Source organism: Vipera berus (assembly GCF_964194415.1).
Source record: "Vipera berus genome assembly, chromosome: 1".
In the NCBI taxonomy this organism is placed as follows: Eukaryota; Metazoa; Chordata; class Lepidosauria; order Squamata; family Viperidae; genus Vipera; species Vipera berus.
Window position 1 is genome coordinate 253,576,962 of NC_138202.1, and position 144,179 is coordinate 253,721,140.

Genomic DNA, 144,179 nt, shown 5'->3' on the forward strand with positions numbered 1-144,179 from the left:
ATCAAGAATTTTTAGGAAGATAAAGTTTAGGGGGAGAGTAAAGGAAATGGATACTATCCCAAACCCATTTTTATTCCACCTCCACATATGGGAGTCTTAGCACAAAGGAAGGAAGTGGGGAGGATACAGAAGTGCAATCTGATTCAGAAAACATCAGAAAGTATTTCCTTTTAGTTTTCCCGCAATATGCCGCTTTCCTGAAATCTTTTCTTGAACACAGAAAGTAGAGTTTTCCTTAAGAACAATAATTTGCCTGTCGGTGCCCAGCAGAAGACTTAGGTGAGTACCGGTATTTCTCTAAAAAAGGCCAGCATGCTCCATATTCAGGGGAGGTATGGATGTATCACCATTCTTGACTCCAACAGCTCTTCAGATGTTCAGACTATGCTTACGCATACTAGTCCCCCTTAACAATCCAGCCAACTTTTTCAGAACAGTTTAGTCAACCATATTAGGTAAAGGTAAAGGTTCCCCCGCACATGCGTGCTAGTCGTTTCTGACTCTAGGGGCCAGTGCTCATCTCCGTTTCAAAGCCGAAGAGCCAGCGCTTGTCCGAGGACGTCTTCCGTGGTCATGTGGCCGGCATGACTAGACGCCAAAGGCACATGGAACGCTGTTACCTTCCCACCGCAGTGGTCCCTATTTTTCTACTTGCATTTTTACATGCTTTCGAACTGCTAGGTTGGCAGAAGCTGGGACAAGTAACAGGCGCTCACTCTGTTACGCGGCACTCGGGATTCGACCCGCCAAACTGCCGACCTTCTGATCAACAAGCTCAGCGTCTTAACCCACTGAGCCACCGCGTCCCTTCAACCATGTTAGAAAGCTAATTATTTTCTGTAGTTAAATAAGCAGACAGTATCTGGAAGTTTTGACTGGAGGACAATTTAGAAATTTGGGCACCTTACACGAGTGCATCTGTAAATTCTCTTTTCAGAGAAATTGGCATAAAAGTAAACAAATCCAATATGGCCAATAAAATGAAATATACAAGAGACTAACTGAATAATCCACGAGGGATGAATATTCATGCAGGTCCTTTTTTGTGTGTTCGGTTTTTCTTTTTCGTAAAGGAAAACAGTTTTCATATGAAATCTTTCTTGTCCAAATAAAATTTCATTTAGCTTTCAAGTGTTGCAGAAGCAGTGGCTGCATCACTGGATTATACTGAAAAAAAACAAATCAATTGCAATCTGGTCTCTCTGCAAGAAGTGAAAATCCACCAATACCATTCAGGCATCAGAAGAACGTTTGGAGCTGTCTAAGGTCCTGTTTTCTACTTCCCTTTTCACTCAGACATTGCAGGAGAACCAAGTTGGTTTATGATGGCAAAATATCTGAGTCTGGTAGAAACTTTTTCTACTAAGAATATTTATTAAAAGGTATTGTTTTTATGATATGCAGCTTTCTTTCTGTTTTATTATATATTACATTACACCATATATCACTTTTTAGGTTGTCTTCTGGTGTTATTGTCCAAGCACTTGATTGGATCAAGCCTTTTTTCCCCCCTATTCATTGGAGCATCGTGGCAGATTACAGTCCTGGATTCCACCCCTTATAATGAGCATCCAGTTCTAAGTCCTCATTTGCCTATCTTTTATTCTCCTTGGGTGCCCTGATTTATGATCAGAGGTTTCCGTATTATCATTGATACTGATATTGATGCTACTCAGATCTATTGGTCTTTTGTCATCCTTGATGATGATGTGACAATTTAGACTTCATCTTAGATGACTTCTCATCACACAAAGATGAAGGTAAAATGGAGACTATTGTCCTTTGGCCTGATCGTTTTTCCAGACCTCTGTTGTGTTTTATCCTACATGTCTCCAGAACTCTTGCTTTGTCCTGGTTTCCTTCCTCTATAAACTCAGGATCTTCATCAGTGACCCATTGACTTTGCTCCCATTTACTGATCTTATGGCAAGGACCTTCATTTTATGAGCATTCTTAAGATCTAGTAGTGGCTCACGAAGGAGACGAGGTTTGTGGATGATTTGGCTGTCTCAGGCTTACATGAAAGCAATAGTGTCCTGGTAAGTGTTCTAAGTTCCTCTACCTGATCCTGATATGAATCCAGAATAATGCAATTCAGGCTATTCTGGATTTTCAACATTTCCATGCTTTGTTTCTTTACAAGGCTTTTTGATGACTTGGAACTTTATATTCCAAGATCTTTATCTCGAAACTTCCAAGGACCTGAATTAGCTCACTAATCCTCTTCAACTATATGAACATCTAACTGCAATTGAAAAGGGGGTTAAATATCTCTGTATTTCACTAGTGGGTTACTGTGGCACTTAATGTGCTCCCTTTCTCTCATTACTGTAATATTGACACTGTCCAGTTTGGAGTTTTGTTTTAAAAATATATTAATCATGAATGTACATTTATTCTGGAAAACTGTGTACTACTTCCTTAAGTATTAAAGGTAGGTTTTATTTGTTTTAATTGTAAATATTTGTTTATTGCTTTGTGCAATCATGCATCTGTTTTAATTTATACTGCACATTGGTAAAGATATATAATGAATTTTCATTATAATCATTATCACACACCCTACCAACCTAGTTTATTGAGTAATTAGTTTAGATGATTGTCTAGGGAACATTATTATCATAATGGCATCATTATTTTATAAAAACATTCAAGTACCTGTTGCAACAATTTGATTTCAGAAACGTCCTAGGTACATTAAATCCTAACAAATTTATTATAGTGAAAGTCTTCCTAAGCTATAATCCATTTTGTCAGATTTTAGAATATAATAATCAGATATTTGTGTCTATGGTTCAGGATAATAAACTATTCCATAAGTACTGTGATACTATATTTATTGCTCCAATAGAATATATGTAGCTTAGGTTTGAACTGTGGAGTCCTTGGTGCTCTCTGAGCTTGGCTGTATGATTCTAGACATTTAATTACCCAACTAGGTAACATCATCAGTGCTAGTGAGTGTGGGATTTGCTCTCTGTTTATATACAGTAGCTTTCCCTGTCAGAGTAGATGGGTGTATGTTTCTACTTGGTAGTTCCTTGATTAGATTTTTTTTCTCCTTGATTGTCTGAAGCCAATCCCTGCTTCTCTTCCCAATTTCCCATTTGAAACTATAGTTGAGTCTGTCCATGTGTTGTGAGAATAAGAAGTTTTCATTTTCTCTTCTGACTGCTAGTTGATGTTCCTGGATGCATTTTGCTAGTCTTCTGCCTTTTTGTCCTACATAGTGGCTGTTATAGTCATTACGTTGTATGTATCAAACGACTTTTTTCTTCTTGGGCTACTGGGGCTTTTGGTTTACTTAAGACGTCTTGGAGGGCTTTAGTCAGCTAGTGTGCTACAGTGATACCATGTCGTTGTAATGGTTGGTTGTTTTTGAAAAACATTTGAGGTATGATAGTGTTATGCTTTTCATAGTTTGCATTGGTTGTATAGTGGTTGAGTGGTCAGGCACTTTTTGATAAAGCTGTGAGGGGATCTATTCTGTTGGAAGATGGACAGGCAGTCTGTTTCCTTGTTCTGGTCTTCTGGGTCACTGTAGTATATTTGTCCTCATCCGAATAAATTCTTACACAATTTGTCTTGTGGGAGTTTGGGTTTTTAGTTTAGTAATTGAGCACTTAGTGTGGTTGGTTTTTCAATAGATTTGTGTTTCTAATTTGCTATCTGCTGATGAGGATAGCCAGAATGGCTAGTGTCTTGTCATTTTCTTCTTCTCTTGTGAATATTATTTCTTTGAAGATGTTATTGATTATTTCATGTATCTTTTCTACTTGTCCTTTTTTTATTATGTTGTCTACATACCAGATCCCTACTTTTGGTTCTACCTGTGGAAGTGCATAGTTTGTAAGATGCTGCATTATGGCCTCTGAGTCCTGAGAATGGTGATCCCATGAGTTTTCTGTGATTTGTTGGTATATCTGACCATCAAACTAAAAAATAGGTAATGATGCAGAGGTTGATGAGGTCCATAATTCTGGGTATTTTAATCTCAATAGCTAGGTTAAAGCTAACAGTCAATTTTTGCTTCACAAATTAACATAACTATCCTCTGGAAGTTGTAGATATTTTGTGACATTGGGCTAGTCCAGATAGAGATAGTGCCCTATTGCAGTTTTTAGCATTTTCTCAATAAGTTTATTTTTATTTATTTATTTTTTATTTTAATTCCATTTATATCCCGCCCTTCTCCGAAGACTCAGGGCGGCTTACAAGCTTAGCAGTATCTGCTGCTTATCTGCTTCAAAAAAGGAAGAAGGTAGCAGACGTTATGGAAATTCTATAAAATATAACTTCCCTACAATGCCAAGTAGCACTTACTTCCATCCGTTAATTCATTACTTAATTTTATTTTTAACATCCCTTTTTTTCATTGAAAAAGTGAAAAAAACACGCTGTGCCTTTAAACAACTGAATACTAGCTACTCAATTTATTTCAATAGGTTGTGGTTGGATATAGGGCATAACATTATCCACCACATTGACATTTATAGGTCAGGCTTTCTCAAGAACCTCCAAATCAGCTTGGTCTTTTTAAACATTCAATACTGACATATTTGTGATTACATGACTTAGACTGTTTCTCAATGTCCAAAACTGTCAAAACTTTTTTTCAGATATGATGTGTGAATAAAATGCAAAGAGAAGGAAGGCTGGGGGAGGGGGGAGGAGGAGGAGGAGGAGGAGGGAAATTTTAAAATCCAATTAGTTTGATAATATGAAAGTATTTAAGATTATTAGTTGTCTTTCATTTTAGGTTTACTAGTGTTTTAAATCTGCTTGTATATGGTATATTGTGAGCCACTGAGAGTCTCTGGATGGGAGGGAAGGAAGGAAGGAAGGAAGGAAGGAAGGAAGGAAGGAAGGAAGGAAGGAAGGAAGGAAGGAAGGAAGGAAGGAAGGAAGGAAGGAAGGAAGGGCTGCACAGTGTTTAGATCTGAAAGCATAAAGGTGATTCAGAGTGCATACAGACACACCTGACCCACTCAAAAAATGAAAACAGATGAGTTTCACATGAATATATGGCCATTGGGAACTTTTTGCTTTCATTTTATGTATTAGCTAATGAAAAATGAATGAAACAAATGGTACTAATTCATTTCAGGTTTTCATTCAGAGAGAGAGAAACACAGGGAGAGAGAGAGAAAGAGAGAGAGAGAAAAACCCACCAAAATATAGAGACTTTGGATATTTCAGGCATCATGTGATTCTTCAAGGAAAGTCTTCATAGAAATCAATCATCATCGTTTGTCTTCATCATCAGCATCTTGTATTAATTATCAAGAATGTAAACCAGGAGTATCAATATTCTTATGTGACTTTTTGTTGTCCATCACAGCTTTGCAATATGTGGTGTTTGCAGAATAACCTTTGCTAGCAAGCAAACAACATATTCCCAAGGGTAATAAAAGAATAGATATTGAGTCCAATGGTGCTAACATAAGCTATACCAACAAAATCTTAATGAATGTTTCCCTTCTTAATTGTCTTTCAGAAACCTTTTTATTTTATTTTTTCAGTTTTAAACGATTGGCCTGAAATATCCCACAAATGTATTAATTTGAATGTTATTGTATTCTTTATATAACTGATATATTTTTAAAAATAGAAATTTAATATTTTAAAAAATATACTGATAAAATCAGATCTGCTGATATTCAGGCTGATCATTAAAAAATAACTACAGTATCATGTAAAGCAGTAGCTACCGGCTTAATAAAAATCCTTACCAATGAATCAGTACAGAGGGTTGATATTACTAGATCAGAAGCAAAAAAACAAAGGGATCTATTGCATAATAAAGAAAAAAGTGGTAGCTATATTTTCATCAGTGGTTATTCTCAAAACAATTGTGCTCCTATCAAGGACATACAGATCAGTGTAAACCTGGCCAATGTTAGTATGACACATGTATTCATTTAATACTGTGTTCTCTCAGATTTATTGGGATTATTTTATCAACTTCCAAAAGTAATCCAGAAGTGTTGCTATATGAAAGTTTCTGTAATAAATGCAAGTTAATATGTGAGTTTTGCAACTTAATGTTGGTTCTCCTACATAACTCTTATGTATGTGAATTTTTGCATACAGCTTTATGTAATGTATGCATATTTTAAAATACATTTGTCTTTAATGCATGTTTCTTTGAGAGAAGAAAAAGAATTTTTTCTCACCAACATGTGCTGCCTTATGTAAGTTTTTGAATTCAAAAATGATGAATGTTATTGGACTTTGTGCATTGCTGCTATGCATTGTGCAGTAAACTGTTCACTTTAAACCATTTCTTTGTCATCCTTAGTTATCACTGGACAATTACCTTGTGTATAAACACTATTAATGAGCTTACTCTTGGTATATCTTACAGGGGGTTTTTCCCCACTCTTATCTCACTCCAGTATCAGAGTACCTTTATGGCTGGAGATGTTTCCTGCTTCAGCGGGTGACCAGGCCTAAGTGCCTTGTCCTGCTCTTAGCACTTCTTAGCCTACTGGGCCTGCCTTCTTGACTTTGGGACTATCGTTCAGTCTCCTCCACTCAACCTGCCCAGGCCAGATTTCACATACTGGGATAGACAAAACCTCTATCTCTTTGACAGTTGAAGACCCATTGGCTATCTCACCTGCTTTGGCACATCTGTTTTTGTGCAACTCTCTTGGGCTCCATGGGAATTAGTTCTTTTGAACCCTTCAGTAATGCAAGCAGCAGAAATGACTATTCCTAACTCTAATGCAGAGGTCCCCAACCTTTTGGGCACCAGGGACAGGTTCCGTGGAGAGAAGTTTTCCCGCGGACCGGAGAGGGTGTGGTTTTGTGTGCTGCCTGCATCCCACGGATGGGGCTTTGCTTGTTTGTGCGGACCGGTTGCTGGTACTGGTCCACGGACCAGCGGTTGGGGACCTCTGCTCTAATGCCTTTTGCTTGCTTAGTAGAATAGTCATCACAAAATGTATTTGTGTAACTGTTGTTCTCAAAGTCATCGCATTTGGTGCATTACACTTCAAAGTGCAGTTTATTTGTAATATTAGAAGTGGGGATGATTGGTTGAGTTTTCCCTGCAAAACTCAAATCTTTAATGTTATTCTATTACAAGAAAACAGGACAATCCATCCCTTCCTTGTTTCTAATCTAATCTCTTTCAGAATAAATGGACTGTTATCCACTGCCCTGCAGTCATTTTTTGAGACTTACTAACAATAGTAAGAGGACCAAAATAGATCTTTCAGCCTCAATAAAAGTGAAGAGGGAAACCCATAATCAAAGAAGCATCTGAATCCTTGTCTCTTGTGGAAATAACAGTGAAGTAGAAATACAGCTTGCTCTTCCAAGTACTATTTGTCCTAAGCATAAGAATTAAGGCTGAACAAAGATTTGATTAAAAGATTCTGCCAGAAGGCAATTAACACAAATCTTCAAACTCCATTGATTGAATGGCTTTTGCCAGTGTGCAAAACACTGTTTTCAGAATCTTTAACTGACCTGATTTGACTGTTCAGATTGATTTTCTAAATTGAATTACTGTGATGTTTCCAATTGAAACACCAGTTCCAATCAATAATTTAAGTCAGATCAGAGACGACTCGGATATTCTGAGCAGAACTCGTGTTGAGAATTTGTTGAGATGCGTTTTGCTTTTTTTCAACTATCATCTTTGGGAAAGTAAAGTGTTTTTACATACAGTGTTTTAATATGTAAATATGTTATCTCAAACTTTTTATTCATCACTGAAGAAGAACATATTTCATTTTTTAATTATTTAAAAATGAACAATAAAAAAGAGTAACTCATTTTTTTAAATAAAAAAACTAATAGTGTTCTCATCTTCAAGACTTTTTCTTGGCTGATTTTTATCGTCAATAATAATTGCTTCAGAAACAGTAAGAAGAGAGAGAGAAAAAATGGCATTTTAAGTGAATGTGGATTTCTAGCTTGCATTAGTTATGTTAGATATTTTAGCTGAATCTAGAATATGTGTCTTTTGCAAAGATCTCCTTTTGCTCAGATCACGTTTCTAATCCAGTGGAGAACTTTATTAGTGAAATGGAATAATCCTTATGTTACTTCTAAACCTGCTATAGAAGGTAGAGAGAACTCTGCAACTATGTTGAAGCTGACACAAGGAATTGCAAGAGGGAGGGGCAATTAGTGGATTGGCATCTCTCCCGCATTTTTTGTCTGGTCTTGTTTTGGTTTTTTGGCAAGTGGGAGAATTCTGGGAGCAATTTTGTTCATGGGGCATTCTTTCCAGTGGAAAAGAAGACGTCACTGAGAAGCCTTCAGTATTAATTCTTTATGGAATTCCACCGAAGGATGACCCAGACAGAGTTGGTATGATTTTTTTTCTCTTTTTTATTTATTGAGCATATTTTCACATGTCTTCAAATTGATCAAAAATTTAAAAGCAACAAGATTAGAAGAATATGTTTCAGATATGTGAAAATTTTACTGTTACAAAAAAACAAACGCCTTGCTCTCATATTCCCAATTTATGGCATCTGTTCTGAATCAGTTGCGTTTTCAAAAGTCCTGCATTCATTCAGATAAACAATTGCACAAACCCATTTACAGTAACTGTCTTAAGGCCTTCTGTTTATACCAGTTCCAGTTAAAAAAAAATACATGCAGGATCCACACATTCAGATGTTGTTTTCTGCCCAGAGACATTGTGTGCTGTCATTGTATCTTACAGAATTTAAGTCATTAAGTAACCTCTCTAGTGTGATCAACCTCTGCCCTGTCACAAATTATGTACATTTTCAGCCATTACATCCTAATCTTTTAAAACTTGATTTACACGGAGTAATTACAAAAACCTGAAAGCTAATAAATCAGTGATTTCACATGAATACAAATCAGGGCAATTAATTAAATTACAAAGGAGTAGATTTTAATAGCATTGTTTGATAGTACAAAAGGGAGAAAAAAAGAAAAGTAAAGCTTTAAAATAAGTGTGCCACTATGAATGAATAGTGTTTTGCAAATATGTTGAGGCATGTAGTAGTGTTCCTTTGATCTATGTACATTTTCCAATAATAAAATTTATTGCAGTATTTTTCAAATGTTTACTCAAAGTCCTGACTGAATAAACATAGTGGCTGGAGAGCACTAATAGTATTATTACAATACAATTGTCAGTTGTAAGATTTAATGTCCTCTTCTCTCTCTCTCTCATTCTTCTCCACCCTGTAGTACATGTACAACTTCACTGATTGCTTGAAGAGACATATATATTTTTGCAAACATCTTATCACTGTGAACCAGTTTTTGAATCCCTAAAGCAAATTTATGAGGTTCAAATTCAGATTTAGTCACATTTCCATCTGATTTCATTCAGAGTGACAAATTCATCCAGAGCAAACAGATTCCATTCAAACAAAAGCAGAGATACTTTCATGATGAGTTTTCAATATATACCCATCATGATACATAAATTCTCTGAATGGAATGCCAAAATGTAAAAAGGTGTTTGAAAGGATTTTAGTTTTTCAAATAACTGTATATTTATTTATGTAGCTAAAACTTATTGCCAAACCAGGGCACAGAGTTTAACAAAGATGGGCAACTGGTGCTAATTATATAAAGTTATACTTCATATTGAATCACATTGTTTCAAACAGTGAACAACAAAAGAGGAATAATTAAATTAAATCCTGTCACTTAAGCAGAGAATAGCAGAGCACCAAATTCATTTATGTTAAATAAAGATTATGCGGGAGGTGATGGTTTTTCTTTAGAAAGTCAGAAAAGTCAGTTTAGTCTCTTAAAACTAACTGATGCCCTGGACCTTTCAGTCTGAGTTGCTGTTGGTTTAATGTTTCTCTCTCTCTCTCTCTCTCCCTCCCTCCCTCTCTCTCTCTCTCTCTCTGTGTGTGTGTGTGTTTGTGTGCACAAAAAATACCAAGAAACAGATAGATAGATAGATAGATAGATAGATAGATAGATAGATAGATAGATAGATAGATAGACAGACAGACAGACAGACAGACAGACAGACAGACAGACAGACAGACAGACAGACAGACAGACAGAGCCATCGTGATTAGTTGAGTGTCTAGAAAAGATTCCTGTCAGAATTTCTTGTATATACATAAATAAATTGTATCAGATCTGTAATCTTCACATTCTAATGACTTTGTTGTTGTTAGTTGCAAAGTCATGTCCGACCCATCACGACCCCATGGACAACGTTCCTCCAGGCCTTCCTGTCCTCTACCATCTTCTGGAGTCCATTTAAGCTCACGCCTACTGCTTCAGTGACTCCATCCAGCCACCTCATTCTCTGTCGTCCCCTTCTTCTATTGCCCTCAATCTTTCCCAGCATTAGGCTCTTCTCCAGTGAGTCCTTCCTTCTCATTAGGTGGCCAAAGTATTTGAGTTTCAACTTCATGATCTGGCCTTCTAAAGAGCAGTCAGGGTTGATCTCCTCTAGGACTGACCGGTTTGATCACCTTGCAGTCCAAGGGACTCGCAGGAGTCTTCTCCAGCACCATAGTTCAAAGGCCTCAATTCTTTGGTGCTCAGCCTTTCTTATGGTCCAACTTTCACAGCCATACATTGCAACTGGGAAGACCATAGCCTTGACTATATGCACTTTTGTTGGCAGGGTGATTTCTCTGCTTTTAGTGTGCTGTCTACATTTGCCATGGCTTTCCTCCCCAGGAGCAAGCGTCTTTTAATTTCTTGGCTGCAGTCCCCATCTGCAGTGATCTTGGAGTCCAGGAAAATAAAATCTGTCACTACCTTCATTTCTTCATTTTTGCCAGGAATTGAGAGGGCCGGATGTCATGATCTTGGTTTTCTTAATGTTAAGTTTCAACCCAACTTTTGCACTCTCCTTCTTCACCCGCAACAAAAGGCTCTTCAGTTCTTCTTCACTTTCTGCCATTACAGTGGTATCATCTGCATATCTTAGGTTGTTGATATTTCTCCCGGCAATCTTAATTCCAACTTTTGATTCATCTAGCCCTGCCTTTCTCATGATGTGCTCTGCATATAAGTTAAATAGGCAGGGCAACAGTATATAGCCTTGCCGGACTCCTTTCCCAATTTTGAACCAATCAGTGGTTCCGTGTCCAGTTCTCACTGTTGCTTCTTAGCCCACATATAGGTTTCTCAAGAGACAAATAAGATTTATTTATTTATTTATTTTATTTTATTTTATTTGTATACCGCCCTTCTCCCGAAGGACTCAGGGTGGTGAACAGGGCAATAAATACTAAAATACAGAAATACAGAAATGGTCTGGTACGCCCATCTCTTTAAGAACTTGCCACACAATCAAAGGCTTTAGCATAGTCAATGAAGCAGAAGTAGATGTTTTTCTGGAACTCTAGCTTTCTCCATGATCCAGCATAAGTTGGCAATTTGATCTCTAGTTCCTCTGCCTCTTCAAAATCCTGCCTGTACTTCTGGTAGTTCTCGATCCACATACTGCTGGAGTCTAGCTTGTAGGATTTTAAGCATAACTTTACTAGCATGAAAAATGAGTGCAATGGTGCGATAGTTTGAACATTCTTTGGCACTGCCTTTCTTTGGAATTGGAATGTAAACTGATCTTTTCCAATCCTATGGCCACTGTTGAGTTTTCCAAATTTGCTGGCAAATTGAGTGTAGCACTTTTACTGCATCGTCTTTTAAGATTTTGAATAGCTCAGCTGGAATACTGTCACCTCCACTAGCTTTGTTGTTGCTCAGCTTTCCTAAGGCCCACTTCACTTCACATTCTAGGATGTCTGGCTCGAGGTCAGTACCACCTCATCATGGTTATCAGGGACATTCAACTCGTTCTTGTATAGTTCTGTGTAATTTTGCCACCTCTTCTTAATCTCTTCTGCCTCTGTTAGGTCCCTGCCATTTTGGTCGTTTATCATGCCCATTTTTGCATGAAATGTTCCCTTCATCTCTCCAATTTTCTTGAAGAAAAAATTCTATTCTATTCCATTCCATTCCATTCCATTCTATTCTATTCTATTCTATTCTATTCTATTCTATTCTATTCTGTTCTGTTCTGTTCTGTTCTGTTCTGTTCTAATTCTATTCTATTCTATTCTATTCTATTCTATTCTATTCTATTCTATTCTATTCTGTAGTTATCCCAGACTCCAAAAGACCTTTTTGATTCCTATATTAAAAGTTATAAAGTTCTGCATTCCTGAGTTGTAGTGATAAATCTCTTTACACTTGTATATAACAAGACTTGTCTTTTATAATTGTCCTTGCTTCAAGATAAAACTTCTGCCTTCCCCCATTTACAATTATGAAGTCTGCATTCCTGTGATAAACCTTTGTCCCCTGCTTCATTTATAATTGTATATAACAAGACTTGTCTCCTGTATTTGTCCTTGTTTCAAGTTATGTTTCAAGTTATGTTTCAAGTTATGCCTTTCAAGTCATGCCTTTCAAGTTATGTCTTTTAAGATATGCCTTCCTGATGACAACCCTTGTATTCTCTGTTAGCATTTGTACAGTATATGATAAGCTATGCTTTATTGTTTCCTGTGATGACCTTTGCTCTCTTCATTAGCAGTTGTATGCAATGAGTTACGTTTTCCTTTGACCTTCCATATGTTGCTCCCTCATGAGTGTACTTCCCCCTCCCTGATGAAACTGCTCAATAAAAAGAGTGCTGTGCAAAGCTGTTCGGGGGAACATCATCCACCCCGGGCACTCTGTGCTCTCTCACCTTGAACAAACTTGTGTTGGTGCCTCAGTTTGTCCTAGGATTCTGTCTCTGCGCTATCGCAGTTCCCAAGTGTGACCGTTGGAACGTCCGGCACACTGGGTCGGTGGCAAAGGGCAAAATCCTCCCATATTCAAGGTGTTCACCCTTGCGAGGGTCCCTCTAAATTCTCACCCCTGTTACGGGGCTCTAAGAGTTGAGGCCAGAACCCTGATCGGTCGCTCATCGCAACACTATTCTATTCTATTCTATTCTATTCTATTCTATTCTATTCTATTCTATTCTATTCTATTCTATTCTATTCTATTCTATTCTATTCTATTCTATTCTATTGTTTTCTTCTATTTCTTTGCACTGTTCATTTAAGAAGGCATTCTTATCTCTTCTAGCTATTCTCTGGAATTCTGCATTCAGTTGGGTGTATCTTTCTTTTTCTCCCTTGCCTTTTGCTTTCCTCCTTACCTCAGCTATTTGGAAAGCTGCCTCAGACAACCATTTTGCTTTCTTGCATTTCTTTTTCTTTGGGATGGTTTTAGTTGCTACTTCTTGTACAATGTTGCGAACCTCTGTCCATAGGTCTTCAGGCACTCTATCAGATTTAATTCCTTAAATCTATTTGTCACCTCTACTGTATATTCATCAGGGATATATGATTTAGTTCATACCTGAGTAGCCTAGTTCTTTTCCCTACTTTCTTCAGTTTAAGCCTAAATTTTGCGATGAGAAGCTCATGGTCTGAGCCACAGTCAGCTCCTGGTCTTGTTTTTACTGACTGTATAGAGCTTCTCCATCTTTGGCTGCAGAGCACATAGTCAATCTGATTTGACCGTCTGGTGATGTCCATGTGTAGAGCCGTCTCTTGGGTTGTTGGAAAAGAGTGTTTGCTATGACCATTGTATTCTCTTGACAAAATTCTGTCAGCCTGTGCCCTGCTTCATTTTGTACTCCAAGGCCAAACTTGCCTGTTATTCTGCTTATCTTTTGGCTTCCTACTTTGGCATTCCAATCCCCCATGATGATAAGGACATCATTTTTTGGTGTTAGTTCTATAAGGTGCTGTAGGGCTTCATAGAACCGGTCAATTTCATCCTCTTCAGCACTAGTGGTTGGGGCACAGACTTGGACTACTGTGATATTGAATGGTTTGCCTTGGATTTGAACTGATATCATTCTGTCATTTTGGGCATTGTATCCCAGTATTGCTTTTCCTACCTTTTTATGGACTATGAAGGCTACTCCATTTCTTCTGAGGGATTCTTGCTCGCAGTAGTATACCTGATGGTCATCTGAATTAAATTCAACAATTCCTGTCCATTTTAGTTTGCTGATACCTAAGATGTCGATGTTCAGTCTTGTCATCTCTTGTTTGACCACGTCCAGCTTTCCTTGATTCATGGATCTTACATTCCAGGTTCCTATGGAGAAAAAATCTTTACAGCATCAGACTTTCCTTTCACCACCAGATAGATCCACAGCTGAGCGTCCTTTCGGCTTTGGCCCAGTCGCTTCATTCTTTCTGGAGCTACTAGTACTAGCCCTCTGCTCTTCCCCAGTAGCATATTGGATGCCTTCCAACCTGAGGGGCTCATCTTCCAGCATCATATCTTTTTTCCTTTTGGTACTGTTCATGGGGTTTTCATGGCAAAGATACTGGAGTGGTTTGCCATTTCCTTCTCCAGTGGATCACGTTTTGTCAGAACTCTCTGCTATGACCTTTCCGTCTTGGGTGGCCCTGCACGGCATAGCTCATAGCTTCATTGAATTACGCAAGCCCCTTCGCCACGACAAGGCAGTAATCCATGAAGGGGTTCTAATGACTAAGGACTGGTAAAAAGAAGCCCCTAGTTCCCAACTGACACGAATCATTTCTAGGCAACAACCTCTCTCTCTCTCTTAAAAAAAAGTCTTTTCAGTAACCTCACCCAAAACTTCCCAATTCTTGTATGAGATGTCTTGCAAAGTGATCAAAATCTCACATTTGAGAAGACCAAAAGTCTCACAAGCTTGTGGAATCTATAAATTATTTCATAAATAAAATAATGTGTTTGGGAAAGGAAGGCCTCTTGAGGGATCAGATGGATGCCATATTGTTGACTCTGAGGAGAGGTCATATTTATATTATAGCAACTACAGGGTCCAGAAATGGCCTCATACAGCTACGTTGTCACATGGAACACGAAAATACTATAGTCAATTAATCACGATGGCTCTAAGTTGCCTACAACAATAACTCTATACTTGCTGCTTTGCTTAGCAGTGTTCCAATATCTCAGAGGTTTCCACAAAGAAGAGGGAGTCAAGCTATTTTCCAAAGCATCTGAAGGCAAGACAAGAAGCAATGGATGGAAACTAATCAAAGAGAGCAGCAATTAGGAGAAACTTCCTGACAGTTAGAGCAATTAATCAGTGGAACAACCTGCCTTCAGAAGCTGTGAATGCTCCAACCCTGGAAGTCTTTAAGAAGCGATTGGACTATTTGTCTGAAATGGTATAGGGTTTTCTGCCTGAGCAGGAGGTTGGACTAGATGACCTCCAAGGTCCCTTCCAACTTTATTATTATTATTATAAAACTTTTATTCATTAAACATGAACCTCAGTCAACTGAACATTCTAACTGTCTGGCACTAATGGTTGACACGGGTTGCTGCCAGCATCCTAGGTATCAACCAGGTATCTCCTTAAAATGTAAGATGTTCCAAGTAGCGCAGTTTTTTGTAGCTTTGCTGGAGTTATTGCAGGAAGCTACAATTTCTTGATGTATTTTGCAAAATATTTGGACATAGTTCCCAGTGCTCCAGTGACAATGGGTATCATTGTTACACGTTTCATCCATAATCGCACAGTTTTGATGGCCAGGTCGCGGTATTTCATAATTTTTTCCAGTTCTTTTTCTTCGACTCTGGCATCTCCTGGTACAGTGATATCAATCAACATTATTATTGTTGTTGTTGTTGTTACAACAAAAGTATTTTTGACCTTTTGACATTCTTGTAGCTATCTAATTGCTAATTGTGGCAACAAAGACTGCATGATGGATTAGATTAGGTCTGATCCAATTTTTAAATAAACCAGGAATACTTTGCAGGAATAACTTGGTCTGGGTGCTTCTGAAGTTGGAGGATACGGAGAGAAGGACAGGAGTCATAGCCTCCTCAGAAGGGGAAATTATTATTATTTTTTGTTCCTCTTCTGCTAACCTAAGAACCAACAGTAATCTCTGACAGATAATAAAAACACTTTGTTTCCAGCAAGCAATATTATATCTCTGTTTTATATGTCTTCCCACAACCCTTTGATTGAAGATGTATAGTGTAGTGATTAAGGGGTGGTTTGGGGCTTTTTTTTTTTTTGCATTGTAGCTTTCAGCTGATTGTCTCCTATGCATAAACCAGTTTAAAACTAATCCCTTGGTGATCTAACTCATTCTTGACTACGGTGATGAATAAGAGTTCTGTCTGGATTGCATGTAACAAGGCCCGCGATAATTCAGTTGTGTGTTTTGAATAGACATGTCAAATTCACGACATCATGTGACGTCGCGCAACGTATCAGGACAGTTTTGCCATTGCCGGCAATGGGGTGGGCACTGCTTCCGCATGACGTGTCCAGCCTGCGGGCCAGCAGTTTGACACCCCTGGCCTATATAAAAGAGGCAAGTCATTGTCAGCAGTACTTTTGATTATTTTTAAGGTTAATACTAGACATAAGAGGGTTTATATTTAACTATATGGGTCAAGTTTAAAATTATGTATTTGAAACTGCTCTTTTAGCTGCTTTATTGTTGTGAGAAGACAGAGCGTAAAGATTTTTAAAGAAGCCAAATTTCTTCCCTGATTATAAAACTGGCTTTAGTAGAATCTGGGAAATTTATCTGAAGCAACACAATGATGCATAGTATTTGAATGTCTTTCAGGTTTGTTCTTTTAGCAAATTTATATTTTTGTTGTGATTGTATGTATTTGTCTCCCCCTTCTGGAAAGGAACGTGGCATTACAATTAAACATTTAAAAAGATTAGTTGTTAACAACTAGTATGTTGAAAAGTAGCATGTTAACAAGATTAGCCATCCCTATCCCACTCCCTAAATCTAGGATGGATCAAGTGAGGGAATCCCTATGAGCAGGGCATCAAGTGTCTTATAATGTATAATGAAGGGCAATGCGTAACAGTGATGTCAGGAGAAAAAATTACAATCACTACATTGCTAATGGAAAAGATGTCAAGAGGAGATCATCCAGAAAGGATCTGAAATATTTATGTCCAATTTAGCCCTTTTTTATTTCTTTTTTATTTCCTATTTCCTGCCTTTCATTTTCTTTACTTACTGTCTAATTCTCTTTTTTTTCTTTTGCATAAAGCTTCTGACCTGAAAGGGAATAGTGTAATGGGTTGGGGTCGCATATATCTCTTAACATCTTTCCAAATTGGAGAAATAATTTTTTTAAAAAAAAAAATATCTAGCCATTATTGCTTGGTACAAAATCCCTCCAAAGGGTACAGGAACATGTGGAGAAAGCTAGCAGAGGGTTAGAACTGTCTGTTGCTTCCTAGAAAAGGTACGTTCTGTGGCAAACTGAGGTTTATACTTCACGGTACAATATGGGAAAGGATCTTGAAATAAACAAAACCCTGACATGAAAAATTATTAAGAAGAACCCTGTTAGATCGGATTTTGGAAAAAGTCCATTGAGTCTCCAAGAGACAGTAGGAGCTCCATGGTGGCCAGCCAGACACCCACAAGGCAGGGCACCAAGCAAGATGAGTGAGTACAGTTACAGCATGTTTTACAACGATTCTAAGTGTTCTGAGGTTTCCTGGATTTATTATGGCCCTTGACCCTTTTGATTCTCCTTTACTGCACTTGTAGCCTACATAGCTTTTAGAGGGACAATGTTCAACATTGTAGAGAATCTACTATAGTAGATGTGATGTAGCAAAGGTTATATATATATATATATATATATATATATATATATATATATATATATATATATATATATATATATATATATATATATATATATATATATATATATATATATATATATATATATATATATATATATATATATATATATATATATATATATATATATATATATATATATATATATATATATATATATATATATATATATATATATATATATATATTTTTAAAAGATCCTATTTAGGGAAATGATATCCAGGAAAAAAGTGCTTTATTTTAGCTTAAGTAAAGGCACATAAAGAGAAATGCTTCATATTAAGCACATGCTATGCAGAATCCAAGTCCTCTTATGTGCCTTTTTTATATACTCTTTAATCTGCCAAGTGCTCCACCCAAAAGACACTTAATGTGGCTATAGTCCTCTCAAATAATATTTTTGAGAATTTCCTTTTTATGTCAGATGAGGGGAAATAACAGATTAGCGCTTTACTTTTTCACTTTACAAAAACCTTTTTTCTAGCTCTTAATGTCAGAACCTGAATATACCCTTTTTTATTCTTTATTGAGAAAATATGCTACTAAAAATAATCTTTTCATTCAAAACTCCTGGCTTCAGAGAATCTAGTGAATGTTTGGTAAGAGAGTTCCAGCTGTCTGTTTATCATACCCTTCTTGATACTTTAAAGGAAAAAATAAAGATCAACAAGTCAGGACTCGTTAACGTGGCAAAAGCTGTAAATTCAAGTTGTTCCTGTTACATGTGAGATACAAATCATCTCTTGTCTAAAGTTAAGAAATGTTCCCAGGATTATGATTCATTGCTGCATAGTAACAAAAATAATTTATTTCTACATATATATAGCCTAACGTTCTCTCCCTTCCAAATTTCTTAGCAACATTCCACTGTTGCTTAATGAGTTGAATCACAGCAGCACCTATTGCTGATCTTAAAAACATACGCAGTGTTTGTCAAACAAGGCTAATCGTTAAAATTGTGAGACCCTTAATAAAAAAATAAACAGGGCTGTAGAGTGGAATTGAAAGAAAAACTTGAAGACCACAGCAAATCATTTCCCTACCGCTTCCAGAAAAAACAACAACCATGAGTATATATATCTTTGTGGATATCAGCAATCAAATTTGACTTGAGGGAAATTTCATCTTTTGAGCTAATCCGGGCGTTAAGATACGGTAAATAATTTACTGCTCAAACTATATTGGAAAACATTTTGTTGGCAGAACTGTTTTCAAAAGGAAATTATTTTCATATTATAGTTTGATATTATGAATGTGGTGAGCTGAAAAAGCAAAACATTAACTCTGTGTGTGACAAATCTTTCTGTATAATACTTGAATGTTATATAATTATAATGTTGTGGATGGCAACTATTATATTACACTCTAAGCTTTAAACTCCAAACTTAATAAGCCAACAGTTGCTTTTTTTAATAAGACATTTTCACATGCAGGATGTTTTCAAATTTTATTTGCAACTACTGCAATTACAAAGAGAAATATCCATGTAAGTTTGCATTGAAAATGACAATCTTATTTCATAAACAGGGTCACAAATAAAGGAGGAAATTTGGCCTTTGGGTGGTTTCTGTTATATGAAAAATCTTCCTGCATGACCATTTTTTTGTCAAGGGTTTAGCAGTATTTTAGTTTTATAGTTCTTTAACATTTAATTATAAAAAAATCTTTCTACATGATTGACGTCTGAATGTATTTCTACAGTTTCTAACCACATCAATAATTATATTTATTACATGGGAAGAAACAGTAGAATTTATTGCAAGATTTCGCTTCTCCTGCACAGAAAACCTGTGATCTATATTTAATCAAAAACAACTGTTTTGGGAATATAGTCCATGTTAATATCCCTCAGTAGAGAAGAAAAATGAACTATTACAATGTAAACTTTTATCAAATTTACTCCAGTTTATTTTGGATTGTTCTGAATAAATACAAAAAACCATATCTTAGTGTGTCAGTGTGTCTGATTTAAAAGGCTTCTGACAAAATAAAGTAGATTGAAAGCCAACAATTATAGATTTGATATTTTTATATTTAGAAAAGGATATTGCCACTGCTTGATATAACATATGGTCCCCAAACTCTTAATATACATACAGGTTTATAAAAAGAAATACTGTATGATTTGCTAGATACTAGGTGCTTAGACATATTTTTAGCCACTGAGAAATATAGACTTGTAACCTGCATGAGAATTAGGGGCAAGAACTCCCCTCCACTAAAGGTAGATTTAAGTCTCAAAAAATAAGCCTATGGGTGTGACAATATGGAATGTTGGGTTAAGATACCATGTCCAAAGCAAACAAAATAGACTGAAAGCTGTAAGCAATCTTAGCTCAATGTTCTTAACATGACTGCAAAAGGTCTTCCAGATTTTCCCACTGTAGAAACTCAAGCGGATGTTAATTTCAACAGAACATGTAAAACAAATTGCCTAATATGAAATGTTGGTTTAATGATTGCTTCTATTTAATAATAGTATCTGTTACTATACTGGACCAAAAGTTGATCAAACAATGTAGCCCACACTTCTGGACATTTAGAATAAAAAAGCTTTTATTTTTCAGTTGGAATAAATGCATCCTATACTTAAAGGCTGTGAAGAGCCTTAAGCATCTCCCAGGTTATACCAACTGACTGACAGACCTCCACTGGGAAATTACATGAAGTATTCATAATTGGTAAAAAGAAACTTGAAAAAAAAATCTTCAGTTCATCTGCCCTGCTTTTATCTTTTCCCAGGTCACATTGGTAGAGATATCCTGTGTCACACAGTTCACTCGCCATACTATTTAGTTATCCTCTTCTTCTTCCTCTTCTTCCTCAAAACTGTCTTCAAAACCTTCACTGTCTTCCTGGTCTTCATCTCCCTCTATTGCTGCATCCCACTGTGGATGGTTTTCTGGCACAGGTTTTGCTTCATGAACTTCCAGCTGCAGAGAGTTCAAGTGATTGAAGAAGGGACGGAGGCAGGAGGGGGGGGGGAATATAATTTAAATGTTATCATTGGGGGGAAGTTATTAAAGTTTCTGCCACATAACATTACACATTAATTGAAGAGCACTCTAAGGTTCGGAGTAAACTGCAAAGTATTTTGCACATATCATAAGTAGTTAAGCAAGTTGTTCCTCTTCTTCTGCAAGATTCCATATTAACCTTTTTTTAAAAAAATCAGGCATAGCTTGTGTATTTACGGGTCAAAATACCCAGACATTTTTTTCTTGCCCCTCAGAAGTGGGTACTTATTTCTCTTAAGCAGAGCTGCTCAGTGTCACAGGTACCAAAATGTTTAAAACGGCTGTTCTGAGACAAGAAGCCTTAAAAAGACTTAGCTACACGTGCTCCTACCCTTACAGCCACAATGTGGACTAGAATTTCCATTGTTAAGCAAGGCGGTTATTGAGTGAATCACACTTTGTTTTATGACCTTTTTGCCAGGGATATTAAGTGAACCACTGCATGTAGCCATTAAGGGGATCTGGCTTCCCCCAGTGACTCTGCTTATTGGAAGACCTTTGGGAAGGCAACCAATGGAGATCACATGACTGCAATTGATATAAACGTGCTCTAATTTTGACCCCATGACCCTAGGAATGCCGCAATGGTCATAAGTGTGAGGACCAGTCACAAATCACTTTTTTCACTGCCACTGGACTTCAAACAAGTCATTAAAATTAATGGTTGGATATTGAGGATTACATGTATTTTATCTTATTTCAACCACCTTTTATCATAAAACATGAATTCAGTGCTATGTGTGTGCCCACACTGCAGATGACTTACATTGCTGATATTATATTGCTGATCCCTGCTTCACAAATTAAGATTTTTCAGTCCCAGCTCTTAGGGTTTGAGCTTAACGTCCGTTAAGGAACCCATTGTACCCAATGGGTATTCTGCTCCAGAAACAGGAAGTAAACACCAGTTTCTGGCCAAAAAAACCACTGTAAATCATGGTCATGTGACTGCAGGACTCCACAAACAAGACAGAACAGCAGGTTGCCAAGCACCCAAAATGTAATCAGGTGGTAATCAGGTGATCACAGGATAGGGGAGAGTCAGAACATCAAAAGTGAGCCGTATGCAGCTTTGGGAAGGTTTATTGTAACTTCAAATTGTTATTAAGCGACTAATCATAAATTGAGGACTACCTATGCAAGCCAACTTCTAGGTGCAAGAGGTACAAGTCAGTTGTATAGTATGCAGCAATATAAGTACTGAACTTGTAGAATCCTCCCCAATCCCCAAACCCATCTGTATGAGAAACCTACCTTTAACGGTTTAATCTGATCCAGGCCCATGTAGGAATCCGATCTTAAATAAAGGGTATATTGATAGTTTCCAGGTTTACCCGGTGCAGGAAATTTTAGTTCTACCTGGAAATATAGGTAATCACTCAGCTCAGGTTATAAAAGCAGAACAATGACACGACTTCAGCATACAACTTTAGAAAGTGCTAGGCTTTAAGGTTGTTCTTTCTAGCGCTGAACTGTTTATATTAGAGAGCTTAACAAATCCACTTTCCGAAATTTAGCAAGAACTGTGGAAAAATCTTTTTATGGACAAAAAAAAAAGTTTGAAAAAATTTATTGACAGCACTGATATCAAATGTGCTACAGCTGTTCTCCGGTCACCTGATTCCACCTGACCTGTCAGTATAAAATTACCTCATTTCTCAAGTTTAACTCAGTCTCACTTTAACATTAAAGGTAAAGGTAAAGGTTCCCCCGCACATGCGTGCTAGTCGTTTCCAACTCTAGGGGCCGGTGCTCATCTCCGTTTCAAAGCCAAAGAGCCAGCGTTTGTCCAAGGACATCTCCGTGGTCATGTGGCCAGCATGACTAGACGCCAAAGGCGCACGGAACGCTGTTACCTTCCCACCGTAGTGGTCCCTATTTTTCTACTTGCATTTTTATGTGCTTTCGAACTGCTAGGTTGGCAGAAGCTGGGACGAGTAACAGGCGCTCACTCTGTTACGCGGCACTCGGGATTCGACCCGCCAAACTGCCAACCTTCTGATCGACAAGCTCAGCATCCTAACCCACTGAGCCACCGCGTCCCTTTAACATTACAAAGGTTAGAAGGAAAAAGGTCTTCCTTAGGATGAGTCTCTAATTTCTCTGTCGGTACTGGGAAGAAGACAGGTTCCAAGGAAGGATTCCTGCAAGATAGCAGGCTAAGCTGAATGAGGAGCTATGAATCGGGCAGGGTCTAGGAAAAACAGAGGCTGAGACAATAACTGAGATCCAGAGAATGAACAGGAGTGAGATGGGGACGACAGACCACACAACACACAGCTCCACGTTGCCCACTTTCATCAGCGAAAAAGAGCAAAACAAACCAACCCATCCCAGTTTTTAAGAATCAGAAATAAATGAAATACTTCACCTCTTCTTGGTCTTTTAATGTACACACATGATATGGCATTGATATTAGTGTTTGTTCCTTCCTATCTGCTATATATAGCCACCACCACTCCTGTTTTTCCTGTTAAGGAGAGGGAAGAAAGAGACTACATCAGTGATCACAATCCTCATCTGATTTTCACCAACAAAACCTGTAACTGATGTTTTAGAGTAAAAACTGTAAGTTGGCTCATTCCAAGAGAAAGTGCCAAATTAGGTTCTGTTAACTTTACTCCATCTCACAGAAAGCAAGCTTTGGCCAAGGAATCAAATATTTCTTCTTAGACAATTTTTAGGAACACTTTGCTACTCTGGCAGTGGCAAGATCGGTAACCTAGCCTAGGCCCGGGATATTTGCAGGACCGTCTGCTGCCGGGGACGACTTCCCATCGCCCGGTGCGCTCACACAGAGAGGGCCTCCTCAGGGTGCTGTCGGCTAGACAATGTCAGCTGGTGACCCCCAGGGTGGAGGGCCTTCTCTGTGGGAGCGCCAGCCCTCTGGAACCAACTCCCCCTTAAGCTTCGGATGGCCCCGGACCTCCAGTCCTTTCGCCGCAACCTCAAAACTTTCCTTTTTCATCAGGCTGACCTGGACTGACGACGGGTTTTTAAAATGTTTTAATTTTTAATTGTTTAGTCAATTTATTTTGGGGCTGTTTAATTTCTCTTAACTTTTGTATTGTTGTTTTTATTGTTGTTAGCCGCCCTGAGTCCTTCGGGAGATAGGGCGGCATATAAGTCCCAAAAATAAATAAATAAATAAACAAACCACCACAGCATGTAAGCATTGGTATCATCCAGTTCAAACCTCTGCCTAGTACAAGACTCTTATTGTACTGAATACACCTAAATCTATAAAATAGAACATGGAATGGAGGTAAAGATAATTACCAGGCTTAAACCATATTCTGGATCAGAAGACAGTGCCTGACATTCAAACTAAGATGTGACAATGTTAAGAAATGAAAATGTAATGCAATATTTTCTCATAAGAGCCCTAATTTTTTCTATTTTGTCTGAAGCAAAACTCAAGAAGGCACCATCAACTTCCAATAGTCAACAAAGTAGGTTAAATAAAATGATTATTCATAATTTTGCCAAAATGCCTAACATGGTTCCAGGTTTCAGATAAAAGAAAACATGTGGCCCATATGTAGGTACAAACTGCATGACAACAAAATAAAACTTCTTTTGCTGAAGGTACAGATTTCATTACAGAAAGTAAAACTTTGAACACCAAAGTATATCCTTGGTCAAGCTGGACCTGGAACTGTCACGTGGGCAATGTTCTTTTTAGAAGAGAAGGGCACTGAATGGGGTCGTGCTAGGGACCCAATATGCATGTGTGACAGGCTGAATACAGATAGTCCTCAACTTATGACAATTGAGTCCAAAATTTCCATTGCTAAATGAGACATTTGTTAAATGAGTTTTGGCCCTTTTATGACCTTCCTTGCCACAGTTGTTAAGTGAATCATTGCAGTTGTTAAATTAGTAACATGATTATTAAGTGAATATGGCTTCCCCATTGACTTTGCTTGTCAGAAGGTTGCAAAAGGTGATCATACTGACCTCGGGACATGGCAACCATCATAAATATGAGTCAGTTGCCAAGAGTCTGAATTTTGATCATGTCATCATGGGTATGCTGCAATGATTTGTGTGTAAAATGGTCATAAGCCACTTTTTTCAGCGCTGTTGTAACTTCAGATGTCACTAAATAAATTATTGTAAGTCGAGAATTACCTGTACTAGAACAATCTTTACTATTTTAATGACCGTTTAAACAAAAATTCATCTAATGTTTATCTAAATATTGAATGTAAAAGGAAGATACAAGAAATTGGAAATCCAGCCTCATTAATTCACAATGTGAATGGTCTACCAGCCACTCCACACAGCCTATTCACCGTGACTTTATAACTATAAAGAAACCAGGAAGATTCAGAGAATACATCTACAACAGCAAGACCATAGCCTACTTTAGTTTTATGCAATCATTATTTCTTAACAATTAGCTATAAACCTATGTTCACATTTTATAACAAATCCCTCCCTTCATATTTAGATTCTTATGAGCACAGAGGAACAAAAAGAGATGAACTATGTGGATTTTTTTTACATTAGCTAATGATAAGAAACTGGGGCATACTGTTAAAACCTAGTTTAATATTCTGCCAAAAACACAAAACGGAACACTGAAAAAAATAACAAAGAAACATTAAATGATGGCAAACTTGACAGATTAGAGCTGCTTCTTCAATCTTAATAAAACTATACTGGGCATGCTCCCTAGTGAATATGGAAGTGCATAAAAGACTGTAACTGTGCATAAGAACAGCCACAGGTTTTGAACAACTCCCAAGCGCTCAAAATCTACCTTACGTTTCTGAAGACTTATTCAGAAATTAAATGTTTAAGGCCCAAACAAAAACTGTTCTGAAATTTTGCATTCGCTTTATAACTTGTCAAAATGTGAATATTTTCATCTCAAGCTTATTTTTTTGCTGACCTCAGGAAAGTAGAGACTGTAAACAGGATGAGTTATTTTTGACTTGGTTTCCAAGAGAGCCCGTTCTTTTCGCTGTATACTCTGTTGTAATTCTTGCCATTCCTAGTAGAAAAAGAGAAGTGCCATTTGTGTCTTCCATAAGAAAATAACTTTTCTGCAGTTTGAGAAGAGTGTGTAAATTAAAATAGAAATGCAATGTATTTGTATCTTAATAATTTTGAAAGGAAAAGAACTACCAATTTTAAATCCATTTTATCAATTTCATTGTCTGAATAAAAACATTTGGATGGTTTACTCTATTTGGACACTGGCATGTTACATAGAAACAGGAAGCTCATATACTTTACAAAAACTTTCCGATTCTATCTTTTACCTAATTTTATTAATTACAAAATAGTATCTTTCCCTTCTTCCCACTGAATGGACTGATGAGAGTGTAATGGACTGATGCTTGTGCAGGGAGTTGGACTAGATGACCTCCAACGCTGTTATTCTATGTTCTGTGTGTCTTATCATAGAAAAGGCTTTGGGTTAGATCAGGGGTAGACAACCTTGGCTCTTTTATGACTCGTGGACTTCAACTCCCAGAATTCCTGAGCCAGCCATGCTGGTTCAGGAATTCTGGGAGGTGAAGTCCACGAGTCATAAAAGAGCCAAGATTGCCTACCCCTGCATTAGATCAAATGACTATCATGGTATTTCTCCAACAGGTAATAAAAAGAAATCTTACAGCTTCATCATCCTTGCTTTGCTTTTCATCTGCTTCTCTGTCAGAGTCTCGGTCACTGCCATCATCTTTCTCACTTAATGATTCCCGGTTAGTGTCATCTTCTTCAGATTCACTTCCTTTATCAGAAACATCGTAATCATCATCCTTGACAATTTCCTAAATTTAAAAAGGGTAACTTTTTTACATTCCAACGTGTTCACAGCACTACACCTACGCAGGTAGCAAATTGTAGCCAATGCTGACTGAACTTATAAAACTTACACAGGATCAAACCTGATTAGTCCTATGACGCAAAACACAAACAACAAGCGAGAAGGCAGTGTCAAACTAGTTCCATGTTCTTTTCCTAGCAACAATACAGAGGTGTCCATGTAATCATTGAGAGTTGAACTTGAATCAAAGGATCTTTTGCCTTTGACTATTAGATTATTTCCATTCGTGAATATGTTGCCTTTACTAGCTTCCTCCTTAGCTTACTTTGGATAATCTCCTATAGCAGTGATGGCGAACCTTTTAGAGACCGAGTGCCCAAACTGCAACCGAAAACCCACTTATGTATTGTCGGGTGCCGGGTAGGTGTGGCCCATTGGGTGGGTGTGGTCAATTGGGTGGGCGTCACCCATTGGGTGGACTGGCTGCAGTGGTAATGGCAGACTGGGTGGGACCTAAAAGTTCAGTCAATTCCAATTTTGCAAGATTTTTTTTTTCCTGCAAGAAGTTGAAATTGATTGATTGAACTTTTTTTTTGCACAAGGCATTGGAGACCTAAAGCAAAAAGGTTTTATAAAACCCAAGTGAAGACCTAGTACTGTGATGACGGCGCAGCGTGCCTACAGAGAGGGCTCTGCGTGCCACCTGTGACACGCATGCCATAGGTTCGCCACCACAGTCCTATAGTGAAATGTAAGAGATTCTCTTAATTTTTTTAAAAAAAATAAAAAATAAAGGCATGCTACCAAATAAAACAGGAAGGAGGATATGCTACAGCCCTCTGTAGAATGACAAAAAGAACCTCTTCCCTTCATTACTTATCAGGATTACCTAATGCTCAGCTACTATATTCCACAGGCTTCAGTTAAGCAGTATGGAATTTGGTCTATAAGTTCTAAACGGAAGTGTTGGGTCTCACAGAAATCAAATTATTTTGCAGCTTACAATCCCCCACATAATTTCGCTTGGTATAAATCTCCATTTATTTTTTTTCCATTAAACTACAAACCCTGGTCAACAGTTTCTCTGAAATTTAAGTACTTCAACAAGCCCGAAAACAAAATCCCAACCCATTTTGATACATACACTCCCAGCGACCCCGTTCGCTTGTTTTTGTTTTAACTGCTTTGTTTGTAGCACAGGAGCAGGAGCTGGCTTTTTTTTCACAACTTTTTTCTTCTTTGACTTGGAAGCCTTCTTTGTCCCTTTATTCTTCTGCTGCCATCCTTTAGTCTTCCCTTTATTAAGGTCTCCTTGCTGCAAAGTTGGTAACATTTAAAGTGGTTACTTCAATCCTTCAGCCACCCCAGTGCTTTTAAGTATCAGAACAGAAATTGATACAGACTTTTTGTGGAGAAAAAAGCAGCTGACTAGGGCACCGCTAATGTCTCTACAGGGAACAGCTGGCTCTACAGCAGAGTATGACACCAACAAAGCCCCACCTGGCTATCATTTCATGTATTTTTAACATATGTCTACAACCGTCTTCTCAACAAAAGCTGCTGAATACTATACGCAAAAAATTATATTATAAACCAGGGATCCCCAACCCAGCCGGTGGCCTGTAAGGAAATGGGCTGCACAGCTTGAGGTGAGCAAAACTAAAACCATCCCCCCACCCTGGGTCAGTGGAAAAATTATCTTCCATGAAACTGGTCCCTGGTGCCAAAAGGGTGGGGAACACTGTTATAAACACAGAAATCGGGTTAAATTATTATTATTTTTTTTTAGCCTTCCAAAAGGTTTTACCCTCCAAGGATTAAAATAATCATAAAGTACTTGGCAACCTTGCAATTTAGCAACAAGGACTCATTCAAAGAGGAAACCGCAATGGTTACTAAATAAACTTCACAGAATTACAACACAACCGTCCACACCTATTTATTTTGAACTTACGCCATCCTCTGCAGGTTGTTCTTCAGCTGAACAGGTTGACTGTTCCTTCTCAAACACTTCCTTGAATAAAGGGAGAAATAAATTTACCTTAGTCTCTTCTGTATCAACATGAAAAACTGATCAATTAAACATTAATAATGAACAGAAAGTGAAACGTTGTGTTGCATTTCTCAAGATGAAGAATCCAGTTATTAATACAGGGCAATTTCAACCAGTCTAATCATTGGTGGAAAGACTTTGGGCTCCTGAGATAGTTTTAAATTTAACCGTAAATAACTGTTGAAAGCAAATATGTACATGGAAGAATTAAGGAACAGAAAGTGCACATGGATTAGATTAAGAGTTGGTTTGAAATGCCAGAACTACATTTGCAGTTGTGTAGGGAGAGTCTCAGTCATCCAAGTCATAGTTGTCTCACGGGTGTTTTTTGGAAAAGCACTTTTGAAACATACATTTGCAGTTCTTTTTACAAATGTATTTATTAAATTTTTATGCTGCCCATCTCACTTATATGATGATTCTGGGCAGCAAACATTTCTTTCTTCTTTTTTTTTCGCCTAATTTAAAATGGAGGGTTTTTCATTATCACTGTTGTAAAAGAACTGCAAAGAAATCAGAGAGGTAGATCTACTGTAGATCACCTAGAGATCTACTTTTTGACCATATTGTAAAGATGAATGAATGTTACATCTCCCAGCTGATAAAGGGCATACCTGCAAACTGTGCTATTAAAAAATAATAAAAGAGAGAAAAATTAGTTTGTTTTAAAAAAAATTAAGAAGCATATTACCGTATAGCCTTCTCTTGGTAACTGCATTTCCAAAAAGGCACTAACAGTATCCACTTTCACAAAGTGAAAAGTGAATATGAAATCTTTTGTTCTAATGCCAAGCAAAAAATATTTCAGAGATATGAGTTCTCAGGGAGAGAGAAAAGACTGTATAGCTCTTTTTAATCATGAGAAGTTTCTTTACCTAGCACTGAATTACCTATTTAGCACAAGTCCTTGTGATTTTTCTTGAATGCCAAAATCTCTCCCCATCCCAGATCAGCTTTGATAACAGAAGAGCTGCATTTGTGCCCTGTTGAACAATGGCAGCTTGATTATCAAAGCCTAGTCATGGTTCCATAAAAACTGACCCAGACGTACTTAGGCAGATGGGGAAGGGGGAACTTTTAAGAAAAAGCTAAGGAGTAAATTATTAAGTGCTTCCCAAACTATTTGCTGGAAACCTGATTGCAGGATTACTCTATCTGGAAGGAACAAGTTAGCCTCACAAACATAAGCAGATTCTGTTTCACATTTTAGCAGAATCAGATGGTATTTGGGGCCCTAGTTGCCGTCTCTATATGGCATAATATATTTGTCTCTTATAATTATTTATATATTACCAATTCTTATCCATGGAAACAAAGCTTCAGGTTGGGCACAAATCAGATGAGCTGTTTTCTGAGTCATAAAACTGGGATCCAGAACAAATTCTGTAGTCAGTCAGTATGTCTAATTTGAAGCAGAGGGCGTGCTTAGAAGTCTCCCTTCATGTACCACACAAAAAAGCCAAAAGTGGGGATTTTGGCATGAACTGAGGTGTTAAGAGAATTCCACAATCTTGTGCAGTTTGCTTCTTGATGCATTCAGGGATACGATCGGACAGAGCATAAATAAACCCAAGAACAGTGTGTACCAATATGAATACTTACTGCCATTGTCTGTCTTGTCAAGGTGACCAAAACTGTGACTAGCGATCCTACAGTGATGTTATTACTGTCTTCATCATCCAAAACTGAAATAAAGGTTCCCCAATTATATAGCTTTCTTGTGAATAGGTTTTACTCAACTTTTAAATGCATGACTCAAAAAAGCTAATTTTTTGCAGCTTGAGCTCTCATCTGGATTTTATCCAACCACTTCATTTAATGATAAAACTCAAAGGACCTTAAAGATACATCACGAGCAGCTGCAGATTGAAGGACAAAGGTGCCAGAGTCTATAAGAATGCCAGAGTCTATAAGAATATATAAGAAGAGGTTTTTGATAGCTGCTCGAAGACAAATTTGTATATATTCAATTTCTGCTTCAAAAACTCTGCACAGAATCCTCTTTTAAAAAAAGTTAAAAATGCATACTTTTGAATAAAGGTGTGTAAAATGTTCCAAATCTGGACAATTTGAACCATCTCTGTTTTCAGTCTTGAAATAACCTGCTTTGCACTCAAAACAGTTTTGCATTCAAAATGTGGTATTTCATACTTTGGATTCAAGTTATGTGCACTCCTATTTTGGAACTAAAGAACTTTAGACAGCTTGATGTATAATACAAAATAACTAAGGAATCTAAAACTGTATTTTTAGTGCTGTATCTCCCTGGCATCATCTGATGACTGCCAAATATACAGGACTACTGCACTGTTTATACCTGCCATATAAACTGGCATCAGATAAAGCAACATATCTGAAGGGAAACAGGTTGGGAAAAGCTGTTCTGAATAACGGTCTATGTTACAAATGAAGAATAAAATAAGGCAAAGGTAACCCATCAAATCACATAACTGGAAATTTAGAAAATCAAACCACTTCTTTAAAAACAATCCTTTAAAAAGTAATATTAATCAAAGGTAAACAGGTTTAACGGATTAAGGAAAAAGCTATTCAGACAAAATGTTCCTTTTTTAAAATTATCAAATTTCCTCACAGAAACTCTTTAACGAGTAAAAGGGACTATCTCCTTAAATGATACTGCTCAACATCTACAACTTCATATGTACTTAGATTTAAAAATGAATTGAATGACTACTGCCCGTTTAGATCAATCAAATCATTTTAATGGGTACATTAAAAAAAATCAAATAAAATTTGATGTGTTAGTTCTGGAAAACAATGAATCCTTGTTTCCTCCCATTAGGTGAGAAAGATGCAGGATCAAAACAGGAGCATGCATGCATGTGTGCATGCCTATACATACTGTATAAATCCATGCAGTGAATTACTACAAATGCAATGTTATGTATGATTAATTTATAACCTATCAGACTGGTATTAATCCAGCTAGCCTTAACTGAATATGGGCTACATCAAAATTTGTCATGTTTTATGTGAGAAACACTTAGTAGTAAGCTGTGGTCTTCCATCACAGCTGGGGTATGCACAGTTATTTCATTCTGAACCATTTAGAACAGACATGTCAAACTCACAACGTCACGTGACATTGCGCAACATACCAGGACAGTTTTGCCATTGCCGGCAATAGGGTGGGCAGGCCGGCAGTTTGACACCCAGGATTTAGAACATGAAATTTCACAACATTCTCACTTCAAATATAAAATTATTGTCTTAACATCCTTCGCATTCTGAAATGATTCAAGCTTGAAAGTCATTGGCAAAGAAGTATTTAATACTGAGAATAGCTTTTTCAAGCTTGAAACTTGAAATAGAAGCTTGGAGTAGCCTGTTCAATGGCCAGAGTGGTTTCATATTTGCAAATAGGACATTTTGGGAAATTCCAACCTTGAAACATTTTTCACAGCCCTTGTCCAGACTTATACATGTTAACCTGTCAGCATGGAAGCTTATTATATCCTCTTTATTTGAACCTCAAATCTAAGACAGCCAGTGCAGGAGACCTCAAAATTCCTAAGCAATTAACAGTGTAAATTCACTATTATTATTAAATATATGGCATTAATTTGACAGTAGGAATCCTGGTCAACTCACTAAGACAGCACATACTACCTACCCTGGGGTTTTATATCCATGGTGATATGTGGAAAACTGCCAAGGACAGCCATAACGTCTTCATATTTTTCATCTTCAAGAAAGTGTAGTAAATTGTGACGATCTGAGGCTTTCAAACTCACCAAGTCTTGGATAGATTTAATTTTATACTGTTTTCATTAAACAAAACAAAACATACATTTCTAAGTATTAGATATGAATTATCAAGAACGTGAGCTGTATCAAACTTTAAGTTTGTTTTTACTTTATTACAAAAAGATTGCAAAATATGTTGAATCTCTATATGTCAGGAATGTCAAACTCAAGATGTCACATGACGTCACACGACATATTGCAACTTTTTTCCCCATTGCTGGCAATGGGGTGGGTGCAGTTTCGGCGTGACACATCCGGCCCGTGGGCCGGCAGTTTGACATGCCTGCTACGTGTGATTCTCTGGAAATGGAGCAATGTTTAATTAATTAAACATAAAGATTAACTGGATAATCTTTGAGAAAGGAGACAGGAAGGTGGGAAATGCAATATTGCTTCCTTTTTCCTATCCACCCTCCCTAGTCAACTCAATAACTAACCTCAAATTGTCAAATTTCAATCTTCTTTATATTCCACTGCCTCTCTGTCTGTCTCTGTCTCTGTCTCTGTCTCTCTCTCTCTCACACACACACACACAGAGAGAGAGACAGACAGACAGACAGAGAGTTACATACAGTAATTGCATTTCAGGCACTTGGCAACTGGCTTGTATTTATGATCTGTTGCAACATCCCAGAAGCAGATGACAATTTGTGACATTTTTTGCCATTTCCAGCAGAAAATGGCAAAAGCTTCCCATTGCCCAAATGGTGGATTCATTTAACAACCAAATGGTTCACCAAACCACTTGATTTAACAACCATAAAAACAATCATAAAATCAAGTCTGGTCACGTGGTACTTCAACTTACAACCGCAACAACTTGCAACTAAAATTCGGGGTTCCATTATGGTCTTAAATTGAGGACTACCTGCAGCTGTTTGCTTTTCAGGGATTTGGAACAACAGCTTTTGTAGATTTTTTCTTGTTTTATTACTTTGAAATGTAACACTTTGGGACAAAATTTTGTATGAATTATTTCACTCATTTATTAGATTTTTATCCTGACGTTTCATTTATAAGTAACTCAAGGCAGCAAATATAAATAATATTTCTACTTTCCCCACAACAAAAACCTTGTGAAATGGATTGTGCTGAGCGTGCATGACTGGCCCAAGGTCATCCAGCTGACTTTCATGCACAAGGTGGGACTAGAACTCACACTCTCTTAGTTCCCAGGTCAGTTCCATAAACATTAGGTAAAGGTAAAGGTTCCCCCGCACATGTGTGCTAGTCGTTTCCAACTCTAGGAGGCGGTGCTCATCTCTGTTTCAAAGCCGAAGAGCCAGCGCTTGTCCAAGGACGTCTCTGTGGTCATGTGGCCAGCATGACTAGACGCCAAAGGCACACGGAATGCTGTGTTGTGGCCCCGACCCCCCGCGCCTGTCCTAACCGAGGAAGAGGACTCTGAGGATGATGGGAAGGGACTGGCAAGGCCTCCCTCTCTGGGGCCCTCCTCTCTGGCAAGGCCTCCGTCTCCATCTGAAGGCCGAGAGGAGCAGGCTGGGAGTAGCCAGGCTGGGAGCCAGGCTGGGACGGAACTCGAGCAGCTGCAGCAAATACAGTCTAGTGAAGATGACTCATGGCTAGACCCTCGAGAAAGACGCAGGGCCAAGCGTCTGCAGCAACGTAGGTTGAGTAGGAGGGCCAGGGAGTAGCTGAGTCATTGAGCCACACCCCATAAAGTACAAAAGGGGGTGTGGCTGCTCTCAGAACTTTGTGACGAACAATAGTTTAAACAACTTCTGGTCACATCTTTGGAACTCTGCTTCTTGCTTGAAACCCTGGTCTGAATTCTTCGCAACGCTTCTGTACATCTGCTTCTGAACTGTTTGTTTGGACGTTATCTCATTCCAGCTGACATTTGAGCCTATTTTGCTGCCAAGGCCTTATCAGAAGGCAATTAACTAAAGCCTGTAGAATTAACTCTTGCTAGTCATGCCTGCTTGTCTGTTTGTACTCCGGGAGGGGGGAACAGAACACGCTGTTACCTTCCCACCGTAGTGGTCCCTATTTTTCTACTTGCATTTTTACGTGCTTTCGAACTGCTAGGTTGGCAGAAGCTGGGATGAGTAACAGGCGCTCACTCTGTTACGCGGCACTCGGGATTCGACCCGCCATACTGCCGACCTTCTGATCGACAAGCTCAGCGTCCTAACTCACTGAGCCACCGCGTCCCTTCATAAACATTACACCAAACAATTAAGTGTCTCAAAGAACATTTTCCAGAATGTGGTCAGATCAAGTGAGTTCTAAGATGCTACAGATTATCTCAGTGTCTTCTTCTACCTTTTTATGATTAGACACCCTTCTGAGATTATCTTCTTCAATATGCGGGAGTTGAAGGAGTGGAGACTTAAACTGCTGAAGCCCTTGGACAGTCATCTGAGAAAGTTTCATGCAGTTTTCCAAAGAAGCCAATGAAGGAGCACGAAATTCTCTTTCTGAGGGAAAAACATAGGGAAATATTTATACTCAATTGTCAGTATTAATACACAGTACAGGTAATCCTAAAAATTACAATTGGTAATTGGTACCAAAATTTCCATAACTAAGCAATGCGGTCAAAGCAGTGTCACGTGACCACACTGCTTGCAGTTAAGCAAGCATCGTGCATCGTTAAGCCATCACCCCCTTGCAACTTCCTGCCAACTACCAACAGCCAAAGTCAGTGGAGAAGCTGGCAGAAAATTGCAAATCCCAGGCAATTTACAAACAGGTCAGCGGTGTGTGTGCTGCCAAGTAGAATGTAAAAGTGGCCAGGAAGAATGTGTAAGTGGCCGGGGAGGGACAGTGTGAGTGCAGCGGGGCTAGAGGAGGGTGTGTGATTGGCCTAGAGGTGCAGCACAAGTGCGAGGTTCAGGGAGAGTGTGTGTGAGAATGTGTGGGTACTTATATGGTGTTAACTGCTGGGGGCGGCTTACCCAAGCAACTTGTGACTCTGCTTGCAAGGAAGCAGTAGGGAAGATCGCCTGTCACAATCACATGATGCCGCAACTATCATGAAGTGCAAGCCAGTCGCCAAGCACCCACATCAGGATCAAGCGACTGCAGGAGTGCCGGGACTGCCATAATTTCAAAGACTAGTTGTAACCATCACTCATTCAGCATCACTGTAACATCAAAGGGTTGCTGAACGATTTGTCATTCACTGAGGACTACCTGTTCATTCACCCCGGAACTGTAGTACTAGGTACTTCAGTGAAAATGGAACATGGACTCGGAGGAGGAATAACCTTAAAAATACTATCAGGTCTCTTGTTCTAGTTTAAGGATGCCTTGATGTAATTTGATTTCAGCTATTTAAAGAAAGTTAAAATAAATACAGGTAGTCCTCGACTTGTGACCACAAATGAGCCCAAAATTTTCACTGCTAAGTAAGGGTGAAGTGAAATTAAGTGAATTTTGCCTCGTTTTGCTTTCTTTCTTGCCACCATTGTTAAGTGAACATTGCAGCTGTTAATAATAATAATACGACTGTTAAGTGGATCTGGCGTCTCCGTTGACTCTGCTTGTCAGAAAGATGCATAAAGGTGATCACATGAGCCTGGGGCACTGCAACCATTACAAACACTGGCCAGTTGTCCAGTATCTGAATTCTGATCACGTGACCATATGGAGATGCTGCAAGGCTTGTGTGAAAAAGGGTCATCGGTCACTTTTTCCAGTGTAGCTTTGCTGTAACTTCGAATAGTCACTAAACGAATGGTTGTAAGTTGAGGACTGCCTTTACAATGTTACTCCTCCCTCACAGGTTACTTGTTTCCACAGAAAGGTTATAGGGTTTTAAATATTACTAGACAACCCATGACCACTTGGGCCATCCTTTCAGAGATACTTCCTTACCACAATTCTCAATGCCTTCAACAATGTACTGTCTCCAATGGAAGAGCCAGGATACATTCAGAAATGTTATCTGCCTTGGAAATAACCCACGCTGAAATGTATAGCGCAGTCAAACATCAGCACAGGAAATGTTTTATGACATTTTGTATTATGTCATAAAACGCTTCATAATTTTTGTGTCACACAAATGTTTTATTAAAATTTGCCAAATTTTAAACGCTGTGGGAGGAACGGGTCCCGGATTTTGGACACATTCTGTAAATTAAGCCATTTACATGTACCTTGATTCAAAGCGTTTTGCCCTCCAGTGAAGAGTTTCATCCAGTTTAAACTTACCGGAAAGAGTGTTTCAGTAGTACAGAGATAGCATTCACAAATATATCTTAAGACTTACCTTCACGGCTACGTGCCATGAGTATTAATTGGCAGATTACGTTTACCATTTCTTGAAGCAAGGAAGGGCACTTTTTTAAGACAAACTGTTGATCTACGAAAAAGGAAAACAACTGAACAATTCTTTGCATAAGGTGAATGCTATACATGATTATAGTGTTTCCTTTCCTATTATACAGCTACCAAAAGACCTGTCCAATGCATTAGGTAAGTTCAAAATGGCAACATACAAGCAAGCTTCTCTTCGTGAAAAAAGTCATACCATCTTCTCTTCCCCTTCACAAACCTAACTCCACACTACCTCAAAATCTGCTCTGAAGGCTTGTCCAATCCTCTAGGGCAGTGGTTCTCAATCTTTTCTTCACCACAAACCTCCACCAAGACTTAACTCAAGATTTAAATCTTAACATTTCTTCAAGTTTTTGTGGACCCCCTGTGATGGCATAGGGCCCCCCCAGGAGTTGCAGACTACAGGTTGAGAACCACTGCTCTAGAGCAGACGGGGGGGGGGGGAGAGACTGAGAGACTGCAGAGGAAGAGGGGATTTGTCTACCAGCAGCACCTTCTTCAATGGTTGATGGACACAGTAAGTTTCATCCGATATCTACATACTCAATCGATCAAATCTCAATCTAAATCAAGATACGCATAAACTCTATATTCTTGGGCATGCACAGGCAGACATTTCTTTTGCTTTTGCTGCCATGACTCTTCCCCTAAGCAAGTAATGGGGGGGGAAATCCAGAAGTCACAATTAAGCATAATTTTCTGTTGCTGAGAGCAACTGAATAGCTATCAAATAACCATTTACTATAGCTTCTTGCTTGCCCATTGCCAATAATTTACAACAGGACCTCACTAATTCATACAAAAGGTGTGAAGCAGAAAGAGGGGAACAGTTTGCAGAAATAACTAGTTCAAGACTAACCTAGCTTAAGAAATATACAGATTTCAGTCGCTTATGGGAAGTTTTTGATAAAACTCAAAATTCTATAATTGATTGAAAATACGTATGTGGTGAAGGTACGCTTTAAGACATGAGTTCCTTTTGTGAGCCTAAAAAAGCAAACAAGTTCTTTGCCATCAAAACAAATACTAGCTCATACAAAACAAGTATGAAACTTGTATTTCAACTGGATAATTTCAAATCCTTGTTCTAGGCCTCTGGTCTCATGGTTTCCAAAAATAAATACCTTGTTCAAGTGTCTCAGGAACGTTCATTCTGGCAAGGTGAGCTAGTAACAGCACCCTGGCTTTCAAGCTATACGGACAAGTAAGCGGAGGTTCGTTTTTCTTCAAATTAATGCTGCCAATTTCTCTGATAAGCTGGAAATGAAAAAGACAGATAATGCAACTGTAGGATACAGGTAGCCCTCAACTTACGATCATAATGGAGCCTGCCGATTATGGTAATAAGTTGTGAAGGTCATAAAGTGAGTCATCACATGACCGACCCAATTCTTTCTTATTTGGTGGAGTTATTAAGCAAATCACCATGGCTCAGTGAATTTGTGGTCATTAAGTGAATTTGCAATAATTAAGTGAAGCCATTATTCGCTATGGGAGATTTTTTGCCAAAAACCAAAAGTAGGATACTACTAACGGCCATAAAAGTGGGCTAGCTGCCGAGCACCTAAAATACGATCATGTGACTGGGGGAGGTGTGCAACCACTGGAACTTTGGAATCGAGTTGTAAGTACCTTTGGGGGGCTTTGTCATCACTTCAAATGGTCAAATGGTAACTAAGTGACCAGTCATAAGTTGAGAACTATTTGACACCAACACCCAAAGGAAAAAAATTCACTAATAACAAACCTGGGGTATTTGGATATTGTCTACAGGTCTGCTTGTTGCATCTTTATTATACTGAGGGTCAAATTCAGAAGCCCCTGCCAAAACCATTGTAAGTCCTGCAGGGAAAATAAAATAAATGTAATATAAATATGAGGGTGAAGGTTCGTCCTCCAAGCTTGTGGGTTAAATTCTGAAAGTTTCATTACCAGGCTAAGTAACATCTTAAGCGTAGTATAAATATGTAAAAAGTATTAAGATATATACGAAGACTTTCTCAAACTTTGTCCCAGAAAGATTTTTATTTACCACTTTCTCTTCAGAGATTCATCAACAACAAATAACTAAAAATAATTCAAATACCTTAGGATCACTCTTTCACTAAAGAAGCAAGGATTATACATAAGTACCGTAGACAACTATTTTCCTGAATGGGGATTCAAAAATCTTACAATGGGTCTTTCTCCATGGTAGCTAAGTACATTGATTTAAGAAACAACATGGATGACAATTAAAAGAAATATCAGCTAACATTTTGTCTGTTACCATTTCTTTTTCATATCAATATATGTTGTCCTCAGAGGCAACATTAATACCCCATTATTCTTCAGTAACATAAAAGTTCCATGAGTACATTAGAATGCCTATAATAGGTATCTTCTTTACATTTACTTGTGAATAATTTAGCCTGTTTATCTTTCTTTAGTTCAGAGGTGTCAAACTGCCAGCCTGCAGGCCGGACGCATCACGCGGAAGCCGCACCCCCCCCCCCATTGCCAGCAATGGCCAAACTGTCCCGATACGTTGCGCAACGTCACGTGACATTGCAAGTTTAACATGTCTGCTTTAGTTGGTACCTTGTACTTCATTTTTAAACCTGAAGATCGTTCAAAAGCCAGCTATGATGTTAGCATCTACACAGAATTCTTTCCATCTGATCATGCAGCTACTAAAAACTAAATGCACAGTTCTATCCAGAGAACTGTGTTAGGGAGCAAAAGGTGCTGGCCTTATCCCAGATAAGTGAGAAAGTACTGCAGCAGCAGTTCTTGAATAAGAGCAACTTCGGATTTTAGCATGACTTTTCAAAATGCTTAAAGGAGGGGTGGACAACTTTTTTTAGTTTGTGAGAAGCACTTCCTCCTCCTACTGTGCCTGGAGATTATAAGGACATGGCTGATGATTTTATGATATCACTAGAGCCACCAGGACAAAGCTAATATTTCTGGATCTTTTGGAGTTGGGGGGAAGAGTGTGTTAAAGAGTGACATGGATTCCTTAAGACTTGCTTAATTTGTATCCTACTTATATCAAGTGCTGGAGGAAGAGGGTATTCATAACTGATTCTCCCATAAAAACATAACATGCTTTATAGAATGTACGTGAGAATCTTCCTAGGATGAGGAAAATTTCGTAAGAGAAAATGTAATTTAATCAATTCCACCTCAAATGTTATACAGCCCATTCATAGACTCAGTAACTTAATCCCACATTCTTCTCAAGAAATCAAGTAGCACACCACAGAAAACCTAGTGCATAAATTTTAAACATTCTACAGAATGCAGGTCTATCTCTAAATAACTACAAAGGAAGCACAAATGTGTATTTTAGCATTTAGCCGGTTTTAAATGCTTACTTTTCATATCCATGTTCCTGGTTTTATAAACAAAATAGGTATAAATTTGGGTTGTGCGGATGAGAATCTGGTCTCCGCTGTAACGAATGGATCGATACCACCAAGAACCCTAAGTCATTTGAAACAAAAATATTGACATTAATGATTCATAAATGCAGTGAATATACTACTACTCTCTAAAGTCTTAAAACCTCTGTGATTTCAAGACCATAATTCCTATTAAAGCAATGAATTACAGAAACTCCAGCAGTTTAAATCAGAAGTCCCCAACCTTTTGGGCACCAGGGACCGGTTCCACGGAGAAGGGAATTTCCACGGACCGGAGAGGGTATAGGTTTGCATGCTGCCTGCATCCCGTGGATGGGGCTTCACTGGTTTGCGCAGACTGGTTTCTTGCATGCCATGGACCTGTACTGGTCCACAGACCGGGGGTTGGGGACCCCTGGTTTAGATGACAGCTGACATCAGAATATCGAAAGTTAAAAGATACAAAGAATCTGTATTGCATCAAAGTTTTGTATGATGTAGCACAGTGCCAAGGGGCAGGAAAAACAGAAAACAAAATGATTGCAAAGAAGAAAGTGCAACAAGCTTAAAATGTTAACCCTTTGTATTAAAAAGCGTAAATATGCTGCTCAGCAGAGGACTGAGCACCTATTTTCATGCTTCATCATCTGTATGTTTAAGAAGTATCCAAAACACATTTTTTTTCTGCATTTTGGTGTAAGCTATATAGCGCAGCAATACAGAACATTGCCGCGTGAAAGTCAAAATCTCTGAACACTCAGAATTCCAATGCTAGTCCTTTTGTTTTAGCCACCAATATGTTGTGACTCAGGGCCAGCCTGTGGGTCCGGCAGCCGGCTCAGATGTCTCGGATGACTCAGATGAGGGGGAGGAGGAGTGTGTGGAAGACGAACCGGCTGATGATGGCTTGGAGGCTTCGCAGAGCCCCCAGCCGGGGCCCTCTTCTCAGCTGCGTGAGCCCGATAGTGCGGAGGATGATGACCCACAGCTGGCCCTGTTCAAGGACGCCCGACGCAGGAGGCAGTCGAGCAGGACCAAACAGAGAAAGGCTGTGGGACTCCTCGGGAGGAGGCACAGGGAGGCCACGCCCTGATCTCTAAATAAAAGGAGTGTTTGGGGAAGGGCTGGTTGCTGAAAGCAACCCTTCCGTTTGAGGATTCAAGTTCCAGTGTTTTTGTTTCTTGTTCTGTTATTTGAGTAATAAATCTTGGCAGACGCTTTCCAGCCTTAGATGCTCTCCAGTCTCTACTGTTTGAACAGGGGTTTGCCTTATTGCAAGGCCGGTAGCAGGCTGGTTCAGAACACAATAGAACCTAGCTAGCACATGAACAATCTTCTAAAAACTGGAAACCACAGAGTCTGAACAATCAAGGACATACTTAAAATTAGCTGCACAGATTTGGCACACTGGTATGTAAATGTAAGTTGCCAGGCAAGAAAATTATCATCATAAAGTTGGGATGGTTGAGTCTGTGAAAGCAAGATTTGGTATGTACGTACTTTGTATTTTGTGAAATGTACTTTTCACCCTTGATTTAAAATAATACTTACTACGACCACTGGAAGAATAACCATAAATGCTAATCCATAAACCAGCAAAACCTAGGAAATGTGAAAAGAAATATCAGAAACATTGGAATAAAATCAGAAATGCTCACATAGGCAGACATCTTTTTGTATAAAATGCTAAGTGCTAAAAGAAATTTTTAAGGAACAAAGTAGGTAATGAAGTCATATTTTAAAAGACTCCTATATTTTCCTTGCTAGATTTTGATAAAACCAGTATTTCTCAAACTTAATAATTTTAACCATTTTAAGATGGACTTCAACTTCCAGAATTTCTCAGCTAGTATGTTTACTGGGGAATTCTGGGAGTTGCAAGTCCACCCATCTTAAAACAGTCAAGGTTGAGAACCACCAGATGAGATTATTCTAAGTAACCTCAGGAAATATGCAACAACATCTCAAACTAAATATTGAGGGGGCGGGGGGGAAATTCCCAGCAATTCAGGTATTTTTATGTTCACTGCAGCAAGGCAATGTGACAAGATTGCCTTTCAATGTGTTTACAGAAATCTGAACCTTGCAGAACAGTGTAAGAAAATTCAAATTATCACTGGAACCTGCTACATTACCTTGCCTCCCAGCAATAAAAGAAAACCTCCAAGACTCACCATAATTAAATCATAGGCGAAGTGCACTTTTTAAAGTGCCATTAAAAGCTGTAGCAAACCTAGACCTGGACTAAAGCTCCAAGTAGAATAAATGCTAACTTTCCCAAAGCTGGCAACAGTTTAGGCACATCAGTTGACTGTCATTTTTCTCTAAAAGACTGTTAAAAAAAAACCTCTGTAGACTTATCAACTGTAGTAAGGCTTTCAGCTTAATACAGCCAAACTGGGAGTTGCTTTACCAAAATAGAGTTCTTCTGATCCACAATCCAAGCTGGCAATGCAATTCCAAAGCTTGTAGCTGCAAGAAAATAGGTTACAAAATAGGTTACAAAATATGGCAATATAGTCAACATACATACAACATACATAACTTTCTTCAGTCATACAAGCTCGGTAAATTATACATCTTTCCAACCGAACCTTTCCCTTATTAAAAAAAAAAAGAAAATATTTTTTTAAAATAAGCTCTATCTATGGTACATATGTGGATGCAGAACTGACCACAGGAATAATCTTACTCTTAAGGAGATAAACATTCCTTCACAGATAAGACAGGGTTCTTTTAAAATCAAGAGGTATGAAAAGAAGCTGTATTTATTTTTTAAAAGATAGCTAACTACAACCCAAGCTAAGTGTTAGGTGACAAACTGTTCTCTATGTAACAAGACAATCCCACGCATTTTGAGGGGCAAGCTTGTGAGATCACTGTTAAATAAACATCCCTAGGACCTAGAATGATATAAGGACAACTGCAAATATTATGTTCTAGATGAAGATATACAAACTGAATGGATTATGCATACTCCGTTTGGTTTTAGCTCTAAATAACTGAATAGCTTACTATGAAGTAACTTTAGAGCAAGTTCATCACACTGCTGAGAGCAAGTGAGGACAACACAACTGTGCATTAACCTTGACTTTCATGCCTATGTAAACAACCTCCCTTCAACTGACCCATAGGGAGTGGAAGCTCTATAATTATTCCAAGAAAAGCTGTAGTTTGGTTTGGAAATATCAGTAGACATGAATTTACAATAGATAGGACACTGAAATTGAAATATTCCAAATACTTCAGAATGTTCTGTAACAAGAAATTCTGGCCTGGTGAATGTTCAGAATTCAGTCTGATTTGGTATGTAAATAAGAATGACTATTCCCATGTAGCAAGCAAAAATGTAAATTAGACAACATGTCTATGCAGGGTTGTAATCAAACAAGCCAATAATATTAAAGGTTGGTGAAGCTGGGTCTCTGAATAACATGGGATTCACACGTGTGAATCACTATTGGAATGGGGCATGAGTGACACTGAAGTTAGCCCACACAGTACTGGGGCTTATCAAAACTTTTCAATTAAAAATTCATAAATACTTAGCTAGAAAGATAAATGACTTTACTGTACAAACACAGTATACAAAATGAAAACTGTTACTGATAGAATAAATCACAGCGCAAACGTCAGGATGCTATGTAAATTATGACTTGGTACAATAAACTATGGAATTACCCTGTGGTCCATCAGGGCTGCCATATTCTTCCCAATTTTTCCGAGATTCCTCATCAGTTAAACTACAAAATAAGAGGCACAATTTTGTTAGAAAGCTTGTTTCAAGGGAGCACGTTATTCTTGCTCAAAGCAAAGCTTTAAAACTTGCCACATAAAAATTTAAAATCCTCAGGATGATCCATACCAAAACAGCACAGAGGACAGACATGCCAGAGTACGCATACAAGAACAGCATGCAAGAATGTACCCATGACTAACTTCTGTTGAAAACAACCAATTGGGACAAGAAAGGAGAAAGCGCAATATGAAATGGGAGTGAGCCAGCATTATCCCCAGTAATAAAAAGGCTCCTCTGAGGTCTAAATGAGCACTTCTCATGATAAAAGAACAAAATGGTTTATAGTAAACTGATCTTCTCTTCCTCTGAAGCCTTTATATGGCTGAAAATCTACTCTAAAGGATTAGGAGACCTTAGATGTTTGCTTGTTTTATAAACCAGAATCACAAATCAACTTATATACCTAGAAGAAAACAAAATCAATTCTGTATTGCAACAATTGCTGTAAGTAGACAAAACTGGCTGAAACATATAGAAAATGGTATTAGTGTATATTCATGTTGCTTACAATAACATTCCCTCCTATGAACAGAACTTAAGAAACTTACGCTGCATAAGCCTTAGCAATATTCATAAACATAACTTCATCGCCACCTTTATCTGGATGGTATTTCAGCGATAACAAACGATATTGCTTTTTAATTTCTGACACTGTTGCACCCTATTGAAATAAGAGGTTCAAATTAATTCTTTGCAATACCTAAAGGATGCAATCACCTTCACTTACCTGAAAGTAATTTCCACTGAAACTCAGTACACAATAATAATAATAATAATAATAATAATAATAATAATAATAATAATAATAATAGTAGTAGTAATAGTAGTAGTAGTTGTTGTTGGAAGGGACCTTGGAGGTCATCTAGTCCAATCCCCTGCTCAGGCAGGAAACCCTAAACCTTGATTCTGATTATTCAACAACAAACCTCAAAAACATCATACTAATAATATACTACTAAAATTTAGTTTGACAGCCCACATCCAATTCATTACATCCAGACAAGAGCTTGAGAGCTACAACTTATTATAGACAATAGTGGCTGAGAAAACAAGTAAAACAACAGTGATACAATCACTTATTCTATTTCTGGCATTCAGGCAGAACTAAATTTATGTCCACAATAGGGGCCAGAAAAAAATCACTGTTACCTGGTATGATTATTAAGTGAGGCACCACACAACCACACTAAATGTTAGAACCTTTTTGTCATGATCACTAACAGAATCATCAATGGTCATTAAGGGAGACACCATCATGCAACTATGACTTGCAACCTCCTTCTGACTTTGTTTGCCGAAAGCCAGCTGGGTAGGTCACAAACAGCAATCACGGGGCCATGGGCTGCTGCAACAGCCAGAAATCCAGGCTGGCTCTTGAGTGGCCAGTTCTCAATCACATGGCCACAGGGCCCCTGCGACAGATGTAATTGCAAAGACCAATCGTAAGCCTTTTTTTCCCCACTGCCACTGTAACCTGAACAGTCACCAAACCATTGGTTGATCAGTGGCACTACATGCGGTCCTATCATCTAAAGCTCTGACAGTCCTAAAATAGACCTAAACCAACTGAAATTCTAAGATATGATCCCTCTAATCTGCTGCTGTTGTTAACTCTGCTTTCTTTAAAGTTTATAAAGCAAGTTTTCAATTCCATATGGTAAGCCCTAAGCACTGAGAATTTTTTTTGAAAGCGTGTATAAATGCCACTTTTAAAAAAAATGAAAAATTCTCCAAATGTTTAAAAAAAGTACTAGATTATTCAAAGTCTTCTACTTCTCCGTAAATAAATACAGGAAGACAGTCAAAATTCAATTGCATACAACTGACCTACAGCTTTTTTAAAAAATGTGTCATTTAAATAAACTATTCAAACTTTCAAAAAGAACATAGACAAATTTGCTTTCCACTATTAGATAATTTTGGCAATCAGCGTATTAAACAACCACTGTAAAACTGTAGCTAGTTCTTTTTTCCTTCTATTTGCAGGCAGGATTTTTTATCTACAACATGGCCCCAACCTTTTGGGCACCAGAGACCGGTTCCATGGAGAGGTTTTTCTGTGGACCAGAGGGGGCGTGGTTTCACATGCTGCCTGCATCCCATGGATGGGGCTTTGCTTCTTTGCGCCACCCGGTTCCTGGTGTGCCGTAGCCTGGTGCTGGTCTATGGACCAAGGGGGTTGGGGATCCCTGATCTAGATCTCTCTAATTACAGAAGAGGATGTGATGAGGTAACCCTAACGCTTTTATTTTGTTGTGCTGCTGTTATTTGCTAACTTCCCTTTTTTTCTTCCTATTGTCCCATCTTTTTATCTTGGAGTGTTCCCCAATTTCCTGTTAACGTGGAAGAAGAATGAAAGGTTCACTTCTTCCTATTACAACTGGAGGCTCAAAAAAGTCCTCACATGAACAGACAGGCACAACTGAATGCCACTTGCAGTTTCGGAGATATGCGTCATTGCTTCATAGGATATTTTTTAACAAAAACTTTTAAAATACATTTAATTTGTAAGGCATTTTCTTTAGGCCAGAAAAGCATTTCTATGTTTTAATACAAATGGCATTGTTCAGTAAATATGTTGTTTACTTTGCATGCCGATTTACATCATTTTATGAAATAGTGCCAGATATTCAATGTAGCTTCAAACAAGATCCTTTGTCAAAAGTTCAAAATGTGACTAACTCAAAACTGAAATACTTAAAAATGTAATATATCATTTACATCTAATCTTAACTCGCGTGGCTTTTCAAATAAAAAAAAATAACATTTCTCTGCTGGTTGGATGCTTCCTATCGTCATGAGACAAACACAACTGGCGGAACAGATTTCCCTCGCTCCCTTTTCTATGTGTCCCTAATCTGTCTTTTGAAGAAGATTTTTGGAGTGAAAAATAGATATGTAGACTTAAGAATGCGATATGCCATTGAGGGCCCTGGTGAAATATTTAGTGTCAAATTTAATTTAAATAATGAAAAATGGTGCTACTTACTGGGTCTAATTGTAGTATTTCATATGGATTGTATTCTTGATATTCTCTGTCTGTTTTGGACACTTTGTAAACAAGAAACAAAAGTAGTGCCCATCCAGCAAGCAAGACAGCTTTTCTGTAAAATTGAAAATGAAAGGGAAAGCAATTTTAAATATTTAAATTTCCAGAAAGAAATCCCATGCAACTAAAATATCCAGCCACATTTAAAGAAGGGTTAACATCACAGGAAACAATAATCAAAATAATCTCTATCCAGCGCTCTAAATCACAGGAATTATGCAAGTATGTCTCCTGGGTTTCTGCCAATATTCTACAGCCCCATCAAGCATTTACAGTGGGCATTCAGCTTAATTGATGAGCCTCAAATAATAAAACCATATAAGTAGTCCTAAACTTACAACGCCAGCTGAGCCCAACATTTCTGTCCCTAAGCAAGGCAGTTGTTAAACATGAGCTGCACCTCGTCTTAGGACCTAATTCGCTACAGTGGAATCATTCAGTTATTAAGAGAATCTGGCTTCCCCCATTGATTTTGTCAGGAGGTTACAAATGGTGATCACGTGACCCTGGGATGCCAGATGCCAAGCACCCAAATTTTGAACATGTGACAGTAGTCGCAAGTGTGAAAACCAGCCTTATCACTTTTTCAATTTGGTTGTAACTTTGAATGGTCACTAAATTAACGGTGGTAAGTCAAGGCTATCTCTATACCCAACAATTCTCCATAAGATAAGTTGCTTGGAGGGCTGGCTTTCTGTTGTTGTTGTTGTTGTTGTTGAGTGAAGTTTCCCAGTTCCCACTGAGAAATCCTCAGCCTGTAAAGAATTCTAGGATTTCCACAACACCATTTTTAAAAACGCTGCATCACAGACACATCTCTTTCCCCTAAGCAGGAAGAAGTGTGAATCCCCAAACACTGCATTTTGGATACTCAATAGATTCTTTCATTACCTGAAATTCAATCCATGACTTAGGAATCATTTTCAGTTTCTTTACCACTAAAATTTCATTGACATCTTCTGGGAGTTATTGGTAAAATGCTGATCTTATCATTTTTCTAAATATTTTAAAATGTTGAAATAATCTGCTTTTATTAAAATTCTAAAAAAAACCCTCTGTAAAATAGAAATCCTATTAAAGTATACTTACTTTATTGTAGGAATTATATTCTGCTGGGGCTTTAATAATCGCAATCGATACCACAGGCATCTTCCATAAACTTTTCTTAAATTCTTTAAACGAATTTGCTCTGGGGAAGATAATTTTACTATTTAATAAAAATAACATACCTTACATATCAGACTTTCTTCTTCAATCTGTTCAAATCTTAAAGTAAAACATTTGCAATACTACCAGCATAGGCAAGTATTCCATCTTTTCCCACAGCATCATTTACCTTGTACTATACAAATGCACGGAATATGATCCATCTGTTCTCTGAAATAGCTTCCCAAACCTCTTTTTTTACTTTTCAGAAGTCATCAAAGTAAAAATCCCATCTATGTATTAACCAGACACAACCCAACTTAGCTTTCACAAATATTTTAAGAGTTACCAAAAAAGAGAGTATACAGATGTGATGCTGGCTTGGTGGTAGTTAAGGAAAAAACACTGGGTAACATATACCTTCCACTCAATATAGGTAGTCCTCGACTTACAACAGTTCATTTAGTGACCATTCAAAGTTACAACAGCACTGAAAAAAGTGACTTATGGCCGTTTTTCACACTTACAACCGTTGCAGTATCCCTGTGGTCACAGGATCAAAATTCAGATGCTTAGCAACCGGTTCATATTTATGATGGTGGCAGTGACCAGGGGTCATGTGATCAGCTTTTGCGACCTTCAGACAAGCAAAGTCAGTGGGGAAGCCAGATTCACTTAACAACCATGTTGCTAACTTAACAAATGCAATGATTAACTAACAACTGTGGCAAGAAAAGTCGTAAAATGGGGCAAAACTCACTTAACAAATGTTTCACTTAGCAATGTAAATTTTGCGCTCAATTGTGGTAGTAACATGAGGACTACCTGTATTGACTGTGTAGTAACAATTATGAGCCTTGGTGGAGCAGTGGGCTAATGCCTCCTGAAATAACACCAGCTGCCTGCAATTAGTGCAGGTTCGCATCCCACCAGGCTCAAGGTTGACTCAGCCTTCCATCCTTCCGAGGTAGGTAAAATGAGGACCCAGATTGTTGGGGGCAATTAAGCTGACTTTGTAATAATGCCGCTTGGGGTGTGTGTGTGAAAGCCCTAACAAGCAGGCATATACATAGAATGAAGGCTACTGCTAAGCTTGTAAGCTGCCCTGAGTCTTCGGAGAAGGGCGGGATATAAATGTAATAAAAATAAAATAAATAAAATAAACTAGCATTGTCTGTTAGAATTTAGTGCGTATTAAGGCTGTATCCTTCTGTTCAGATAAGGGAATTAGTAGACCAGGGGTAGGCAACCGTGGCTCTTTTATGACTCGTGGACTTCAGCTCCCAGAATTCCTGAGCCAGATGCTGGCTCAGGAATTCTGGGAGTTGAAGTCCACGAGTCATAAAAGAGCCAAGGTTGCCTACCCCTGTAGTAGACCTATCTCTATGAATGGAAAAGTGATTTTTAGCAATTCCCCCTCTATATTAGCCTGTACTCCAGGTCCATCAGTTGGAGGAACATTCAGAACACCATGGAAGATGCAAGAAATCTGTGAAAACTAACATTCTACTTTGTTTGTTAGTGAAATATGAGCCAGCAGTGTGCTGCAGCTGCCAAAAAAGCCAACACAGTGCTAGGCTGCATTAACAGAGGGATAGAATCAAGATCACGTGAAGTATTAATACTTTACAATGCCTTGGCAAGGCCATATTTGGAATACTGCATCCAGTTTTGGTCACCACGATGTAAAAAAAGATGTTGAAACTTGGGAAAGAGTACAGAGAAGAGCAACAAAGATGATTAGAGGTCTGGAGGCTAAAACATATAAGGAACGGCTGCTGGAATTGGGTATGTCTAGTTTAACGAAGAGAAGGGTGAGGGGTGACATGATAGCAGTGTTCCAATATCTCAGGGGCTGCCACAAAGAAGAGGGAGGCAAGCTATTCTCCAAAGTGCCCGAAGGCAGGACAAGAAGCAACGGATGGAAACTAACCAAGGAGAGAAGCAACCTAGAACTAAGGAGAAACTTCCTGACAGTTAGAACAATTAACAAGTGGAACAACCTGCCTCCAGAAGCTGTGAATGCCCCAACACTGGAAGTTTTTAAGTAGAGACTGGACAGCCATTTGTCCGAAATGGTATAGGGTTTCCTGCCTGAGCAGGGGGTTGGACTAGATGACCTCCAAGGTCCCTTCCAACTTTACTGTTATGATTATGAATGTCTTTCTAGATCGAAACTCTAATCAATGTACTACAATGTAATCTGTTCAAAGAAAGGCACTGCAACATTTGATCTATAATTAACAGATCTCCAAAGCTTAACATGTTTAACAGAAATGTTGCTCGTAAGATGAAGGGTGTGGGGAGAGAGATGGAGAGGAGACTCCCCGGGAACCCTAGCTTCTACCACCATGATGGTTTACACAATACAACGTAATATGGTTTCTACATTCAAATTTACAAGCCACTGCTTACTTTTTTTTCAAAAATTCAACCCTAACCAGCAAAATACTACATGTAAGTCAAATACTCTGCCAGCTAAATTATACTGCCAACAAGCTATTCTTTTCATAGTAAAAAAAAATACCTAGATTTTATTCAGCCTCCATAAGATTGGTGAAATACATCCGTTATAGAAACTTTAGAGAAATTATATTTCAGGGAGTTTTTAAAACAAAGGGAATAAGAAACAAATGGGAATTTGTTCCCCCAAATATGCAACACAATTTTATTTATTTTTTTACTGGGGCCAAACTTTCTTTGTTAAGAATATTTAACAAATTCACACTCTAACATGAAGTAAGAACCTACAAATATTGGGGGAAAAGCAAGTAGTCACCTATTGAAATTTAGACCGTTATTGTGATATTGTGGTACTATTTAATCTTGCATCATCTCAATTTGTAACAATCCCACAGTGTTTGGTGAACCTTATTCATAGATAAGCTTCCTTCTTACAATGCAATTTATATTCCTCTAGCTCTCAAACTGGTGAAAACTACACTTGACGATCATAATAAAAAAGAAATGGGGAATTCTTATTTTATCCTCAATAGTTTTCCATTTTCTGTTTTCTCATGGGTATAAATAGTTTTGCTAAATTGTTTGAATACAATTCCATTAATAGTAAAACTGTTTTTAAAATGAATCTTTATACTTACAATTGTTTCTAACAAAAAAAAAATTCTTAAAGTGTTTCTTAACACAATCTTCTGAAATGTGATAAAGGCTTATAGAGCACAAACAAAAGTAAGGCAGAATGCGGAAAGGGAGAAAAGAGAGCATTTCAACATAGAAAAATACCAAAGCAGCTGACTAGAATAAGTGTGGCTTGGTTTGATATTGTATACATAATAGAATTACTTCTATGTTTAAAAATAAAGTCATAGAATGGTGCTTTTAGGTTCCAACTCAGTTGTATTAATTCCACCATTATATAGGTGCCACTTTAATCTTAGTGGTCATCAGACTCACAACAAAAAGTGTAGCAAAGTTAAATAAGGTGTACTGTAAAATGCATAAGAAAAATGAGGTCATAAATCACATTTAATGAATGTGGAATTTGTATTAGAAATGCTCCTTTGCACAAATTTGCATTTTGATTACTTAATACTGTTAGTTGGTTCTTGAGCATGATTTTAAAGAAAAGGGTCTCAGTAAGGGTAACTGAAAAAAGTATAGATACAGCCTAACATAAACTTGGTTATGAAACATATTAAACTAGTATGCAATTAACTGATTTGGTGAGTGCCCATGTTGCCAATCCCCGCTATGAAAAATGAAATGTGGAGCAAGAGAACATTTTATCTCTCTCTTTGCCCACAGGATCCTAGATTGTAATGCAAACGAAAGAGCCCCCTTTATGGTGTTGTTTCCACACACTGCATTTTAATTGCCTAAAAACATTTACAATAGTAGCCACATTTACAAAACACTAGGGTTATTATATGAATGAATTGTAACTGCATGCACTATGCTTTTCTCTCATCCTCCAATACAGCCTCAAGAAGATCAGAAGCTTGCTTTTACTTATAACTGCAAAACTGTAGCCAAATTTAAATTTGGTTAGCCTCAATCATGCTTTGCTGAAACAGACACATTTAAAAACATAATTTATGAAGGTGGGTTGTTATTGTAAGACATTAAGATAACTGGTTACCTATTGTTCATCAGGTTACAAAGAACCAGAAACAAGTGAACATACAACACAACCAGTGTATAAATTAGATTACTGAGTAACTCCTTTAATACATCCTTCTTTAAAATGCATAGCGTAAGTCTTTCAAATGCTAAAAAGTGGCACTGTAGTCTGAATTGTTTTTCTCATTCAGTTAGAGTACTGTCAATTTATCTTCAGTGTAGTAATTTTCTGAGGTAGATATCTTTTTTTTCTCTACACCTGATTTCACAGATATTACAATACCTCTTAGCAGGTAGCTGAGTTTAGCCAGTATCTAAATAGCTAAACAGAGTCTGCCCTAGAAGTCCTGTTGCCAGAACTGTTCCCTAGATTGGGAAGTAAAATACACACCCACACAATAGAGGAATACAATGGCATATTGTATTCCTTGTTACCAAGAAGTCTACAGGAATGCAATCTTGATTTCTGATGAAATCATCAGAAAACTGAAACACAAAGGAAATTTTACTTTACAGTTAAATACTGTATACTATTTATTTCAAAGGCTGAACTTCAAAAATTAAAGAACCGCATGCCAAATAGATTCCATATAATACACTAATTTGGTTTGTGTAAATTAATCTTTTCTGACTTACTAAGCAAACAAAATTTTGAAAACTCTGGTCATTTTACCAGTAAAACAGAGAGACTTTTGTCTTAACTAATACAACCATTTAAACTGGAAGGCAGAACATGGACTACTTCAGCTGTAACAAACTCTGATTCAGTATTAATAAACGTCCCTGGATTTTATGAGTGCACATTTCTTCTTTCATATGTGAGATAAAATGTTCATGTGGAGAGAAGCAGATTAATTCAAATTCAAGGAATTACCAGTATCACTTATTGTAAAGATTAAGAATAAGAAGCTACTATATTTCTAATGTGTTTTAAACAACTATATTTAATTTTTGCCAGACTATTCCAAGTATGGACATGAGGACATAGCCTACTTTAGGTAATGATCAGATGGTTATTTCTGAATTAGATTAATAAAAGGATTGTTTAAATACTGAATTGTAAATATGAAATATGTAGCATCTGCATTTGCAATATAAATCTCCATCTAAATTCAATCTCAGCTGTCTGACCACGTTTTCAAAGAATATGCAAAATACACAGAAATACAAATTCTGATTTGAAGGTTGACCATTAATAGTTAGATATAACAACAATGCATCATCTGTTTAATCTGGGACATTCTTGCCACTACCATTATCCATCCTAATACAAAGATAGAGTCAGCTTTCAACAAGATGATAGGCATGACTATTCTTGAAAGGAGCTATTTGGATATGTACATAGATCTAACTTTGCAGTAGTAAACTAGGCATAGTTTTGCACAGATTGTTCTATTTTACCATCTATACTTATTGCAGACAGATCTAATTATGACCATGTATGTCTTAATTGTATTTAAGTTAGTCTGTATTTAAGTCACTCTGTCCAGTGCTAACTGAAAGAATGTTTGAAGCGTGCAACTCTACTGCTTCCCCATTTGCACTAACTCCTTTTTTTCCCCTTTTATTCAATGGTGCCCAGTTCTCAGAAACTGCCTGGACAAAGTTTCTGTAGTTTTGTTGGTAAGGTTTTCCAGAAGTGGTTTGTCATTGCCTCCTTCCTAGGGCTGAAAGAAAATGGTCCAAAGTTACCCACCTTGCTTTCTCTCTACGACAGGACTAGAATTCAGCCTCCTTCTAATCTGATGTCTTGACCACTACACCAAACTTGTTCCACACTGATTCTACTATATTTCTAAAACTTTGAAGGTGCTCATTTATCTATCTATATACTACTAAAATTTTCATTCCCAGAATCTTTAGCAGGGTGAAATGGTGCATCATAGGGCAACAATTTTTAAACCAAGATACCTCAAATGGGCTAACTTATAGAATGCATCCCAAATTCAGGACCCAATGACTCTAGCACAACTAAAACTAGGCAAATTTTATAAATCATTTTATAACATAAAATTATAATAAAACAGTTTAAGACATAATACAAAATGCCATAAAACATTTCCTGTGCTGACATTTGTGTGTGCTATGCAGTTCAACATGGGCTATTTTCAAGGTGGATATGCCTCTGAGTGTATCCCAACTTTTCCAGTGAAGGCAATACATTAGAAATTGTGTCACTGTTGAAGGCACAGAAGAAGCTCGTGAGCAAATATCCCTGAAAGAATGAGCCAATGGGTCATGGGTTACCTAGTTGTCTTTAAAAGATTCAGGAGCTTAGGGCCAGGTTTGTTAGCTAACCTGTAAATATTGTATATGCTTATCTTTTGCTAGTTGATTTGTTATGTTCAGCTCATTATAGAATTGTTCAAAAATTACATAGTAACCAACTTTTCTAATAATCTCATAGCAAATTAAGGGATGGGATCTACCTGCAAAAATAAGAATAAGGTATCAAAATAGAAGTGGCGTATGTATTCAAAAAAGCAAATCCTGTTCAGACCCAAGATTAACATTTTTAAGGTAAGCAGAAACAAATGAGGCCTCTTAAAAATCAGATCACTTTTGTTAAACCCAGAAATAATTTTATAAAAAAAACCCTTGCAATGTCGTCAACAGCTATACCATTTAAAACACTGTAAAAACAAATAAACAGTACTGAGAGCTGTACTAATAGCATCAAATGCAGTGTTAAAAGATAAGAGATTATAATTCAGACAAAATTTGGGAATGTTTATTTTTTAATATTCTTGGTGCCAATATTAAAAAGATGGACCGGACAAAATGTTTTAAATGTATAACTACTACATATTACTGCAGTGCAATAATCACCTCAAACTTTATTCAAGAAAAACTTGTTTTACCTACATATTAGGGAAAGAGGTTTCTACAAAATAATTTTTATATATTGGGAAATAAGAGTTTTACAAAATCATCCTATATGTGATCTGGAAATACTAAATTCTTTATTCCCAAATACCCATTCTACTTTTTATATTGAGACAGAAATGTCAAACATGAAATATCTGATAGTTACTAAAACCACTTAAAACCAAGAATTTACAGAATTATCTCGCAACAAGAGGTATAAATAACTGCACATTATAAACACGGACAACTGCTTCTGTTGCTTTTCATTATGACGGAAAGTAAGGAAAAAAAATATAGAAAGAATGCATCTCATTTACAATATCACCCAAAAACAAATTATATGATCAATTGAACATGGGACAAGATATGTCCCACTTTCTTGAGACTGCATTACATTAAATGCTTTTATGTACAAAAGCTATACTGGAAGAAAGCTTGATGTCAAAATGCTATTCTATAAAAATCATTGGAAAAACATTGTCTAGATTACTATGACTAAAACCTTATGCTTTCAAGGCATGGTCATTTAATTAATATTTTTGGTCTTCAACTCTGTTAATACTTAAAATCAATAACAGGAACTTTTTCCTTTCAACATAAAATCTGGTAATTCCCCTTCAAATCAAAAGTATATACAGTGTTTCCTGGACAAAGTTTCTAATCTTGACACTGATGTCTGCTTTCCATTCTCAATACCGAGCCTTTAACCCTAGCCAGAATTACTGGTTGGGAAAAGCTGGCATACACCTGTTCAATGCACACACATTCATGTTCTTTTATGTTTCATATTCTTTTGTATTCATATGCACTTTTATTTTCTGTAACAAGTAGTAATGTATGGCCTTCCAGATGTCAAACTCATTGCAAGGTACCAAGCTAGAGAAATTTTTTATATTTCTGAATCAAAACCATAAACCAAGATAGTATCTCCAACCCAGAGTGAAACCCAGCAGGATGATAAAATATGACCCATGGAAGGCCTTGTATTCAGGTATGAAAAATCAAGTGCATAGGTAGGGACGCTTGATGGTGGCAATTTATGTGAAAATGGTCTAAGGGGAACTACCAACAGAAAATGAGCAATTTGATTATGTCCAGTTTATGGCATTCAACACTAGTCAGACAGCACTTGGATTACAGTGTTCCTTTCTTAGCAGGATAAAGCTGAAGAAAATTTAGAAGAGAGCTATCAAGGTATTTAAAGATCTGGAAATTAAGCTCTCCCAAGGAACTAGACATGCTGAGTTGGCAAAAGAGATTAAAGGGAATCATGATAATCAACTACTAATACCTAAAAGGAGGTCATGTGCAAATGGGATGATCCTGTTCTGCGTTGTGATGTAAAACACAGCAAGGGCCAATGCACAAATGAAGATTCTGGGTAAATGTCAGAAAGAACTACAAAATAGCAAGAAATGTCTCCGCTTCTATGGAGGGGTTCAAATGGAGGCTAACAATCACCTGTTGGGATTTCTGCAGAGAGCAAGAGGAGGTACAGGTAGCCCTCAACTTACAACCACAATTGAGCCCAAAACTTATGTTGCTAAGTGAGAAATTTGTTAAGTTTTGCTCCATTTTACGACTTTCCTTGCCACATCTGTTAAGTGAATCATTGCAGTTGTCACATTAATAAAACAATTGTTAAGTGAATCCTGTTTCCCCATTAACCTTGCTTGTCAGAAGATCGCAAAAAGGGGATGGGGTGACTCCGGGACACTGCAACCGTCATAAACGTGAGTCAGGTTATCAAGCATAAATCACGTGACCGTGGGGATGCCGCAACAGTCCTAAGCGTGGAAAACGGTCGCAAGCCACTTTTTTCAGCGCCGTTATAACTTTAAACATTCACCAAACGAACTGTTGTAAGGCGAGGACTACCTGCACAAGCCTCTTCACATTGTGTGATTCCTCTCAGGTGTAGCCTGATGGCTCCTGCTCTTTCCCCTCCCCTCAAGAGCAGGGGGTTGGACTAGATGACCTCCAAGGTCCCTTCCAACTATTATTATTATTATTATTATTATTATTATTATTATTATTATTATTATTATTATTATTATTATTATTATTATTATTATTATTATTGAGTTACTTAGCATGAGAACCAGAGGCTGAATTAAGCAGGGCTCCAGGAAGAACTCACCCAACTTGCCTCCACGGCCCAAAGAGCAGGAGGGAGACCTGCAAGCTTCTTACTCCCAAGCCAAGCCCCAACTCCTCCACCCTTGAGCTTTCCCACCTGCTCGGACCGAGCAGGAGAACCGACACCAGGGGAAGCGAAGGCCCGGAACGCTCGGTAGGGAAGAGGGAGGCGGGTAAGGGGGACTCCCTCCCCCGCCTCCCCTTCCCGAGGCCCGGCTAGAGGAGAGCGAACAAGGGGGAGGCAAGTCGAGGCCCCGGGCCTGCCTGCCACCCCGAAGGGAAACGCCGGGAAGAGCATGGCGGCGGGGCGGGGCACTCACCGACGTGCTGGTCCCGCGGCCACAGGTAGTAGGTGGCGGGGATAACGATGAGGGCTACGAAGCTGGTGAGGAAGTAGAAGAAGGTGTTGCCGCTGTCATCGTACTGGAACTGCTGGCCGGCCATGGCTGCCCGCACGCCCCGCCCCCCCGCTCGGCTTGCGTGCTCGCTCCTTCCAGCAGCCCCAGCGGCGGTTCTCTGCAAGGATCCCGCGAGAACGAGGAGGGGGGAAAGGGAGGAGGAGCGGGAAGAGCAGCGCCCTCCCCGCTGGCTCGCCTCCCGCCCGCCGCTCTCGGCGCCAGTTCACGCTTTGGGCCCCCCCCCCTCGCCTCCGGCAATGCTGACACTCCTCGCAAGGAAGGCGACGTGTCACTGCGCAAGCGCCATCGCAACTATTGTGACGTCGCAGTGGCAAGGGGCGCTTCCGGGTCCTGGGCCGGTCCCGAGTTAGGATTGGCTGAGCCGACGGTTCTCTCTCCGCCCGACTGGCTGGCGAGCGTCTGGCGGGGTAGTTCGAAAGAACGCCGAAGCAGGTGTGACTTCGGTCAAGTGACGTCATGATCGTGGGTGGAGAAGGAGTGGGTTTAAAAATGTTAAGTTTCCTTTATAGGTGGCATTTAGATCCTAGAAAATTAGCAAGTATGTATCCGAACTACCAGCCTAAATGTTGTGGAGGTGTGGTGGTGAAGATGCAACGTACTTTCACATATGGTGGACCTGTAAAAAGGTTAAAGCATTTTGGATTAAAATTTGGTGGGATATGCAGAAGATATTTAAGAAAAGGATAAAGTTTTGTCCGAAATTGTTTTTACTGGGCATTATTACTGATACTACTGTTGTGGACACTAAGTTGATGTTGAATTTAATTATGGCAGCAAGACTTTTAGTAGGGCAATACTGGAAGAAGGAAGAACTGCCGACTATAGAAGAATGGACTTTAAAAGTTTCTAACCTGGCGGAAATGGCAAAGATCTCAGCGTATTTGAAAGACCATTCGCAACAGAGATATATTGCGGAGTGGAAAAAATGGACTGATTACATCCAGAATAAATATGGGACTAAAAAGTTTCATTTAGCATTTGAATAAGTATTGATGTGATATTTATATTGCTTGTAGTCATTTTATAAGAGTTAAAGTGCGATAGATTTAATAGCTTATTGTTGTTTGCTTATGGTAGATTATGATTGTTTTTACTTTTATACCTTGTATTTAGCTCTGGGAAGTCGGGGAGGGGGGAGGGAGGGAGGTGTTGGGGTGGGTTGGGAAGAGGGGAGGGGGTTGGGAGGGGTTTTGTTTTGTTAAAGATAAAATGTACTGAAAAACTTTTCAATTAAAAAAAAATGTTAAGTTTCCTTCCAAAATCCCAAATGAAGGAAACCTGCAGCTTCCTTGGCAAGAGGTGGTTTGCCTATTTCCGAGATATTTTTTTTTCCCCAGTGAAAATGTTCTGTGATTGGATCAATTACAGATCTGTTTTAATAACACATTTGTATCTTATGATTTATGTTGACTGTTTTTATTTAGTATCTTATGACTATCACTGAGTGTTGTTTCTTATGATTGATGATGATTGTATGTATGATTATGATCATGATTTATCACTTGTTGCTTATATGTACACTTAGAGATTATCCTCCAGAGACATATTCCTTGTGTGTCCAATCACACTTGGCCAATAAAGAATTCTATTTGCTGCAATCAGTTGTTTAGGTTTGCACAGTGTCATTAAGAAACTACAGAGACTGGTTTCTCACAGTAGTACTTACGAGCTGACCCCATTTTATTAGTCCACATCAATCACATCACATCAGTCCCACAGACTACTGTATGATTTCCTTTTACAGTATATACACATTAAGCTATAAACATGGTTTCCTGGTTTACAAACAATTCTGGCTAGATTGTACAGTATAACATATTAAGCCACAAAAAAATCCTGTTTTAACAATGTAATCTGAAAAATCTCCATTTCATTGTCTCCATTTTGTCCCTTTGATTCCAAAGAGTGCTTGTTAAGAATCTAGGAGAGAAAGGGAGCTGCTGAGGAAACCAGGATGGATATACAATGTTTCTAGGCCTGCTGACAGACTGGGAATTGTGAATTTGTTTCTAAACTATTACAGTTCCAAATTATTTGGGAGTGGATTATATTCTGTAATTTCCCAGTATCTGTGGGGTAGATGTAAAATATTAATAAATTATGCTGGCAATCTATTGAGTTCAATAATTTCACTCTTTTAATGATACAGGGCTTTTATGTATCTAATCATAGTGCAAACATGCCCTGGCAATTTTTTTACTGCACTGTATCCCCATAATAGTTCCTTTATTTTGATCCCAGCTCATGTGTGAGATAGGCTTAACTTATTCTTTAAAATCAATCTGGTTTTAAAATAACCTGCAGCAACGTCAAGGCAACTAAAATCTGATGCACTTCATTTCACAATTCTGGGAGTGTCAGTCAGGTGACAAGTAGGGAAGGGAGTCAGCCTAGCTGCACTACTGGACACCTCAACTTAGTTTTGGCGTGCCCCTTTCCTGTAGCTCTGCCACCATCCTTTTTCCCCTCCAGGAGAAAACAGCTGAATCATGTTTGTACCAGCAATTCCCCACAACCTGTCCTAACAGCTGATCAGCTACTGAGAGAGTAACAATGTAAATCTAGAAACCCAGCTGTCTTAAAATCTAGGCTTTGAAAAAAAACATTTCTCACACTTTTCAAGGCACTTTGTCCTGCTCACCAGCTATTTGCAACCTTGTTTTGACTGCAGTTAAGGATTCTTCAAAGCTTCAAGATTGTTTCCAATCAATACCATAACTACAACTTGTACAAAGTTAGAGTGAACACAATTTTGTATTTGTTTGCAAAAATTGTAAGGTCCTGATCTTGCTTTCCCACACTTAGCAACTTTAGTTTGTACTACTTAATGAATTGTACTAAAACTGTGGTTTGATGAACCATGGTTTACTGAATAAGCCACCACTGGAAGGATTTCTAACACATGCTATGTCCCAACCAAAAAAACTACAACATTGTTTAACACAAGGACTGAATCCATTTCTGTATGAAGGAGTGGAAGTGAAGAAGGAGAGTGCAATTTGCTTAGTCTTTGTCATTGAGAAGGAAGACTGCATTATTTGTAACTAACACACTATCCCCAGGAGGTTAACATAGGATCTGGAAATTCATTGGCTCTTTTTCCATAACCACCTTAATTAAATAAATGAAAAGCTTAGTATGTTGTGGAAGGATCCAAAAATGGGCAATTGACCTAGTCAACTAACTTCTAAAGACATTAAATTTAAGCCATGTCGTGGATAAACTTAACTTTAATTCTATCTGGTCAGTTGTAGGATGGGAAAAACTGAACCCAGTCTGCTTTACCTAGCTAATCTTTCCAAAACAAAGAGCTAGAATAAAGAATTGAAAAGCAATTCTCTTTGTTATCAAACTCATTACAAGGCCTGGCAGCACAAAACGTAGTCCCAAAGTTTGACCGTAGTGGCCAAATGATATCTACATTTGCCTGAAAAACCTTTAGACCCATGAAGCTTTGACAGTCTTCTCTCAGAGCAAGGGGTCATGAAATGTCATGCAACTCCTGGAAGGGTAGAACTCTATTCCCTAAGGCAGGGGTAGACAACCTTTGCTCTTTAAGACTTGTGGACTTCAACTCCCAGAATTCCTGAGTCAGCATGGCTGGTTTAGGAATTGTGGGTATTGACGTCCACAAGTCGTAAAATAGCCAAGGTTGCCTACCCCTGCTTAAGGCATATCTTCTGACCAGTATAATTGCATTGCCAGCACTATTTCAGTAAGAAATTGGATTGTTAAGGATATCCTAGGACCAGAACCATTAGGAAGATCTATCCTTGGGATCATATCTACTTCTCTATTCTGCTGTCTCTCTTTTCCTCCCTTCAGAACAGCATAGCGAACATAGGGTTTTTCGCTACCTCTCCATTTTGGTAACTCCTGTCCAATAATGTTCTTTTCAGATACTATTCCCAGCACTAGATATTATTTGAAGTGGGATCTGATCAATGTGGACTATTATTTTCTGTGATCTGGACTTTAGATTCCTGTTAATGCATCCTAAGCTAGTTTTTGCTTTTAATGGTTGCATTGCACTATTAGCTTGTGTTTAACTTGTAATTATTGTAATAATCCTTTCGCCGCGAGCTAAAAACATACTTTTTTGAACAAGCTGGCCTGGCCTGATGGGGGGATCGGGGGCTATTTGTTAGGTTTTAAATATCTATTTTAGTATGTGGGCATTTATTTTAGTTTTAACTTTTGTAATTTGTATTTTTATTCTTGCCCTGTTCACCGCCCTGAGTCCTGCGGGAGAAGGGCGGTATAGAAATATTATTAAAATAAAATAAAAATAAATAAAAATAATTGCTGCAACACCTGAATCTGTTTCATTAGTGTCAAGTCAGGTTTTCCAGATCCTCTGTTTGTCTCTTCCACCCCCCACCCCCACCCCTTTTTTTGTTCTTCCCAGATGTAGGAGTTTAGGTCTCTTTCTATTCAATTTCACCTTATGTGTTTCAGTCCATTGTTTAAGACTGTCTGGATCTTTTCCAGTGAGCATTGTCAGATTGATATCAATCCCAGTGCAATGGAAGGCACATGAATCTAGAGATGTCAATGCATTGATAGTTACAGTAAAATGTTTGTCAAGGGAAGCATGACTGCAGGAGAAATCTGTTGTTATGGCGTGGTTAGAAAGAATAGAGCCAAATTAGATGGAGTCTCTCATTCTTTCTTTGATACTGCTGATTTTCTTGCGTCTCCTCTAATATTTGCTTTTTTTCCACATATTGCAGGTGGTTTGAGAAGGGACTATACTGCTTATAATGCTAGGATATAAATTCCCAATGAGTGCAGTGGAAAGAGGGCAACCTTTTAGGGGCCACAGAGTTCATTAACTAAAGTAGAAGTATTTGACTACTTGCCCTGCGTCAGTCTTGCTTCTGTATTTCAAATTTTCAGAAACTGCTAGTGATCAGCAGATGGCAGCCTAACTACACTCTTAATGCCATTGCTGTTGTTAGCAAGGCCAAAGAAGTTTCCCTTCTCTAAATCAGCAATGAATGCCTTAAATCAGGGGTGTCAAACTCAATTTCATTGAGGGCCGCATCAGCATTGTGGTTGCCCTGGGGGGGCTGGGTGTGGCCAGGGGGGACGTGGCCTGCTGGGTGGGCGTGGCTGGAGTGCGTATGGCCTACTGGGTGGGCATGGCCAGCTCTACATCATTTGTGTCAAGGGTGCCTATGGGGGCCTGGACAGGAGTGGGACAGATCTGAGGGTCTCTGGCAGAAGGAGATGGGACCAGGGAAGTGCCAAGGCATGGTCCACCGGAGGAGCCTCACTGTTCCTCTCAGGCCATGGGGGGGCTGGACGGTGGCGCAGAGGTCAAATGCCTAGCCCAGCCCTCAAGCACCCACGGCACTAAGCCCAGCCCCACTTCCCCAAGGGGGTGCCCAGCTGCATTTACCTCCTCCTCAAGGCTGCTGCTGCTGTGCTTGCTCTCCTTAGCCAGGTTGCTCATGATGGATACGAGGGCAAAATCAAGAGGGAGGTCCATTCCCTCTCCATGTGAGGAGACCTGGCTTTGTATCCAAAGCTTCCTTAGCAATAGGGAGACCCCCCAGGATAGGCCAGGAGGAGGGGGCAAGGGGATGGTGAAAGGGCAGCAGGGCAGGACTAAGGTAGGACTTCCCTCAGACCTTCCCTCTCCTTCCTTCCTTCCAAAGAATAGAGTGGTGGGAAAATATTTGAGATGAGGGAAGGAGAAAAACAGGCAAGAAACACAGCTGAGGAAGTGTCATCCTTCGTGAGGAATGAAGAAATGCACCATTGCTTAGAAATGGCCAGCACATGGCCCTCGCCTACTTCACATATCCAGCTTGGTGGGCTCTATGGGAGGGGATGCCAAGAGCAGCGTGAGAGTTGATGTTACCTGCGCAATGCTGCCCAGCCCCTAGCCTGCCCAGTTTTGGCAGGTAGCGGGGTGCTCTCCTCACAGTGCCAAGAGGCTGAGCAGGGTGGCATGAATCTGAAGAGATGCACAATGCTGCCCAACCCCTAGCCTGCCCGAAGTAGGCAGGGCCATGTGCTGGCCACTTCCAGGCAATGGTGCATTTCTTCATTCCTCACAAAGGGTGATACCTCCCCAGCATGCGCCGAGGGGGCAGTGCCAACACAGCATGGGCCGGTCCCTCGCTTTTTCCAGATGGCCGTGTGGAGCTAAGACTGAATGTATTTCAGCATAGATGACCACCATGAAATTGTACATTGGCTCCTGGCCAGCCTGGGCTGGGGCCAAGACAGCGGGGGCTGTTCCCTTACTGTTTCCAGGATGGCTTCGCGGGCCACATGAAACCACTTTGCGGGCCACATCCAGCCCCCGGGCCTTGTGTTTGACATGTCTGCCTTAAATGCTTATATTTCTCCAAAAAGAAATATTAGTGTTGTTCTTTTATTTTATTCCGGAGTCTTTATGCAAATAGATCATCGCATCAATACACTCAGAATTGCCAAACTGGTTTCCATGATACACACACTTCATTCTCCTGTCTTTCTTTCATATTTTCCTTTGACTTTTTTGCCATTTGTGTCCAAATAGGATCATGACTGAATTTGTACAACATATTACGGTAAATAAAACACCTTTGGGGGTTTGTTTGTGAACTGTAGGAAACCAAACCAGCTCTTTTGCTATACTAAGACTTTAACATTTCTATCTCTGAAAATGGACAATACATAGATTGTATTGAGAACCTGCTAATGGAAAAAGCCCATATTGTGGTTACAAAGGAATTGATGCTTGAAAAGCATTTTGAGACGTACTAATAGCTCTTTTACAGATTTCTTTTTCCTTCTGTAAATTGTTATGCTGCATCAGTAAAACAACATGGAAAATATAAGAAAGCACCAATCAGAGTGATTAACAGCACTGGGGAATTAGCTCTGCCTTGTATATGGATTTTTATGGGGTTGCTATGTCTGCTTTATGGTAAAAAGGGGGGGGGCTATAGGCTAGACTGGAAAATGAAGACACATCCAAGAAGAAAGCAAGGACAACCCACTTCCATGTTATTGTCAAAAAATTACATAGATGAGTCTGTTAATTCATGAAGAACTTACTCCTTATTTAAACACGTGAGTCCTTTCATTCCTAGTCTTTGCTCCACAGACTGGCTAAGACTGGAGTGCCAGAATTCCCAACTGGGAAAACTCCTGCCAGACTGAAGATTCTGAAGGCTGTCATTTTAAACTTTTGAGTTATGAGATTGAGGAAAGTTGTACTAGTAGACACCTGGCATGTCCTTTTTGCCAGGAAATGGCTAGCTGCAGTCATGGGAGAGTTTTGAATTGTTCAGAAAATAACATATTAAAATCTTCTGAAATGTGCTAAAGTAGACATGTCAAACACAAGGCCCGGGGGCCGGATCCAGCCCGCGAAGTGGTTTCATGTGGCCCACGAAGCCATCCTGGAAACAGTGAGGGAACAGCCCCCACTGCCTTGGCCCTGGCCCAGAGACCCTCCTTCTGCCAGAGACCCCCAGATCTGTCCCACTCCTGCCCAGGCCCCCATAGGCACCCTTGATGCAAATGATGTAGAGCTGGCCATGCCCACCCAGTAGGCCATATGCACTCCAGCCACGCCCACCCAGTAGGCTGCACCCACCCTGGCCACACCCACCCGCCCCCCCCCCCGAGGGCAACCACAATGCTGATGTGGCCCTCAATGAAATTGAGTTTGACACCCCTGTGCTAAAGGATAAATGTGGTAAAGGGATACCTTACCGACTACAGTCAGTGAGATATTCTATTTTAAAATAATGAAAATAAACGTACTAGTACAAGCAAAATATCTGGGGGGGAGAAGAAAAGTATACACATATGTTTATTTTAGGAGTGCTTATGATTTTTATATAATTTAAATAATTCTGAATATTTATTGATTGAGGTTTTGTCAAATTTTATACAGTAATCAACAGACAACATAACTATCAAATATGAGGCATATTTCTGAGAGAAAATACCAGTGGATTTGTTAAGAAGAAAAGATCACATTTCTCTTCCATCTAAAGATTAAATACCTCACGTTAGTGGCATGCATATGGCATGCACGCACACACACTGTGTCTTGATATGCTGTAAGTATGTATGATCAAGGGACGCGGTGGCTCAGTGGGTTAGGACGCTGAGCTTGTCGATCAGAAGGTCGGCAGTTTGGCGGGTCGAATCCCGAGTGCCGCGTAACAGAGTGAGCGCCTGTTACTCGTCCCAGCTTCTGCCCACCTAGCAGTTCGAAAGCACGTAAAAATGCAAGTAGAAAACTAGGGACCACTACGGTGGGAAGGTAACAGCGTTCCGTGCGCCTTTGGCGTCCAGTCATGCCGGCCACATGACCACGGAGACGTCCTCGGACAAGCGCTGGCTCTTCGGCTTTGAAACGGAGATGAGCACCGGCCCCTAGAGTCGGAAACGACTAGCACGCATGTGCGGGGGAACCTTTACCTTTACCTTTACCTTTATGTATGATCTGCACAACAGCATGTTGTGATAGTGGCAAATATCATATTGACATACAAGATAGTCTCCAATGGGAGATCCTGACTTACATACATGGGCAATTCAGAAATAAACCTCTGTTTGGTTATCAATGACAGACACTCGCAGTTACAGAACTTTTATTATACAAGGTTTGAAATTCCTTAGTAGTCGCTCAGAGCCAAATTTGGGCTATGGGGGGGGGGTCTTGATCAAAAATATCCCAACAGAACTGATTCAAAAGTTCTTGGGTGCATCTAGCGGTGTGCGGGCGAGCATTATCATGAACCAACCCATACCAGAAGTGGTGCCATAGAAAATCCTGCCAAATGTGAAGATGCCAAAGAACTACTGCTAGTGAAGTTCATGGAGCGAGATTTGACTATCAATTCAATCAGACGAGCCATCCGTAACAAGCATTGGGGCATGCTGAGTTCCGGTATGGTGTTGGTTCACAATAATGCTTGCCCGCACACCGCTAGACTCACCCAAGAACTTTTGAAGCAGTTCCATTGGGATGTTTTTGATCACCCCTCCCCCCATAGCCCAGATTTGGTGCCAAGCAACTACTACTAAGGAATTTCAAACCTTGTAAGATGTTATGACAAGTGCCTCAATTTGAATGGCAATTATATTAAAAGTAATGTAATGTTGTAGTTTTCTAAGGTGTATAATAAAAGTTCTGAGTTTCTGTCACTGATAACCAAATGGAGATTTATTTCTGAATTGCCCTCAGAATAGCATGAGTACACTAGGAGTAAAACTGGGCTTTAGTTATGTTTATGGCATATTGGTCCAATGTGTTAGTAGTCCTTACTTGCATAGCCCTGACAGCAAATGCAGCATCTGGCACAAGCAGGGCCAAGAAATAATTAGGGAACAGATTGGAGATATAAAATTACAAAACAAGTTAAGCCATAGGAAAAAGGTGTCACAATCATTAAGAGAAATACAGAGATTTTGCTCACACCTGTAAAACATTTGTACTCAGTTACATGCTCCAGTTATAGATGGGCCTTTTCCAGGGCTTGCTTTAAAGCTCTCCCTTCAGGCATCTTGGAAGGCAGCTTCTAAAACATCTCAGTATTGCAAAGGCACTACTTATGTGGACCAAGTATTGAACCCATGGAATATGTATTTTTCTAGATTGGGCCTTTTCCAATTTTAAAAAATCTTCCAAATTGTACTGGAAAAAAAATGTAAAATACCTTACAGCTGATGAAATCCTAAAGTTGCCTAAGCTGCAGCACAATTTTGCAACTTTGCAACATAGATATGGCATAAGTCGTTTATAATCATAGGTCAGAATGGCTATCTACAGAGTTAACCTTGTTTATGTATGGAAATAATTGAACCTTTTATTAGGTATTTCTTGTATTAGATTTTATACTGGATTTCTAGTCAATGACTTCAGCAAAGTTTTGATTTGATCTGACATGGGCACAAAGTAGGCCACACCTTTTCTATCTTAGTAAGCAAAACATTTAGTACCTACATAGTAAATAGTAAAACATTGTGAAAGTCCCCATCAACCAAAGCTGTGCTGGGCAATAGAGGCTAGTATTTACAATATCTTCTGATAAAAACCATAGCATATACCAAATTGTGATTTGGAATGTAAAGAAATAAATGTTGATAAGCATGAATTAATGATTTTTTTAAAAAAAGGTGCATTATGTACCTGTGAAACAAAAAAAATGGACTTAAGTATAATAGATCTGAATAAAGATGGCCTGATCTTATGCAGTGGCCTTGATCAATACATGCAGGGAAATGAAGGTGTAGGATTAATTATGAATGAAACACTGAGTTCTATCTCAGAAAGCATGAAATGTATCTTAGCAGCATATAGTAATACAGGGATTTGACTGTGTGCCAGCTCTTTGGGATGTAATATATTATTTGACAGTCTGAACAATACAATTAAACTAGAAGTTAAATAATGAGGCAAGGCTAACTTCCATAGCAATAAGGATAGGATCAGTAAGAGTTCAAGTAGCATTACATTTAATCTGTGTGAAGTATTCTTGTGTAGTAGCATGTGTCAGAATAAGTAAATGTTAACAAAGGTTGTTATGTCTTTCAAGATTGAAGGTGTTGTACAACAATTCACATCTTCAAAATAAGTTTTAAATGTGAAACAATCTGAAAGAAAACTAGAACATTGTGGGAAGGGATACAAGCATTAGAAAGTAGATTAATCTCCTAACAGAATGAATGGAAGGCTGACATAAGAAAAGAGGGTGTGGAAGAGGTTTTGAACAGGTTGAAAAGAGTACAGTACGGTAATGCTATAGACTAGGTGCTTTTTCACAAGGCAACTGGACTTTCTTATTTTTCTTTCAAGATGTTTCACTTCTCATCCAAGAAGTTTCTTCAGCTCTGACCACCATCCAGTCAGAGCTGAAGAAGCTTCTTGGATGAGAAGCGAAATGTCTTCAAAAAAAAACCCAAGAAAGTCCAGTTGCCTTGTGAAAAAACACCTTTGGGATAACTATGACCTTGGATGACTGAGAATTTCCATAGTGGTTCTCAACTTTTTCTTCACCACAGAGCCTCTTTAAATATCCTTTGTGGCCATGGACTATGGTCAGCCCCCCCACCCACCCCAAGATTTAACTCAAGATTTAAATCATAACATAACTAAACTGACTCCTAAAAGGAAACCTAATTATAGGATTCCTCTAATGAATAAAATGCTTTGTTTCTGGGTGAAACATATGCTTTGGATATATTGTTAGAGGGGGGGGGAAATCCCCCACGAAGGAAACATGTGCTGCTAAAGAAAAGAGCTTGTTATTATACCTGTGAGGGGTCAAAGTCTGTGGGCCTCTAGCTTATGGTATTATGGCAGATTACAAGAACATTCTGTTGTATTAGTCAGAATGTTTCCAGACATCAAGAGCAGGAAGCTGTGCACTAACAAATTAGCCTTGCTTTGACTTTTCCCCCTTTAGGTCTTGTGATAGGTCAGCTGTTGATGGCATCCTCCTGCCCATTCACAAGATCGCATAGCAGAAGCTTTCAGGGAGCAGCTGAGGGCTTTGAGATGAAGAGCCATCTTGCTCAGCTGAAGAGTCTCTTTTGTGACAGAGCATGCTTTTCCTAGACCGAAACCACAGGCGGCTATCACTGGCACTAAGAAAAAGGGAAGGAGAAAAATAATCATGCCAGATGACTTTCCCTGAGAAACAAAATATTCCAGCAAGAGAAAGATGAGAATGAAACACAACAATAAAATCAGATGTTATAGAAGAGGAGGAGGGGGAATTAGAACATGATACCTCCCGTTGTGTAATGAATGGCATGTGCTAGATCAGTTGTCTGGCATTAATTGAGAGTCACTGTGAAGCTTGGCTTACACATCACATTAAGCCATAATATGTTTGATTCTAGTTTAGGTTAGAAGTACCCATTCACTGAGATCTGTAAACCATGCTTAGACATATTTATGGCTTAATCTGGTAAACTGTGGTTAAAAAAAATCCTGGGACTAACATAATGTCTGAACCCACATAATTAAGTCAAAATGCTTGTGTGGCTGTCGCTGCTTCTCCTCCTCCTCCTCCTCTCCCAAAGACATACATTTAAAATAATTGTACTGTATAGTTGGCCATCAGAACAACCCATAGATGGCAGCAGAGAGTGAGAGTTTTCTGCATCCCTTTGCTTACCATCCATTTTATTTTTTTGTAACCCAATTCTGGTAGTGTCATTATTCTCTTGCTATCTCAGATTGACACAGAACTTGCAATGCCCAAATCATCTCCATGTTCCATGTGAAAAATAACTTGCCCTGCCCATCTTGCTCCTTTCCACATGCTGAACTGAAATCTGGAATGTGTGGGAAAAGAGAAAAGCGCTTGCTCTTTCAGATATTCTCTACAGATTTGAAAGAGTTCAGATAGATCAAATAATGAAAGAAATGGCTTCTCCGAGTATCTACAGGTGGCCCTCAACTTATGATTGGTCCTTAGTGACTGCTTACGGTTGCAACAAAACCCCCTAAAGCTACTTACGACCTGGTTTCAAAGTTACGCCCGCTGCAGCACCCCTGAAGTCATTTGCCCTTACAACTGACTGCAGGGATGCTATCGCACCACCAAACCCACTTATCTCTCCTACAACCCATCCCACCAGCTCTCCAGAAGTCTTGGGCCTACTTCCCACCCCACCAGATCCTGCACTCTTCTCCCCAGCTCCCCAACCCCCCCCCCATTGTGCACTTACCTTTTAAAGATCTCTGAAGAGCTCCAGAGATTGCATTAGGGAAGAAAGACTGCCATTCTGCCCTTTGGCATCCCTGGGCCACATGGCTGCATCCCAGAAGCAGGCGCCATTTTCAGAGGCTTTGCCACTACAATGGTCTCTTTATGAGTTCTTCTGGATCCACTGATTCTCTCATATCCATATTCTTAATTTTTACAAAACTGCTCACTGTAACATGGTACTTGGAAGCAATATGAGTTTATGGCAAGGAAATGGATGATTCTTGGAACAGAACAATTATAAATGTTATTACAGTTTGTGTTTTGTGACTTACTGTGTTTTATTCAGGTTCTTCTGCAGATGAAGAGAAAGAAGCATTCAAAGAAATGAGTAATTCTGGGCAGATTGAAAATCATCAGTTTGCTCAAGAAGAGTCGAGCTTAAATTCAAGGCAATTCAGACACCAGACAACTTGGAGCCATAGAATAGAATAGATGTGAATGTCTCTGTGTCAGCCATGTTTTGTTTGTGACCACCACTTCCCCAAACTCCATATGTGTGTATTATGTATGCAGGAGGAAATCTATGTGTCAGGGAACAGCCATATACAATGAACCCTTTGAGAATAAACTGTATTGATGGGATAAAAGTGGGAAGAATAGATAACCCCTCATCCCAAGGGTACTTTTTCACGAGGCAACTTGACTTTCTTGTTTTTCTTTGAAGACATTTTGCTTCTCATCCAAGAAGCTTCTTCAGCTCTGACTGGATGGTGGGGAACGGATGGATATATATTCCTTGAAAACAGCTGGTCATTTGCATTCTTTTAGAGAGTCATTGAGACCACATGGAGGTTTATGTCATCAGGATCACCTGAGTAGTACAAACGCATGGCATAATGTAGGAAAACAAGCCAATCAGGACAAGATTCTACATTTAAAAGGCAAAGGCCACTTTTTCGAAGACAGCAAAGTCCACATTTTGGATCCTGGTTTGAAAGAGGGTTCAAAGAGGCAATCTATATCAAAATTGAACAGCATTCTCTCAACAGAGGGGGAGGAATACAATATCATCTATCTTCAGTCTACAACAAGGTCCTTTCAGCAGTTCCAGGAAGGCTGCACACCTATTTGCACTACTCAGATGATCTTGATGACACAGATAAACCTCCAGGTGGCCTCAATGACTCCCTAAAAGAATGCAAATGACCAGCTGTCTGCAAGGAGTATAAATCCTTCCATTCCCCACCATCCAGTCAGAGCTGAAGAAGCTTCTTGGATGAGAAGCTAAAATGTCTTCAAAGGAAAACAAGAAAGTCCCGTTGCCTCATGAAAAAGCACCTTTGGAATAATTATGACCTGGATGACTGAGAATCTCCATAGACATAATCCCTCATCCTTTCCAGAGAAAATCTTTTCCCCTCTGAAAATATGCCTGCTGATGATTGCTTTGTAAAGATGGTCTATTTTTTGAAGGTATAAACACAGATAATTTTGTGAGGATGAAATCTATAGGTAAGATTCCACTTTCTCTGATTCAAATCTTTTCCTAGTTGAGGGTGCAGCTTAGTTTGCAATCCAGTTTCTCCTCCAGAGCTATTTCTAAATTAGCACTGTATTTACTGTGTTGATATAAACCTCTCCTTACATTTGAAAAACTAATTAAGATCTAAGGGTCAGTTCATTGATGGCAATATTGTAGCACCTGCTCATGATAATGGCACCATTTGGTCCTATGACGCCTCTTATTCCCAGTTCATGACTTTTATGTGTTTCTGAGAAAAGGCATTGAAAAAAAGCCATTGATATGATTCCTTTAGAAGATGAGAGCAAAAGGTTCTCTGTATATTTAATCTCTTCCATACTTTGCATTGCATGGAATAAAGCGTTTTTAAAAATAACTCTGCAGGTGTTCAAGCATAATGCTTTGAGAAACAAGTAATTGTTATGTACCACCATATACATTTATTTCCCTTGTAGTACTCCAGTGTTTTGCCTGAGTTTCTCATAATCTCTTATATATTTCTGTTATGAAGTTACATGGCTATAGAACAGGGATGTCCAACTTTAGCAACTTTAAAACCTGTGGACTTCAACTCCCAGAATTCCCTAGCTGGTTGGGGAAGTCTGGGAGTTGAAGTCCACAGGCCAGGGTTGGACACTCCTGCTATAAATCCTGTTGCTAGGGTTGGACACTCCTGCTATAAATCCATGACCCTGTCATCAGGAAGCTAGAAGACAAGAACTTCCTGGGGCCCCACTAGATTCAGGTATGCTCTTGATACTGCCCAAGGTCTTGTTAGTTCTGAGCTGTAAAACCTATAAAAGCCTAACTATACTGCACAAAAAAGAGTTAGAAGCTAAACGTTGTTTCTTAAAGTTTAAAAGTGGTAGGGAGCATATTTCAGTGTGACATTTACAGAGTAAAATGTCCCAAAAATTGTATGGTAATATCTTTGCAGCTCAGCCTTCACACGTGTCCAGTGCAAAGGGAGGTTGATTCTGAAGACTTGCTCTAAACTGGCAGGAGTGGTTCTGCTCCAGTAGCTGTAAAAGCAAAAGACTCCACCAGCAACTACACAAACTGTCTAAAAAGCCAATACAAGGTGGGTGGGTGGGTGACAGGACCCAGCAAGGCTCAAGAGAAATGATATATTTTTCTGTCTGATTCCTTGAATATCAGGGCCTCGTTCAGTGGCATGATGAGTGACAATAATACAGGTAATCCCCGAGTTGCAAGTGTTCCCTTAGCGAACGTTCAAAGTTATGCGATAAGCGCCCCCTAGTGCTTACGAGCAAATCCCAAAATTACAAATATTGCAGTCGTTCACCGTTACGAGCAACTACAGTGGCACTGCCACATTCACCCTGGTTATTCCCCACCTCCATCCCGGGTCTCCCTAGGCATTAGGCCTTCAATACTCACCCTGCGAAGATTGAGATCCTTTGCTTTCTTAGCTACTCCAGGCCTTCAGTGTGTTCACAGAGAATGGAGGCCTAAAGTAACGCAAGATCACACAAGATCAGTGGTGCAAGATCTCACGCTACTGATCTCGTGTGATCTCATGCTACTTTAGGCCTCTGTTTTCTGCAACTGAGAATTGAAGTGAAGACGGGGGATGCTTCCGCGGCCCTCTGGAGGCTCAATCTGGGTGTCGGAAGCCTTTTCCAGGCTGCTGCCACCCAGAAGTGAGGTCGGGAGATGCTTCCACAGCCCTCCGGAGGCCCATTTCCATGCGGCAGCAGGAACCACAGCAGAGAGGAGACTGATATTTTCAAGGTGAGTCCAGCACAGCATGAAGAGAGAGGGAAGCATGAGGTATCTTAGTGGGTTGGGCAGGCCCCACAAGTTTTCGAGTTACAAATGGAATGGGCAGGCTCGAGAGCTACCTGTATTGGAAACTAGCTATAAACTTTGAAAAGATGGGTTGTGTTGACGTTTTCTGAAGCCCAAAGTTGAAAACAGTATTAAAGTCAGGCAAAGCCATTGCTTTTGCATTATTTTTAAAGCACTAACAGAAACAGAGGCAGAATGCATACACTTCCAATTTAAAAAATATATGTATGCATAGTTAATTGTTCAATAAAGTCTGTTAAAAATGTTTGCAGGAACACACATCTATGAATACTGGTGAATCAGAATCACTGATTTACCCAATATGCAAGCACTGGTATGAAAAGCTGTAAAAAGGCCTTTTTGCCTCTTATTATTTCATACACGCTTTAGTTGAAGTCATGAATGGTGCGATCCCTTATCACCTCCTTTAAGTCTCATCTAAAGCTCAGTTTTCACAAGAAGAATATCATAACCTATTTGCAAATGTAATTCTATTTGCTGAGCTTAAAGAAAGACTTCAAAGGTTGAAAAGTATATTTGCACCATAAATATGTCTTTTTTGTGGAACAGAATTTCTTTCCAAGTAATGTCAATATTTTAAAAAGACCATTTTCTGGTGGGTAGTCCTGAAGCCCAGAAGGACAGAAATACCTGGTGCCCAACCTCCTAAACATTTTCAGGAAAGAACAGTTTTCTGGAATTGCTTGGGTAGGACTATTTTCAAGCTAATGCTTGCATTTCCTCTTCCCATTTTTTATATTTTGCTATATATGAATAAAGAGAATTTTTTTGTGTGTAAAAACATTTTTTCCAGTTACTTATATATGAGACGTTCCTCGATTACTCAGCAATGTTTCCTATGTGCGATTTTGAAAAGTGTATCTATTATTACTTAAAAAGTGCATCTATTATTACTTAAATATGTAATATTAAAACTATAGGGAAACCTCTCAGTATTTTGCACATTAAGAAGGTTAAGAGTTAAGAGGATAAGCAGATTTAACATCAGTGAAAGAATACCCAGCTCAAAACAATACAGAGGGGGCTTAAATATCATGACAGCTAACTTGAGCTCCAGAATTGAGAAAGGAATGTTGGTCAAGTGAAGATAGAATGGGAAGGTTTGCTTGTATCTCTAAAATTTGTAAAACCTCAGCAAAATACAGATTTATCTTCTGAGTATCCACATCCAAACGATAAAAAGTTGTACAAAATCCAAAACAAAACAATGAGGAAGCTGTCTGCCGTTTCCTGCCCCATTATTTATCTCTCCTGTTCTACTCTGGCTTGCAGTTACTCTCTAAAGTGTGCTTTTCAAACTTAGAAACCTTAAACTCCCAGAAGGTTGGCTGGGGAATTCTGGGAATTGAAATCCTCACATTTTAAAGTTGCCAAGGTTGAGAAATACTGCTCTAAAACGTACAAAAGATCTTAGCTGTCACCTGCTCTCTGATCTTTTTCAGATGCCATGGATTTTTCTCCTGAGCTGAAAAGGTACCACAAAAATATCAACCATTTTTAAGTCCTACCCCAGGCTCGAGGAAGCTATCAGTAAAATATCATCTGCTAACATAATACACTTCCTACAGCGACCGATTCCCAAAAGAACACTCCAGCAAGCATTGGCGGGCGTAACTGTCTAAATTTCTCACAAGGCCCCAAAATTCTACTCTACAGCTGTAGCATAGCCTTTGATTGGGATTGACAGAACTTTAACTTATTTTTGGAAAGTGCTTTCTTGTCCAATTCTGTCAGCCCTTCGAGGTAGTCCAGACAAGAAGCAGAAACCATAAGCCCAAACCACATTACCTTTATTCTAGTGTAAGATTACAAGACATACAAGATTCTGTTAACGTAACTTTGCAGTCAAATAGAATTGACTGATATGGTTGTATTTCCTCTCTGGTCTACCTCATAAGGCTGACATCACTCTTGCAAATCTGAAAGTCTGTCTCTACCACCTCCCCCCCATCTCTTTTGTAGCCCAAAGACTAGGGAGGGTCTTCTCTGAGCCTCTTGCCCAGCCCATATTCCTGCTGCAGAATAAATTGCCTTTTGTCTGATGTTCCCTTGGTTGCTTCTCTTTGCCCTGTTTCCCAAGGCCATTGCCATTTGCCATTACATCTAGCCTTCAGTATGCTCTGATTCAAACTTCAAGTTGACAGACATTGACCACCTAAGCCATAGTTTGTTGCCTGAGCCTTAACTGGGTGGGTGCCTGGTATAGGGAGTCCTTGACTTATGACAATTGAGGCCCAAATTTCCATTGTTAAAAACAAGGCAGTTGTTAAGTGAGTTTTTGCCCCATTTTCTGATCTGTTTTGCCACAGTTGTTAACTGAATCACTGCAGAAATTAATTGAATCATGCAGTCATTAAGTGAATCTGGCTTCCCCCATTGTTTGTCAGAAGTTAGCTGGGAAGATCACTAATGATGATTACATGCCCATATACAACTGTCATAAACATGGGCTGTTTGCCAAGTGCCGAATATTGATCACATGACTCTGGGGAATGCTGCAACCTCCTTGAGTGTGGAAACTGGTCATAAGTCACTGCAGTGCCATTGTGACTTCGAACAGTCACTAAAGAAATGGCTGTAAATCAAGAACTACCTGTATAATGCCACAAGTTCCATAATAGTCAAGAAATCACATTATAACTTAGCAATGATACATGAACCCAACTCAGTCTGAATACAACAACATGTTTTCAGCATTTAAAAATGAAGATTTGTACAGGAATATGGAGAAATAAATGCAGATACTACCATATAATGATGAAGTGACTTGTTTATAGAGATCCTGAAAACAGCAATATCAAACTTACCTGGGTTAAACCTGGTTAGTTACAGATGGTTCCATGGCAACAAACAAAGTTAGATACTAAGAGTCAACTGTTTCATTTCAAAGAAGTACCTTTAAGCAGTTGATAAAATTGTCACACTTATGTGCAATGATCTCCTAAACATTTCTCAAAAAAACCCATAATACTCCATGTGAAGAGCATAAGTGGTGCAAAATAGAAATGGTACTTTTTATCTTTCCTCTCATTTTATAAGGAATGGGATTGGAAAGAGGAAATAGATCAGAACACTTGATTAAGTAGATCATAAGAGGCAGACATACAATTAAGTCTCTCTTCTGAAGCCTATGGTTATACATTAGGCATCAAACATGAAGGACAAACTGCTCTCACATACAATGTGTCAATTCATCGAAAACAATATTTAAAGCATAATGTATTTTTTAAGAAAAAGAAAAGAAAAAAAGACCCATCCTTTACACTATCCATTTCCTTCATTATTTAGAGGCTATCAGAGCCCTAGATAAAGGATGCCAGTTATAAACTTTATTGAACAAGAATTGTTCCATTATTTCCCTGTATCTCTCGGATAAAATGGCTCAATAAAAATCAGAATCTTCTAAAAATTAACAGGGAACGCTGAGATCAAACTGTAACTTGGATCAATTTTTCCTTTATTTCTTCTCAAAATTATTACTACATTATTCTTAATAAATGGACAAGGATAAACAGTTTGTGTGCACTGGGCTGCACAACAGCTACAAGCATACTTCACTACTGGCAATGCTGGCTTGACCTTCTGGGATCTGTGATTCAGCCACATTTGGAGACCACTGATTTAAACAATACAGAAACTTAATTTAAGAAACCTGCTATGTCAAATATAGATTTAACTTTTTATCCGCTCTTCCTAAACAGTTTAGGGCAGTTTGTATTAAAACTTCAGTTTGATGTTTTAATGTAAAGAGATTTTAATCTAAAAAAACTCATTAAAACTATTTAAATGAGTAAAAATTAATACCAGCCAAACTATTCTTCGAAGGTTTCTAAAAAGTCTACAGATATTATTCTATTTAAAAACTTTCGAGTTATGAATTTTTATCACCAAGAAGAATAAACCTGCCTGCAATGCCAACATAGAAGATCCCGGAAGTCGGGAGACTTGCCCCCTTTCCCACTTTCTCCTGACTTTCGCTTGCATACTGTTCGCTGTTTAGTTGTTTGGTGCCTGGGTGTGGTGTGTACTGTAGCAACTGTGAATATCTGGAATTCAGCACTAGAGTGATTTTCATGTTTGCTTGGACTTACGAACAAAACGAACTTACGAGCAGCATCTCGGAACACAACCTGTTCATAAGTAGAGGAATGTCTGTAATCCCTGAATGTCTGTAATCCCTGAAAATGGTTAGGACTGCACTCTGCAAGGATGAAGCAGTGCACAAGCAATTTAATCAGGAAGAGTATTTTCTGAGTCGTTGGTATTATTTTGGCTAGGCTATGATTTTGGTTTTGTAATTCTGGACTCCCTTATTTTCTCCCATTTCCCTGCAGTTTACAGATTTTTGGTCTCCTAATGACCACGAGAACAATGTCCAAGGTCACATATTATGACTAATGTACAATGGTTTGACTTAAGGGGCGGCGGGGGGCGGGGTTCCTTGGTTCTCTCCGAGCTTGTTTGTTTTCTTGCAGATGTTTCATTATCCTAACTAGGTAACATCATCAGTGCTAAAGTAGTAAGGAATGTTGTTTGCTGTCTCTAACCTATCTGTGTGGTTGGGGGCGGTCTTAGGGATTCTTTGGTTGGGCTGTTTACTAATGGCTCTTTGTCAGTTTCTTGATTGGGGTGTTGCTTACTTGACTGTTGGTCTGAAGGTGACCTTGGAGTTAATCCATGCTGATCTGAGTGCTGATTACTGGTGGAGAGGTGCTGGAGTCTTTTTCTCTTTTGGGCTGGTTGATTGTTTGCATAATCTATAGATGTCTATGTGTCTATTGATCCCTGATTTGACATTCTGCCAGGTTTCTAAAAATTCCCTGGCATTTTTGGATTTGGCCTGGTCTAGGATTGTCACATTTTCCCAATTGAAACTATGGCTAAATCTGTCTATATGTTGTGAAATCAAGGAATTTTCGTCATGCCTTTCGACTGCCAGTTTATGTTCATGGATGTGTTCTGCCAGTCTTCTGCATGCTTGTCCTACATAATGGTTGTTGCAGTTCTTACACTGTGTGTTGTAGATGACTCCTGTTTTTCTTCTGGGGTTGCTGGGTCTTTTGAGTTTAACTTAGGATGTTTTGAGAGGCTTTAGTTGGTTTATGTCCTACGCTGATTCCATGTGGTTGTAGTAGTCTATTTGTGGTTTCTGAGATTTATTTATTTTATTTTATTTTAATCCCATTTATATCCCGCCCTTCTCCGAAGACTCAGGGTGGCTTACAATTTAAGCACAAACCAATGTGCTTAGCAATAGATGTTCTTGATGTATGGCAATGTAATTCTTTTTAGGGTTTGTGTTGGTTGTGCTGTATTGGGTTGAGTGGTCAGGGACTTTTTGATGAAGTTGTGTGGGTACTCATTTTGTTGGAATGTTCTGTAGATGCTCCATTTCCTTTTTCTGTTGTTTTGGGTTGCTGCAGCGTTTGGGCTCATTTAAATAAAGTCCTTACACAGCTTGTTATGGGAGGTTGGGTTGTTGCTTTAGTAATGGAGCACCTGGTTACTATGGGTGGTTTTTCTGTAGACTTGCCGTTGTAGTCTCTGCTGATCAGGATGTGGAGGAAGGGTAACAAGTTGTTGTTTTCTTCTTCTCTAATAAACTGGATTCCTTTAAAAATGTTATTGATGATTCTGTGGGCGTTCTCTAATTAATCCTTTTTTATTATAGTGAAGGTGTCATCTTCATATCTGATCCATATCTTCAGTTGTATTTGTGGAAGTGGATGATGACCTCTACTATAAGTCCTGAAAGCAGGGCATAATAGGTGTCCCTTTGATTTGATGGTAAATTTGGGCATCAGATTAGAAGTATATTGTTAAGCAGAGGTTTATGAGATCCATAATCCTGGGTTTTGATCTTCGTGTATTCAGTTAAGTCACATGTATTGTGAAGCAGTGTAGTCATAGATTCTTTGGCTAATTCTGTATCTATAGAAGTGAACAGGGCTGACATCAAATGAGACCATGATTTGACTTAGCCCAGCACGAAATATGAGCCCATTTGTGATGTGTATTATGTTAACTACTCCACTAGTTGTTAGATAAGCACTATGATACTTTTTAATTTAGAGGAGTCCAGGCAGTTTCTAGATTTTTCTCAGCCAATATTTGCATCTCTCCTCAAAGCATTTTGATATAAAGTCAGTCCAACTATAAAGAGGGCTGATCCAGAGCTGCACAGAATGGAATCACATGAGTTACTCCATTGGTCTAATCATGTGAGGGCAGAGAATTTAGATCACTTTATTTCCACCACGTGGTTCTCCATGCTCCAAAAAACATTTTTTGATTGGATAACTCTCCAGAACTGTGTATGAGGAGGGTTACTGAGACAGGGATGAAGAGGAAATAAGAAAAATCACTGTCACCTTTCTCTAGATAGAAGGAAAGTTCCAGTGGATGTTGATTTTCTCCACTACTGGAAAGAGCATTTCCCAGCAGATATATTTGTATAAGGTCATTTTGTATGTAAAATAACCATTTAGCAATTACACCAGCGTATTATCTACGCCAATTAACTATTTTATCATGCATATCTCAGAGGTCGAAATGTATTAACAGAGAAGAGGAACAGTCTCCTTGTGTCAGTGGTACAATGGCAAGCATGCTTTACACATGCACAATACCAGAAAATTTACAACAGTGCAACTAGTACATATCAAATGCATTCATACTTCACAATTAGACTGAACATAATTGAATAATATATGAACTAGCTTCACAGAAATATGTGGGGAGATTACCGTGCTTTATGGCCGATGGAACTGAAATCAACTTGAGAAAAATGAATAGAAACTGGTTTGGTTTGACCCAACACATCTTATCAGTCTTTCCTAACCTTTCGTCCTGCAACTCACATGATGCCCAGCAAGAATACTCATGTTGGCTGATGGTGCTGTACAAAACAGAACAAGGAAGGCTCCTTGGTGTTTTGTACAAAACAGTACAAAACACCAAGGAGCCTTGGTGGAGCAGTGGGCTAATGCCTCCTTAAGTAACACCAGCTGCCTGCAATTATTGCAGGTTCGCGTCCCACCAGGCTCAAGGTTGACTCAGCCTTCCATCCTTCCGAGGTAGGTAAAATGAGGACCCAGATTGTTGGGGGCAATTAAGCTGACTTTGTAATAATGCCGCTTGGGGGTGTGTGTGAAAGCCCTAATAAGCAGGCATATACATAGAATGAAGGCTACTGCTAAGCTTGTAAGCCGCCCTGAGTCTTCGGAGAAGGGCGGGATATAAATGGAATTAAAATAAAATAAATAAAATAAATCTTGTTTTTCTGTACCGAATGGCATTCTGTATATAATGTATATGATGTTTTTCTGTATATAATGAGACACTTTGGCACTGTTCATACAGGAAATGAAATGTTGCGTTATATAGGTTGAAGTTCTGACACCCAATATTTGGACTGTATCATTTGTCACAGATAAAAATCTACTGATGTATGTTCTTTTTCAACAGCCATCTTCTCAGTAAAATAAATACAGTTGATCTACAATTCAAAGTAATTGTAAAGAACATATCTTTATTAAGACTTTTTTTGGCTACTTATTGGAGAAGTTTTACGGTACGTCTACATTAAGTTTAAAATTAAAACCAAAGACAAGGGAAAATACATTAACAAGACATGTTTATATCATGTGCAATTTAAACAATATGAAAAATATATTATTCTATCATAAAACAGCTATCTTCAAGTTTAGAAATAACTTAGGTCTCTCCTTTTTTACATTTATACAGAAAAGCAATAGAATTTTTTTTTCATTTGGCTTAAAAACTAAGAAAATCATAAAATCATCAGAACACCTTTTGTGAAAAGTACTTCACCACCATCCTAGAAAATAGTGACTTTCAGACATATTTAATGCAAATGTGTTTAAAAAGTCACTGCTAATAAACAAATCTGTCATACTGTGCCTTTCTATGCACAAAATCTCTCACTGCATAAATAAAAGATTGCTTTGAGCCATTCTCCATCATGTGATGCCTCAAATCAATGTAATGCTATTAAAGGGCAGGACATGATTAAACCTACATGTCTGAATAGAAAAATAGCTATCTTAAAATATAAAAAGTAACATGCTAGAAGGCAGGTTGTAGTATCAGTGGCATACAAATCTTTTCCAGGACATATGCTCTTATTTCTATTATTTCATTGAACATACAGGTCATGTTCTACAATAATTACCTGCCCATTTTTTGTAATTCTGGCCCAAATCCAGAACTCTCTTGAAGTCAGCATATTTTTATTTCAAATCAGCTTAGCCCTGCTGATCAAATATAATTAGCTTGTCACTAATACTATTATACAGTCATAAGTGTGTGTGGATCTCATTAAAATATAGCCAGCAACTCAGCATCAATCAGAGCAGTTCATTTGATTAAGAATGGCTTAATACCCCAACTTTTTCCAAATCTGCACTGAACAAGTATCATGAGCCAATTGTGACTCAAGATGGAAAAATTTAGTTTTAGGATGAAACAATGATATTTCATAATTGGATATATTCCTTAACCCCACCCCACCCCCAATACATTTTCCATTCATTAGAAGTTGTTTGGTATTAAGCCCTTGCTTTTCCAACAATAATCTACTGCTGCTTCCACCAAGCTACTTAAAAAGAGATTCTGCAAACTATTTAGGAGTGCCATGCAACAACTTTTGCCTTCTTGGGTAGAAATAACTAATTAAACAACTGCCTTCCTGAATATACTGCATAATCCATATGCAAATTATTCTTATGTTGTATTCAGCACTAACTAGACAGATATGGGGGAGGAAATATGAAAATTTTCTTTTTTAAACAAAAACCTTACTTTTAATCTTGTTTTTCATTAGATCTAATGGGGGAGAATAATAACTACACTAGCTTCAGAAGTTCATTTATTCCAGCACCAAGAGCTATGATTGACAAGTCTCATTCAGCCAAAAAGGAAACAATGGTCTATTAGAGGGAATTTAGAGTTTTTAAGGATAGCTTTAATCCCTCCAAAAATGTCGGTTCCAAAAATTTTAGCCAATCCTCTAATGAAGTAACGAGGGACTGGATTCTTCACCCTGGCTTAACACGTTACATAAACCAAGTCAATTTTGGTTTCTTGAGAAAACTATTATTTAAAAAAATCACAGTTCAATATGATGTTATGAGGCCAGCCAAAGCTTGTCCAACGATACCCTTGATTTTTCCCCAATGTCTTCATTATTATTTTTTTGTTACTGCTAGCTGCAAAGCATGGCTGGCAAGGCAACTTGAGCTGAGAACTATTCTACACTATTTAAGAGAACACCATTTTAGCAGTTTCTTCTCCATCTGCAGAGAGAGAAATGTGCAATATTTCCATCACCTCCCAGAAACCCCAACACTGCACTGGAAATGTACTTTTTGTTCAATTGCTAAGTTCTACTGCAAAAAGACACCAAGAGCCTGCAATTGTCTTCATATTTACTTGTTAATAAAATGATAGACAAATATATCAATACTCTTTGTTATTTAAATACTATGAAATTATTCTACCAAAAAAATAAATAAATCACTTTTCCCTATAATATATTTATATTAATTCCTTCTATTCTCTTAACCCAATTTCCCCAAGCTGTTCAGCTTTTTTTTTCTTTTTTTCTTTTAGTTTGGGTAACTTTTCCAAAGCAGTATATACAAATGCAATAAAATACTGTCTGTAAATTCTAATAAATATACTATGTACCCTTACATACAAAGCCACTAGTTTAATCTTGCTTTTAACCAGCCAACAGAGACAAGAGCTTATTCAAGTATACAACTCTAGAAATATCAAGACATGACATTTTTCCTTACGTCAAACTCTGTAATTATTATAATTCTAATAATCAGATTTGTTGCCAGCAATATAGTACATAAAAGGCCTTATGTACGGTCACTCACGCGCTCGTGACCTCTCGCCTAGACTACTGTAATGCTCTCTACATGGGGCTTCCCTTGAAGACTACTCGGAGGCTCCAACTGGTACAGAATGCGGCCGCGAGAGTTGTCTTGGGAGTTTCCCGGTACTCCCATGTTACACCTTTGCTCCGTGAGCTGCATTGGTTACCAGTTGTCTTCCGGGTAAGGTTCAAGGTTTTGGTTATGATCTTTAAGTCCCTACATGGCATGGGTCCGCGATACCTCGAGGACCACCTGCTGCCGGCGTCGACTCCCCTCCGCCCTGTGCGTGCCCACAGAGAGGGCCTCCTCAGGGTGCCTCCGGTCAAGGAATGTCGACTGGTGGCCCCCAGGGGGAGGGCCTTCTCTGTGGGTGCTCCGGCATTATGGAACCAACTGCCGGTTGAGCTCCGGACGGCATCAGACCTCCGATCCTTCCGTCGCGGGTTGAAGACCCATTTATTTGAACTAGCGGGTCTGGCCTGATGGGGGTATATGGGTTTTTATAGGCTTGTTATTTTTTATCATTCTTGTTTTAACTTGGGCATTGATTTAATTGTTTTTTAATTTTTGTATTGTTATTTATACATGCCCTGTGAACCGCCCTGAGTCCCTTTGGGAGAAGGGCGGTGTAGAAATCTCAATAAATTAATTAAAAAAAAATCAAAATTTATTTCTGAGCCAAATAGCATTTTAAGTAGTAACATAAACACTAAGATTTGTCTGCTAATAAATATTAAGCCATTGAATTCATTTTTTTTCCATTTTTCAATAATGATAACTTTTAAATAAATCCGCATTCAGGTAAGAATTAGAAAGGAATGTTCATGTAAGCACATCATATATGGAAGTCAATGTTATATATATAAGTATAAAAACTTTACCAATCAAGAAGTAAGATAAAAGTTCAAAAAGGATTGAAGGAGGGAATAGTTTCTTATTCGTCTCCGGAGGTCATGTCTTCCCCCTGAGAACTATTGCACAATAGTGCATACACCTATCTGAGACACAGTCTTTTATTACAGCATAAGGTAAAGTTAAATTATAATTGTCTTCAGAACAATCAAATTAATATCCCATTGCATCCCAAAGCTCAGTTGGATTTATCTTGGATGTTCGCAAAGCTGGCATTTGAGTGCATGCGCTTACCTACAAAGAGAAACAAAAACAAAAACAGTTAATAGCATATTCATACAAGAAATCTAGCTTCTGCCAACCTAGCAGTTCGAAAGCACGTAAAAATGCAAGTAGAAAAATAGGGACCACTACGGTGGGAAGGTAACAGCATTCCGTGCGCCTTTGGCGTCTAGTCATGCCGGCCACATGACCACAGAGATGTCCTCGGACAAGTGCTGGCTCTTCGGCTTTGAAACGGAGATGAGCACCGGCCCCTAGAGTCGGAAACGACTAGCACGCATGTGCAGGGGAATCTTTACCTTTACAAGAAATCTAAATCCCCAACAACAGAATTTATACGGAGAGGCATCCAGAACAAGTCATAGTAATGGTATATGTTTATGATGTCACTGAATTACCAATTAAATTTGCATCATTTGTACAACGGCATCATGAGACGTCATCCTTTCCCACAGTGAATATCAAAAATAGTGATAATGCAAAAAAAAAATATCCCAATTTATAGTTACAAATCAACCAGAAGAACAAGGCTGGTTTAAATAGTTTTCGAGTTAGATAGAGAATTCATTTGGCCAATCAGTGCAAAGAGGTCCAAAGCTAGTGAGGAGATATTGAGAAGACCTTTCCTTATTTTCCCATATCACAAATAATGGCAGGAGAGGGAGAAGAGGTTTTGCAACAGATCTTAAAAGTTGGACAAGTTCAAAGGGAGGAAAGTAGTCTTTAATATAATAGACCTCAAGTCATGCAAAACTTCATAGATCATGGCTATCAGTCTTAACTGTGCCAGAAATAGATCAGAAGCTGACATTAACAAGGCTATCACATGCTATCTATTAAAGTTCCTAGTGACGATCTGGCCAGTGTTATGAATTACCCAAAGTTCTTCCAATAAGCAGTAATATCTAAGAATGCTCCAAACTCCAAACAGAATACAACAGAATACAAAGGCCTAGCCCTAGGCCACTGTGGTCTGGTCTAATTTCCAGGAGCAAAAGTACTCTTGGCCACCATCAAAACTTGAGAAATCACATTCAAGAGTTGAACCAGGAATACCCAAAATTATAAATCTGAAAATGAGAAAATTGCTGTCCATGCTCAAATGGAAACTGAATCCCCTTTTTTTCAAATGACAAGGTGGACCTCTGTTTTATCTGGGCAACACATTTATTTGTTCATTTTTATCAAATGTCAAATTATTCTGAGTACCGAACAGCCAACTTATACAGTCAAATTATATGAGACAGTTATTCCTATATACAGTAACGTGACCATACTGTGAAGAGAGGCTTCTTCACACCATTTTTTTTTTAAAAAATCACGGCACCCAAATGATTTTATAAATAAATGGTTGACTAGAACACTGAATATGATGTTGCTAATCACAGGTGTTCAACAATACGCTGAGTTTGTTGTTCAGAAAGAGCTAATTGCAGATAGAAAGCTCCCTGTCCTTACTACTTTAAAAAAAAGATAGGGGAAAAATCATCCAGTTTGATTCATTCCCTCTGAATTGCCACCATAGCCCTTTGACTCAGAACAGCTTGATAAAGGCAGTTAAAACTTGTTTAGTCACTTAAAAATGCAGCAGTGAGACAGAATCAAATGATGCATTATTGTCTTCCAACCCAGATTATTCTAATCAGATTGTGAACAGAGCGCCAAATTCCAAAGCACCCGACATTGGGCATCATGCCATCTAGGCGCAAATACCACTTTCAATATTGTAACCTTTTTATTATTATTATTTCAATCCAAATAGAAACCATAAAGATGTTGTGATTTTTACCTACCCAGAATCAGGACACGTTTTTTCTGCTTTGAGTGAAGGAAGGTACTCAAGTAAAAAACAAGTGGCAGAAAGAAAATGAACAAAGAAACTGCAATCACTGGCACCGTGTCTGTGCAGGGGACAGAACAATTAAAAGTTGTGCTCCATAGCCTTTGTGTGATGTTCATCTAAAGGACACAGTTGTAAAAAAAAATACCAAGGAGATTAAGACATCTGAGGAATCATCAATATCTGGATAAATTCCAAAGTTTCTCATTGAATGGGCATCAGTATGTCTACCTTTTACTGGACAAGATGCAAAATAGTTTTTACACTTATCAGGCCATCCTTAATGGCACATGCAAATTTAGCAATCTCATGGGTTTTCAGATAGATTTTAAAATGTCCACCCTAAAAAGCTTTAACTGTTGTAGCCAAGTGTTTTATTAAAGTGTTCTTCATGGTTCGACATCTGAGTTGGCATTAACCACAATCCAATCATTTCATACAGTAATAAGAGCATACAGTAATAAGAGCATCTATTTATTTGGATGCTATATAGAAGATGCCAAATTCATAAGAAAGGCTTAAAACAAAACGAATAAAAACCTCTCGGTGGATCCATATTAAGAATGTCCACAGAAGTACAAGAAAAGGTTAATGTAAGTGGTTGATGGGACCTAAGCCTGCCCTTAGCAACATGGCTCATCACTACTAACACATCCCAGTATATGGGCAAAAGACATCCCTGACAATTAGTTCTTTGAGAAACCAGCTGGTGAGATAAGCTGAGGCTAGATACTCAGGCGGTGAAAATACAAAACTAGAGAGAGAGAGAAAAATGTTTTTTTTATTGTAAGATGAAATACTGGTGGGTTTTCAGCCATTTAGCCTTGGAAAGTGTTAAAATGCCTGAACTAGGTTTGTTCAGATTATTACCAATATACTGTATGTAGATTTGATTATGTGCCCTAAAGTCATTTGAGATTCCTATATAAACCAGCAAACTACCGTACACTAAAATGATAGATAGATAGATAGATAGATAGATAGATAGATAGATAGATAGATAGATAGATAGATAAACCTTTATTGTCATTTTTACTGTGGGCACAATGGCACACATTAAAAATGAAGTGTAGTTGCTTGCTCTCAAAGTCCACACATACATAACACACATTTAAACATACTATCTACAGGGGTGTCAAACTCAATTTCACTGAGGGCCGCATCAGCATTGCGGTTGCCCTCAGGGGGCCGGGTGGGTGTGACCTGGGTGGGCGTGGCCTACTGGGTGGGCGTGGCTAGAGTGCATATGGCCTACTGGGTGGGCATGGCCAGCTCTACATCTTCGCATCAAGGGTGCCTATGGGGGCCTGGGCAGGAGTGGGACAGATCTGAGGGTCTCTGGCAGAAGGAGGGTCTCTGGGCCAGGGCCAAGGCAGTGGGGGCCATTCCCTCACTGTTTCCAGGATGGCTTCGCGGGCCACATGAAACCACTTTGCGGGCTGGATTCGGCCCCCGGGCCTTGTGTTTGACATGTCTGATCTACAACATATGTATAGACCTACACCCTTACATATAAGTAACATATAAAATGCTTCCTTTATCAGGAGTTACCCTTATTATGCTGTTATTTAAAAAGCTGTATTTTCCCAAAAGGCACAAAAGACAATGCTCCTATGCTATGGTTTTATAAATTTTGCTTCTACATTCCGTTTTATTGCCCTGGAATTTCAGCTACAGTTAACCATTCTTATGAGACTACTAATAATGCAGTAACTAAATTGGACAAAAGCCAACTTGAGACACTACAGTATACTGAGATGTGATACAAATGAGTAGACAGTATAAGGAAAGCAAAACAGAAAGGAAGACTCACTGCATCCTCTATATCAATGCACAAATGAAACTGTTCTCCAGATTCCTCTTGCTGCCCATTCTTCTGTATCTCCCTGTAGTGGGAACTCAAGTTTTTATATGTAGCATTGCAGTTCTTGCAGACCTCTGAGTAGTTACTTGGTAGCAGGTTACCTTCCTGGCCGTAAAACATAAACCAAGAAATTATTTTTTAAAAGACTAGATTAGAAAATTCAAAGTGAGTTTGAAGCATAAGCCAAGCGCAAAAGGCTGCCACAATTTTCAAACAACAGCTGCAAGATAGATGGAAACTCCTACAGTCAGTCTTCCACTACAATTGGGACTAGAATTTCCATTGCTAAGCAAGGAGGATATTAAGTGAGTCATGCCTAATTTTATGACCTTTTTGCTACAGTTGTTAAGCGAATCACAGTTGTTAAGTGAATCACATGGTCATTAAGCGAATCGGGCTTCCCTCATTGACTGCTTGTCAGAAGCCAACTTGGAAGGTGGCAAATGGTGATCACATAACCCCAAGATGGTGCATCCGTCATAAATACATGCCATTTGCCAAGCACTCAAATTCTGATCATGTGACCCATAAGCATAGCATTAGCAATAGCACTTACAGTGAGGGGGGAAAAGTATTTGATCCCCTGCTGATTTTGTATGTTTGCCCACTGACAAAGAAATGATCGGGCTATAATTTTAATGGTAGGTTTATTTTAACAGTGAACGACAGAATAACAAAAAAATAATAATAATCCAGAAAAACGCATTCTATATTTATAGGACCACGAATGCACACACTGATACACCAAATGCTGAGCTAATGATTGCCCCTTCCACTAAAACTAATAGGTACATGATGTTAATAACCAGTAAGACAGGAAAGTATGGAGTTATCTTATATGATAACTTAAAAGTATGAGTTATGAGGAAATTGCAGAATGTGATGTGAAAGATAAATACTGCCAAAATGCAGTAACTAGGACGTTGGGTGAAAATAATATGTTTTCAAAATGTCAGTATATCCATTCTTGTCCAACTTCCGCTATTCTTTTCATTTACCTCCTGCTGACAATGCTCATTATTCAATAGCTCGTGACTATTCTCACATCAGTGCAAAACAGTTATGTTAATGACTGTTACATCAACAATCAGTACTTTGTTTTGGTATAGCAGAACCCAGCACAACAGCATATTTTAACATTTGATATCTGATCGACAGTGAAACGTGAAAAACAGAAGAAAAAGACAAACATGAACAGAAAAGTACTACATTATTCATTATCAAGGATGACATAAATACAGAAGGTCTATTTAAATACACACAATCTTCAAAATAAACAAACAAACCAGCATTACAAGGTTACACATTCTTGCCAGGCACAGTTTTCTAGTAAGAGTAAGGTTTTTGATGTCCCAGGTCACCCAAGTCCCAGCCTGATCTGATCTTTGTCATGGTTAAATCATTCTCTGCTAACCATGGAATTCTCTGGCACAGTCCCCTGGCACAAGGAGGTTGGATTTATTTGGTCAATCCATCTTAGGCAACTAATGGACCCTGTTGGGTTCCAGAGGGAGATTTGTGTTGTTCCTGATAGCTACAAGGCCGTCCTTACTTCCCAGAATGAGAGGAGATAGAGCTTTGGGTCAGACCAGGCCCATATAGACTCTCTCCTCCCATGGATTTCATAATTTCCTTTGGTTTACAGAGGACTTGAGGGAGATGAAACAGAGAAAATTAAAGTACCACTGAAGGGCAACAAAGAGTGAACTCAACTCTGCATGAATTAGTGCCACTATTAAGACCTAGCCTATGGTGGTAAGGGTGGCAAAATGTCAGTATTCTTCTGCCCTAATAGACCCTGTGTGCATTTGTGGGGTCTTCCAATTCATCTGGAACTCCTGCTCACAGAACAAGTAATAGCTGTGGCCAGAAGGAACTCTGCATAATTTTGTGTGCCAGTTGATCAAGAGACCCTGCTCATAGTCCCTCATGCTATGGTCACTTCCCAAATGGAGTAGAGCAATGCATTTTATCTGGAAACTACAGCTGGTGCAGAATCCAGCAGCATGGACAGTTATGTGCACTTCTCAATCAGAGCACATTACACACCTGCTCCATGGGCTGTACTGGTTACCAGTATTTGTCCAGGTTCAATTCCAGGTGCTGGTAATAATCTATAAAATCCTTCAAGGCATGAGTTGAGTTCTTTGAGAGATTGCTTTTTCCCAGTTATGTCTATCCATCCCATAAAGTCCAGCAGGAGAGGCATGTTCCGGGTCTCACCTACCAGGGGACATTATCTGGCAGGATCCAAAAAGAAAGACATTTCTTTCATGGTACCAGCCGTTTGGAATATCAGCCCCCTGGAGACAGGATTAGTCCCAACCCAGCTTACTTTTGGTAAGGCCTTAAAGGCATAGTTCTGTCATTGGACTTTGGGGTTCCAGGTATGGGGTAAAGCCCAGGCAGGGGCTGGGTTAATTGCTGTAACTCAGCTACTGATTGCACTTGTATGTTTTTATATAGTTTTTAATTTTAATTTTTAATGGTGTTTATCATGAATTTGAGAAGGACAGTCATGTTAATTGAAATAAATCAGCAACAAATCCCAAATTACCAGAGAATTTCCAATTTATCTGTAGACGTATATGGATTATGGAAGGCTGAGTAAGTTCACCCAAGTGTTTAAAATAAATATGTAAAGCAGGCAGTGTTCACCAACAGAAGCCTTATTTCCTTGTCCTCTTAGAATATCAAATTGTTGCATCTGAAGTATAAAGATCTGAAGAGGGCCTCTATACTTATTTAACTGAAGGTGCTTAAAGATTTACACACCCTCCTGAAGTTACAAGTGTCCAATCACAATGAGTGTTTTAAGCAGCTTCAGTAGATTACACTGAGATGCAAATACATATAGGACTGGAGTTGTTTTTTTCCTCCATATAGAAGGGAACACGGGGGAGAGAGGGTTCTATATGCAGTCCATTTTTTCCTCATTCTATTCCTATCCTAATCACTTTTTATTTCTTTTTTATAATACAGAATCTTCTCAACTGACTTTTCTCATATTTCACTCTGATTCTACCCAATGTTCTATTTAATTCATCTGTGTCATTCATTCTTTAGTAACAAAAAAAAACCTTATGTAACTCCACTGACTCTAACATTTCTTCTAATAGTTCATAGGTACTCAACTGTTCTATATAATAGGAAAAAAGCATGTTCCAAAAAATTCCCTTTTGTGGATAAATAAAATGTACACATTATAATACAATAAGAAGAGAAAAGAAATGAACAAATTCAAAAGAATTTATTGAATTCAAAAATACAAGACTATTTTTCAATATTTAAACTAAATGTAAAATTATAAAATACTGGGCTTGGCATTTACTTCTTCACTAAGAAGGGAAAAGCAAGAACAGGATTTTTCTCTCATTTTTTAATATCTAATTTACCAAAATAGTTCAGTGATTATACACGGTTTAGTAACACAGATAAATAGTATAGTAGTAGGAATACAATTCCCATTCTGAACGTAACAACCAAGACTGAGCAGTGACATATACTATGCAAATTACAACTGTATTGGATTTCTACGGTGACCTTAAAATAAGCAAGGTTGCTATTTTAAGCTTCTGGTTATAATTTTGCTATTAATGTTCATAAGAATAAACACTCTGATGATATAAATTAATATATGGGATATACAGGTCTGAAGTTTTAAATAATAAAAGCATAGTAGTGCTGAACATAGTTGGATCATATCCTAGAAGTTGGCCACATCTTTCCAACTTTATAGAGATACTAGATTTAGAAAGATTTTAAAGCAGATACTATATGTGAAAAACCAACTTTTTAAATAGCTATGTATCCACAATTAAACTCATACTATAATAAAATATCAGATGACCCATATAGTTATATCAGGTGAGAAGGCCTAAAATAATGTAAAAAGTGATTTACTATATGAAGAGATTATACGACTCTTCCTATATAATTATCAACTATTGTGAAACCCAAACAGCGGCATAATTGCATATGAAATGGAGGTGAACATTAATTAGAATGCATTTTGTTGTCAGTAGTGAACACCTGCATTTTAAAGATAATTGTTCTATCTGCTTAAACTGCGTAAGAGTTGGTAAATTATATTTGCAGCGCCTTGCTCTGAAAAAAGGGGGAAATTCACTATACAATTAGAGGGCTCAACTGTACCCTTAATAAACGATATTAAGTACCTGGAGGTTCTGTTTAAAGCATGCCATTGATTCATTGTATAAGGCCAGGAACGCCACTGTACCAGCTGATAAGCCTTCCTCCTTCTGGTTTAAACAATCTATGAAAGGAGAGTCAAAGGTATCAATAAATCTCCAGTATCCACTTCCAAAAGGCTGTTTTAGATCAAGGCTTATTTATTTTACAGATAGTTATTCTACTTTTAAATTGCACAGTAGTATAAGTAACACAGTATAATCTATGAACCTGCCATGAAAGGAATGACAAATGCTAGTCTAAGGCATACACAATGACACTTCAGTGTCACATGCAGTTCCCTTCTGTTTAAAGTTCTTCTTTACCCAGTTCTCCGATGGTATGCTGCTGAAATTCTGTAAAGCAAAAAAAAAAACACCCCAACACCACCTCCAAAAATGAGACCTAAAATAGATCCCATACAATTCAAGAACTGAGGGGGGGGAGCAAAGAATGCCCTTGCCCAGGGGTCTTCAAACTCGGCCCTTTTATGACTCGTGGACTTCAACTCCCAGCTTTCCTCAGCCAGCATGCCTGGCTGAGGAATGTTGGGAGTTGAAGTCCACGAGTCATAAAAGGGCCGAGTTTGAAGACCCCTGCCCTTGCCCATTAAGTGCATTCTTCCTTCCACTACAATGTGGCTAGGTGGAAAGGAGGGGAAAGAGGAAAAAATAGAGACTGGGTTGGTATCTTGATGACAAGCCAACCAAGACCTCAGACCTTCTGCACAAAACATGGGCAAAAAAAAAACACCCTTCCAAAATACAGTTGTCGTAAACTCTTGGAAACTTTGCAAGTCATGTTTGTCGTCAAATACTGCCAAATTAAGCAATAAGATGGTCAGTCTGGCAGTAGGAGAAATAGCGAAAAGTTGCAAAAGTGCCGAGTTTTGAAGAGAAGCTTAGCAGAAGTAATGGGTGTTGATCTGGAGGTTACCATAAATATAACAGGAAGCAAAAGAATATGAGAGAGGTGACGAAAAGAAAAGAAAAGAAAAGAAAAGAATAGAAAAGAATAGAAAAGAAAAGAAAAGAAAAGAAAAGAAAAGAAAAGAAAAGAAAAGAACAATAAAATGAGGGAAATTATAGAGTCACTAATCAGAAAGATGAAGAAAAATATAACAGAGCACAAGATGGCTTTAAGTGAACATGGAGATACAACTGGGAGAAAAAAAGAACCAGGACACAGACAACAGTTTTCACTGAATGAAGTTTGTTTTTAATAATAGGAAAAAAGTATCATAATTTTGACAAGATACAGAAATGTAGGGGTGGCTAGGTAACACTGGTGTTATCAGATAGTAACAGCAGTGAAGGAAAAGGCAGCTTAGAAGGAAAAATGTCTGGACAGGAAGAGGCACCCAAATAATCAGCTTTCAATTTCCAAAGGTGAAGAGGTAGGTATAGAATATGTATCACCCCAAAATAAGTGACACTTAACAAGCACAGGAAGCAATAAGCTCGCGGGGGGGGGGAGACACCCAGTAAGTTCACAACACATTAAGCCACGATTTGTTTAATTATGGATTATAAAATGTACAGTTATGTGCATGCATAACATGCTAGGTAAAAGGTAAAGGTTCCCCCGCACATGCGTGCTAGTCGTTTCCAACTCTAGGGGCCGGTGCTCATCTCCGTTTCAAAGCCGAAGAGCCAGCGCTTGTCCGAGGACGTCTCCGTGGTCATGTGGCCGGCATGACTAGACACCAAAGGTGCACGGAACGCTGTTACCTTCCCACCGTAGTGGTCCCTATTTTTCTACTTGCATTTTTTACGTGCTTTCGAACTGCTAGGTTGGCAGAAGCTGGGACGAGTAACAGGCGCTCACTCTGTTACGCGGCACTCGGGATTCGACCCGCCAAACTGCCGACCTTCTGATCGACAAGCTCAGGGTCCTAACCCACTGAGCCACCGCGTCCTTATAACATGCTAAGCCACAATCAAATTGCCTTTTGCCAAACACATGACATGAATCCAGTCTCAAAAAAAGTAGATTAAGCATATGGAAATATTTCTTGCTTAAGTCAGGATTGCAGAAGCTTAGAAACGAAACAAAATAGGGGAAGAGAGAACCTCAGCTGAATCAGAGGCAGCAGTAAGATTGAGAAGGATGAGAATTTTATGACCAAAAAAGAGGATATACTGTAAATGGATAGGCTTAACAAGGCATCCAGTAGTACAAAACAGTATCAGATTTCTGTCATATGATCTACATTTTCTCTTTTAACACTGATATGGACTTAACTAGTAATCCTTATACCATTTGAAGTTACCCAATTAATTGGATGAAATTAGAAACTGAGCAACCCAGAGCTGCTTCGTGCAATTCCATAAATCAAAGCTGTGTAAAGAGGAGCACAGAGAGAAAACAAATGAGGGCTAAAATACCAGATGCTTTAATATCCAAATCTCCTCAGCCTCAATTGGCATGAATAACAGCAAGACTGTGGGAGTCACACTCGGATATCTGAGTAGCACCAAGTTGTCCACTACTGGCTTAAGATAACTATCGTTAAAAGTGTTTCATTTTTTAAGAAGTTATTCTTTCACAAAATGAAGCCTTATTTCCTTATCCCCAGCCTAGAGAGAACGTCAAATTGTTGCATCTGAAGTGTAAAGATCTGAAGGGGGCCTCTATACTCATTCAACTGAAGGCATTTAAAGCTTTGCACTAGGACTTGGCAGCACAAGGAATAAACAGCCAACAACTTAACCGTCGGCCATCAATACTCCAATCAACAGCTAGGAGGCCACAGAGAACCAGGCACCATATAAATTCTGAGCATGGAATAGCCCAAACTACACATTCCAATAGAGAGAAGTTCCCTGAGGATGGGCTCCAGCACATGTCCAAAAGCTCGGAAGACTAAACTATCAACCCAGATTGGATCCTGCAACATCATCCTGGGACATATATATTTGCCTTCATTCATGAGTTATTCTTTCACATATAATAACCTTCATATATATTTTTGATAAATGATTCCTGAATACGACTGACTTTGAGTGCCATGTAGTAATAAGGAGAATATCAGTCTAAATATAGTATGATATATGATACGATAGATAGAATATATATATGACATATTAATCAACAAGCCTTGCGCCTGGATGCTATTGTCTCTCCTCTTTTTCATCAGTGCCACTATGGAGGTTGTATATTTACTTTTTGTTACAAAAATGATGAAGTTCAGTGTTATGTCCAATTCTTTAATCTTAACTATGACTACTAGAAAAAAGGCAACTACAAACTACAGTTAGGATTATCAATAGTTGTTTAATATTAAACATGGCTTCTGAACATTCCTTTCAGCTGTGCCAAGCCATGTGTCATTCTTGTCACAATACTCCACTGAGCTATAATTTAGCATTCCAAGTCTGTGTTAAGTACAAGTAAAAAAGGCAGTATGTTTGCATGGCAAAATTAGCCATTATTTATCTAAAACACAAACACACACAATTTAAGATGATTTTCAAATCAGCTTCCATGTCAAGTATACTCGTTGGAAACATTTTGCGTTACATCATTTTGGCAGATGAAGAGCACAAACTGTAGAACAATGCAGAGATAAAAATGAAGAGAATGCAAGAACAGTTAGCAGAATCCTTAAAAGATAGAGAATGTAAACAACAACATAATTTGACAAAAGAGGGGAGCATGAGAGACTCAACTCCACCTTGATCCTTTATGGTATATAATAGGTTTAAGAAAGACAGAGGAAAACTCTGGCAGGCTTTTGGGATTCCACTATTATAAGCTGCAACAAAAAGATAAACGGCCAACACAATCAGATTCTAGAAGGATATTCACAACCAATGTCCAAAGGAACATTCATACACAAATATGCTGTTACAATCCTTGTCCTTGGGAACAGAATCTCCCATAGTGTTCTGTATGACCCCTACCTGAATTTGTTTAAATGGGCTCTCAAAAATTGGCTCTTCCCCAGGCCCTGGACTAGAATAGGTGGTGAACCTCTTATGAGCATGTTTTGAATTCAACTTGTGGATTTTATTGTTTCTATAGGCATCATTTTTTCCTAGGTGTTATATTGTTTTGAACTGTTTTTCAAATCATTATGGCATAACAGCCTTAGAAATATAAATAAATAAGGATCAAATGCATCAACTCCATGTCAATTGTGTGGCTGCAAAACACTCGTGACAAATTGAAACAGCAGGGCTGTAATCGGTCATTGTCTATAGATCTGTAATGTCTCCTAAGTTTTGTGCACAGCTATTTACATGTATGTACCGTGTTTCCCTGAAACTACGATCCGGTCTTATATTTTTTTGGCACCAAAAGATGTATGAGGGCTTATTTTCAGGGTAACACGGTATCAGGGTGATCAGCCCAGCATGAGCCCCACCTCCTGGCATGTGCACAAGAGGCAGCGAGCACGCGGGGACCAATGGTGTCTGGTGGCAGCCATAGCCCACTGGCCCCTTTCAGTAGCGCAAGTAAGTCTGAGCGCGGAGGCAAAGCCAGGGGGAGGCAGATGATCCACATGCACTGTGCAGTCACCTGGCCTGTGGGAAGTTCATGCAGTGTCACTGGCAGTAGGGGAAGTCAGAGGCACCAAGGGGGGTGGGGGAGGCAGGTGATCCTGACACACCATGTGGCCGCCTGCCACAGCGCTGCCACGGGCAAACCAAGACAGTGGGACAGAGTAGGTAGGAGGTGCATCGGGATTGCCTGACTCCCTCCTGTACCTCTGCCTCCATCTGCTGCCGGTGCCACCGCAAGAGCCTCCCACAAGCCTCCTGTGAGCCAGGCAGCTGTGCAGTGCATCTGGATCACCTGCCTCCTCCCCCTTGCCGCTGATTCCATCTGCTGCCGGTGCCACCGTATGAGCCTGCCATGAGCCAAACGGCTGCACAGCACATCCAGATCACTTCTGCCACCGCACTCAGCCTTACCTGTGCTGTGTGGGCTGCACCTGCTGCCAGACACTGTTAGCCCCCACGCGTTCACCGCCTCCTGTGCTGGCCACCCCAAACCCCCCCAGCTTATTTTTGGGTTAGAGCTTATATTAGGCACACCCTAAAAAATTAGGCTAGGGCTTATTTTCTGGGTGGGTGTTGTGATTCAGTGTCAGCCTGTGCTGGAACAGAACACTGGGTCTTATTTTGGGGGAAACATAGTAGCATTAAAAATGAATTTTTGCGGATATTATTTTTCTATAGCATGGGTCCCCAACCTCTGGTCCATGGCCAACTGCAACCGTGTGAGTTGCTGGCCACTGCATGCGTGCGCTTGCACCTCCTCCCCCACTAACACTGAGGCATCGTGCAGGCACTAGTGATGCCATGAGCATCATGCGGGCAGTAGCATCGCTGTGGATGTACACTTCTCCCTCTTGTGCACTCCCACTTGCGCTAGCTTTGGGCATTGCGCAGGCGCTAGTGTCGCTGAAAGCACATATCCCCACTCGCGCTAGCATCGCAGCACTGAACAGGTGCTAGCATTGCCCAAGCATTGCATGGGCACTCATGGCCCTGTTTACATCACATGTGCACTTGTGGCCCCGTGCACACACTCGCATGCATAAATGCGCCTCCACCACCACCCCGGCCACCAACCCAGAAAGGTTGGGGACCCCTGCTCTATAGCACTGAATTGCCGGAACAGGTCCTCATACACTGATACAAGAAATAGTTAAGCTTCATGCAGTTAATTCAACTTGCAATATATGAACAAGTTGCTTACAGAGGTAGACGCTAGCCCATCTGTTGCTGATTATGATAAATTGAAATGATTTATAAGGCTGCCCAAAATTAATTTTATATTCTGAATTTATTATTTTTATAAACAACTCAAAGCAGTGAACATACCTATACTCCTCCTATTTTCCCCACAACAATCCAGTGGCAAGTTCAGCTGAGACAAGAGGGCCCTAAAATCATCCAGCTGGCTTTCATGCCTTAGGCCGAACTAGAACTCAGTCTCATGGTTTCCTATCTGGTACCTTAACCACATGACTTAATTATCCTATTTATTTCTCAGATCTATGGGTCCAACCCTACAAACTCTGAACATAATGTATAAAGCATCAGTAAAGCCCGTATACATACCGGTTTATCAAAACATTTATGTAAAACACTATTTTCCCTTCTTTCTCATTTTTCCTACACGTATATTCTATGTATCTACATACTGTATGTATATGTATATACAGCATAGATACACACACACATACACATGATGCAAGCTTATGGATTTTAAACAATGGTGAACAGCACATTATTTTAGATATTTCCTAAATCATCATCATCTCTTGTAATTTCCCTTCCTATTTTAATGAACGGAATCAAAGGAACAATTGAGAAATACAATTATAACAACAGTGTTGCTGAATTCATTTAACTAATAAAAGCAATATAGGTATGACTAATCTAGCATATACTATACACCTCATTAAAAAGAACATGGCATCAAAAGAAACACAGGCCTTTCAGACTTATCATGTAAGCATGGTGGATTGCCCTATTCTCAGTTCACCCGCACTTCTTCACCTGGTACATTCTTCACATCTCATTTCAGAAATAAGATATTTTGCTATGTTTGGTTGATTTTAGCTTAGTATGTTGTGTAGAGGACAGGAAGGCCTGGAGGAACATTGTCCATAGGGTCGCGATGGGTCGGACATGACTTCCCAACTAACAACAACAAATGTTGTGTAGAGCCAGCTGTTGTGAATTATAAACTATTCTGTATGTGTTCTATGGGCTCAAATCAATAAATCGCAAACAATCCATAGCATAAGTATATGAACCCAATCAGAATTTGTAGAAACTGAGAATAATGAATAAGCAATTTACTTAGCTCTGGAAATCATCTTTCTTATATTAAAACTAATGCCAGAGAAGAAGTGTGCATATTGATATGTTATGTATTACCTCTGTATATAGCTTTTACAAAGTAGAAAAATATATTCCTTTATTCATATTGAATATTCAAACATACACAAGAAAGCAGACAAAAAGAGTACATACTTGCACAGTTAGCTTTTATCCATGTGTCATTAAAAAACTTGTTCACAAGTGCAACTATCTGTAGCCTGTCTGACATCAAGAGACTTTGGGCACAACGGTTACTCTTAGTAGTATTCTGAAAGGAGAAAATACACATATAGAAATAGTTTGTTAGCAGTTCCAGCAATCAAGAATATATTATCTATTCTGTGGTACTGTAAGGTTGTATTTTAAAGCTACAAACCTATATAGAATACTTTTCAGCAGGGGAAGGCCCCACTGAGTTAGAAATAATTATTTCTGAATAAATATAGTATTGCAGTGTAGTTCACTTGTACATATAAACACAATGTTATCTTCCTAATAAAATTGGGACATACATGTGTTATCCAAACAAACAGTATTAAAGGTTTAAATTACTCAGGAACTGAAACAGCTCTCTCAAGGGAATTTCTATGCTAGTCCATCAGTTGCTGAGAACATCTTTTAAGTCTCTCCACTGGATATCTTTGTCTTCAGATATATAAATGACAAGCTGAGAGATCATTTATTTTAGTGGTGAATCCCTAACTCTTTATAGTGTCTCCTTTGTCAATGGTCACCAGATATCTACATTCTTGTAAACTGGATATCAAATCCACATTTTGCAAATATTTTAGTGACTTTTTAATAAACAATTAAAGAAATGTTCTGGGAATATATTCTACTGATGCAAATATTCTGAGGTAAAATTCATCACTGCTTTAGTGGTAGCCTCCTCTTTCAAATGCATTTTCTTTCATATACTCCCCAAGCAATTCCCAAATTTGTTTTATAAAGTCCCCTCATCCCAGAGCAGATCCATAAGTGGAAGAGAAGTTGAGCCATCCTTGAGAAAAGCATTTGCATCAATCTAATTAACTCTTTTCACAGGCTGCAACATAAGAGAATATTCCATTCCAATCATTCTTCCAGATTTTCTATTTCTGTGATTTTAACATGGGAAAAATCATATGACAGACTGCATCACTTCCATCCTTTTCCAGCAACAATATATTATCTTAAGTTCTTCCTGATGCAAAGCAGTAATTGCTACATTCAAATGTAATTTAAAGTGACAATATGATTTTTTTTCAGATTCAGTCAAGCCTTTAGGTCAGTTGATCTTTCTTATTTCTATTTTTTTCAGAATTTGTAGACACCAAACTGAATACCATGCATGATGATCCATGAAGGATTCAATAATTTAGTTTTTTGTGCCTGCCTGAGATTTGTAAGCCAAGGAATAAATATGTGGATAGCTCATTGCAACCCTATGTCTATTTTATATGAATATGGAAAATGGTAAATTCAAAGTTTACCTATAGTAACTATCCATTCATTCTCCCAGTGACTTTTATGCTTATATGGGCACAGGGCTTTTTGGCATGATAAGGAAGAGATTGTTCATTGTATTTTTCATCTTTCAAATGTAGCCTAGTCTCCTCTGATGCCCCTATCCAATTACTAAGCAGGCCCAATACTGCTCATCTTTATAGATCAGCCAACTTCAGCCAGATTCTGTCACTTGAAGAGGGGAAAAAAACTATTTGACTCCCCAGGCCTCTATCTGCACAACCTGACCACTGCTCAGATATTTTATCAAAATATAAACCCAACTAATTCTGCTTGCTGCAAAGTATGCCATTCATCTCATGGAGACACTTATGAGCAATCCCACTGACAAGGAAAACAAAATAAAATTTGCATCCCAGAAAGAACCTCTCTACTCTAACATAGGATATATATATGATTACTGTAGCTCCTACTTGTTTTATGAGTTCCTTCTTCCTTCAGTCACGAAAAGCAGACTCCAACTTTTATTCCAGATATAACTGAGGAGCCTCCCTCCAAGATAAAGATATCCCACCACTACAATTTTGAAAAACCCGTGGGAAGTGTTTTTAGACAAAGCATGCTTGTATTATCCCAAGCACCGAAAATTCCAAGAGAATTTTAACGGTAGCCTCCAAAACAAACAAATCAAATTATAATTTCCAAAAGACTGTCATGTTCCTCTGTGGCAGCTGCAACTGGCCCTGCGGCCCCTTAAGAGAGTCTAACCAACATTATCGTAGACAAGTAGAGCCCACTTCATTCGATGCAACTGCAATCCACAAAAATAACAAACGTTACAATGCACCACAAGAATCTTTATTGGCTTCAACAGAAGTACTTGCCAGACAGAACTGGGACAGCTTTGATGGAGCAAATGTCCCGAACGATTCTAACGCTGACCCCAAGAAACCGATCCACGCACCTCGATGTTGTTGAACTGCTGCATGACTTCCCCGAATTGATGATAGCAGTTCTGGCAGAGCGTCACAGGCCGGGCGCTCTGCATTAAGCAGCCAGCCAATCTTAGGCTGCTATTGGCGAAGGCATTCAAGAGCTCCTTGCACTCTGGATCCAGCTGCGGCTCCTGCAAAACCCCTAAAAACCCCGATTCAAGCGACGGCAGGTCCTCCAGGTCCAAGGGCCAAGCGCGGTGTCGGTCTCCCAAAACTATTTCTTCCAAACCACTTGGCAGTAACAAACGTCGGCTCTCCTCGGCACATAGGCCCAGCAAGACGCCGGGCAGCAGCAGCAGCAGCAGCAGCAGAAAAGTGACCGAGCCCATTGCTGCCACCGCGGGCGAGGAAGATGACAATGAAACCGACCGCTTCCTAGTTCCGCGGCTGCCACGGAGGGACACGATCACGTGCGGCCGAAGAACTACAGCATTAGCGGTCGGGAACTGGGTCCAACGCGGCGTTTCATTGGTTCCTGAGAATTTGACGTTCTAGGAGCGGGGATGTCACCCGCCCGATTATGGGGGCGGAGTCTACCTATCAACCGATTTTGTTGCTAACTGCTTCGCGCCGGTGTTTTCAAACTGGGGTTCATGCAGTCGCATCGCGTGGATTTATTTATTTTTTACTTTTAGTACACAAAAATGCCACCAATTATCCAGTATATGAATGTAAACTTCGAGGTGCATGTTATTGCTTATTCTTCAGTTAATGTGTGTGTTTTGGAATATTTAAAGGTGTATACCGGCATCTCAGACTAACCAATCTTTTCCATCCTTAACCATGGGGGGTGAGGTGTTACCCCCCCTCCCCCGTTGATAGGGCCCGCAACTTGGGTGTCCTCCTGGATTTATGGCTCAGTTTGGAAGATCATATAGGAGCCGTGGCCAGGGGAGCTTTTGCCCAGGTTCGCCTGGTGTGCCAGTTATGGCCCTATCTGGACCGAGATGCTTTATGCACAGTCACCCATGCGCTCGTGACCTCCCGGATAGACTACTGCAATGCTCTCTACATGGGGCTGCCCTTGAGGACCACTCGGAGGGTTCAACTGGTGCAGAATGCAGCCGCGTGAGTTGTAATGGGAGTCTCCCGATACTCCCATGTAACACCTCTTCTCCGCGAGCTGCATTGGCTTCCAGTTGCCCTCCGGGTGAGATTCAAGGTGCTGGTGATGACCTATAAAGCCCTAAATGGCATGGGCCCGGATTATCTAAGGGAGCACCTGCTGACAGCATTAATTTCCCATCGTCCTGTGCGTTCCCACAGGGAGGGTCTCCTCAGGGTGCCGCCGGTCAAGGATTGCCGACGGGCGATCCACAGGGGGAGGGCGTTCTCTGTGGGCGCGCCTGCCCTATGGAATCAACTGCCAACCGAACTCCAGACTGCCCCCGACCTTCGTTCATTTCGCCGGGACCTAAAAACCTGGCTCTTTGAGCTATCTGGTCTGGACTGAGGGGTTTAATGTTTTTAAATTGTGATTTAATTTTTGTGGCTAGACTTAATTTAATTTATTTTAATTTATTTTAATTTTATATTGGATTGTTTTTAAATTTTGCCTTGTAAACCACCCTGAGTCCTTTGGGAATAGGGCGGTATATAAACCGAATAAATAAATAAATAAAATAAATAAAGGTAAAGGTTCCCCACACATGCGTGCTAGTCGTTTCCAACTCTAGGGGCCGGTGCTCATCTCCGTTTCAAAGCCGAAGAGCCAGCGCTTGTCCGAGGATGTCTCTGTGGTCATGTGGCCGGCATGACTAGATGCCAAAGGCGCACGGAACGCTGTTACCTTCCCACCGTAGTGGTTCCTATTTTTCTACTTGCATTTTTACATGTTTTCGAACTGCTAGGTTGGCAGAAGCTGGGACAAGTAACAGGTGCTTACTCTGTTACACAGCACTTGGGATTCGACCCGCCAAACTACCAGCCTTCAGATCGACAAGCTCAGCGTCCTAACCCACTGAGCCACCGCGTCCCTCTTTGGAATATTTAGTTAGAAATAAATCCCACTGTTGGAAGCTTACATCAAGCGTGATAAATGCATTTTAGACCTGCTGGTTTGGATCGTATAACCTCTATGGCTTGTTTAATCGGGATTTATTGTCTGATTTTCTGGGCCATAAATCAATGGCTGGATGTGAACAACACATACTAAAACAAGTCATATTGTAGACTAGTAAAGTGTGAACTCAGTCATACCAGATAGATTTTACACTAAACCGTTCTTTGTTCAACCACTGCTGAGTTAAAAAAAACATGCTAATCCATAACCAAATAAACCATGTTATATTTTAATGCAACATAGGAATACAAACACACAATGCTAAGAATGTCTATATTTGCATAACATGCTTACATTATTCAGACATAATTTACTCAATCCAATTTTTTGGATTTCCATATACGCTGAACTATAAACTGACTATTAAGCTGGTTTCTCACAACTCTTTAGACCAGGGGTCCTCAAACTTGGCCAGTTTAAGACTTGTGGATTTCAACTTCCATAATTCCCCAGCCAGCTGACTGAGGAATTATGGGAGTTGAAATCCACAAGTCTTAAAGTGGCCAAGTTTGAGGATCCCTGCCTTAGACTAAAATTTGGTTGACTAGTTTGTGATTCAAAAGAGACCTTAAGTGGGTTCCTACTGTAAGTGAAGTGGATTGTGAATTATTTTAAGGGGTTAGGGAAATTAGGAAACTCTGAGAAATTATAGGTAGTCCTCAATTTACAACATTTCGCTTAGTGACCAAAGTTACAACGGCACTAAAAAAAGTGACTTATGTCCATTTTTTACATTTATGACCATTACAGCAACACCTTGGGTATGTGATTTATATTCAGATGCTTGACAACTGAATCATATTTATGACAGTTGCAGTGTCCTCGGGTCATGTGATCACTTTTTGCAACCTTTTGACAAGCAATGTCAATGGGGAAACCAGACTCATTTAACAGCCATGTTACTAATTTAACAAATGCAGTGATTCACTTAACAAACATGGCAAGAAAAGTCGTAAAATGGGACAAAACTCACTTAACAAATTTCTCACTTAGCAACATAAATTTTGGGCATAAATTGAGGACCGCCTGTACATTAATTTTAAATGATGAAGCCAAATGTCAGGAGCTGAATTCAAACTCAGTACTAAACTAGGAATGTTTGTGTGAAAGAGAGATTCATAGTAGCCTGCTTTACATATTTCATCTAAGTCAAAATTATATAAATAACATAATTGCTTAATACAGCAAAGTGAACATACCTGATGTATACATATAAGAATATTGTGTAAGGGAAAAGCAAGGGAACAGGAAAAGACAATTAAAATAAAAAGTAAATCTAATACAGTTGTTTTCTACCTATTGGAATTCTAAAAAAGAATATTATTTATTATTTATTTATTTATTTGATTTGTATACCGCCCTTCTCCCTAAGGACTCAGGGCGGTGAACAGTGACATAAATAATAGAATGTACAAATATAAATATTGAAAATAAATTAAACCCTAATTTAGCCCAAATGTAGAAGATAGTTACCTTAAGATAATAATTAAAAGAGAACCCATCAGACCAGACCGGATTGCTTAAACATGTGTTTTTAGGTCGCGTCGGAAGGAGCGAAGGTCGGGAGCCATCCGGAGCTCAACCGGTAAACGGTTCCATAGGTCAGGCGCACCCATAGAGAAGGCCCTCCCCCTGGGAGCCACCAGACGGCATTCTCCGAACGGCGGCACCCTGAGGAGGCCCTCTCTGTGGGAGCGCACTGGACGGAGGGATGTTGACGCTGGCAGCAGGTGATTCCTAAGGTACTCCGGACCCATGCCATGTAGGGCTTTGAAAACCATTACCAGCACCTTGAATCTTACCCGGAGGATAACTGGGAGCCAATGCAGCTCACGGAGTAGAGGTGTAACATGGGAGTATCGGGAGGCTCCCAACACAACTCTCGCGGCTGCATTCTGTACCAGTTGGAGCCTCCGAGTGGTTTTCAAGGGTAGCCCCATGTAAAGAGCATTGCAGTAGTCCAGACGAGAGGTCACGAGTGCATGGGTGACCGTACGTAGGGCATCTCGGTCTAGATAGGGCCGTAATTGGCGAACCAGGCGAACCTGGGCAAAGGTTCCCCTAGTCACAGATGTTATGTGGTCCTCCAAGGAAAGTTGTGAATCTAGGAGGACTCCCAATAACGTTTATTGTAGAAAAGTTGGGCTAAAACTGCAGTCCCCAATTCCCGGGCATGTGCATGTGCACTGGCCCGCTGCTCACATGGCCCAACTCCTCTCAACTAGCTGGGCTGCCAAGCCACAAAGGTTGGGGACCGCTGGGCTAAAAGACAACATCTTCAAATGCCTTTACTGATATTTATTTATGGGAATCTTTGTTCAATAAATGTCTCTCAAAACAGAGATATTTTGCCAAATATAAAAACAGTTGCATCTCTGATGCAAATTTGCCAAATACCAATACAAAATCCCTTTAGTTTTTTAACAATTCTGTTCTTGCAATGTAGAGAAGTTAATTGATTTATTTAAATTAAATTAAATTTAAAAATGATAAGAGATAACACCAGAGATGTCAAAGCAAAATATTTTAGGGCTATACTTCATTCGCTTGGAATAGAAGGCTTTTGATTATTACTTATTCCATACAAGCTATCTGCACTGTAAGATTTTTTAATATTTTTTTTCAAATTTATCCTATTTCAAAAATAAAGCTGATATCAATTAGTTAATTTGTTATTTTCTCATTCTGTTGACCAAAGTTTACCTCTTCATTGAGTCCTCTGTGAATCATGCATACAGGATCTGTACCAGTGAGGAGGTTTTACTGTATTTTTTTTTATAACTGAGAACACACAGCAATACATTTCCACTGTACACATTCTATTACAAAATACCTACTTTCCTCTAAGTTCCTTTTTATTGTTGCAGAACAGAAATCTATGAATCAAACTTGAGCATCTTGGGGCAGCTGCACTTAGAGATCAGGACCAAGATGGACAAGTTCACTAAAGTTAAGGAAATGATTGGTCCATTAGTGGGTGAAAGTGGAAAGAAGGTGACAAGCAATAGGGAGAAAGCAGAACTATTTAATTCATTTTTTTGCATCTGTCTTTACACAAAGGGAAAAAACAGTCCAACCTACCCAAACCAGTGCCATAAAAAACAGAATAGAAACGCAAGTTAAGATAGGCAAGAAAATGGTAAGTGAGCACCTGTCCAGCCTAGACGAGTTCAAATCACCAGGACCAGATGGATTACACCCCAAGGTTCTCAAGGAACTGGCAGACGTGATCTCAGAACCACTGAACTATATTTTTCAAAGATCCTGGAGAACTGGGGAACTACCAGAGGACTGGAAGAGAGCTGATGTAGTTCCCATCTTCAAAAAAGGGAAAAAAATAGATCCAGGAAACTACAGACCTATCAGCCTGACCTCAATACCTGGGAAGATTCTGGAAAAGATAATCAAACAACAAATCAGCGAACACCTTGATGCAAACAAAGTCATCACTAAAAGTCAATATGGGTTTGTCAAAAACAGATCATGCCAGACAAATCTTATCACATTCTTTGACCAAGTGACAAAACTAGTGGACCAGAGGAATGCTGTAGATATAATTTACTTGGACTTCAGTAAGGCATTTGATAAAGTAGATCACAACCTACTACTTGATAAGATAGAAAAATGTGGGTTAGATAGCATTACCACCAGATGGATTCGTAGCTGGCTGGCAGGCCGTACTCAGCGTGTGGTCCTCAATGGAACCGCATCTACATGGAAGGAAGTGTGTAGTGGGGTTCCCCAGGGCTCTGTTCTGGGCCCAGTGCTCTTCAATATCTTCATTAACGATTTGGATGAGGGGATAGATGGGGAACTCATCAAATTTGCAGACGACACCAAGCTGGCAGGAATAGCCAATACTCCAGAAGATAGGCTTAAGATACAGAAGGATCTGGACAGACTCGAACACTGGGCACTATCTAACAAAATGAAATTCAATGGTGAAAAAAGTAAGGTTCTACATTTAGGCAGGAAAAATCAAATGCATAGGTATAGTATAGGTGGTACCTTGCTCAATAGTAGTTGTTGTGATTCAGGGTCAGCCTGTGGGTTCGGCAGTTGGGTCGGACGACTCAGAGGAGGAGGGGGGTGTTGAAGACCTTGCTGAGGGGGTTGAAGATCTTGCTGATGATAGCCCTCAGCCAGGCCCCTCCCACTTGGTCACCATGGAGACCCAGCTGTGTGAGCCTGACAGTGTTGATGAAGATGACCCACGGCTGGCCCTGTTCAAGGACGCCCGACGCAGGAGGCAGTCAATTAGGAGTAAACAGGAAGGCAATGGGGCTTCTCGGAAGGAGGCAGAGAGAAGCCACGCCCTGAACTCTATATAAGGGGAATGTCTGGGAGGGCTGGTTTGCTGAAGGCAACCGCTCGGATGGTTCATGTTTCTTAAAGCTCCTGTTTCTTGGTTCGTGTCTTGTTTGTTTTTGTAGCTATAAATTTGTCAGGCGTAATTCCAGCCTCTTGCCGGTTGTAAAGGGGTTGTCCCTGCCTTTTCTGCAGGGCCGGTAGCAGGCTGGTACAGAACAGTAGTAACTGTGAGAGGGATCTCGGAGTCTTAGTAGACAATCACTTCAATATGAGCCAGCAGTGTGCTGCAGCTGCCAAAAAAGCCAACACAGTGCTAGGCTGCATTAACAGAGGGATAGAATCAAGATCAAGTGAAGTACTAATACCACTTTACAATGCTTTGGTCACCACGATGTAAAAAAGATGTCGAGACTCTAGAAAGAGTACAGAGAAGAGCAACAAAGATGATTAGGGGGCTGGAGGCTAAAACATATAGGGAACGGTTGCTGGAATTGGGTATGTGTAGTTTAATGAAGAGAAGGGTGAGGGGTGACATGATAGCAGTGTTCCAATATCTCAGGGGCTACCACAAAGAAGAGGGAGTCAAGCTATTCTCCAAAGCACCTGAAAGCAGGACAAGAAGCAATGGATGGAAACTAGTCAAGGAGAGAAGCAACCTAGAACTAAGGAGAAACTTCCTGACAGTTAGAGCAATTAACCAGTGGAACAACCTGCCTCCAGAGGTGGTGAATGCTCCAACACTGGAGGTTTTTAAGAAGAGACTGGACAGCCATTTGCCTGAAATGGTATAAGGTTTCCTGCCTGAGCAGGGGGTTGAACTAGATGACCTCCAAGGTCCCTTCCAACTTTATTATTATTATTATTATTATTATTATTATTATTATTATTATTATTATTATTATTATTATTATTATTATTATTATTATTATTATTATTATTATTATTATTATTATTACTAACTAATGTAAGTTCAGCATAAAGTAACAGATGTTACTGGATTTCTGTTAACAGTCTTCATTCACAAATATATTCCTTCTTAGATGCATAACCCAGTAGGTTACTCAGCCACTACTCTGGGACTTGGAGATGTCATGCAATGAGGTGGATGATCTGGGTCAGAAGTCCTTTAGTGAGCTTTGTGATTCCATCCTCATAGTATTTTTTTTATGGTTTCCTCTAGACAGCATGAAGCGTTCACAAATTTTGCCTCCGAGTATATACTTCCTCTTTCAATTGAAAATTATGCATGTACTCACCTAGACTATTTCTTCTTATTCATCAATCTTTGAGTATTGGTTTTCTGCTATTGCTAAGTAGTTCTAGTCTTCCAAATAATTGCACAGAGATCACTATGGGTTTGGGGTTTTTTTTTTTTTGGTTCTCAGGCAGTTGATAACATCAAACGTCAGAATACTTGCATCTTAAGGAAAATTATATGTCTGGCTCAAAACTGAAGAGAGTTTTTATCTTCTTTTCACAGATTGATTCTCCTCTTCATCATTTTGCTTTTCATTAAAAAAGAGAGAAGTGAGAAAAGGGAAGGCATGGGAGAATATTGGAAACTATGAGCAGTGGGTTTCAACTAGTAATTTTCAAATAGTTCCCACTGTGGAAAGAAAAATCTTCATCAGGGTCCAGTCCAAGCCAGGAATAAACAAAATGAAGATTGCTTTAGAAAGAAGGTTGTAGTTTATTGAAAAGCAGAACTACAAGACATGAGGCTCTGGAGCAGCTGAACAGATGTTGCTGGGAGTGGTGGTTTTTTATACCTTCTTGGGCTTTTGTGTTTGGAGTTGTTCCTATAGCTCTGGTGGATAAGAGAGAAATACATTGGATTAAAACCCTCTCTAAGAATATTGCCCCCAACAATCTAGGTCTTCATTTTACTGGCCTCAGAAAGATGGAAGACTGAGGCAACCCTGAGCAGGTAAGAATCGAACTCCTGGAAGTGAGTCTGCAATACTGTATTCTAACCACTGCACCACCATGGCTCCTGGTGATACATGATAGATTAGCAAATACACACAATGATGACAGGATCACATGAATGCTATGTCTGATAATGAGTTGGCACATCTTTGCTCACTGAAGAATTCTTTCTGTTGATCTCTTTGTCCCAGGGGATAACTTTCCATTGTCCTTGATTTTGCAGCAGTAGGATGTAATTCAAACTCCTTTGACAAAATCTTTCTTCACAACTGCAAAGTAGTTCCTATATTTATGGTCTCATCGCCATTCCAATTTTCCACAGGATGTTTCAATACCAGCTGGACAAATAAAGAAAATCACACGGGAGCTGTGACACCTTTAGTTTTCAATGTTTCTTTGACTGTCCTTACCATCAGCTTCCAAAGTAATGGGAGCTGCTTTCTTAACACCACAGCCAAGTATACCTCCTGAGCAAACTTGTCTCTTTGTCTCATGGATTGGTTTCTCTGTCTCATGAACTCTTCTTAGAAAAGGTAGCAGTTACTTTTTATGGTAAAGTATGAGCTCAACTAAAACTCAAATACTTTGGCCACCTAATGAGAAGGAAGGACTCACTGGAGAAGAGCCTAATGCTGGGAAAGATTGAGGGCAATAGAAGAAGGGGACGACAGAGAATGAGGTGGCTGGATGGAGTCACTGAAGCAGTAGGTGTGAGCTTAAATGGACTCCAGAAGATGGTGGAGGACAGGAAGGCCTGGAGGAACGTTGTCCATAGGGTCGCGATGGGTCGGACACGACTTCGCAGCTAACAACAACAACATGACCTCATTCCTCAGTTTTTGTTGTGACTAGTGTTGAGCCTGACACATCAGTAAGTTTTCCAGTTGTTGCTCTTGAAATCTTGCCCTTTTTAAAGTCTTCTTGAAGCCAACAATCTTCTGTTTTCATTGTGTCCCAGAGCTACCCACGTGTTAGTCCCGCACTCCTGTCTGCAATATCCTCAGGAAGAATTAGCATAGTTCCATCCAATTCTGCTACAAAATAGAATAATTGGCACAGACGTTAATTTTGCATTTAGTAAAACTTTAGAAAAAGATGCAAATATTTGGATCTAAATTTAGCACAATCAGAACAGGATACCAAGTTCATGCTGTCTCTTTTTCCTAGGTTAAGGCATGTTTCAAGCATTTTTGCTGGGCACAACCGTATTTTATCATAAAAAGCTGGGTGTATGTATATGACCAACATCTTATCTGCTTAAAACCATGTGATTGTTATGAACTGCATCTTTTCTAATATACTTACTTCCATGACTATGGAAGTAAAATGGTAGATGAGCCTATAGCACTGTTTCCAAAAATAACTCAGAAATATATTTCTGAACATAAATTATTGTTTAAAACTGTGCTGTTTAAACTTATATTGGTCAAAGACTAGTATTCTTTTTTACTTTCAAGAGTCAGTCGTAATCTCACATTCCTTTATTTCTTTTTCCAACACTATTTTTAGTCTGTTTGGAAGGATCATTTCATTCTATTGTCCCAAAAGATACTGAGTATAACCATTTTCTTTCATTTTGTAGCGAACAGCACAATTATGGTTTAATTAGAACCATAAGAGTAAAGAAACTGGGAACTTCTCGGTATCCTCAGAAATGACATAGCTCTAAATTGCTCAGATGTAAAATCTTCTTTAATATAGACTTATTTCAAGAAGAATCTTTTCAAAATGGTATGATGGCTTATTATATCTGAACTCATTCCTTGTTATGGTTTCACCAACAGAAAAAGCCTTTTATTTTTTTCCTAAAAAATAAAAAGCCAACAGGTGCATTAAAATGGCATTATCATTGTGTATAGCTTACAAAAAACATTATATGTAAATATTTCAAAGAAAAATGCAGCTTTTATTGAGGACTTTTCCCACTATAAATAGGAAAAAAGCAATTTCCCCTTCTTCAAATATGATACTTCAGTTCAAATATTTTAGTTCTGTACAGGGCTTTTTTTCTCATAGAACGCCCAGAATGGAGTTCCAGCACCTTTTTTGGATGGAACCTTGTAGGGTAGGCAAGGTGGGTTGTATGACATGTGTGAGTTCCGGCACCTTTTTGTTTTACAAAAAAAGCACTGGTTCTGTAGCATTTGTATACTATCCAGAATAAGTTGGTAGTCATATCTAAATCTGCCATTTTGTTTTTGCAAAGAACTATATTTTGTTATCTGCTTTAAATCATAACAGTAGTATATGCTAGTTAGATATTGTTGAATAGCTGTCTAAGGGAGGGCTAAGTGACAGATAACCAGGGATGTGATGACTCAGCAGTTAAAGACACTGAGCAGTTGGAAAGCTGACAGACCGGGTTCAAGACCCAAGTGCCATGTGGAGGGGTGAGCTCCTGTTACTTGCCCCAGCTCCTGCCAACCTAGCAGTTTGAAAGCATGCAAATGTGAGTATGTAAATAGGTACCACTTTGGTGGGAAGGTAACAATGTTTCATGCACCTTGACATATAGTCATGCTGACCACATGACCACAGAAGCCTCTTTGGACAATGCTGGCTCCCTCAGCTAAGAAACAAAGATGAGTATGCCTCCTAGAATCGGACTCAACTGTATAGGGAAAACCTTTACCTTTAAGTGACAGATGATCCTCCAGGTCTTTCTGGACTGCAATTTCCATCTCAGTGTCATATTACTGCTAAGCTTGTAAGCCGCCCTGAGTCTTCGGAAAAGGGCAGGATATAAATGGAATTAAAATAAAATAAAATAAAATAAAATAAAATATTAGCCAGAGTGGATGGGAGTTGGAGTTCAAAAATATTTAGTGGGCTGAATATTGCTGGTTTCTATTGTAGAAGATGGAGATTCATACAAGAACGTAGTGCTACCACCTAAAAGGCTACATATTGCCCATCCTTTTTTTAACTCATTCACATTAAAGAAACATAATTTGGGTTAACATTAGAAGATCTGACTATAAAACCTAGATGACCACTACATGGAAACAAAGAGAATGTTAATACTGTGCTATTCTCTAGTGGGCATCCAGATTTTTGTAGCCCTACTTTGGGCTCTAAAGAGTGAAGAAGCCCTGTTCCCCTTTATATGATTATCTATTGCAAAACTGAGAAAATGCTGCGACTTTACATGGATAGTATTGGTTTATGCAGTTTTAAGATTAGAGTGTTTCTGAAAGTTTATGTTTGAGAAAGCCAGTCGGAAGAGCATCTGGAATCTCTAATTAAAAGGAACAATAGACAGTGCTGAATAAATTAATTGCAAACTACAGATGAGTTTTGCATGAAATCAGCTTATTTGCATGAGGATTATTTCTTTATCTATTAACAATTAAAATTGAGCTAGAATTTACTTGGAATAGGATTAGATGCAAGTGACTGCATATCATAGTGCATCTGAATCAAGATATGGTAGGTGTAACAAAATAAAATTAACAGTGTGCTAAAAATATAGGTAAGCCCAAGTTTATGCTGAAGGAAATAGTCCAAGTCCTGGATAAAAAACAAACATTTATAGTTGTCAAACTGTATTACCCAACAATAAAGGAAACATTAACTATGGTGATTACCCTGTCCCAGTGCAGATAGCATGTAAAAGTGATCCAAGTCAAAAAGAGAAAATTAGAGGAGGTACAGCCCTAGCAGCAACAATAATCAAGATCCTGTGGCATAATAGTCCTGGGTTGAGGTTTCCTTAAGGCAGGGGTGTCAAACTCAATTTCATTGAGGACCACATCAGCATTGCGGTTGCCCTCAGGGGGCCGGGTGGGTATGGCCAGGGTGGGCGTGGCCTACTGGGTGGGCGTGGCTAGAGTGTGTATGGCCTGCTGGGTGGGCGTGGCCAGCTCTACATTGTTCGCATCAAGGGTGCCTATGGGGGCCTGGGCAGGAGTGGGACAGATCTGAGGGTCTCTGGAAGAAGGAGGGTCTCTGGGCCAGGGCCAAGGCAGCGGGGGCCGTTCCCTCACTGTTTCCAGGATGGCTTCGCGGGCCACATGAAACCACTTTGCGAGCCAGATCCGGCCCCCGGGCCTTGTGTTTGACATGTCTGCCTTAGGGTTTCCTAAGTGAAGACAAACATTTTCTGATTGTTTAATTGACAGTGTAGGATACTCATTGTGCTCTACCTGAACAATCTAGAAATGGATGTAATAGAAAAAAATAAACCTAACAAAACAGAAATTGTAGCCCTTCCTTCCCCACCCTCTCCATCTTTTAGATATTACCAGGGTCAGTCCCAGTTCCTCTCTTTGCCTAATTCCCTCAGACCCAAATTAAGCCTCCTTGCCCCAGACAAAACTCACCTGCAATCCCATCTAAACCAAATAATAAAAGCCTCCTCATCGGCTCACAGTACAATCAAAGGGCAAACCTTACAAGAAAACTGCAATATACAGAAACCAGAACCTTGTATTCTCCATCAGCTGATTATCTTAACATTCCATCTCCTTTACAACAAATTTACTCAGCTCTGCTGCTTCTTGAAAGGCCCAATTTGCCTAACTATAGACCAAGGTACATTGACAAGAATCAGCCCAGCTTTCCCCAAATGGCCAGCCAATCAGATCCCTAGAATTTCCTGCCTTTGAAGACCTGAACAAAAAAAACTTTTGCCTTCCTATTGTTTGAGTTCCCTCTTCATTGCAATAAACATGGTATTTCTGAGTGTTATGCTCCTTATTTTGGCTAAATTTCATGACACTGAGAACACCAAGCAGCATTCAGACAAGATGCTGTTTTCCAGAGTAATTGGCAGGGAGGTACCACTTTGTGTTCATGTCTAAACATTGGTGGGTCCTCTTTCCTTAAGGTAAATCTCCTCTTGCTAAACTTCCCTAACTAACAAATGGAGGGGAATTGTGGGCTAACCCTAAGACTACTGGAAAAATTCTGTCACCCCAATATTGCTAACATTGAAGCATGAATGCTGTCCCCAAGAACGCTCGTGGCTGAATCATGCTTGTAGCCATTTACTAACTCATCTAAGCAAATCATACCATTATGAATTCCTGGCACATGACACTTGAGAGATACATATTGGATGGAGAGCATCTGAGGGACTAACTAAATGGAGATTTCACGGAGAAGGACAGGATTGAGATAGGAAGGGAAAATGGGCTGTTTCTCCTCAGGTCTATGATGATTTATATCAGAGCCAGAAACATTTAGAAAGAGTAAAGGCAAAAGCAATTGTCATAGATCAACTATTACAATTTTTGGAGGTAAAAAAAACCCCACCTGAATTACCTGAAGCTTTTGGACTCATGTCAGATTTAAGAGGTCTCTTAGAAAAATAACATCAAGTGGGCCCTCTTACTACATTGCTGCACTTTAGGAAGGGAAGTTGCAAATAAGAAATTTCAGTATAAAATTAGGTGTAAGTATTACGTAGTTTATTTAAAAATAAGAGTAATTTTGATTAGATTTAAATTAGATCAAAAATGGGCTCTTGGCCCTTCTTGGTTCTGACGTGTGACCCTTGGTATACTACTGAGAAGCGTACATTAGTGATTTTTCTGTTCTAAAATAGTTGGGCATCCAATCATTAATGGTTGAACCTTTTTGACATATTGAATATAATAAGTTTAGTATTATTAATAGGAAATCTATATTTTCTGTCTCTATGGAAGATCAGATCATCCCTTTAGTTAACAATCTAGCAGCAACATTTACTTGGAAGTAAATCTAATTAATCTTATTTCTGAATAGGCATAAATAAGATTGGATATGTCAATCACTTTTGTTTTAATAGTTATTTTTGCAAAATATGTATGCCTTTTTTTAGCTGAGGGGAGCATAGAAAAGTCTGTTAAAAGTTTGCTTCACTAAAGATCTGAGATATCCAAACGCTCTTAATTGTTTATAAAATCAAAGAAGGAACTGATCTTATCATTTTTAATTCCATACAGAAGACAGTATGCTTGGCACATGAGTGCAGGAGCATTTGAAAGGAAGAATAAAGTTACTTTTCTCTTTTTCTACTCTTAAGAAACCATCCAATCAATCTAAAAAAGTTAGCATTGGTAGAGCACAGCCATAAAATGTAGCAGATTTCAGGAAAAATATCCTAATGCAAATTTAATCAGAAAGTCAATTTCAGCCTTATACTCTATGGCAGAAATGTGAATAGACCACTTTATATTTTAAAAAATTAAAATAAAAAGATTTAAGTCTAACAATTCATTACAAGGTATTCATTACATTATATATGCAGTGTACACAATAATCTATATATGTGAGTGTGAAAAATCCTGGAGCTGTCAGTGTGTTTTGTTTTGGGTGGTTTCTTTTATATAGACTATTATACAGTACCTATACTGAACATCTGTTTTGCTATAGTACACAAAGAGAATATAGCAGGGGGGAAAAAGACTCTCATGCATTCATTCTGTAATTAGTTCACATGCCTGCAAACTCAGATATCCAGAGAATTCTGCAGTAAGGCTGTAAGGCTTCATTCCAATTTTAGCTAACCAGCTGGAAAGTCCTATTTGTCACTCTTTTTAAAACTCTTCCCCAAAATTCTTTTCTGGCCCTTCCGTTACCTCTGAAGACCTGGGCCCCATTTTTGTCTTCAGAAGGTCATAAGGAATTTACATGAGAATTATAGTTTTAGGATTAAAGGGACATAGAGCAGTTTTGTGAAAGTTCCTAGCTATTAATCCACAATTATCAAGATGGACAAAGGCACATGATCATGGGCAGCTGTCACACAAGCATGTTTGGACTGATTATTAAATTAATCCTTTTTTCTGGATTTGTCCAATGCACTATGCTGCAGACTAAACAAGCTGAATTTGCATGACATTCTACAACTCCAAAAAATCCAAGGATAATGCAAACCATTTCACCACGAAATAAGAACCATAAGGATCCACTTGATCTTTACTTGATTTGGTTAAACCTGATGTGCAAATACAGCCAAGTTATATCACAACCTCCCAATTGAGCCTTGGTGGAGCAGTGGGCTAATGCCTCCTTAAGTAACACCAGCTGCCTGCAATTAGTGCAGGTTCGAGTTCCACCAGGCTCAAGGTTGACTTGGCCTTCCATCCTTCCAAGGTAGGTAAAATGAGGACCCAGATTGTTGGGGGCAATAAGCTGACTTTGTAAAATGCCGCTTGGGGGGGGGGGCAAAAGCCCTAATAAGCAGGCATATACATAGAATGAAGGCTATTGCTAAGCACATTGGTTTGTGCTTCTTAGATTGTAAGCCGCCCTGAGTCTTCGGAGAAGGGCGGGATATAAATGGGATTTTAAAAAAAATTGGATTTCAATTGCTATAATCTGCCATCTTTAGTGCCATTGATTAGGTCATAGGAAAGTTGAACTGAAACTCATCTGAACCATTGTATTCTAAATTAACACAGTTTTCTGGGTGCCTTACTTCTTGTAACAAAAGTACCATGCTTCTAATGCACTGAGCAAAAAACATTTTAGTCTTGTAACTTTATTCAAACTTGACTTTCAGTTGATTAATCTAGAGTAACTCTCACTAATCAATTCTTTATTAAGGTCACCCAGAGAGACAGTTCGATGTAGTAGTTTTAAAGCATTGGGCTAGAAATGGGAGACTCTGAGTTCTAGTTGCATCTTAACCACAAAGCCAGCTGGATGATGTGGGCCAGTCACCCTTTCTCAGCCCTAGGAAGGAGGCAGTGGCAAACCGCTTCCAAAAACCTTGTCAAGAAAACAGCAGGGACTTGCCCAAGTAGTTGCCGAGAGTGAAAAACTGATTCAAAGGCACACACATAAAGAAGGGATGCATAGTTAAATTATTGCCTTCTTAAGATATTTCAGAATCTTTTGTCCTAGGTTCTCTGGGCCTTGGGAAAGTAGAAAACAAAATCCTTACCATTTAATATTCCTGTTGGGGGGTTTAAGGAAGAAGACTCTGGGCATCCAAGTCTGGGAACTCTAAAGTAGTAGACACTTTTCATGAATCCATTATTTTGGCAGGATTTTTTTTAAGTAAGAAAATGCTTGTCCTCCTCTCTATATACAGTACAGTACTTCAGTGTTTCTTCAAGTACTTAGATTCCATATCAAAGATGGGAAACTAACAAAAAAGAATGTTGAGATGTGAATCAGACAACATTTAACTTTTACACTACTTGTACTTTTGGGATAATTTTCAAATACATTCTTTCGTCCAATTCTTTGCAAGAATCCAGCTGAGAAGTTATCAGGATATCAATATAACCAGACCGTGTCTATTTAACAGTAGGTAATAGAGACTTCATATATAGGCACTTTGAGCCCCTAATGACACATTGCGTACAGAAGAACACCCTCCTGTTTACTAGTATTTTGGTGAGACTGAGATTCTTTTCAAAACTCAGGTAACATCCTTCTGAACATGAGGACTATTCCCTAATTAGGTCATTTATTACGTTAGCATTCAGCTGTAGAGTATAGCCTGTAATCCTGCCCACTCTATAGAGCTCACAGAAATTCAATTGTTAACTATAAAACAGTAAATAATTACATTTACAAATGACTGTTGAGAGAGTATTTCAATTTTATGACAACTTCCTTTCCTTCCTCTCAACACATACACATACACACTCCAATATTATTGCTGGGAGAGTTATTTTTAGGTGATAATCCTGAGACTTTTTGTTAGAAATTTTTACCTTAACTTCCCAAAAGATTAATATTTATAAGATTTGGCATTAGGCTGTATACTGGCTTTATTCATAATTTGCAGCATAATTACAGTTTAGCATAATATATGTAATCAAATTGCTCATAAAATGCTTTTTAAAAAAACTAGGTCTTATCCAGGAATGGAAATTGTCCATTCTGATTTATGACAGACCAATCCTGTATCTAACTCACAAGTAGTTCCCACTTAACTCCCAGAAAGGCCTTCATTTTGTTTTCTCCTTTTGTGAATCATCTCCAGAAAACAATACGTTGCTTTTGTTATCTTTGTCTTTTTTTTCTTCCAAACATGAAAACTATCCAAGGAATATATGCCTTTAATTGAGATAAGATTATCCATTTCCATTTTTTTCCACCAGAGGTCGACTTTCTCTTTTGTACCACAGTGGCATAAGGGCTTTTAATACATTAGAAAAACTCACTCTGTATGTGTTACCCACATAGTCTGCCTTATTCTCACACACACCCCCAAAAAGCTCCAATTAGAGGAAATTATTTGGTATTCGGTTTTATGAATTACTCAAAGTTCAAATCTTAATTATTAGAAAACAACATTTATAACATCAGGAACAGCATTCTTTTACATTTTTGAAGCCCCAGGGTTTGTGTTTGTAGTTGGTTGAGGCAGGGTAGTTGGGTTAAATCTTTCTTTCTTTCTTTCTTTCTTTCTTTCTTTCTTTCTTTCTTTCTTTCTTTCTTTCTTTCTTTCTTTCTCTTCTTTCTTTCTTTCTTTCTTTCTTTCTTTCTTTCTTTCTTTCTTTCTTTCTTTTTTTCTTTCTTTCCTTCCATCTGAATGGTCCCAAACTACGAAAAACTTCAGAAGCTGCTTTTTAGAGAAAAGTTTTCCTAATTTGGACTTTATATGATGAAAAACAAAAAAGAGAAGAACCTAATTCACTGTACGTATGTTAGCATTTGATTGAATTAATTGGTTAATGAATGCAAACTTATACATGAAAAGTGCTGCTTGGTAGTAACTTGCAAGATGGTGATAAAATTTTGATCTAATTGGATTTCTGTTGGAATTAAAATGGGAGGATTTTTATTGTTCAGAATTGTCCCTTTGGAGGGAGAATTCCAAAAGAGCCTTCACGATTGAAAAAAGCTTCAACAATTTTCTACAAAGACAAAACAGGAATTCTACTTGCTTGCTTTGTTCTCTAAAAAGTGAGAGCACCCTAAAACACACTTTAAGTAATCTCAAAAATTGTTTATCTGAAGACAATATTTGCCAGCACTTTCAAGGAAAGTGATGACTTTGAACATTTCTTACACACTTGAGTATAATCTTGCAAAACTGAATTGCACTGAATGCCATAAGACATCTGAGTCCCCATGTATAGGAGTGTACTTTTAGCAATGAGGTCAGATTGTTAGTAAGTTGTTTGATCCAACTCTCCTTCTCTCTAAATAAAAACATATAAATTCCAGGATCTTTTTAACAAAGAATCTTTTCATTAAATGTCACCTCATTCTTTTTCTGAGATTTAGCTAATTACACAGGAACGTTTTGGCATCTCATCTGTGGTTTTCGGAAAGATGGTTTGCTTTTAAAGCTGTCGTCTTAAATACATTTCCAAAATACAATGGGTAAGGCTCACTGAACGCAGTAGGACTTAGTTAAGGCTTAACCCGCTTAGATTTGTAAGCTCTACCAATGTGACTTTGGTGACAAGGTGGGTCACTATCCAGCCCCTTGTTTTGACCAACTCCTATTTAGAATTGGCTGAAACATTTGTTCTTACTTTCATCCTTTCTGCCAGGACCAGCAGTGGAGATCTTTTTTAAATATATTATTTTCACAGAGACGATATTAATTAAAAGAAATACATGATTAAAAAGTAATGAGTTGAATAAAAATTATCTCCGCTCATTTTCTGATTATGTTAATTGTTAAAAACCCTTCAATCACGCCGTTGCAGTCAATGGGTTTTAATGCGAAATTAGTGGGCTCTTGATAACTTCCAGTCCAGAATAATTCTGGCAGTTTAGTCATGATTCCTAATAACGAGGATGTTGCTAGGAGGAGAGATTTCTACATGATTTGGCTACATTAAGCCTTTCGTATCCCTCCTCCCCCACATTCAAGAGGGCTGTGCTCAGCCGCACAACTTTCTGCCTATTGTTAAGCAGTCGGGATGAGCAAGCTGCAATGCTACAGAAATTGCTCAAGAGTTGCAACTATGTGAGTTAGTTTCTTGCAGCAAAATCTGTACGTTTTATAGTTTGCATATCGTGAAAAGTTCTTACCAAACCAGGAATGCACCGCAACAGAACTTCTTCAGCCTGAAATTATATGTTTCTTTGGGAGTCAATCATATTAACTTCAATTATAGCCCTCTCCCAGGCAAGCGAACATAGAAGTTTGATTTCAGACATTTTGGTAGAAAGATACTTGTGTTTTCTATTAATTATAGCACTTAAATATATTTGTCTCTTCTGCATATGTTTGCTTGCTTCGTATTAGAATACCCATCCAAAAAACAAAATGTGAAGGCTGATTAACATAGGAAAATCTGCATTTAATGTAGACTTTGTCTTATTCTACTGTAATTTGAGGTTGTGGTGGTGGTGGGGAAACGATGTATTTTAGTTTTCATGGGGTGTTTTTTTTACAATACCACAACTTTTAGTTGATTCTGTGCCAGAAATCATATACATTTTTCTACACCACCTCCTCTAAAGGATATCAGAGAACTGTGCTTTGACATAAATAAAGCAGGGGTCTTTTCTGTATTGTTGTTTAACAAATAGCAGTTTTAATTAGTGGCACGCATGCCAATGACTTTCCCCTCTCAATTTTTGACTTGGTTTCCACATATGGCTAATAAAGGAATGTATCTGTTATTTCAGGTGCTGCTACAGACCAGAAATTTGGGGATTTGGGGTCATAATGGTTATCGAGTCAGTCTTTGGAAAAAGCAGTGATGTTGACCTTCTTGAGGCAAACTTCCAGAATTTCTGTCAAGGATGACCGATGTTGATGAAGCAAATAGCCTCCATTAGATCCAGCCAATCTGCTCTTTGGGCGGTAATCAATTCATTGGGTTTGGCTTTTGTTGATATTTTGAATGTTTTGACCCTAGCAAGTTTCTGTAACATAACAGCACAACTGTGGTAAGATGAAGTTGTGTGTTAGAAACCTGCCTTATGTTTATCATCTGGGAAGCAGCCAAAGATAATTATCTGGAGAGATGGGGCAGGGAGTGGAGAGAAAAGGTGGGATCCCAAACTGTTGCTCCCACCTATCCTGCCCCCTCTGTTTTCCTGCCTCACTCCCACTCAGCTTGGCACCAATAAACCAGGTAGATTTACGTGTGCAAGGCAGAGGAAAGGGGAGGAGGCAACGAGGACCTCTCCCATGTAATAATTTCCCCCTTGTTCATTTTCCTATTTGCATCCCGAGTTAGCTGAAGATCGTGTTAATAAATAACAATGAAAAAGAAAGCGTCTCTATCTAAAGGGCTTGTCGGCAACATTTAAAAAGCCAATAGAGTTTATAATTCTACTCTATCATTTCTTATTGATTAGAGTAATCAAGATAAAAAGCTAGCCGGGCTCGGCGAAGTTCAGTAGCATATCATTAAAGATAAGAGTCAGTTAATTCTGGAGCAAGAAGAGGGTGATGGTGCCTGCGCTGAAGAGTTCATTTGCATGAGATGCTGAGCCCAGTAACAAGAGGACAAAAATCACTAATTAGGGATTGCAGAGTGCCTCCCGCGCTCGTCAAGCACTCTTCGGAGAGCCGTGAGGATGCGAAGATCGCACTTTTATGTAAATCCGGATCAGGACAGCGCCGGCGAAAGGTTGCCTCGGAGCATCGCTTTCTCCTATCCTGGACGAATAGCAACCTAGAAGACAGCTGAACTGCAGCAAGAACACCTATCAGGAGGGAGAGGACGTGGAGGTTGTCTTCCTAAAAAATGGGGGGAACGCTCCCCCCCCTTCCTTGCTGCTACACATGACTCCTGAGCAGCTCGAAGCCTGGCACCCAGCCATCTTCTAACTGTTAAAAACAAACACTGTCAGTTACGCTACAAGATATTGTGTATTATGATAGACCGAGATGAAGGAACAGAAGTTTGGGTTTAGCGAGAGTCGAAGAATAATGAAATTGCTACATGATTCCAAACGGTAAAAGTACTAGTTCCCTGGTCCTTACTCTTAAAAAATAGTGGCATTTTTAAAGTAAGGTCCCTTAAGTAAACTGTAAAGTTCATAAAGTGAACATTGGACTCATACATCTCTTAATCTGGATTCTCAAGTTAAAACAATGATTGCCTATAAGAATCAGGTTTCACAAAGAGAAAATCACACACATTGTTGGATAACACCATGTAATAACTAAAATTGAAGATTTGAGATTTATTCCCCCTCCCAAAAAATAGTTTTGGCCAATCCAAATCCTATTCAGGGTACCATCTTTAAAGAGATTAAGTATGTTTGCTTAGGTTTGATATGGTCAGTTCTGGCCCATAGACACATCTTATCACAAATAAGTCACAATGAATAAGAAAAGGTGTCTTTGACCTCTACAACAGCTCTGACTCATCCCAAATCATACACTTACATGTTCAGGAGACAACCCTGATGTCTGGAGCTTGGACATGATTCATTTCATAATATAGAGAACCCCTCCTGGACAGGGGCATGTATACTGCGGGTGTCCCAATACTGTACATTGGAGGCAAGGCCCTAATTACTTACAGTATTATTTTCTGCCTGTTTTGGCCAAGATGATTGCATCATGCAGTAGTTGACAGCATTGACTTGCTCTTATCAGAGCTAGTTTCACATTTCTTTTTCCATTGATAATAAAGGGGTGCATGTATAAGGCATACAATACTGAGTAACAGTGAGAGGTAAATACTTACGTCAAAAGTTATACTGAAAATTAAGAGGTACAACAAACAAATAGGTTTTGTCCTTTTAGAGTTATATCTATTTTAAATGTGTAAGTTTACCCCTGATTAATATTTTGTAGTAGGTGTTTCAATTTATTTTTCTCCTGATCACAGGTTTGCACCTTTGCTGTTGTATCCCAATAGCTTTATAAGATGAGGCTTCCTGAAAACATTTTCCCTTTTATACCTAATTGGAAATATATAGTCAGTAGGTTCATAAAATAAATAACTGCCTTACAAATCGAATAAATGTGCTAGCTAACTTAACATATAGAGGTGCACGTGTAGCAGAATTATTCACGCTTTCAACAATATTATTTGCTCTTGTTAAATCAGTCCATAGAAACCAGTACTGTCTTTTCCAAGGTCTCCCCTGCCTTCATTTTCCCAAAGTGCTGTGCACTTGGCATGGTTCAAAAGAAGCAAAATCCTTGGTTCTGACGAGGCCGAGGAGGCAAGCTCACTCCCCCGCCTGAGACAATGGTAAAAAGAAGACGGCAATAATCAGCCTGGGCTTTTTCTTCCGAGTCTCTTCTAAAAGCCGTTTACTTGTCTCACCCGCAACCTCCACCATTATTCACCCCCCAGCGCTTGGCAGCCGGCTATTTAGTGCTAACTTCGCCCCTTGCTTGGCTGCGAAGCAAAGGAATCAGGCCCTTAGACTAGTTAATTGTAGGTGTCAGCGTGGAAAACGGCAGTCGTTTGCCGTCTTCTCTACCATCGCGAGGCTGCTTCCTCCCCTCCAGCTCGCAGTCGAGCGGCCATCCCTCGCTTTCCAATCCTGCACAGGGCCAGCCGGGCGAGGCCAGCCGAATCCGGGGCCCCTGGGATCCCGCCCACCAGAGGCGCTTCCAGCCCAGTCCTAAACATCCCGGCTGGAAGAAAAGTCCTCTTGCTGGGTCCCAAGGAACTTATTTGCTAGTTGGGGAGGGGCTGCCCGATTATCATCATCCCCACTCCCCCCCCCAGTTCATTCCTCCTTTCACGGAAACCTGCGATCTAGATCTAGATCTCCTCGCCACCCCCTAATCCTGTCCCCGCGAGCCTTCCAAGTGACCACCAGGGTTAAAAGGGGAGAGATCGAAGGTGCAAGTGAAAGACGGACGTGTATTTATTTATTTATTTGTTTGTTTGTTTATTTATTTATTTACTTACGTCACGAATACATTATGCCCAGTGCATACTTTAAACTTCCCCCCCTCCCCCGCACGTTTTACGGTTTTATTTATTTATTTATTTATTTATTTATTTATTTATTTATTTATTTATTTATTTATTTATTTGATTTGTATACCGCCCTTCTCCCTAAGGACTCAGGGCGGTTAACAGTGACATAAATAACAGAATGCACAAATACAGATATGGAAAACAAATTATTAAACCCTAATTTTGCCCAAATGCAGAAGATAAGAGACTAAGATTTATATGCCATCCATCTCCCTGATAAGGTGACTCTGGGCTGCTCATCACTGATGTAAATTTCAGCAAAACTAGGACTATCTTTCACTGATCATCTCATTGAGTTGAGGTCATATAAATTTTAGCCTCCATCTTCTCCTCCGAGTTAAGGAGGAGACGCCGATTTAGCAAGAAAAACCCAAATCGCCCCTTCCTTGTGGTAAGGGTTTGGCTAAGTTACGCGCTCGACCTCGTTTTTTTTGGCCCAGAAGCACCATCTTTTGAAGGCGGCCCTCGAAAGTCCCCTGGAGAAATGGAGTCTCCCATCAGATACGGCCATTGATACTCCAACTGCTCCTAGATGATCCTCTCCTTCTTACACACGTATTACGCCTGTGTGCAGCCAGGGTCAGTGGGATCCATGCTTAGTGACACCATACCACAGACTCGATACAGTCAAAGAAGTTTATTCATAAATTGCTTTGAAGTTTAGGAGCCACCTTCAGAGATGATACACACACACACCTGCCTTTCTTACACTCATACGTTTGATTGCTCTCCCCGAATACGCCTCCTCTCCCCCCCCCCAATTCACGACCCACTTTTCCCGCTTTTACCCAGCTTGTTCAAGCTGTTTTCCGCTATTCATTTATTCCGCAAGGCACGGCCGGGGCATCACCGTCCCTTAAGGTGGCGGAATACTCTTCGACTCAGTACTTCGCCTTATTTTCCGGGAACAACGGCCTATTTCCTAGATCAACGGCCTCTAGGCTCTCTTATCACCCATATACGCAGGGTTACAGGCCCAACGGCTCTCACGGCCACCCAGAGCCATTTATTCCATTGGAAGGGAAAAGAAAATTGGGGGCTTTCCGATTTCTTTTGTCTTGCCTGAGAGAAATAAATAAATGTACATCCACCCACCTACTTTAGCTTGTCTGCGACAAGTCACGTGCTGTTAACACAGTACAGAAATGCACTTTCTGACTAACCACATTCTGAACTTACGAGAGAGTTTCCCGCGTTTTCCCTTTCGATCTCTTTCCGCCTGACGGAATGTAACTTTCCTTACAAGAAATAAAATATTGGCCACGCGCTTTCCGGTCTCACTTCCACTCACCCGCCCGTTCCCCCCAAACCCGAAAGTTTCCCGCGCTTTCTGCCGCAATTTTTCTCCCGCTCCGCCATTATTCGGAGGAAGCGCCCAGCGTCTCTTCCCAAAGCAGTACCAGTCATACACGCTCTGTCACACCGACCCATGCATCACGGCACACACGCTCGCTCGAACACACTAGGTTTTCTCGCGCCCATTTAGAGCCAGATATTCAATTAGGCTGCGAGCTTTCTGATTTCTTCCGCCACGCCTGCTTTGGGCTTTTTGTGTCTAGATATGTGGCGGAGGGCTCCTTTCCCCCTCCTTGTTCTTCTCATACAGAATAAAGTCAGTCTGTATTTAATGGTTATGGCGGATGTGAGGAGGATTTGGCAAATGAAGAGGCCTTTTGCTCTCAAATATTGCTCCTTACGTCGTGTGAGTCTACCAACCCACCACGACCCCATATTCTTCTCTGGGTGTCTGACTCGAATGACAAACGAGCTGATTTTTTCAGTACATCGCTGGGAAATGTAGTGGGTGATAATAGAGATTTCTCTTTCATTTTTTACGCTTGACTTGGTTATTGTTGCCTTTCTTTTCCCGTGATTCCTTCTAAGGATTAGCTCTGACTTCCCCACTATTGGCGGTCAAAGTGGCCCAAACTCTGGATGACAATTGATGGGGATCAAGGGATTGCCCATTCTGTGCCTGTAAGGGCTGATTTGTGCCAGAGAAACTCATCAAGTACAGGCGAAGAATGAAGGGAAGGAGGGGGAGCTTTGGGGGGTAAATGTATTCATTGCGCAGGGTTCTCTCAAATTGCTTAGAAGTTTCCCTAATGAAAAGTAACGCTTGCAGCAATCAACGGCTTTTTGACGGATTACAAACCCGAGTAGTACTAAGGGACTGATTTTTTTTCAAAAAAAAAAAAAATTCCTTCAGCTTTAGTGTGAAGACAACTCACCCACAAAAGTAAAAGGAGGAGGGGTCAGTCAGGAAAACACAAAGCTGAGATTTTGATGCTTGAGGAGTAATGAAAGGTGCATTAATTTATTAAAATGGAGCAAAATAGGGGAGATGAAAGAATAGTCCAAGGGATCATTACAGGCACCCACCCAAAAGATGTCATTTACATCAAAATAAGAGAAGAAAGAAAGAAAGAAAGAAAGAAAGAAAGAAAGAAAGAAAGAAAGAAAGAAAGAAAGAAAATCTGGATAGGGTATAGAGTGCTGGATAAAGTTCATTAAAGCTGAGAAGTAGGGGAGAGAAAGCTGACTTTATCCCCAGTAAGAGCACAGTTTCACTAAAACACATTGATCCTCCCTAAATAGAAAATCCCCTCTTCCATCGTATTATTGCCTCTTACTTACAAATTCTGTGTCTTTAACTAGGCCTGATCCTCCACTGACTTCATTGAAAAGTGACTGCATTCACTGACATTCCTCATTAGTTCATTTTATCTTATACACAAGGAAGAACTGCAAAAATACATTAATCCCACACAAAAATCTTTGGACATTAATCACAGGTTATCTTGTTTTTCAAACTTTGAATCTGTCACCTTAAACAACAAATAAATATATACATATTTTTTAAAAAAGCAAAGCAATTTCATTTGACAGGGAATTTCAAGAGTGACGCTTATCCTTGAACATTAACAACAAATGAAGAGAATGCTGGAATCTGACTTTTTCAGCTCCGCTGAACTGAAGCTTAAAAAAAAAAAGTCACTCTCCCATCTCCTCCATCCCTTTCCGCACACCACCTCCCTTTCACCAATACACTGACAGCTACTAAGCAAAGAAATGGCTGGGAGTTCAGAAAGAGAAAAGTCTTTGGAACTTTGTGACACAGAAGATATGTTGTAATTATTCCATGCAGATCACAGTAATCAAAGTTGTCAGAGAAAGGACTCGATTTTTTTTCTCTCTCTCCACTCCACTCCACCCCACCCCCTACTATTTATTCTCCTCTCAATATCCCCCATCACGTTTAGCGCTTTTCTCCCTCCTCTTATTCTTTTCCATCATTATAAAGTTAGCCTTTAAAGTCATTCTACATTCCTGTCCCTTTTTTAATGATTGCTCCAGACCCTTCCAAACTTTTAAAATGAAACATTTTTAAAAGTAAGTTTTAAGAATGTTAAGAATAAACTATTAATTAGAGGAAGTCTGAAGAATCAGACTATAAAAGCAGCAATGGAAATATATGGAAGCGGGGGTGGGGGGGGAAAGCACAGAAACACCGAGAACTTTTGAAAAAATGCCTTCAAAATGAATAGGGGGAGAATGGAGGAGCAAAGACATTTTTTCCCCATCTCCTGCTTTGTTAAACCTCCCTAGCCCAAGAATGATTAACTTTTTCCCCCCTTCAACTTGTCAATGTTATCATGGCTTTGATGGGAGGATCTTCAAGGTGGCACATTTCTGAACTTAACCTCTTTTCTAGCTAACTCTCTACCTCCTTGTTAGTGCCCAGCTCTGAACTTCTTAAGAGTATTTTTGTGTGAGTCAGGGTTCATTCACTCGGGCTCTTTTGTAGGACTTTCTTCCTTTCAGCCCTCAGTGTGTTACACCAATTAAAGGACGACGTGCTGTAAATGTAATGGGCCGAGGAGTGATTGTTTTTGACAAGCAACAAAACACATAGATCCACCCCTTAGATTAGGCAGTTGAAGGGGAGGTTCAGGCCGGTCAGTTTACTGAATAGTTCATGAACTGTAATTCTGAGGGCTCATGTGAAAGAAAATTTCTCTCTCTCTCTCTCTCTCTCTCTCTCTCTCTCTCTCTCTCTCTCTCTCTCTCTCTCTCTCTCTCTCTCTCTCTCTCTCTCTCTTACATCACCCACCCTTCCTCTTCCCCAACCATTCTCTCTTCTCTTAACTAAACAGAAAGAAACAGGCAACATCAATGGAAAAGTAGGACCTGGGAAGATAAGAATGAAGATTTAGGTAAAATATTGATAGCCAAAACAGTTTCCAGTTCCATATCCTTTCTAGAAAGCTATGTTAGTCTTCTATGTATTCAGCATTATAAACATACTTTTCAAGTCTCTTTGTTGTCTATAGTCCAAATAACCAAACAGGAGCCTAGTTGCATTTTCATTGTAAAACTCTGCATTTCTTAACACCTAATTTGTTCTACATTACATTTAAAGATCCTTTAAATTCAGTTATGCATTCTGAAATGTCAACAACAGGAACAATAACAACAGAAAAGATAGAGGCTACTAAAAAAAGGCAATACATTAAATTGATTTTATTTCATAGAAATAAGTGTGTGTCCAGTTTTTATATGATTTAGTCCCTCAAATTCAGACTTTTACAGTTAAAACATCTGAATCCTTACTGACCACAGTTCATAAAATTATTCAATATTTTTGCTCCAGCAATGCAATCCCTGGTGTGAACTACTTTTTTATATTTGTTAGCATTAGAGGAAAACTATTACTTGCATACTTTAAAAAAAGAAGAGTATTAATTCCTCAGAAGCAATAATTCACAGTCTGTTTGGTAAATTTTTGATTTATCTCCAACATTCGGTCAAAGTAATAAACAAGAGTAATAAGATTTATGGAACAGAAAGTTGATGTAGAAGAAGATGGTATGCTGGCACTATTGGACAAATATACTGTCATCAGTAATGAAAGTGAGCAGGATTAGACAAGTATGTAGTATCAGCAAAACATTTCACTCATTTTCATCATTGGCTTTAATTCCTAATTATAGACACTTTAGAGGAGATGACAGGCTGCCAAATGTGCCCTCAATTCACTTATACCTTTTTTTAATTACTAATGTGTATACATGTAAACACAATCAAAGCAATGAGGCACAAAATTATGAATTTTGGGACATATGAGGGAAAGTTCATTTTCATGGGGAAAAGAGAGTAAGATTTTTGAATGGACATACAACATGTTAAAATTAGCAGTTGGAAAAGGTGCAGTTTCAACAAAAGGAGCACTAGGCTGAGAACTAGAACAATTTTATAAAAACCAATTCTAAGTTTAAAACAGAAGATTTCCTTGAAAACAGGTTTTTAAGTCTTAAATAGAAGAGGAGTATGTATGTATGCATGTATGTATGTATGCATGTATGCATGCATGCATGCATGCATGCATGTATATATATAGATGGGAGGGAGAAATTAAAACAACCAAACTGAATTATGCTGATGGTCTTCTAGAGTAAATTTGGTGCAAATTTATTTTTGGTGCAAAAAGGGAAAGAAATGCAGATACGGATCTTCAATAGCATCAATGTTTGACTAAGAGTTTAGAAAGAAAAATTATATATGAGAAAGGAGGAATCAAAGCAATTCATAGGCATTATAAGTAACCAACATTGGCTTGACCTAAGCCTGTATTTTTTAAAAAAATTCTTAAATCTTTATTTGTTGGTTTGAGATTGTTAAGATTGTATTAAAAAAAGTAAAATGCCATCTCTGCAAAGAAGATGAAGAAACAGTAGACCACCCTAGTTAGGTATTGCAAGAAAATGCCACAAGATGACAACAAATAACAACATGGACAAAGTAACAATAATGGTGCATTGGTATCTGTAAGCAAGAACTAGTGGACCACAAAATAGACAAAAGAAAAGAAGAAACTAAAGTGCTCTGGAACTTTAAAATTCAAACAGATAAGCACCTGCCACATAGCACCCCAATTTAATTTAAGAAAGACAACAAAAGTCTGGATAGTGGATACTGAAGTACCTGAAGGCAGCAGAATAGAAGAAAAAGAATGGTGGCCAATACATTTGATGGTGGCCAATACATTTGATAAATAAATCTTATCAATTACAAATTTTGTATCTGCACATGTAAATATGTGCAATATTGATATTAAATAGCTCTGCAGTTAGAAGCTAAATATTCCCCAAATTTTTTTCTAGATGGTATTATGGTCAAAGGCATTAAATGGCATTGAAAGTGTTAAAAGCAAGAAAGTAACAAATTGACACTCCTTTTATCCTTCCTGTAATAAAAGACATTAGAAAATAATGTCTCTTCCTGAGCCTTTTTAATATATCACACAAAGTGAAATAGGTTGACATGTCAAACTCACAATGTCACGTGACATCGCACAACGTGTCTTGTGGCTGGTTCAGAGGTACTTTGTGGGATTAGTACCTTTTGTCATTAGATTATCCAATCTTGAATGCAGTGTAGAATAGTTTGTATCTCTTAGGGAACTATTAAGAATCTTTCCTCCAGCTTTCCAATAACATCGGACTATAAACAGTGAGCTTTCGCCTGACATTATGACCTCATGATATTAGGTATTCACATTTTAGATACTGCTAAATTGTTGTATAATTATTATTACATCAAAGATAAGACAAAGTCCTACATTAATGCAACAATGAACTAATGCTTGCTAACAATAGCATTGTTAGGACAAGACTTTGAAGCAGATGTCCAAAGTCCACTCAGCAGAATAATTAGAAGGGGGTCAAATGGTAGTAATGCTGGCATATTTTACTACATTTAAAGTAAATGAAGCAAATGTATACTTACAGCCAAAGATGGAGCTCCATATAAAAGAATTCAACCAAAAAAAATCTAAAATTACCCATCATACCAATGCATACTAAAATCTTTAATTGAGAATAAAGCTTTTTCTACCTTTTTAAGACCTGCTTACTTACACTTTCACTATTCATCCTGTGGATTGCATTGTTATATGCCACTTCGGCAAATGGTAACAGGTCAACGCAGTCCGTCTGTTGGTATGAGACGTAACACCGCAGGTACCATTCAACCATTGCATTGGCTTGTTCAGCCACCCTATTAGTGCTGGGATGAAAGGCTGAACTAAGCCCCTCGGATGAGCTGACTGAGTGGACAAACTCCCTCCAGAAGCATGCGGTGAATTGCACCCCCCGGTCCAATATTATCTGCCGGGGCACACCATGCAGATGGTACATCTGTGTGATGAACATCTTTGCTAACTTCCTAGCAGAAGGCAACCTTTTGTATGGAATAAAATGGGCCTGCTTGGAAAACAGGTCAACCACTGTCCATATGACCATGCACCTGTGGCTCTCTGGTAGTTCCATGATGAAGTCCATGGCTATGTCCTCCCACGGGCGTGTTGGGTCCGGCACATGCTGTAACAACCCAGGTGGGCTCCCCATGCAAGGCTTTGTGGTAGCACACAAGGGGCAATCCCATACGTATGTTTCTATTTCTGCCTTCATCCAAGGCCACCAGAATTGGCGCCTCACCAGGTGCAGGGTTTTGAGGAACCCAAAGTGACCAGCCTGTTTAACATTGTGGCACTTCCATAGCACCTTTGGCCTTAACGCATGTGGGACATAAAGGTTGTTATCTTTCCACGCCAATCCCTCCCTCTGGGTCAAGAGGTCCTTATGTTCCAGAAGCCAGGGGTCACTTTGGCTCACTCTTTGCAGCTCCTGGACCAAGTCATCTGCTGGTTTGCATGCAGCCACCTGAGCGGCCAACTGTGTGAAGGGAGGCATAATGGCCTGTACTACCTCCTCCCACTGACTGTTGTACTGGGGCATGTGTGACAGAGTGTCCACCAAGAAGTTCCTACCCCCCGGCACATATTTCAGGCAAAAGTGGAATTACTGAAAATACTGTGCCCATCGAACATACTTCGGGGATAGGCGCCACGGTGTCTGCAAGGCCTCAAGGTTTTTGTGGTCTGTCCAGACCTCAAACGTTTCTTTGGCTCCCTCCAGGAAATGCCGCCACGTTGATAGCACCCACCATACGGCGAATGCCTCCTTCTCCCATATCACCCATGCCCATTCCGTTTCTGTCAGTTTATGGGAGATGTACACACAGGGCTGTAGCATTCCTTGCCCATTCTTCTGAAGCAGAATCGCCCCAACCGTGATGTTGCTGGCATCAGCTTGGACAATGAACAGTAGGTCAGGATTAGGGAGTTGCAAGACAGGCTTTCTTGTGAAGAGGACTTTGAGGTCCTCAAAGGCTCTTTGGCAGGCTACTATCCATGCCAGTGGCTGACTGGGGCATGGTTTATCCACTGTATGTTTTGTATAGAGCAGGTTTGTTAAGGGCAGGGCCACCTTAATGAACGAAGGGATGAACTGTCTATAGAAGTTAGCAAACCCTAGGAAGCTCTGCAGCTGACAGCGGGTCCATGGTGCCTCCCACTCTAGCACAGACCTGACCTTGGCAGGGTCCATCTCCACACCTTCACGCAATATACGGTACCATAGATAGTCCAATCGGGTTTGGTGGAACTCACATTTGGACAGCTTTACATACAGGTGCGCCTTCAGTAGTTTCTCCAGCACCTGTCAGACTAGGTGGACATGTTCCATCATGTTAGTAGTGTAGATCAGGATGTTGTCCAGATGCACGAGAACCCTGTGGTACAAATGCCCATGCAACACCTCATTAATCAGCTGCATGAACACCACAGGGGCTCCCTGCAATCTGAACAGCATCACACAGAACTGATAGCTACCTAGCAGGCAATTAAACGCTGTCTTCCACTCATCCCCTCATTTCACATGGATCCTATAATATGCCTTACATAGATCAGGTTTGGTGAACCCCCTACCCTTTGCCAGATGGGCCAACATGTCCTTCATCGGTGGCAGGGGGTACATGTTCTCTACACATACCCTGCTGATGCTGTGGAAATCCACACACAAGTGTAGAGTCCCATCCTTCTTTTCCTTGAAGAGAACCGGAACTGTGAACCGTGACCGTGCAGGTTGGATAAACCCCCACGGTAGTTTTTTATCAATGCAATGACACAGTTCCTCCATTCCCTTGGGTGTCATCGCGTAGATCCTGGGCTTTGGGAATTTGGTGCCCAATAGGATATTGATTACACAGTTAGTTGGTCGATGAGGAGGTAACAAATCATACTCCCATTTGCTGAAGACCTCAGCAAGGTTGGTGTACACCGATGGGGAGGGGGATTTACCCACCATTCTCTCCTTCCCCTTTTCTCCCTCTTCCTTGCTCTCTATGCCTTTCTGTGCTTGGTCATGGGGTGTGTGGCCAAGGACCAATACCTATTCATAATTTTTGGTAGCCCCCCTGCCCACCAAATTGTAGGACCCCACTTGTCCAGCCACACCAACCCCAGGATAACAGCCTCGGTCATGGATGGGACCACTATAAACTGGAGAACCTCCCAATGGGTCCCCATCTCCAGCCGTACACGCTCCATTAGATGGGTAGCAGGAGCAACAGGGAACCATCCACCTGTTCAAATTTCACGGGGCTGGCTAGTTTCCTCACCCTGATCCCTAACTCAGCGACTACGGTCCTACTGAGAAGGCAACAGATGCAGCCGGAATCAATCAGAGCCCTATAACTCCCCACGGTGGTGTGTCTGTGGACCCATCAAGGCAATAGGAATGACAAATGGATGTACGGGTTCACTCACCATTGGGTCTTCTGCTGCATCTTCCTCACTATCGTATGCGACCAGCTGGTATCTCATTGCTGCCGTCACCTCCTCCTGCTTTGAACCACCCCAAAGGGTAGGAGACTCTGCCTGGTGCACAGCTCTCGACTTCTCTGGGGTCTTCTTGGTTGTGGGTCCGGCTCTCCCAGGCATCCCTGGTTTCCCCTGTGGTACGGGAACTGGACACTCTGCTACCCGGTATCCCGGCTGATTGCAGCAAAAGCATCTGAACAAAGGGCGAAGAGCGCCAGCAGAGGGACCCATCACTGGGGTTACCTGGCCTTCGCACCTCGGTTTCTCCACGGGCCTACGTGGTCCTGATGCCCCATCCCCCTTGGACCAGAACTCATGCAGCCCTGCATCCAAATCCATTATCATGTGGAACCAGTCCTGTAACCTGCCTGGGATGCCACGGTAGACGCATGCTTGGCACAGGTCACGGTCCAAACCTGCCCGGAACTGGTAGATCAGTAAGCATTCTGTCCAAGACCACAACCTACTGGCTACCTGCTTGAAGTCCCATACATATTCAACTGTGCACTGGCCTTGCTGCTTCAGTGCCAACAACTCCCCCTCGAATCAGGCTTGCAGAGCCTCCAGAAATAGTCCGGCATCTGCTAGCAAATTCCGATTTGCTAAAACTATATAGAATAGACCTTTGCTATAGCTGTACAATTCTTTTTTTTAAGAAATCATTTGGCTCCATCTAATTTTTTTCACTTCCTAAAACATGTCTTAATAATACTAATTAGCCTTCCAGACATGACTTCTGTTCCATTTTCATATTAGTTTTATATAATATCATTTACTTATGTTAATTTGTTGCAGAATGTAACTGCTATAAGCAATTTTTAGACCAGCAAACGTGGGAAAACAGCAGATAAATATTTCAATAACATTAAAATAGTGGTTAACTCTGCAGGACAAGCCCAGATGAATAGTTTTATGAGTACATTAAGACAATACAAATACAAATAGACTTTATTGTTAAAATCATTTGAAATTAAGCACTAAAAGTCAGATAGTAATTGTAGTAATTGCATGGTTCTAAATATTAACTACGCAAATTCAATTTCATGATAGCTGCACCATAATTTACAAGAACATGTTTACTAGAAAGAAAAAAAATACAGTAAACATATACACCAGGAATGTCAAACTCGCAATGTCACGTGATGTGTCGTGACATATCGTGACTTTTTTCCCCATTGCCAGCAATGGGGTGGGCACAGTTTTGGAATGACGGATCCAGCCCGCAGGCCGGCAGTTTGACACTCCTGATATACACAAATGAACATGTATGTAGAACAATGCTATCCACAGACAGCAATTTTTTTTTGCCAGAGAAGCTCCAGCTGTGAGTGGCATCACACTTCTGCAATGAATCACTAAATAATCATTCTCAGGGACATGGATGCACAAATAAACTGGGTTGGGGGATAACAATTGCCCTTGATGATAAGGACCAATCATTATTTTTAGAATGAAAGATGATAGGGTTTATGAAGTTGATTCAGTTCAAGGATTATTTGATATAAGCATTCCTAAATAGGTAAAACATTAATTTGAATAATGCAAATAGAAAGCATTTCACCCAATATTAAATCAAGATAAAATTACTTTCCTTTTGATTTTGTATTGATTTGGAGGAGATGAAGTTGTGAAATGGTTGCAAAGATAAAATATCAAATAATGCTTCCTAGCTTACAAGCAAAGCTTCTGTTCTCTGCCTCCAATATTTCAGTTTTTTAAAGTCACTGGACTTGGACTGACAAGTTCCAGATTCATATCCAACTTCATTGCAGATTTACAAAGAGATATATACTTTCAGGGCAACCTTACTGATAGAATTGTTGTTGGGATGAAATAACAAGCAACACCTATGTACAGTATGTTGCCTTGAGTTCCAAGTTAATGGCAGGATGTAAATTAATGATAAATATTAAGCTCATTGTGAAGTACATAGATAAATAAATATGATTTCACATATTGGTTATAAAATGAATGGATTTACTTTGGTGTACAAAATGTAAACTTCCATTCATATAAGAAACCACATTGCAATCTAAAAATATCTACTCAGAAGTAAGAAATACTGAATTGAATGGGACTAAGGTATATTTGCTGGTAAGTAGGTAGCACTGCTTAATCATTCTTATTTTCATAATCAGAAAAATAAAATGAATTCTTACAAGGTAAACATGCAACTCTGAAGAATTTTTTTCCTGTATTATGTTCCCGGCAAAGTGACACCCTCCATTTTTCTCCTTCTGCCCGGATGAAAAGTTGCTTAGATACAAGAGGTCTGTGCAGCTTGACAGACAGTGATGTAGTGGATCTTGGTATACTACATTTCAAGAAGATGCCATCAGAGTTTTGAGTGTATTAATGGCTTGAAGAGATACAGTTAAAAACAGGGTTGGTGGAAAATCTTTAATTAAAACAAATATGTAAACAGAAGCATTGTTTAAGTTCCAGTTGTCCCATCGGAAACTCTTACCTTACCTTATCAATCAATTAATCTAACATTAATATTTGAAAATGATGGAGTGAGACTAAATTACCATTATTCTTAATGCATGATCACAAAATGCTTTGAAAATGTTCATTGAACAAAAGAAAAACAGTAAAATAACAGCAACATAATAAATAAAATAAGAAACAACAGAACCAGTGTGTTGATGAGTTTAAAGGACTGTCTTGGAAAATTTTTTTCCAGAATTGAATTAAAGGAGCTCAGAAAAGAAAAATGAGCGACACAGACTATATTACCAAAAACTAGAGCTCCTTACATCCAAGAACAGCTAGTTTTCCTTCAGACTTGAGGTTCAATAAAGATTACATCATGAAGAAGGTATGCCATGTAGCCTGAGAATCACAGGCATCACAATTGGAGGCTATTTCACTGTAATGTCACTGAAACACATATTTCTAGAACCTAGCCTGTTCCCCTTTGCATTCCTCATTTTTCTTCTCTCTACTAGTGCACCATCCTCAGATCTTCTGCTTTTCGTATCATTAAAGGCAGCTTTATTGGGGAGAAGAAAATCTGATCAAAACTGTCGACCGCCAACTGCCATATTTTCAATGGATTCAATAAAGGCCACCTTAACGATTTCCCTAATTAATAGATGACATTTTAGGCTGGAGGAAAGGCAATGTATTCTACTCTGCCTTAGTCTTTGTTAGACTTCTAATTAACTTTCGTAGGTCACCCAGGTCTCCCCAAACCTAAAAGTGAAGAGGGCCATTGTGTTAGAAGCAGTAAACTTACTTTTTTCTGCCTGGGTACTTAGAAGTTTGTGCATGAAGAGGAGACAATTACAGACAGAGAAAAATCATTCCATTTAAAGTCTTTGCAAGTACAGAGAGTACAAAGATCTCTTACTTAGAAAATAACTTAAATATCTTCTTATAGCAACATTTCCACACACAATAAAATGAACTAGCAACATGCATGTAAATCTATATGAATTTTTCTAATTTCTTTGGTAGATGTGAACTACTCAATGAAAATTTTTGGCTTAAAAACAATGTTGTTATCTCAGCTACTAGTTGCATAATAGTTATAACGAAACATTCATATTCAATACACATAGTGCAATTCATTGCTTAGTACGATTTTACTGAAAGACTGAATGTAGCCTCTTACCTCTGGTGGAAGATAGATAGATGATAGATAGATAGACAGACAGACAGACAGACAGACAGACAGACAGACAGACAGAGATAGGTAAAATATTTTTCCTCTAAATATGATTTTAAAAATTAAAAAACATATTAAGCTGCATGATACATTTCTCCACAGGAAATATATTCAGTGAATTTTGTTCACATTTGCATATCTATATTCTGCATCATTATCAGTAATAATGATGATGTAAATGTTACATTCCTGTAAACTCTATAATGCCATTAAAACTTTTTATGTAAAGAACTGATGAACCAGTTAAGCCAGCATATAGTTGAAATTTATAATGTCAAACAATGTACTGCACTTAACTACTGTTGATTAATGGATGAGGCAATCAGTACAGCATAATGATGTGATTCTTAGTGAGGGAATCTCTAATTCAAATCCCCACTCAGCTTCAGAATGGACTTTGCTAGACTCTTGCACATTCTAGCTTGTTTAATCTGTTTCACATGCTTGTTGTGAAGGTTATAGATACAGATTTTTTTTTGCTAACCAGTCTCCCTGTGAGAAGAGCAAGATAAATATTTGTACTTTCATCTGCTTTTTTGTGATGGTGCTTGGCACTTTTGTTTTTAACCTGTACGCTACCCAGACAGAATCAGCAGGTGGCAGCACCTGGCTAACTAGTCTGGCTCTGAAGCTAAGCAGAGTAAAGCATGGTTAAAATTTGGATGGGAATACCTGGCTCTCTATATTCGTATTTGATTCCAAGAGAATTATTTCTGGTAACATTCAGATGTGATTCAAAATGGAAAAAGCAAGTAGAAGCTCATTTTGCAGTCTTGTATCCATCATATTGGTTTACCGGAAGAGTCATGAGTCCAGCATGAGGTCCATAATGTATCACTGTCATTTCAAAGTCCACTTGCTCAGCAGTCCTGGGGTCCAGTTAGCTGGGGGTTCTGAGGAAACATAGTGCCATATTTAGCATGAAGAACTGAAGGGTATGGCCTAAGTCTTCTCAATTTGCATAAAGGCAAAAAACCAACAACCATATCTTCTATATATCATATCATTACGCATGGCTCACATGATAATTAGAGGCTACAGGTCTTGGCCAGATATGAAAAGAAATGAATAACTATGTTTTTGATTATTGACCCTAAATATATAACTAACTAGGTCTATTTGTGAACAGCTAACAATCTCACTCCCAGAGAACATCCTTTCATAAAAGTTACCTTCACTTCAAATGTTTATTATTGTGACTGAAGTATTATGTAGAAAAGCAAAATTATACCAACTTTGAAATAAACGATGATAAATGATAAATTTTCTAGGAATTAAAAAAAAATCACACTAAAATTTTTTCAATACTTTTTACTCCAATGCTCTTTACATATTTCTTGTACCTGAGCAATTTTGCTTCGCTCTCTCAATCTTTTCTATATACTCTTAGGGCTACTATCTCCTATTGGCCGCTCTTCTCTTCTCGTGATGAATTTATTCCTGGTCTCTAGAACTCATTTCTGTGTCTCTAATGTTCCTCCTGTTGAGTTTCAGGCACTTCACTTCAACAGAGATGCTCTTACTAAAATCACTAATGACCTTTTTCAGACAGGTCAAACAGCTTCCAACCTCTTTCTCCCTGACCTTTCCTCCCCCTGTGAAACAAATGATAATTCTCACTCCACGAGCAGGCTGTAGCTCCTTCAAGCTGTCCTGAAAAATTGCTAGGGGTGGCTCACCTACAAATTATGGTAGTTGAAGCATGATAATAACAATCATAACAGCACTGAAGCAATAATATTATAAATATAATATGTCTCTCCTCTGAAGCTCCAATCGTGCATGATGTGAGGAAATGCAACTGAAAACTAAAATCCAAATACCCATTTCTCCCATATTTCTTGCTGATATATTAAGTATTTCCAGTGCTTTTTTTGTAAAAGAAAAAGGTGCCGGAACTCACACATGTCATACAACCCGCCTTGCCTACCCATAAGGTTCTATCCAAAAAAGGTGCCGGAACTCCGTTCTGAGCGTTCTATGACAAAAAAAAAGCCCTGAGTATTTCAAACTTGTTTGTTAATTTTATTTATTTACTTATCATATGCATATGGCCACCTATCCCACAAAACATTACTCTGGATAGCTTGCAATGAAAAAACCATAAAATGGCAGTATTAAAAAACATTCCACAATTAAAATATCAATATTATTATTAAAATATATCTAATCTAATCTACACTACAACAATGGACTTTAAAACTGCAACCAATACAAATTTAGGTAATCTTCAGACTATAACCCCTCATTTAGCAACTGTTCAAAATTATTACGCCACTCAACAAGAGGGACTTACCGCCTTTGAGAAGTTGCAAAGTTGCGGTCATCACGGGGCTGTCCCACCCATGATTGTGATTTATACACTTGGCAACCAGCTCACAATTACAATGGTTGCAGTCACATGATTCCATTTGTGACCTTTCCTGCCAGTTTCCCACAAGCAAAGTCAATGGCAAAGCTGGCAGGAGGTCACAAGTCATCCCTGCCAATTTTCACACATCCGTCTACCCATGTTCTGTAACACCTGCCCGCGGCACCTGCCTGTCCATAACTCTCCCTTGCAGCTATCATTCGCTGGCCTGCTTGCCTGGGAATCCCGCCTCTTCCTGACCCACATGATCCTGAAGTGATGAAAGCAACTGGGGCTGCTAGTATTGCTGTTACTAAGCAATGTGGGCCATGTCATTGCACTGTATGACCACATCATCTAGTGATAGAAATTCCAGTCCCAATTCTGTTAAGATATTACTACAGTTGCTAATATCCAAAATATGGAGTGAATAAGTAACTTGTCCTTTACTTCTAGTGGTTCAGGCACAAGGCTAGAAAGCAGGAGACCATGTGTTCAAGTCCTGTCTTAGCTATGAAAGACAACTGGATGACTCTGGGCCAATCACTCTCTCTCAGTCCAATCTATCTCACAAGGTGGTTGTTGTGGGGGGCATAGGAGAAGGGAGGTGTGTTGGATATGTTGGCTGCCTAATGTTATTTGTAAACATAATAAAGGCAGGCTACATTGAGCCTTGATGGCACAGTGATTAGGATGCAGTTTTGCAGGCTAATTCTGCCCACAGTCTGGAGTTGGATTCTGATGGAGCTTGAGGTTGACTCAATTTTCCATCCTTCCAAAGTCAGTAAAATGAGGACTCACATTGTTGGGGACAATACACTAACATTGTAAACCTCTCAGAGAGTGCTGTAAAGCACTATGAAGCAGTTTATAAGTCTAAGTAATAGTGCTATTTATATTGCTATTCAAACAAACAAACATACTTGGCATTCTAATTAAATCAATATTAACCCCAGTCTGGCCTGCAGGAGCATGCCATCTCTTAACCTTGGAATCATAGCAAGATTCCTTCTAATATATTCACTTAATGTACCATTCCCAACGGTAGGAAAAACAGGAACATTAACAAGTAGAAGAGCAAAACAGAAGGGTCATTTCCCCAACCACTGTTCATTTAATTCCAGCCATCACTTTTATCAATCTCACATCTTATTTCAAAGGAAATATGACTTTCTACTGCAAATAAAAAGGTTGTTCAGCTCTGGGTCTGAGGGCTTTAAATCATTGCTAGTATCTTTAACTCAATCTTGAGGCATACCGGGAATCAGTCAATTCCTTTAAAATATGAAGTGTATTACAGTAATCTTTATGGGAAGTAACTATTTTGGACAGGTCTCCCTTTCCTAAAAATACACACAGTCTGTACGCCAGCTGAGCATTTTGGAGTATATAGGGTACTTGAGCTGTCCATAGTTAAGATTACTTTTTATTCTTGAGGTCATTATATTTATAACAAGGAGGCCACCTGAAAACAGAGCAAAGGCAAAAATAATGTACTGATCTCTCTCTTTCTCTGCCTCTCTCTCTCTCTGTGTATGTGTGTGTATGTTTGTGTGAATATATAATCACAAAACAAGACAACGTAAGAATTAAAAACAAAGTTAACTTAAAAGGCAACCAGGTTCTAGCACAGTTTCATTCTTGCAAACGTCTGGATTAAAAAACATATTTTAAGTTGTTGTTTGAAATTCAGTGGCAGAGGGAGATTTCTTGGAGATTTCCATAGCAGAGTCTCCACTGTCAAAAAGATTCTAGTCCAAGTAAATGCTGGGCAGAATTTCCCCAACCAATCTTAAGGGAAAGGTTGGATAATTATAGAGAAGGCATTTTTAAAAACTTGGATCAAGATGCGCACGTCTTTGAATACAACCCATATATGATACAGATAATTCTCATTTAGCAACCATTACTGGGAACAAAACGGGGCCGTTGAAGGAAACAAACACTAAACACAGCAGCAACTGTACTTACGATCTTACTTCAGCTTTTCTTTCCTTTACAGACTTGCAAAGGTTGTAAATGCAAGGGCTGGTCATAAAGTTATATTTTTATCACCATCCTAATTGTGAACAGTAGCTAAATGAGGCAGCCCCTGAACAAGGACTATCTGTAAGAGAAAAGGCACCCTAAAGATCAAACCAAGTGATGCTCTGAGGTACTTCAGTTCTGAGGTGACTCACGCCTGGGGATGAATAGCAACGTTTATCTAAAAAGAAAAATTTGGATTCCAAATATATATTAAGCAATATTTTATGTATTTATTTATCTATCAAACTTCTATTTAAAGAAGTCTTACATGCAACTGAATCAGATTTATATTTTTTATTATTTACCTCACATAAATTCATTCAGTATACATAAGGAGACTAAAGAAAACTGTTAAATTATCAAATCTGCACAGGAGGCTATGGATAGAGAGGAAACCAACTTTTGTAAAAATATGACTAAGCAATGTTTAGTTGTTTCATATGCTAATACATTTATTACCATCTTGCAATGAAATTCAAGGTTCTGCAAACACAGAATAGTTTTTTGTCTTTTTTTAACGTGATTTGTAAAAATCAAAGTTTTTAAAGGTCTAATTCATATGATAAAATAAAGAATCAGTTATTATACAATCATAGTAATGGTGGAATTAAATAATTAAGTGGTAGACACACAAAAAGAACTATTCTAAAATTTGCCTCTTGAAAAACTGCAGGAAACCAAAATCCACATGAAACTAGTCACATTTGATTTCTCTGTTTTCTCTTTTAATTACCGCTGCTTAACTAATTCATTTTCTTTAAGAGCTAAAGTTCTTTTGGGCTTCAGAATGAAGAAATAACAACAACAACTCCCCCACCTCTCCAGGGAGGCACTACCTTGATGTATTGTAGGTCCTTGTGTGCTCTGAGGAATATGAGAGCTGTGCCAGAATTCAGCCATTCTGAACAGGTCTCATCAGAAGAGTCAGACAAAGAGTGTCCTCCCATATGCAATATGGTGAGCTATAACTTAGAGCAGGGGTCTTCAAACTTCGCCCTTTTATGACTTGTGGACTTCAACTCCCAGAATTCCTCAACCATTCACGCACACTGGCTGAGGAATTCTGGGAATTGAAGTCCACAAGTCATAAAAGGGCCAAGTTTGAAGGACTCTGACTTAGAGAATCCTACTATGCTACATGTTGGAGTTCCTGGATATCTGATGACAGGTTGGGTTACAGGGCTTGGGAGTGTTGACAGAACAACCCAAATTTATGGGGGCGGGAATTGCTCACTCATTAAAAATATTGTATTTTGTAGATTTTTTTTTACTATTTTAATGTTTTTAATTGTTTTATAATTTTAGAATTGTAAGCTGCCCAAAGTCACTTGGTTGAGTTGGATGGCTGTAGAAATTGAATAAATAAATAACTGAATAAATAAAATACAGAGACTGAAAAGAAAGACATTATGATTTGCTATTACAAATGAAGTCCAATGAGAAGAGGATATCTGAAAACAATGGAAAGAACAACATTCAAAATCAAAAATAACAGAACAGAGGCTAGGAGATCAATACTGATTCATTATCCAAAACAAAGTATTCACAGGAGTAGAACTGGAACAATTGCAAAGG

General features: G+C 39.1%; 2 protein-coding genes across 2 annotated transcripts; both read right to left on the reverse strand.

Annotated features, from left to right (window-relative positions):
- Positions 1-20,181: 20,181 nt before the first annotated feature.
- SEC63 (SEC63 homolog, protein translocation regulator) lies at positions 20,182-57,626 on the reverse strand. The gene is made up of 21 exons (XM_081314093.1): positions 57,358-57,626; positions 47,894-47,993; positions 46,745-46,859; positions 44,304-44,416; positions 43,638-43,699; positions 42,370-42,428; positions 41,508-41,558; positions 39,930-40,038; positions 38,318-38,412; positions 37,695-37,827; positions 36,503-36,595; positions 34,552-34,706; positions 32,132-32,279; positions 30,100-30,182; positions 28,399-28,458; positions 27,589-27,759; positions 26,293-26,448; positions 25,563-25,664; positions 23,034-23,132; positions 21,917-22,021; positions 20,182-20,578 (listed from the first exon to the last, which is right to left on the reverse strand). Exons 1-21 carry the CDS (start codon positions 57,479-57,481, stop codon positions 20,438-20,440), a joined length of 2,274 nt encoding a protein of 757 aa, XP_081170219.1. The 5' UTR covers positions 57,482-57,626; the 3' UTR covers positions 20,182-20,437.
- A 23,396-nt stretch (positions 57,627-81,022) lies between these two features.
- Positions 81,023-102,090, reverse strand: OSTM1 (osteoclastogenesis associated transmembrane protein 1). Its single transcript, XM_081330684.1, has 6 exons — positions 101,681-102,090; positions 99,424-99,538; positions 92,416-92,513; positions 88,187-88,342; positions 86,327-86,492; positions 81,023-84,545 (listed from the first exon to the last, which is right to left on the reverse strand). Exons 1-6 carry the CDS (start codon positions 102,038-102,040, stop codon positions 84,490-84,492), a joined length of 951 nt encoding a protein of 316 aa, XP_081186810.1. The 5' UTR covers positions 102,041-102,090; the 3' UTR covers positions 81,023-84,489.
- Positions 102,091-144,179: the final 42,089 nt, after the last annotated feature.

Bases quoted from the DNA above. Each gene is read 5' to 3' on its own strand.
- OSTM1 (XM_081330684.1), bottom strand. From the start codon at position 102,040: ATGGGCTCGGTCACTTTTCTGCTGCTGCTGCTGCTGCTGCTGCCCGGC. The intron at 99,539-101,680 runs GTGCGTGGATCG...TTCTCCTTTCAG, and splicing joins AGCAGTTCAACAACATCGAG to AATACTACTAAGAGTAACCG. The intron at 86,493-88,186 runs GTGAGTCTTCCT...TGTGTCCTTTAG, and splicing joins GCATTGATATAGAGGATGCA to ATGAACATCACACAAAGGCT.
- SEC63 (XM_081314093.1), bottom strand. From the start codon at position 57,481: ATGGCCGGCCAGCAGTTCCAGTACGATGACAGCGGCAACACCTTCTTC. The intron at 40,039-41,507 runs GTAAGTATTATT...CAAATGACTTAG, and splicing joins TTATTCTTCCAGTGGTCGTA to GGTTCTTGGTGGTATCGATC. The intron at 22,022-23,033 runs GTGAAGTATTTC...CTATATTTCCAG, and splicing joins CATTAAAAGACCAAGAAGAG to GTAGAACTAAAATTTCCTGC.